The sequence below is a fragment of the Copadichromis virginalis genome, linkage group LG10 (genome assembly GCF_057382275.1).
Source record: "Copadichromis virginalis isolate Kocher_CV1m ecotype Utaka linkage group LG10, C_Virginalis_male_GT1.1, whole genome shotgun sequence".
NCBI lineage: Eukaryota > Metazoa > Chordata > Actinopteri > Cichliformes > Cichlidae > Copadichromis > Copadichromis virginalis.
Window position 1 is genome coordinate 25,499,795 of NC_140627.1, and position 143,589 is coordinate 25,643,383.

General features: G+C 39.9%; 6 protein-coding genes, 1 long non-coding RNA gene, 10 other non-coding genes and 4 pseudogenes across 18 annotated transcripts; 17 read left to right on the forward strand and 4 right to left on the reverse strand.

The window, feature by feature from the left end:
* The first annotated feature begins 5,539 nt into the window (after positions 1-5,539).
* Positions 5,540-5,730, forward strand: LOC146700553 (U2 spliceosomal RNA). Its single transcript, XR_014922698.1, has one exon. It is a non-coding gene; the product is annotated as a U2 spliceosomal RNA (small nuclear RNA).
* Positions 5,731-6,577: 847 nt separating this feature from the next.
* trnal-uaa (transfer RNA leucine (anticodon UAA)) lies at positions 6,578-6,660 on the forward strand. The gene has a single exon. It is a non-coding gene; the product is annotated as a tRNA-Leu (tRNA).
* A 5,904-nt stretch (positions 6,661-12,564) lies between these two features.
* LOC146700555 (U2 spliceosomal RNA) lies at positions 12,565-12,755 on the forward strand. The gene has a single exon (XR_014922699.1). It is a non-coding gene; the product is annotated as a U2 spliceosomal RNA (small nuclear RNA).
* Positions 12,756-13,598: 843 nt separating this feature from the next.
* Positions 13,599-13,681, forward strand: trnal-uaa (transfer RNA leucine (anticodon UAA)). The gene has a single exon. It is a non-coding gene; the product is annotated as a tRNA-Leu (tRNA).
* A 1,212-nt stretch (positions 13,682-14,893) lies between these two features.
* trnal-uaa (transfer RNA leucine (anticodon UAA)) lies at positions 14,894-14,976 on the forward strand. The gene has a single exon. It is a non-coding gene; the product is annotated as a tRNA-Leu (tRNA).
* A 4,611-nt stretch (positions 14,977-19,587) lies between these two features.
* On the forward strand, positions 19,588-19,778 carry LOC146700558 (U2 spliceosomal RNA). The gene has a single exon (XR_014922700.1). It is a non-coding gene; the product is annotated as a U2 spliceosomal RNA (small nuclear RNA).
* A 1,124-nt stretch (positions 19,779-20,902) lies between these two features.
* LOC146700559 (U2 spliceosomal RNA) lies at positions 20,903-21,093 on the forward strand. Its single transcript, XR_014922701.1, has one exon. It is a non-coding gene; the product is annotated as a U2 spliceosomal RNA (small nuclear RNA).
* An 847-nt stretch (positions 21,094-21,940) lies between these two features.
* On the forward strand, positions 21,941-22,023 carry trnal-uaa (transfer RNA leucine (anticodon UAA)). Its single transcript has one exon. It is a non-coding gene; the product is annotated as a tRNA-Leu (tRNA).
* A 1,212-nt stretch (positions 22,024-23,235) lies between these two features.
* trnal-uaa (transfer RNA leucine (anticodon UAA)) lies at positions 23,236-23,318 on the forward strand. Its single transcript has one exon. It is a non-coding gene; the product is annotated as a tRNA-Leu (tRNA).
* A 10,228-nt stretch (positions 23,319-33,546) lies between these two features.
* On the forward strand, positions 33,547-33,687 carry LOC146700562 (U2 spliceosomal RNA; annotated as a pseudogene).
* Positions 33,688-38,487: 4,800 nt separating this feature from the next.
* On the forward strand, positions 38,488-38,704 carry LOC146700563 (U2 spliceosomal RNA; annotated as a pseudogene).
* Positions 38,705-39,558: 854 nt separating this feature from the next.
* Positions 39,559-39,641, forward strand: trnal-uaa (transfer RNA leucine (anticodon UAA)). The gene has a single exon. It is a non-coding gene; the product is annotated as a tRNA-Leu (tRNA).
* Positions 39,642-39,653: 12 nt separating this feature from the next.
* LOC146700565 (tripartite motif-containing protein 16-like) lies at positions 39,654-41,003 on the reverse strand (annotated as a pseudogene).
* A 3,200-nt stretch (positions 41,004-44,203) lies between these two features.
* Positions 44,204-46,381, forward strand: LOC146700566 (E3 ubiquitin/ISG15 ligase TRIM25-like). The gene has a single exon (XM_085471419.1). It carries the CDS (start codon positions 44,219-44,221, stop codon positions 45,890-45,892), a length of 1,674 nt encoding a protein of 557 aa, XP_085327545.1. The 5' UTR covers positions 44,204-44,218; the 3' UTR covers positions 45,893-46,381.
* Positions 46,382-49,529: 3,148 nt separating this feature from the next.
* On the forward strand, positions 49,530-51,494 carry LOC146700567 (tripartite motif-containing protein 16-like). Its single transcript, XM_085471420.1, has one exon. The coding sequence runs from the start codon at positions 49,530-49,532 to the stop codon at positions 50,943-50,945; it is 1,416 nt and encodes a 471-aa protein (XP_085327546.1). The 3' UTR covers positions 50,946-51,494.
* Positions 51,495-57,795: 6,301 nt separating this feature from the next.
* LOC146700568 (E3 ubiquitin/ISG15 ligase TRIM25-like) lies at positions 57,796-59,883 on the forward strand. Its single transcript, XM_085470828.1, has one exon. It carries the CDS (start codon positions 57,796-57,798, stop codon positions 59,476-59,478), a length of 1,683 nt encoding a protein of 560 aa, XP_085326954.1. The 3' UTR covers positions 59,479-59,883.
* Positions 59,884-61,995: 2,112 nt separating this feature from the next.
* Positions 61,996-63,088, reverse strand: LOC146700569 (uncharacterized). Its single transcript, XR_014922593.1, has 2 exons — positions 62,706-63,088; positions 61,996-62,620 (listed from the first exon to the last, which is right to left on the reverse strand). It is a non-coding gene; the product is annotated as an uncharacterized LOC146700569 (long non-coding RNA).
* A 5,460-nt stretch (positions 63,089-68,548) lies between these two features.
* Positions 68,549-70,525, reverse strand: LOC146700570 (tripartite motif-containing protein 16-like; annotated as a pseudogene).
* A 1,017-nt stretch (positions 70,526-71,542) lies between these two features.
* txndc15 (thioredoxin domain containing 15) lies at positions 71,543-75,010 on the forward strand. Its single transcript, XM_085470833.1, has 6 exons — positions 71,543-71,759; positions 72,180-72,496; positions 73,015-73,161; positions 73,538-73,701; positions 74,396-74,526; positions 74,692-75,010. Exons 1-6 carry the CDS (start codon positions 71,669-71,671, stop codon positions 74,886-74,888), a joined length of 1,047 nt encoding a protein of 348 aa, XP_085326959.1. The 5' UTR covers positions 71,543-71,668; the 3' UTR covers positions 74,889-75,010.
* Positions 75,011-75,994: 984 nt separating this feature from the next.
* Positions 75,995-92,144, forward strand: LOC146700572 (pterin-4-alpha-carbinolamine dehydratase 2). Its single transcript, XM_085470843.1, has 4 exons — positions 75,995-76,170; positions 77,039-77,170; positions 89,964-90,044; positions 91,845-92,144. Exons 1-4 carry the CDS (start codon positions 76,072-76,074, stop codon positions 91,938-91,940), a joined length of 408 nt encoding a protein of 135 aa, XP_085326969.1. The 5' UTR covers positions 75,995-76,071; the 3' UTR covers positions 91,941-92,144.
* Positions 92,145-106,936: 14,792 nt separating this feature from the next.
* Positions 106,937-118,883, reverse strand: pitx1 (paired-like homeodomain 1). Of its 2 annotated transcripts, XM_085470839.1 has the most exons (5): positions 118,762-118,883; positions 117,633-117,687; positions 112,676-112,825; positions 111,264-111,466; positions 106,937-108,289 (listed from the first exon to the last, which is right to left on the reverse strand). In XM_085470839.1, exons 2-5 carry the CDS (start codon positions 117,676-117,678, stop codon positions 107,741-107,743), a joined length of 948 nt encoding a protein of 315 aa, XP_085326965.1. In that variant the 5' UTR covers positions 117,679-117,687; positions 118,762-118,883; the 3' UTR covers positions 106,937-107,740. The 2 variants fall into 2 exon arrangements, with proteins under 2 accessions (XP_085326965.1, XP_085326966.1); XM_085470840.1 differs by lacking the exon at positions 112,676-112,825.
* Positions 118,884-143,589: the final 24,706 nt, after the last annotated feature.

The following is a 143,589-nucleotide window of genomic DNA, read 5'->3' on the forward strand; positions in this document are numbered from 1 at the left end:
ATAAAACCACTTACAGCTGATTGTTGAATATATCTAGCATGAAAACTGACTTGTTGCAGAGGTACCGCAGCACTACGCTTGAATGTGAGCTCTTCAGAATGACTCATTCTTTCACAAAAGGCAGACTGTGTGGGTAGGTGCTTGATTTTACACACCTGTGGCAATGAGACTGAAAGACTGAAAGTTGTGGCTCAATACGTTTGTCCATATAGTGTGTATAGTGTATGCAACTAAGGAAAACCCCCAAAACATGTTTCAGCTCTTAAAAAAAAGACAGGAAGCTTTTTGTGTTACAGGCGTTAAAAGAACAGAAGGTAATTATAACAACCGTTATCTTAATTATCTCAAGCTTTGATATTTTTAAGTATAGATATATGCTGAGGCTGAGGTAGTTATGATTGACTCTCAAGTATTTGACCTTTCAAAGTCAGAATTTAGGTAAGACACTTTCTGCACCTTTACAGATTTTCTCTGAATGGTAAGAATTTAAGGGAATGAAATGATAAATGTCCAATGATCCCAGAGCGCCCTGACTTTGTTTGTGCGTCTGTTTTACTGTAGCTTTTATTTCTTTTGTAGAATTGATGTACAAAAGAAAAAAGGACAAGGTGTTATGTTAATAATTTCTGATGTGTAATTTTTTTTTACTTCTAAGGAGGACATCAAATAAGGGATAAGGAATTGATGGTGCATTTGTTGACATTCCTGGCATTTTAAACTTTAATATTCCAAATGAACTCAATGCTGACGCAGTGCACAGTTATGTATAGTTAATTGCTGACTTCATTACCCTATAATGAGTGTTTTTGTTTCTTTCACCCTCTTCGGCATTCAGTCAACACACGGTCTTTCGTCTGTAGATAATGATTTTTAAAAATTACCTCACATTTTGAGTGTTTTTGAGACAATGATCAGAAGTCCAGTTATTCCTGAAGTGTGATTGGAGAAGCGTGTAAAGCTTTGTATAATTCCCATTTTATTCCTGCATGATTGTTGTGGAATGTTTAAACAAGTTGTGTAATAAATCTGAAAGTAACACTGTCTGGTGAAATGTTTACTTTTATTTACTTTTGTAACCTTTTACTTATTTGTTATATTAAAATAAAAGTAAAGAAATTGAGAATCATAAAAGTGGAACAAATCCAAGATTTATTTTAAATGGCCATGGACAGGACAATAGGAAATCTATCAGAAATAAATGCAACCATCAGGTGTGGCTCTTCTGCTGTGCAGGTTACAAAAGACGGGACCGTTTTGCTCAGTGGAAGAAAAGATAACCTGAGCTTTTACACTAAATATACTCTATAACAATTAAAAATCCTGCATTTGTAAAGATTGAAAGCATTAGTGTTAACATTATAGCTACCAAAAGTAAATTTGGTCATTATTCAGAATGCTTCAATTAAACATGCTTAAATTTACATTTAATACTGCTGTGATTTTGTAATATCATTAAAACAGCTTTATAATATATACAAGAAGAATACACAGCATATGAAATACCCAGCAACAAATATAGACATTGAATTAATTAATATATAAATTATAATGACATTTTCTTACATTATAATACATTCCTTTCGGAGATGATTGTGTTCAGAGAAATTAATAGGTTTATTTAAATGAATAAATCAAAACACTTTCTAATGCAAGTTTTATTCTTATAAAATCTGCATATGTTATAAGTATACCTGCTTTTATAAATGCAGTATTTTTCAATTTTTTTAAATTCTCACCCACAGAGTTTGACCTCAGCAGTGCAGCCACATCTCAGCATATATTATTTTACTGTTCACCACAGATCAGTCATCACTCCGGTCTACTTTAACTTACACAACTCAACAGTGTCTCCAACAAATGCTGACAACCAAAAACCAGGATAGAGAGGCTGAGTGAACCTGGCCTGGACTCTGTGGAGGAGATTCATGGTCTCAGTGATGCTGTAGAACAGGGGTGTCAAACTCAAATACACAGTGGGCCAAAATTCAAAACTGGAACAAAGTCGCGGGCTAACGTTAATATTTATTGAAAAACAAAATCTTCAGATTCTCAGATATAAGAATGAATCTTTTCTTATGGACTCAAGCAAGTTTTGCTGAAAAACTGAATATGGAACAAGCAAAGCTTAATACTAAACAATATATATATTAGCTGTATAATACCAGTAGGCCAGCTCTAATAGTAATTTGGTATGGCTTCGCGGGCCAAATGTAATTAGGCTGCGGTCCAAATTTGGCCCGCGGGCCAGAGTTTGACACCTGTGATATATACAGTGGTAGCATACACAGTATGTGATTATGGATATGGTTGTAGAAACATGCAAGACATAAATTTAACTATTTTACCGCTACTATTAATTTGTAAGTAATAGATATCTATAAGTATAGACATGTACATGCACACTACACACACATGTGTACTGTAATTCATTATTATCAGGATGTCCAAAAAACTCACTGAAAAGCCTTCAGCTAATCCAAAATGCTGCAGCAAGAGTCCTGACAGGGACTAGAAAGAGAGAGCAGATTTCTCCTGTTTTGGCTTCCCTTCATTGGCTTCCTGTTAAATCCAGAATTGAATTCAAAATCTTGCTCCTCACATACAAGGTCTTAAATAATCAGGCCCCATCTTATCTTAATGACCTTGTAGTACCATATCACCCTATTAGAGCACTTCGCTCTCGCTCTGCAGGCCTACTTGTTGTTCCTAGAGTATTTAAAAGTAGAATGGGAGGGAGAGCCTTCAGTTTTCAGGCCCCTCTTCTGTGGAACCAGCTTCCAGTTTGGATTCGGGAGACAGACACTATCTCTACTTTTAAGATTAGGCTTAAAACTTTCCTTTTTGCTAAAGCATATAGTTAGGGCTGGACCAGGTGACCCTGAATCCTCCCTTAGTTATGCTGCAATAAATGTAGGCTGCCGAGGGATTCCCATGATGCACTGAGTTTTTCCTTTCCAGTCACCTTTCTCACTCACTATGTGTGAATTGACCTCTCTGCATTGAATCATATCTGTTATTAACCTCTGTCTCTCTTCCACAGCATGTCTTTTATCCTGTCTTCCTTCTCTCACCCCAACCGGTCGCAGCAGATGGCCGCCCCTCCCTGAGCCTGGTTCTGCCAGAGGTTTCTTCCTGTTAAAAGGGAGTTTTTCCTTCCCACTGTCGCCAAAGTGCTTGCTCATAGGGGGTCATATGATTGTTGGGTTTTTCTCTGTATCTATGAAGCGCCTTGAGGCGACTTTTGTTGTGATATGGCGCTATATAAATAAAATTGAATTGAAAATTGAATTGAATTGAATGTACACACTAAATATACATATGTATACATACACATATACCTGCACACGTCCATACATATAAAAAGATGCATTATGCATGAAGTGTGACAGTGTATGTCCACAATGTCCAGTGACTTATGATTTTGTGATTGAGGAGTTATAGAGTCTAACTGCTGTTGGGATGAATGATCTGCGAGAGCGCTCCTTCCTGCAGTGAGGCTGTTTCACTCTCTGACTAAAAGAGCTGCTCAGCACACAGACTCATGCAGAGGGTGATGTGGGTTGTTCATGATGGATGTCAGCGTTACTAATATCCTCCTCTTGCCCACTGCCTCCACAGACTCCAGAGGACATCCCAGCACAGAGCTAGAGCTCCGCACCAGTTTGTCAAACCTGCTCCTGTCCCTGTCCGTGCATCTGCTCCCCCAGCGGGCCATTGCATCGAAAAGGGCAGATGCTACCACGGTATCATAGAATGTCCTTAAGAGAGTCCTGCAGACTCCAAAGGACCTTAGTCTCCTGCAGAAGTCAAAAAACATTTTCCTCACAGTGCTCCCAGACTGTTCTAGGTGAGAGAGGGATCGGTGTAAAAGGTAGATGACAGCGTCATCCACCCCGATTCCAGATCGGTAGGTGAACTGCAGGGGGTCGATCGCTGAGCTCACCAGTGGGCAAAAGTGGTGCAGAACGAGCCTTTCCATGGTCTTCATCAGATGAGAAGTCGAGGCCACAGGCTTGAGGTTGTTTGGCTCCTTGGGGTGTGCGATTTTTGGCATCGGAACCATGCAGGAAGTCTTCCACGGTTCAGGACCCCTCTCCAGACTCAGGCTCAGGTTGAAGATGTACAGGACCACCTGACACAGCTGGTCTGCACAGTCCCTGAGCAATCTGGAGCAGATTCCATTCGAACCTGCTGCCTTCCTTGCCTTTGTCCTCTTGAGCTGACTTAAATATATATTTTAACCAAGATGGTGCCTTGTCTCTACATCACCCAGTTTTCTTCTAAATGGGACTGCAATCTTAAGAATTGTAAATGCTTCAAGAGCAGTTTAGATGTCTGATTCTTTTGGTGTAAGTGTAGCTTTTGTTAGTTTAAGGTGGTTAAACTGGCTTTGTTTTTGAAGTGTTTAAAAAATAGCTGGCAATAGTTCTATTTAATGTTTTTATTAAATGTCACACCATCACACCACAATCTTAAGACGTCTTGCGGTCTACGGCTTAGGGTGGCTTGTATTCTATTACTTCGTATAAAGTAAACACTGCCCCCTAAGAGAACCTTTTAAAGGTAGGTGTGGTCAAACCAACTCTTTATGAACAGTGCCTTTTATTTCATTCTGACATTTAACCCTAGTTTCAATTGTCGATGTCGTACTGTTTTGTTAATCCTAATTGTTTTTGTTTGTTTATTTTTTGTGTGTTTTCTAACCTAAGGGTGTTTTGCTAACTGCTAAACAAGCTAAAGTGTAAAAAAAATTATTCGCTTTTCTTTTGTTTGTTTGTTATGTTTTTTTGTTTGTTTTTTAAAAAAAGAAATAGCACTGGGGTTAGTTCGTTAAAGTAATACAAATGCAGAAAAGATAAACAGATACATTCAACCTCCCTCCAGCTGCAAGTTTTCTCAGACTTTCTCATTTCACACCAAAGTTACAAAAATGCATAAATAATTGTAACTTATTTAAGCTAGTTTTGTATGTCCACTTCCATGGTTAGAAACTGCTGCAAATCCAGTGTCAGTACTCTACAGTAGATTACTGTGGTCTAGAGTAGACTTTGTGCAGTTTTCTGTCTGTACACCTGAGGGCGGAAGTGTGTCTTTGTGAAACCTTAAACAATCATAGACGTGTTTATTTGATTTTCGTCGTTTCATTTCAACGCACGATACTGGTATTATAATTCTTTCATCTTGTAATTATCATATTATGAAAACAATTATAACGCCAAGAAAGTTATAAAAATGAATTTAAGACGCTCCGTCTTAACGACCGCTGATTGGACTGCAGACGACCACGTGATTTTGAATCTCATTAACCGGCACGCGCTGACCGGCGTTTCAGAAACTAAAGTGTCGTTATATATGTGGCGCCGTTTATAAACTGAAACATGCCGACCATAGTTATATTGTGATTTTCGGAGGTAAAACGTCAGTAAAACATCGACCTGTCCTCTACCATTTGTTAGAAGGCGACTGTGTTCTTCATTGTAACCATGAGTTAGAGTTGCAGTAAGCAGAATGAGTCGTTTCTGTCGTGCCATATGTGGGTATCGCTTCTCGGCCTTTTGGCTAAGATCAAGTGTAGTATCTGTTCTTATCAGTTTAATATCTGATACGTCCCCTATCCGGGGACCATATATTAAATTGATTTTTGGAACAGGGAGATGGAATAGGGGCTTGCTCCGTCCACTCCACGCATCGACCTGGTATTGCAGTATTTCCAGGAACGGTGCACTCCCTGAAGCTGTGAAAAAGAAGTGTAATTTGATTCAACATTTTCTGTAAAGAAATTTGTTATACGCTAGATATATGCGTGCGTGTGGATATGTGGACATTGCCTTCGTGTAATCTTCGAAGGTTAGTCAGGCTGAAATGTTGCGACTTAATATTTGTGAATGAGTTACATTTAACTATTACGAGAATTACTAAATCCTGCCACTTGGACTGACACGTGGACACACACTTTCTATGGGAAATCAAAAAAATATGTAGTTTTGAACTGCAGTTACATTATTCTGGCTCGAATCCTGCAGTTACCTCTGTTGTCCACTAGAGACCGATAGAAGTCTTTAAAAACCGGAGGCTGCCATCTACAAGGACTCATGTTGATTATAGGTTTAACTCTTCTCTTTCTCTACATACTGCAGCTTCCTGTCCTCTGTGGCTGTAAATTACATCGTTTGAAAAAAAAAAAAAACCCCCACAATTTTTTCTTGGCTTCTTTAGCTAAAATCACCTGTATTGTCTGTTGTTTCCATTTGTGGATGGTTAATAGTGCAGAAGATTGTTTTTCTGTTTTCAGGATTACATGAAAACATTTTGGAACAGATCATTTTTGTATATAATAAATCTTAGGATAGTATTGGTTTTGATGATTTATAAAACAGCTGTGTGCCGTAGCCCTGGTAGTGTGGATCCTTAGTGTGTAAAGAGTAGATAACTCATGTAATATGTGTGAATGAAAATCCATGGACTTTATAAGAGTCCTCCATTTATGGCTATGATCCTAACAAACAAGAATAATATGTTTCTTTCTCCTACCAATCTTCCTGTTTCCTAAAGGAACACGCATACACAATATATATGCGCCAGGATGGCCGAGTGGTTAAGGCGTTGGACTTAAGTTCCAATGAGCGGATGCTCTCGTGGGTTCAAACCCCACTCCTGGTATAATTTGGAGCCTCATGACTGGTAAACTGAAATGTATCTATGGGAGCAACAATGATCAATAGGAGTTTTTAGGAATTTGCTGTGAGCAATATCCCCCCACCCAGTCACCCCCAAAAAAGCTGGGATGTAAGACAAGAAAGACAAATGAGAGGTCTGTGCCAAGGTCCTACATATAACATGTACAGTAAGACTGAGAGGGGGTCTCAGTCTTACTGTACATGTTATATGTAGAACCGTTGGCTTGTGCAATTAGGGAAAGCCCAGACATAACAGGAATACAGTTACCGGGAGGAGAAACATTAAAAATTTAACAGTATGCGGACGACACAATGCTGTACCTGGCTGATGATAAAAGTGTAACAGAATCAATATACTTGTCAAATAAACAAGTATAAGTCAATGTATAAATACCTGGGAAGATGGGCGGGCAGGAGAGAGGCAATTTGTGAATATCAATTATGTGGAGGGCCAATGGAGGTCTTGGGTATTTCCTTTGGGAATACAGAGGGGGATGCTATCTTTAATTGGGGAAAGATTTTGAAGAAGATGCGTATAAAATTGGGGCTATGGAACAAGAGGAAGCTTACCATTTTGGGAAAGGTGCTAGTTATCAAAGCTGATATCCTACCAGGCCTTCTCCACCTTGCTTACATCTTCCCAATTCCATGTGTGTTGAGGTTTATATGAAAAATGTTTAAGTTTATGTGGGGAGGGATTATGAATATGTGAAAAGGGGGATGATGTACCAAGAGATAAGGTAGGGGGGAAGGAATGTGCCATGCATCCCTCTGAAGTTGGACATGATTTTTTGCAGTAATGTATGCAAATTGCTAAAGGAAGCATATATACACAAGTGCCAAGCTTTAATCTGTTTCTGGTTGTCTTTACCTCTGCGGTTTTTGATTGAATGGGATAATAAGGTCCCCAAAGCTGAGGATAGACCAACTTATTACCGTCAAATGGACAGATGGAGAAAGAAAAATAAGGAATGTAAAGATGTAATAATAATTATAAATCATAGACTTCTGTATAGAACCTTGGTGCAAAAGTATAAGACTGGGGTTTTGATCAGGGAGGCGGAAATGTGGGAAAGGGTGCAGGATAAAGAACTGAATAATAGATGTAAGGATTTTAATTAGCTCTTAATGCATAAGAGATTACCAGTAAGGGCTACTATGTATGCACATGATTTGGCAAAGCGTAAATATATGCACCAGGATGGCTGAGTGTTTAAGGCGTTGGACTTAAGTTACAATGAGCGGATGCTCTCGTGGGTTCAAACCCCACTCCTGGTACAATTTGGAGCCTCGTGTGTGGTAAACTGGATGGAATCTATGAGAGCAACAGATATGGTTTTTAGGTATTTGATGTGAGCAATATCTTTCCCACAAAAAAAAGCTGTGATGCTGAACCCAAAGGGAAAATTGTTAAATGGTTAATGGAAAAAGTGAATAAAATAACTACCTTGAAATTGGGAGGTGTCACCTCTCTGAAAGGCAGTTGAACACTTTTCAATGTAAAACTAATATTAACCAGGGATGTTTCTGTGAAATCATAATTTCTTTTTCTTTTCTTTTTTTCATTTTTTTTTAAAATGTCTTGTATTAAACCGCTGTTTTCTTTCTTGTGTTAATGCCATTCCTTTTCACTCTGGGAACAATGGGAAGTCACTTATCTGGGCAGAGCTGAGTGACATTTAAAGGTAATGCTGCATCTGCTGCACACGAGCTTCTTAAAGTAGATACAGTGTGGCTCGCTTGTCCTGACACAACGTGTAAACAGGAAGTCTGCTGACATTTGTTCAACTTCAAGAAGTTAAATACCGAGAACCTTAACCACTCACTATTTCTATTTTTGGCAAAGCAGCCATATGTAATTGCACTTTTCAAGAATTTTATTTATCTTGCCAAAAAGTGATGACACTGTATTTTGTGACACATTGCATGTATTTTCTCACAGCAGTATAACGGACTACAGACCTATTAGGTTAAATGTTTCTTTATCCCAGCATGTACAGTAGCTGTTGGATTGTTTTGAAGCAAACCCTTTCCCCCAGCAGCTTTGCCCATATTTCCTTACAATGTGGGACACTGTGCCATTTTTTTTAGTTGCCTAAAGCTGGAGGTCAAGTTGACCAATCGGCCAAAACAAATGTATTTCTCTTCTCTAAAATAAGATAAGATAAGACTATTGATCCCACAGCGGGGAAATTTTTGCGTTACCTCAGCTCAGGTACAGATAGCAGCAGGAAAATACAAAAATACAAATAAAATACAAACAAATACAAAATAAGTAAGATAATACAATATATACCAGGGGTGTCAAACTCAAATACACAGTGGGCCAAAATTCAAAACTGGAACAAAGTCGCGGGCTAATGTTAATATTTATTGAAAAACAAAATCTTCAGATTCTCAGATATAAGAATGAATCTTTTCTTATGGACTCAAGCAAGTTTTGCTGAAAAACTGAATATGGAACAAGCAAAGCTTAATACTAAACAATATATATATTAGCTGTATAATACCAGTAGGCCAGCTCTAATAGTAATTTGGTATGGCTTCGCGGGCCAAATGTAATTAGGCTGCGGTCCAAATTTGGCCCGCGGGCCAGAGTTTGACACCTGTGATATATACAGTGGTAGCATACACAGTATGTGATTATGGATATGGTTGTAGAAACATGCAAGACATAAATTTAACTATTTTACCGCTACTATTAATTTGTAAGTAATAGATATCTATAAGTATAGACATGTACATGCACACTACACACACATGTGTACTGTAATTCATTATTATCAGGATGTCCAAAAAACTCACTGAAAAGCCTTCAGCTAATCCAAAATGCTGCAGCAAGAGTCCTGACAGGGACTAGAAAGAGAGAGCAGATTTCTCCTGTTTTGGCTTCCCTTCATTGGCTTCCTGTTAAATCCAGAATTGAATTCAAAATCTTGCTCCTCACATACAAGGTCTTAAATAATCAGGCCCCATCTTATCTTAATGACCTTGTAGTACCATATCACCCTATTAGAGCACTTCGCTCTCGCTCTGCAGGCCTACTTGTTGTTCCTAGAGTATTTAAAAGTAGAATGGGAGGGAGAGCCTTCAGTTTTCAGACCCCTCTTCTGTGGAACCAGCTTCCAGTTTGGATTCGGGAGACAGACACTATCTCTAATTTTAAGATTAGGCTTAAAACTTTCCTTTTTGCTAAAGCATATAGTTAGGGCTGGACCAGGTGACCCTGAATCCTCTCTTAGTTATGCTGCAATAGATGTAGGCTGCCGAGGGATTCCCATGATGCACTGAGTTTTTCCTTTCCAGTCACCTTTCTCACTCACTATGTGTGAATTGACCTCTCTGCATTGAATCATATCTGTTATTAATCTCTGTCTCTCTTCCACAGCATGTCTTTTATCCTGTCTTCCTTCTCTCACCCCAACTGGTCGCAGCAGATGGCCGCCCCTCCCTGAGCCTGGTTCTGCCGGAGGTTTCTTCCTGTTAAAAGGGAGTTTTTCCTTCCCACTGTCGCCAAAGTGCTTGCTCATAGGGGGTCATATGATTGTTGGGTTTTTCTCTGTATCTATGAAGCGCCTTGAGGCGACTTTTGTTGTGATATGGCGCTTTATAAATAAAATTGAATTGAAAATTGAATTGAATTGAATGTACACACTAAATATACATATGTATACATACACATATACCTGCACACGTCCATACATATAAAAAGATGCATTATGCATGAAGTGTGACAGTGTATGTCCACAATGTCCAGTGACTTATGATTTTGTGATTGAGGAGTTATAGAGTCTAACTGCTGTTGGGATGAATGATCTGCGAGAGCGCTTCTTCCTGCAGTGAGGCTGTTTCACTCTCTGACTAAAAGAGCTGCTCAGCACACAGACTCATGCAGAGGGTGATGTGGGTTGTTCATGATGGATGTCAGCGTTACTAATATCCTCCTCTTGCCCACTGCCTCCACAGACTCCAGAGGACATCCCAGCACAGAGCTAGAGCTCCGCACCAGTTTGTCAAACCTGCTCCTGTCCCTGTCCGTGCATCTGCTCCCCCAGCAGGCCATTGCATAGAAAAGGGCAGATGCTACCACGGTATCATAGAATGTCCTTAAGAGAGTCCTGCAGACTCCAAAGGACCTTAGTCTCCTGGAGAAGTCAAAAAACATTTTCCTCACAGTGCTCCCAGACTGTTCTAGGTGAGAGAGGGATCGGTGTAAAAGGTAGATGACAGCGTCATCCACCCCGATTCCAGATCGGTAGGTGAACTGCAGGGGGTCGATCGCTGAGCTCACCAGTGGGCAAAAGTGGTGCAGAACGAGCCTTTCCATGGTCTTCATCAGATGAGAAGTCGAGGCCACAGGCTTGAGGTTGTTTGGCTCCTTGGGGTGTGCGATTTTTGGCATCGGAACCATGCAGGAAGTCTTCCACGGTTCAGGACCCCTCTCCAGACTCAGGCTCAGGTTGAAGATGTACAGGACCACCTGACACAGCTGGTCTGCACAGTCCCTGAGCAATCTGGAGCAGATTCCATTCGAACCTGCTGCCTTCCTTGCCTTTGTCCTCTTGAGCTGACTTAAATATATATTTTAACCAAGATGGTGCCTTGTCTCTACATCACCCAGTTTTCTTCTAAATGGGACTGCAATCTTAAGAATTGTAAATGCTTCAAGAGCAGTTTAGATGTCTGATTCTTTTGGTGTAAGTGTAGCTTTTGTTAGTTTAAGGTGGTTAAACTGGCTTTGTTTTTGAAGTGTTTAAAAAATAGCTGGCAATAGTTCTATTTAATGTTTTTATTAAATGTCACACCATCACACCACAATCTTAAGACGTCTTGCGGTCTACGGCTTAGGGTGGCTTGTATTCTATTACTTCGTATAAAGTAAACACTGCCCCCTAAGAGAACCTTTTAAAGGTAGGTGTGGTCAAACCAACTCTTTATGAACAGTGCCTTTTATTTCATTCTGACATTTAACCCTAGTTTCAATTGTCGATGTCGTACTGTTTTGTTAATCCTAATTGTTTTTGTTTGTTTATTTTTTGTGTGTTTTCTAACCTAAGGGTGTTTTGCTAACTGCTAAACAAGCTAAAGTGTAAAAAAAATTATTCGCTTTTCTTTTGTTTGTTTGTTATGTTTTTTTGTTTGTTTTTTAAAAAAAGAAATAGCACTGGGGTTAGTTCGTTAAAGTAATACAAATGCAGAAAAGATAAACAGATACATTCAACCTCCCTCCAGCTGCAAGTTTTCTCAGACTTTCTCATTTCACACCAAAGTTACAAAAATGCATAAATAATTGTAACTTATTTAAGCTAGTTTTGTATGTCCACTTCCATGGTTAGAAACTGCTGCAAATCCAGTGTCAGTACTCTACAGTAGATTACTGTGGTCTAGAGTAGACTTTGTGCAGTTTTCTGTCTGTACACCTGAGGGCGGAAGTGTGTCTTTGTGAAACCTTAAACAATCATAGACGTGTTTATTTGATTTTCGTCGTTTCATTTCAACGCACGATACTGGTATTATAATTCTTTCATCTTGTAATTATCATATTATGAAAACAATTATAACGCCAAGAAAGTTATAAAAATGAATTTAAGACGCTCCGTCTTAACGACCGCTGATTGGACTGCAGACGACCACGTGATTTTGAATCTCATTAACCGGCACGCGCTGACCGGCGTTTCAGAAACTAAAGTGTCGTTATATATGTGGCGCCGTTTATAAACTGAAACATGCCGACCATAGTTATATTGTGATTTTCGGAGGTAAAACGTCAGTAAAACATCGACCTGTCCTCTACCATTTGTTAGAAGGCGACTGTGTTCTTCATTGTAACCATGAGTTAGAGTTGCAGTAAGCAGAATGAGTCGTTTCTGTCGTGCCATATGTGGGTATCGCTTCTCGGCCTTTTGGCTAAGATCAAGTGTAGTATCTGTTCTTATCAGTTTAATATCTGATACGTCCCCTATCCGGGGACCATATATTAAATTGATTTTTGGAACAGGGAGATGGAATAGGGGCTTGCTCCGTCCACTCCACGCATCGACCTGGTATTGCAGTATTTCCAGGAACGGTGCACTCCCTGAAGCTGTGAAAAAGAAGTGTAATTTGATTCAACATTTTCTGTAAAGAAATTTGTTATACGTTAGATATATGCGTACGTGTGGATATGTGGACATTGCCTTCGTGTAATCTTCGAAGGTTAGTCAGGCTGAAATGTTGCGACTTAATATTTGTGAATGAGTTACATTTAACTATTACGAGAATTACTAAATCCTGCCACTTGGACTGACACGTGGACACACACTTTCTATGGGAAATCAAAAAAATATGTAGTTTTGAACTGCAGTTACATTATTCTGGCTCGAATCCTGCAGTTACCTCTGTTGTCCACTAGAGACCGATAGAAGTCTTTAAAAACCGGAGGCTGCCATCTACAAGGACTCATGTTGATTATAGGTTTAACTCTTCTCTTTCTCTACATACTGCAGCTTCCTGTCCTCTGTGGCTGTAAATTACATCGTTTGAAAAAAAAAAACCCCACAATTTTTTCTTGGCTTCTTTAGCTAAAATCACCTGTATTGTCTGTTGTTTCCATTTGTGGATGGTTAATAGTGCAGAAGATTGTTTTTCTGTTTTCAGGATTACATGAAAACATTTTGGAACAGATCATTTTTGTATATAATAAATCTTAGGATAGTATTGGTTTTGATGATTTATAAAACAGCTGTGTGCCGTAGCCCTGGTAGTGTGGATCCTTAGTGTGTAAAGAGTAGATAACTCATGTAATATGTGTGAATGAAAATCCATGGACTTTATAAGAGTCCTCCATTTATGGCTATGATCCTAACAAACAAGAATAATACGTTTCTTTCTCCTACCAATCTTCCTGTTTCCTAAAGGAATACACATACACAATATATATGCGCCAGGATGGCCGAGTGGTTAAGGCGTTGGACTTAAGTTCCAATGAGCGGATGCTCTCGTGGGTTCAAACCCCACTCCTGGTATAATTTGGAGCCTCATGACTGGTAAACTGAAATGTATCTATGGGAGCAACAATGATCAATAGGAGTTTTTAGGAATTTGCTGTGAGCAATATCCCCCCACCCAGTCACCCCCAAAAAAGCTGGGATGTAAGACAAGAAAGACAAATGAGAGGTCTGTGCCAAGGTTGCCCCCTCTCAGTCTTACTGTACATGTTATATGTAGAACCGTTGGCTTGTGCAATTAGGGAAAGCCCAGACATAACAGGAATACAGTTACCGGGAGGAGAAACATTAAAAATTTAACAGTATGCGGACGACACAATGCTGTACCTGGCTGATGATAAAAGTGTAACAGAATCAATAAGAGTTATACAGGAGTTTTTGAAGGCTGCGGGGCCTCAAATAAACAAGTATAAGTCAATGTATAAATACCTGGGAAGATGGGCGGGCAGGAGAGAGGCAATTTGTGAATATCAATTATGTGGAGGGCCAATGGAGGTCTTGGGTATTTCCTTTGGGAATACAGAGGGGGATGCTATCTTTAATTGGGGAAAGATTTTGAAGAAGATGCGTATAAAATTGGGGCTATGGAACAAGAGGAAGCTTACCATTTTGGGAAAGGTGCTAGTTATCAAAGCTGATATCCTACCAGGCCTTCTCCACCTTGCTTACATCTTCCCAATTCCATGTGTGTTGAGGTTTATATGAAAAATGTTTAAGTTTATGTGGGGAGGGATTATGAATATGTGAAAAGGGGGATGATGTACCAAGAGATAAGGTAGGGGGGAAGGAATGTGCCATGCATCCCTCTGAAGTTGGACATGATTTTTTGCAGTAATGTATGCAAATTGCTAAAGGAAGCAGATATACACAAGTGCCAAGCTTTAATCTGTTTCTGGTTGTCTTTACCTCTGCGGTTTTTGATTGAATGGGATAATAAGGTCCCCAAAGCTGAGGATAGACCAACTTATTACCGTCAAATGGACAGATGGAGAAAGAAAAATAAGGAATGTAAAGATGTAATAATAATTATAAATCATAGACTTCTGTATAGAACCTTGGTGCAAAAGTATAAGACTGGGGTTTTGATCAGGGAGGCGGAAATGTGGGAAAGGGTGCAGGATAAAGAACTGAATAATAGATGTAAGGATTTTAATTAGCTCTTAATGCATAAGAGATTACCAGTAAGGGCTACTATGTATGCACATGATTTGGCAAAACGTAAATATATACACCAGGATGGCTGAGTGGTTAAGGCGTTGGACTTAAGTTTCAATGAGCGGATGCTCTCGTGGGTTCAAACCCCACTCCTGGTACAATTTAGAGCCTCATGTGTGGTAAACTGGATGGAATCTATGAGAGCAACAGATATGGTTTTTAGGTATTTGATGTGAGCAATATCTTTCCCACAAAAAAAAGCTGTGATGCTGAACCCAAAGGGAAAATTGTTAAATGGTTAATGGAAAAAGTGAATAAAATAACTACCTTGAAATTGGGAGGTGTCACCTCTCTGAAAGGCAGTTGAACACTTTTCAATGTAAAACTAATATTAACCAGGGATGTTTCTGCGAAATCATAATTTCTTTTTCTTTTCTTTTTTTCATTTTTTTTAAAAAATGTCTTGTATTAAACCGCTGTTTTCTTTCTTGTGTTAATGCCATTCCTTTTCACTCTGGGAACAATGGGAAGTCACTTATCTGGGCAGAGCTGAGTGACATTTAAAGGTAATGCTGCATCTGCTGCACATGAGCTTCTTAAAGTAGATACAGTGTGGCTCGCTTGTCCTGACACAACGTGTAAACAGGAAGTCTACTGACATTTGTTCAACTTCAAGAAGTTAAATACCGAGAACCTTAACCACTCACTATTTCTATTTTTGGCAAAGCAGCCATATGTAATTGCACTTTTCAAGAATTTTATTTATCTTGCCAAAAAGTGATGACACTGTATTTTGTGACACATTGCATGTATTTTCTCACAGCAGTATAACAGACTACAGACCTATTATGTTAAATGTTTCTTTATCCCAGCATGTACAGTAGTTGTTGGATTGTTTTGAAGCAAACCCTTTCCCCCAGCAGCTTTGCCCATATTTCCTTACAATGTGGGACACTGTGCCATTTTTTTCAGTTGCCTAAAGCTGGAGGTCAAGTTGAGAAATCGGCCAAAACAAATGTATTTCTCTTCTCTAAAATAAGATAAGATAAGATAAGACTATTGATCCCACAGCGGGGAAATTTTTGCGTTACCTCAGCTCAGGTACAGATAGCAGCAGGAAAATACAAAAATACAAATAAAATACAAACAAATACAAAATAAGTAAGATAATACAATATATACCAGGGGTGTCAAACTCAAATACACAGTGGGCCAAAATTCAAAACTGGAACAAAGTCGCGGGCTAATGTTAATATTTATTGAAAAACAAAATCTTCAGATTCTCAGATATAAGAATGAATCTTTTCTTATGGACTCAAACAAGTTTTGCTGAAAAACTGAATATGGAACAAGCAAAGCTTAATACTAAACAATATATATATTAGCTGTATAATACCAGTAGGCCAGCTCTAATAGTAATTTGGTATGGCTTCGCGGGCCAAATGTAATTAGGCTGCGGGCCAAATTTGGCCCGCGGGCCAGAGTTTGACACCTGTGATATATACAGTGGTAGCATACACAGTATGTGATTATGGATATGGTTGTAGAAACATGCAAGACATAAATTTAACTATTTTACCGCTACTATTAATTTGTAAGTAATAGATATCTATAAGTATAGACATGTACATGCACACTACACACACATGTGTACTGTAATTCATTATTATCAGGATGTCCAAAAAACTCACTGAAAAGCCTTCAGCTAATCCAAAATGCTGCAGCAAGAGTCCTGACAGGGACTAGAAAGAGAGAGCAGATTTCTCCTGTTTTGGCTTCCCTTCATTGGCTTCCTGTTAAATCCAGAATTGAATTCAAAATCTTGCTCCTCACATACAAGGTCTTAAATAATCAGGCCCCATCTTATCTTAATGACCTTGTAGTACCATATCACCCTATTAGAGCACTTCGCTCTCGCTCTGCAGGCCTACTTGTTGTTCCTAGAGTATTTAAAAGTAGAATGGGAGGGAGAGCCTTCAGTTTTCAGGCCCCTCTTCTGTGGAACCAGCTTCCAGTTTGGATTCGGGAGACAGACACTATCTCTACTTTTAAGATTAGGCTTAAAACTTTCCTTTTTGCTAAAGCATATAGTTAGGGCTGGACCAGGTGACCCTGAATCCTCCCTTAGTTATGCTGCAATAGATGTAGGCTGCCGAGGGATTCCCATGATGCACTGAGTTTTTCCTTTCCAGTCACCTTTCTCACTCACTATGTGTGAATTGACCTCTCTGCATTGAATCATATCTGTTATCAATCTCTGTCTCTCTTCCACAGCATGTCTTTTATCCTGTCTTCCTTCTCTCACCCCAACCGGTCGCAGCAGATGGCCGCCCCTCCCTGAGCCTGGTTCTGCCGGAGGTTTCTTCCTGTTAAAAGGGAGTTTTTCCTTCCCACTGTCGCCAAAGTGCTTGCTCATAGGGGGTCATATGATTGTTGGGTTTTTCTCTGTATCTATGAAGCGCCTTGAGGCGACTTTTGTTGTGATATGGCGCTTTATAAATAAAATTGAATTGAAAATTGAATTGAATTGAATGTACACACTAAATATACATATGTATACATACACATATACCTGCACACGTCCATACATATAAAAAGATGCATTATGCATGAAGTGTGACAGTGTATGTCCACAATGTCCAGTGACTTATGATTTTGTGATTGAGGAGTTATAGAGTCTAACTGCTGTTGGGATGAATGATCTGCGAGAGCGCTTCTTCCTGCAGTGAGGCTGTTTCACTCTCTGACTAAAAGAGCTGCTCAGCACACAGACTCATGCAGAGGGTGATGTGGGTTGTTCATGATGGATGTCAGCGTTACTAATATCCTCCTCTTGCCCACTGCCTCCACAGACTCCAGAGGACATCCCAGCACAGAGCTAGAGCTCCGCACCAGTTTGTCAAACCTGCTCCTGTCCCTGTCCGTGCATCTGCTCCCCCAGCAGGCCATTGCATAGAAAAGGGCAGATGCTACCACGGTATCATAGAATGTCCTTAAGAGAGTCCTGCAGACTCCAAAGGACCTTAGTCTCCTGGAGAAGTCAAAAAACATTTTCCTCACAGTGCTCCCAGACTGTTCTAGGTGAGAGAGGGATCAGTGTAAAAGGTAGATGACAGCGTCATCCACCCCGATTCCAGATCGGTAGGTGAACTGCAGGGGGTCGATCGCTGAGCTCACCAGTGGGCAAAAGTGGTGCAGAACGAGCCTTTCCATGGTCTTCATCAGATGAGAAGTCGAGGCCACAGGCTTGAGGTTGTTTGGCTCCTTGGGGTGTGCGATTTTTGGCATCGGAACCATGCAGGAAGTCTTCCACGGTTCAGGACCCCTCTCCAGACTCAGGCTCAGGTTGAAGATGTACAGGACCACCTGACACAGCTGGTCTGCACAGTCCCTGAGCAATCTGGAGCAGATTCCATTCGAACCTGCTGCCTTCCTTGCCTTTGTCCTCTTGAGCTGACTTATATATTTTAACCAAGATGGTGCCTTGTCTCTACATCACCCAGTTTTCTTCTAAATGGGACTGCAATCTTAAGAATTGTAAATGCTTCAAGAGCAGTTTAGATGTCTGATTCTTTTGGTGTAAGTGTAGCTTTTGTTAGTTTAAGGTGGTTAAACTGGCTTTGTTTTTGAAGTGTTTAAAAAATAGCTGGCAATAGTTCTATTTAATGTTTTTATTAAATGTCACACCATCACACCACAATCTTAAGACGTCTTGCGGTCTACGGCTTAGGGTGGCTTGTATTCTATTACTTCGTATAAAGTAAACACTGCCCCCTAAGAGAACCTTTTAAAGGTAGGTGTGGTCAAACCAACTCTTTATGAACAGTGCCTTTTATTTCATTCTGACATTTAACCCTAGTTTCAATTGTCGATGTCGTACTGTTTTGTTAATCCTAATTGTTTTTGTTTGTTTATTTTTTGTGTGTTTTCTAACCTAAGGGTGTTTTGCTAACTGCTAAACAAGCTAAAGTGTAAAAAAAATTATTCGCTTTTCTTTTGTTTGTTTGTTATGTTTTTTTGTTTGTTTTTTAAAAAAAGAAATAGCACTGGGGTTAGTTCGTTAAAGTAATACAAATGCAGAAAAGATAAACAGATACATTCAACCTCCCTCCAGCTGCAAGTTTTCTCAGACTTTCTCATTTCACACCAAAGTTACAAAAATGCATAAATAATTGTAACTTATTTAAGCTAGTTTTGTATGTCCACTTCCATGGTTAGAAACTGCTGCAAATCCAGTGTCAGTACTCTACAGTAGATTACTGTGGTCTAGAGTAGACTTTGTGCAGTTTTCTGTCTGTACACCTGAGGGCGGAAGTGTGTCTTTGTGAAACCTTAAACAATCATAGACGTGTTTATTTGATTTTCGTCGTTTCATTTCAACGCACGATACTGGTATTATAATTCTTTCATCTTGTAATTATCATATTATGAAAACAATTATAACGCCAAGAAAGTTATAAAAATGAATTTAAGACGCTCCGTCTTAACGACCGCTGATTGGACTGCAGACGACCACGTGATTTTGAATCTCATTAACCGGCACGCGCTGACCGGCGTTTCAGAAACTAAAGTGTCGTTATATATGTGGCGCCGTTTATAAACTGAAACATGCCGACCATAGTTATATTGTGATTTTCGGAGGTAAAACGTCAGTAAAACATCGACCTGTCCTCTACCATTTGTTAGAAGGCGACTGTGTTCTTCATTGTAACCATGAGTTAGAGTTGCAGTAAGCAGAATGAGTCGTTTCTGTCGTGCCATATGTGGGTATCGCTTCTCGGCCTTTTGGCTAAGATCAAGTGTAGTATCTGTTCTTATCAGTTTAATATCTGATACGTCCCCTATCCGGGGACCATATATTAAATTGATTTTTGGAACAGGGAGATGGAATAGGGGCTTGCTCCGTCCACTCCACGCATCGACCTGGTATTGCAGTATTTCCAGGAACGGTGCACTCCCTGAAGCTGTGAAAAAGAAGTGTAATTTGATTCAACAGTTTCTGTAAAGAAATTTGTTATACGTTAGATATATGCGTGCGTGTGGATATGTGGACATTGCCTTCGTGTAATCTTCGAAGGTTAGTCAGGCTGAAATGTTGCGACTTAATATTTGTGAATGAGTTACATTTAACTATTACGAGAATTACTAAATCCTGCCACTTGGACTGACACGTGGACACACACTTTCTATGGGAAATCAAAAAAATATGTAGTTTTGAACTGCAGTTACATTATTCTGGCTCGAATCCTGCAGTTACCTCTGTTGTCCACTAGAGACCGATAGAAGTCTTTAAAAACCGGAGGCTGCCATCTACAAGGACTCATGTTGATTATAGGTTTAACTCTTCTCTTTCTCTACATACTGCAGCTTCCTGTCCTCTGTGGCTGTAAATTACATCGTTTGAAAAAAAAAAAACCCCCCCACAATTTTTTCTTGGCTTCTTTAGCTAAAATCACCTGTATTGTCTGTTGTTTCCATTTGTGGATGGTTAATAGTGCAGAAGATTGTTTTTCTGTTTTCAGGATTACATGAAAACATTTTGGAACAGATCATTTTTGTATATGCAGTAGATTACTGTGGTCTAGAGTAGACTTTGTGCAGTTTTCTGTCTGTACACCTGAGGGCGGAAGTGTGTCTTTGTGAAACCTTAAACAATCATAGACGTGTTTATTTGATTTTCGTCGTTTCATTTCAACGCACGATACTGGTATTATAATTCTTTCATCTTGTAATTATCATATTATGAAAACAATTATAACGCCAAGAAAGTTATAAAAATGAATTTAAGACGCTCCGTCTTAACGACCGCTGATTGGACTGCAGACGACCACGTGATTTTGAATCTCATTAACCGGCACGCGCTGACCGGCGTTTCAGAAACTAAAGTGTCGTTATATATGTGGCGCCGTTTATAAACTGAAACATGCCGACCATAGTTATATTGTGATTTTCGGAGGTAAAACGTCAGTAAAACATCGACCTGTCCTCTACCATTTGTTAGAAGGCGACTGTGTTCTTCATTGTAACCATGAGTTAGAGTTGCAGTAAGCAGAATGAGTCGTTTCTGTCGTGCCATATGTGGGTATCGCTTCTCGGCCTTTTGGCTAAGATCAAGTGTAGTATCTGTTCTTATCAGTTTAATATCTGATACGTCCCCTATCCGGGGACCATATATTAAATTGATTTTTGGAACAGGGAGATGGAATAGGGGCTTGCTCCGTCCACTCCACGCATCGACCTGGTATTGCAGTATTTCCAGGAACGGTGCACTCCCTGAAGCTGTGAAAAAGAAGTGTAATTTGATTCAACAGTTTCTGTAAAGAAATTTGTTATACGTTAGATATATGCGTGCGTGTGGATATGTGGACATTGCCTTCGTGTAATCTTCGAAGGTTAGTCAGGCTGAAATGTTGCGACTTAATATTTGTGAATGAGTTACATTTAACTATTACGAGAATTACTAAATCCTGCCACTTGGACTGACACGTGGACACACACTTTCTATGGGAAATCAAAAAAATATGTAGTTTTGAACTGCAGTTACATTATTCTGGCTCGAATCCTGCAGTTACCTCTGTTGTCCACTAGAGACCGATAGAAGTCTTTAAAAACCGGAGGCTGCCATCTACAAGGACTCATGTTGATTATAGGTTTAACTCTTCTCTTTCTCTACATACTGCAGCTTCCTGTCCTCTGTGGCTGTAAATTACATCGTTTGAAAAAAAAAAAACCCCCCCACAATTTTTTCTTGGCTTCTTTAGCTAAAATCACCTGTATTGTCTGTTGTTTCCATTTGTGGATGGTTAATAGTGCAGAAGATTGTTTTTCTGTTTTCAGGATTACATGAAAACATTTTGGAACAGATCATTTTTGTATATAATAAATCTTAGGATAGTATTGGTTTTGATGATTTATAAAACAGCTGTGTGCCGTAGCCCTGGTAGTGTGGATCCTTAGTGTGTAAAGAGTAGATAACTCATGTAATATGTGTGAATGAAAATCCATGGACTTTATAAGAGTCCTCCATTTATGGCTATGATCCTAACAAACAAGAATAATACGTTTCTTTCTCCTACCAATCTTCCTGTTTCCTAAAGGAATACACATACACAATATATATGCGCCAGGATGGCCGAGTGGTTAAGGCGTTGGACTTAAGTTCCAATGAGCGGATGCTCTCGTGGGTTCAAACCCCACTCCTGGTATAATTTGGAGCCTCATGACTGGTAAACTGAAATGTATCTATGGGAGCAACAATGATCAATAGGAGTTTTTAGGAATTTGCTGTGAGCAATATCCCCCCACCCAGTCACCCCCAAAAAAGCTGGGATGTAAGACAAGAAAGACAAATGAGAGGTCTGTGCCAAGGTTGCCCCCTCTCAGTCTTACTGTACATGTTATATGTAGAACCGTTGGCTTGTGCAATTAGGGAAAGCCCAGACATAACAGGAATACAGTTACCGGGAGGAGAAACATTAAAAATTTAACAGTATGCGGACGACACAATGCTGTACCTGGCTGATGATAAAAGTGTAACAGAATCAATAAGAGTTATACAGGAGTTTTTGAAGGCTGCGGGGCCTCAAATAAACAAGTATAAGTCAATGTATAAATACCTGGGAAGATGGGCGGGCAGGAGAGAGGCAATTTGTGAATATCAATTATGTGGAGGGCCAATGGAGGTCTTGGGTATTTCCTTTGGGAATACAGAGGGGGATGCTATCTTTAATTGGGGAAAGATTTTGAAGAAGATGCGTATAAAATTGGGGCTATGGAACAAGAGGAAGCTTACCATTTTGGGAAAGGTGCTAGTTATCAAAGCTGATATCCTACCAGGCCTTCTCCACCTTGCTTACATCTTCCCAATTCCATGTGTGTTGAGGTTTATATGAAAAATGTTTAAGTTTATGTGGGGAGGGATTATGAATATGTGAAAAGGGGGATGATGTACCAAGAGATAAGGTAGGGGGGAAGGAATGTGCCATGCATCCCTCTGAAGTTGGACATGATTTTTTGCAGTAATGTATGCAAATTGCTAAAGGAAGCAGATATACACAAGTGCCAAGCTTTAATCTGTTTCTGGTTGTCTTTACCTCTGCGGTTTTTGATTGAATGGGATAATAAGGTCCCCAAAGCTGAGGATAGACCAACTTATTACCGTCAAATGGACAGATGGAGAAAGAAAAATAAGGAATGTAAAGATGTAATAATAATTATAAATCATAGACTTCTGTATAGAACCTTGGTGCAAAAGTATAAGACTGGGGTTTTGATCAGGGAGGCGGAAATGTGGGAAAGGGTGCAGGATAAAGAACTGAATAATAGATGTAAGGATTTTAATTAGCTCTTAATGCATAAGAGATTACCAGTAAGGGCTACTATGTATGCACATGATTTGGCAAAACGTAAATATATACACCAGGATGGCTGAGTGGTTAAGGCGTTGGACTTAAGTTTCAATGAGCGGATGCTCTCGTGGGTTCAAACCCCACTCCTGGTACAATTTAGAGCCTCATGTGTGGTAAACTGGATGGAATCTATGAGAGCAACAGATATGGTTTTTAGGTATTTGATGTGAGCAATATCTTTCCCACAAAAAAAAGCTGTGATGCTGAACCCAAAGGGAAAATTGTTAAATGGTTAATGGAAAAAGTGAATAAAATAACTACCTTGAAATTGGGAGGTGTCACCTCTCTGAAAGGCAGTTGAACACTTTTCAATGTAAAACTAATATTAACCAGGGATGTTTCTGCGAAATCATAATTTCTTTTTCTTTTCTTTTTTTCATTTTTTTTAAAAAATGTCTTGTATTAAACCGCTGTTTTCTTTCTTGTGTTAATGCCATTCCTTTTCACTCTGGGAACAATGGGAAGTCACTTATCTGGGCAGAGCTGAGTGACATTTAAAGGTAATGCTGCATCTGCTGCACATGAGCTTCTTAAAGTAGATACAGTGTGGCTCGCTTGTCCTGACACAACGTGTAAACAGGAAGTCTACTGACATTTGTTCAACTTCAAGAAGTTAAATACCGAGAACCTTAACCACTCACTATTTCTATTTTTGGCAAAGCAGCCATATGTAATTGCACTTTTCAAGAATTTTATTTATCTTGCCAAAAAGTGATGACACTGTATTTTGTGACACATTGCATGTATTTTCTCACAGCAGTATAACAGACTACAGACCTATTATGTTAAATGTTTCTTTATCCCAGCATGTACAGTAGTTGTTGGATTGTTTTGAAGCAAACCCTTTCCCCCAGCAGCTTTGCCCATATTTCCTTACAATGTGGGACACTGTGCCATTTTTTTCAGTTGCCTAAAGCTGGAGGTCAAGTTGAGAAATCGGCCAAAACAAATGTATTTCTCTTCTCTAAAATAAGATAAGATAAGATAAGACTATTGATCCCACAGCGGGGAAATTTTTGCGTTACCTCAGCTCAGGTACAGATAGCAGCAGGAAAATACAAAAATACAAATAAAATACAAACAAATACAAAATAAGTAAGATAATACAATATATACCAGGGGTGTCAAACTCAAATACACAGTGGGCCAAAATTCAAAACTGGAACAAAGTCGCGGGCTAATGTTAATATTTATTGAAAAACAAAATCTTCAGATTCTCAGATATAAGAATGAATCTTTTCTTATGGACTCAAACAAGTTTTGCTGAAAAACTGAATATGGAACAAGCAAAGCTTAATACTAAACAATATATATATTAGCTGTATAATACCAGTAGGCCAGCTCTAATAGTAATTTGGTATGGCTTCGCGGGCCAAATGTAATTAGGCTGCGGGCCAAATTTGGCCCGCGGGCCAGAGTTTGACACCTGTGATATATACAGTGGTAGCATACACAGTATGTGATTATGGATATGGTTGTAGAAACATGCAAGACATAAATTTAACTATTTTACCGCTACTATTAATTTGTAAGTAATAGATATCTATAAGTATAGACATGTACATGCACACTACACACACATGTGTACTGTAATTCATTATTATCAGGATGTCCAAAAAACTCACTGAAAAGCCTTCAGCTAATCCAAAATGCTGCAGCAAGAGTCCTGACAGGGACTAGAAAGAGAGAGCAGATTTCTCCTGTTTTGGCTTCCCTTCATTGGCTTCCTGTTAAATCCAGAATTGAATTCAAAATCTTGCTCCTCACATACAAGGTCTTAAATAATCAGGCCCCATCTTATCTTAATGACCTTGTAGTACCATATCACCCTATTAGAGCACTTCGCTCTCGCTCTGCAGGCCTACTTGTTGTTCCTAGAGTATTTAAAAGTAGAATGGGAGGGAGAGCCTTCAGTTTTCAGGCCCCTCTTCTGTGGAACCAGCTTCCAGTTTGGATTCGGGAGACAGACACTATCTCTACTTTTAAGATTAGGCTTAAAACTTTCCTTTTTGCTAAAGCATATAGTTAGGGCTGGACCAGGTGACCCTGAATCCTCCCTTAGTTATGCTGCAATAGATGTAGGCTGCCGAGGGATTCCCATGATGCACTGAGTTTTTCCTTTCCAGTCACCTTTCTCACTCACTATGTGTGAATTGACCTCTCTGCATTGAATCATATCTGTTATCAATCTCTGTCTCTCTTCCACAGCATGTCTTTTATCCTGTCTTCCTTCTCTCACCCCAACCGGTCGCAGCAGATGGCCGCCCCTCCCTGAGCCTGGTTCTGCCGGAGGTTTCTTCCTGTTAAAAGGGAGTTTTTCCTTCCCACTGTCGCCAAAGTGCTTGCTCATAGGGGGTCATATGATTGTTGGGTTTTTCTCTGTATCTATGAAGCGCCTTGAGGCGACTTTTGTTGTGATATGGCGCTTTATAAATAAAATTGAATTGAAAATTGAATTGAATTGAATGTACACACTAAATATACATATGTATACATACACATATACCTGCACACGTCCATACATATAAAAAGATGCATTATGCATGAAGTGTGACAGTGTATGTCCACAATGTCCAGTGACTTATGATTTTGTGATTGAGGAGTTATAGAGTCTAACTGCTGTTGGGATGAATGATCTGCGAGAGCGCTTCTTCCTGCAGTGAGGCTGTTTCACTCTCTGACTAAAAGAGCTGCTCAGCACACAGACTCATGCAGAGGGTGATGTGGGTTGTTCATGATGGATGTCAGCGTTACTAATATCCTCCTCTTGCCCACTGCCTCCACAGACTCCAGAGGACATCCCAGCACAGAGCTAGAGCTCCGCACCAGTTTGTCAAACCTGCTCCTGTCCCTGTCCGTGCATCTGCTCCCCCAGCAGGCCATTGCATAGAAAAGGGCAGATGCTACCACGGTATCATAGAATGTCCTTAAGAGAGTCCTGCAGACTCCAAAGGACCTTAGTCTCCTGGAGAAGTCAAAAAACATTTTCCTCACAGTGCTCCCAGGCTGTTCTAGGTGAGAGAGGGATCAGTGTAAAAGGTAGATGACAGCGTCATCCACCCCGATTCCAGATCGGTAGGTGAACTGCAGGGGGTCGATCGCTGAGCTCACCAGTGGGCAAAAGTGGTGCAGAACGAGCCTTTCCATGGTCTTCATCAGATGAGAAGTCGAGGCCACAGGCTTGAGGTTGTTTGGCTCCTTGGGGTGTGCGATTTTTGGCATCGGAACCATGCAGGAAGTCTTCCACGGTTCAGGACCCCTCTCCAGACTCAGGCTCAGGTTGAAGATGTACAGGACCACCTGACACAGCTGGTCTGCACAGTCCCTGAGCAATCTGGAGCAGATTCCATTCGAACCTGCTGCCTTCCTTGCCTTTGTCCTCTTGAGCTGACTTATATATTTTAACCAAGATGGTGCCTTGTCTCTACATCACCCAGTTTTCTTCTAAATGGGACTGCAATCTTAAGAATTGTAAATGCTTCAAGAGCAGTTTACATGTCTGATTCTTTTGGTGTAAGTGTAGCTTTTGTTAGTTTAAGGTGGTTAAACTGGCTTTGTTTTTGAAGTGTTTAAAAAATAGCTGGCAATAGTTCTATTTAATGTTTTTATTAAATGTCACACCATCACACCACAATCTTAAGACGTCTTGCGGTCTACGGCTTAGGGTGGCTTGTATTCTATTACTTCGTATAAAGTAAACACTGCCCCCTAAGAGAACCTTTTAAAGGTAGGTGTGGTCAAACCAACTCTTTATGAACAGTGCCTTTTATTTCATTCTGACATTTAACCCTAGTTTCAATTGTCGATGTCGTACTGTTTTGTTAATACTAATTGTGTGGATGCCTTAATAGGCATCCACACTATTGAGATCCTGTTTCTCTTTCTTCTTTATTATTATTCCGGGTGTTTCCGTACACTTTTTGCCGTGGATCTACTTCCACAATTTTTGTGCTATTTTCACCGTTCAAACTCTAAACTGTTCTGCTCTTTCTGCTAATGCCGGCTATGACTTTTGGTGTTTATTACTATTATACTTTTTAAAATATTACACTTTTTTCCTTTAATTTGTCCCATTGAAATGAATGGGAAACTTCCACAATTCTGCTAAAACTTTCTTGTCTTTGAAACTTAACTACTGCCTCATACTTTCACCTAGAAACTTCATTCAAACTTTAAAATGTTCTCAAATGATTTGGCTATTCCTGTATGATTCAGCTTTTTCAGATCTTCTACCGTTTTCATCTTATCCCTCTTTGAGTTTTCAGTTGCAAAATTGTGATTTTTCAGAAAATACATGCGTTGCTATGGTTGCTATGCAATTAACTCAGAGGGGACAGTGAAACTGTTTGAATTTTCTCTTCATGTCCAAACAACTTCTTGCTACTCGCTCAATTTCCACTCAAGCCCCACAAATTATACACCAAAACGTAGGTATTTTTGCTGGCTTTCAGAAAATGTCACTATCATTGTTGTGGGACTCATAGATATTTTGCAAATCTCCTCAGAGTAACACAAAGTCAGAAAACTCTCCATATAAACTCAATGGAGAGTTTGTTCAAAATCACCGCTGGATTTCTCTAATGAGAGGCATTTTCAAATTGTCATATCTCCTTAACGAAGCGAAGTTAAGACATGAGGCTTGTCCCCGTATATGTTCAGACACTCCTGACGCTCACAATTCAAGAATTTCTTTCTCACCTATTACCGTTCTGAAATGAGTTGGACTTGTTTGAGGGTAGGAAATTTGTCCCTCGCTCAGATTTCATCAGATTTCAATCTCTGGAAATGAACCACTTTTTTCTCTCGTCATATCTTTTTGATGGATTTCCACAGAGCCCTGAAAATTTCCATGACTGTTCACCAAAGCCTGCTGTTTCTTACGGTGAAAGAATGATTTTGATGCTCCATATAGATTTAGAGTTACCAAAGGTTGTTTGAGCGCAAGTCAAGGCAGTTTTTGCTTCGCCTCTACTCAGTTACAGTGTATTACAAGTCATATATCTTTAAGAATTTATGTTTTATCTCTGAATTATGAAGACCTGAAGATTCCCCCATCTCTTCTGAATAAAACGATGCCTGAATGACCGTTCTAGCCTCTACGGTTAGGAAATTATGGCCATTTGTTCGAGGGGAATCCTGAATGTCAGAAATACACTGAAGAAAACTCACACCTCTCTCTGTGTCTGTGTGTGTAAGGGCTGACTACAGCAGGTGCAGCTAATTTAACTGACCTACATATACCAAGCCCAGACTCTCCACAGCTCCTGTTCCCTTTACTGTCTGTGTATGTGTGTCTGTGTATCAATATTTCTCCTATGTTTAGGTATTACTCCTCAATCATAGTATTTCTGCTAAAGCAAAGTACTTCTACTACATCTAAGTACTTTTGCCAAATCATAGTATTTCTGCTAAATCATAGTATTTCTGCCAATTCATAGTATTTTTGCAAAATCATGGTATTTGTGCAAAATCATGGTTTTGGGGCCAAATATTTCTGTTATTTTATAATATATGTGCTGAATATATTATATGTGCCAAATCATAGTATTTATCCCAAATTATAGTATTTATGCCAAATTACAGTATTTCTGCTAAAACGCAGAAATAGTACCTTTTAGCAGGAATTTCTACCAAAAGATAGTACTTCTGCTAAATCAGAGTATTTCTGCTAAACCAGAGTATTCCTGCCAAATCATAGTATTTGTACTGAAACATGGTACTTCTGCCCAATCATAGTATTTATACCCAATCATAGTATTTCTGCTAAATCATAGCATTTGTGCCAAATCATGGTATTTGTGCAAAAACATAGTATGTCTGCAAAACCATAGTATATCTCTTATGTTATAGTATTACTACTAAGGCATAGTATTTCTGCCAAATCATAGTATGTGTGCCAAATCGCAGTATTTATACCAAATCACAGTATTTGTGGTAAAACATAGTATTTCTGCCATATTGTGGTATTTGTGCAAGAACATTGAACTGTTATGTTATAGTATTACTACTAAGTCATAGTATTTCTGCATTGTTATAGTATTTGTACTAAAACGTAGTATCTCTGCCAAGTCATAGAATTACTGCAATTTCATAGTTTTTTTTAGGAAATCTGTTATGTTATAGTATTACTACTAAGTCATAGTATTTCTGCCAAATCACAGTATTTGTGCCAAAGCATCGTATTTGTATGGAGTCATAGTATTTCTTCTAAATCATAGTATTTCAATCAAATCTCAGTAGTTGTGTTAAAATGCAGTATTATTGCCAAATCATAGTATTTGTACCCAATCATAGTATTTTTGCCAAATCGTGGTATTTGTGCCCAATTAATAATTCTGTTATGTTATAGTATTACTACTAAGTCGTAGAATATCTGTTATGTTATAGTGTATCTGCGAAATATAGTATGTGTGCCAAATCATAGTATTTATACCAAATCACAGTATCTGTGCTAAAACATAGTATTTCTGCCATATTGTGGTATTTGTGCAAGAACATTGAACTGTTATGTTATAGTATTACTACTAAGTCATAGTATTTCTGCGTTGTTATAGTATTTGTGCTAAAACGTAGTATCTCTGCCAAGTCATAGAATTACTGCAATTTCATAGTTTTTTTTAGGAAATCTGTTATGTTATAGTATTACTACTAAGTCATAGTATTTCTGCGTTGTTATAGTATTTATGCTAAAACGTAGTATCTCTGTCAAGTCATAGAATTACTGCAATTTCATAGTTTTTTTAGGAAATCTGTTATGTTATAGTATTACTACTAAGTCATAGTATTTCTGCCAAAACATAGTATTTGTGCCAAAGCATCGTATTTGTACTAAATCATAGTACTTGTGCCAAATCATAGTATTTGTTGCACATCATAGTATTGGAACCAAAACATAGTATTTCTCCCAAAGCATCGTATTTGTATGGAGTCATAGTATTTCTTCTAAATCATAGTATTTCAATCAAATCTCAGTAGTTGTTGTTAAAACGCAGTATTATTGCCAAATCATAGTATTTGAACCCAATCATAGTATTTCTGCTAAATCACAGCATTTGTGCCAAATCATGGTATTTGTGCAAAAACATAGTATATCTCTTATGTTATAGTATTATTACTAAGGCATAGTATTTATGCCAAATCATAGTATTTATGCCAAATTACAGTATTTCCACTAAAACGCAGAAATACTACCTTTTAGCAGGAATTTCTACCAAAAGATAGTACTTCTGCTAAATCAGAGTATTTCTGCCAAATCATAGTATTTGTACTAAATCATAGTACTTGTGCCAAATCATAGTATTTGTTGCACATCATAGTATTGGAACCAAAACATAGTATTTGTCCCAAAGCATCGTATTTGTATGGAGTCATAGTATTTCTTCTAAATCATAGTATTTCAATCAAATCTCAGTAGTTGTGTTAAAATGCAGTATTATTGCCAAATCATAGTATTTGTACCCAATCATAGTATTTTTGCCATGTCATCATATTTGTGCTGAATCATGGTATTTTTGCCAAATCGTGGTATTTGTGCCCAAATAATAATTCTGTTATGTTATAGTATTACTACTAAGTCGTAGAATATCTGTTATGTTATAGTGTATCTGCGGAATATAGTATGTGTGCCAAATCATAGTATTTATACCAAATCACAGTATTTGTGCTAAAACATAGTATTTCTGCCATATTGTGGTATTTGTGCAAGAACATTGAACTGTTATGTTATAGTATTACTACTAAGTCATAGTATTTCTGCGTTGTTATAGTATTTGTGCTAAAACGTAGTATCTCTGCCAAGTCATAGAATTACTGCAATTTCATAGTTTTTTTTAGGAAATCTGTTATGTTATAGTATTACTACTCAGTCATAGTATTTCTGCCAAATCATAGTATTTGTGTGAATTTGTATACTGTAAATCACTGTATTATGTAGTGGCTAAGTAGGGGGCTGACTGTTTACTAAGTGCATCAGTGTAAATAGGTCATCTCTTGTGTTGGAGTGCCCTCTTGTGGCGCCTTTTGGGTAGTGCCTTAGTAAACGTGAACCCTGTAAGAAGTGGTATCAGACTGATTTGTAGTGGAGGAATTTGTTGCCAGTTTTCTTAATCTTTAATCTGTATGCATGTTGTAATGCATACCCTGTTCTTAATCATAGAAACCACACCATATCACCTCTCCACATCCTCCTACTGTATGCCATACCTCCCTGTACCATCCATCTGACCGCAATAAACTCCACCTGTGGTAATCTAATCCCTGGATGTCAGCCTCTCCTTCTGACCGAGGATAGTTATAGTATTTGAGCCAAATCATAGTATTTGTGCTAAAACATAGTATTTCTTCCAAATCATAGTATTTGTGCCAAAGTATAGTATTTCTTCCAAATCATAGTATAAATGCACAATAAAGGTTCTTGAGCCACATCAGTGTTTGTGCCAAATCTTAGTATTTCTTCTAAATCCTAGTAATTCTGCTCAATGATAGAATTTCTGCTATGCTGTAGTACTTTTTTCCTAGATTGTAGTACTTCTGCTAAGTCAAAGTATTTCATGTAAATCATAGTATTTCTACCAAGTCCCAGTGTTTCTGCTAAATCATAAATAAGGTTTTAGTACAAATTGTATGATTTGGCAGAACTTTCTGTGTTCCAGCACAAATGCTATGATTTGGCAGGAAAAAAATATTATTTAGTATAAATACTAAGTTTTAGCAGAAATACTATGTTTAAACTTTAAAATATTCTGCTATTTCTGATGATGTGTGTTATGACTTTTGACCATTGAAATGAATGGAACACATTATCAATGTGGTCACTGATTTTGCATGATGGGCTGAGCTGTGTTTTAGCTCAGTGAGATAAGCATCCGTTCTCAGACTGGGAGGCCTGGGTTCAAATCCAGCTTATGGCAACATTTCATTCACTTAACAGTTAAACTTTTTTTTAACTCTTTTCAACACAAATTTCATCTTTTTCACCCCTTTTCAGCAAAATTTTCAGTTTTCTCACCCCTTTTCAGCACAAATCCAAACTTTTTCAGCTCTTTTTCAGCAAAAACCTCTTTTCAGCAGAATTCTGCTCATTCACCTCTTTTCAGCAGAAATTCTGCTGATTGAACTCTTTTCAGCAGAATTTTCACCTCTTTTTTTGCCCAAATTCTGCTTATTCACCTCTTCTGAAAAATTTTCAGCCTTTCCACCTCTTATCAGCACAATTCTCAGCAGCTTCTGCTCATTTCAGCACAATTGTCAATCTCTCCACCTCTTCTTTGTGAGAAAGTGTTTGGCTCAGTGAGCTAAATAGCTGCCCTTTGACCAGGAGGGCCAGGTTCAAATCCTGCTCAGGGCAGCTTTTTTTTTTTTTTTTTTTTTTTTCCAACTTTTTCAGCTTTTTTCAGCAAACATCTTCAGCGTTAAGGCATCCACACTGCATTTTCGCAGGAAATGCAAATTTTTTCTAGTTGTTTTTGTTTGTTTATTTTTTGTGTGTTTTCTAACCTAAGGGTGTTTTGCTAACTGCTAAACAAGCTAAAGTGTAAAAAAAATTATTCGCTTTTCTTTTGTTTGTTTGTTATGTTTTTTTGTTTGTTTTTAAAAAAAAGAAATAGCACTGGGGTTAGTTCGTTAAAGTAATACAAATGCAGAAAAGATAAACAGATACATTCAACCTCCCTCCAGCTGCAAGTTTTCTCAGACTTTCTCATTTCACACCAAAGTTACAAAAATGCATAAATAATTGTAACTTATTTAAGCTGTCCACTTCCATGGTTAGAAACTGCTGCAAATCCAGTGTCAGTACTCTACAGTAGATTACTGTGGTCTAGAGTAGACTTTGTGCAGTTTTCTGTCTGTACACCTGAGGGCGGAAGTGTGTCTTTGTGAAACCTTAAACAATCATAGACGTGTTTATTTGATTTTCGTCGTTTCATTTCAACGCACGATACTGGTATTATAATTCTTTCATCTTGTAATTATCATATTATGAAAACAATTATAACGCCAAGAAAGTTATAAAAATGAATTTAAGACGCTCCGTCTTAACGACCGCTGATTGGACTGCAGACGACCACGTGATTTCGAATCTCATTAACCGGCACGCGCTGACCGGCGTTTCAGAAACTAAAGTGTCGTTATATATGTGGCGCCGTTTATAAACTGAAACATGCCGACCATAGTTATATTGTGATGTTCGGAGGTAAAACGTCAGTAAAACATCGACCTGTCCTCTACCATTTGTTAGAAGGCGACTGTGTTCTTCATTGTAACCATGAGTTAGAGTTGCAGTAAGCAGAATGAGTCGTTTCTGTCGTGCCATATGCGGGTATCGCTTCTCGGCCTTTTGGCTAAGATCAAGTGTAGTATCTGTTCTTATCAGTTACAAGGCGAGAAGCAATGCAGGATGGCGGCGGCGTCGGCCAATTTTCATGAGAGAAATACATGGATGCAAGGTACAAGAAATACTTTGAGATTTGAGTTGATGGAGAAAGAGGACGAGATTCATGACAGAATTAACTTCGGACGAAGGATCCTTTACGAGGCTTTAAAGATAAAGCCTGAGGAAATCTACTGCCTTCAGCAGAGTACGGCAAGTAAACATTATGATGTAACCTTTTGCACGGGAGAATGTGCGGAGGAGGTGAGAAGGAGATTTCACGGAGAAGAAAACGAAGAACTAAAGAAATATACGGTAACTCCTTTGTACAGAAATGATTATAGGATTTTAACGATCCATATGTATAACCCTTGGGTTTCGGAAGAGACAATTAAGTACTTTTTAGGAAGGTACGTCACAGTACTACCAGGAGTGCGCAAAATAAAGGATGGCTTAGGACTATGGACCGGAAAAAGACAATTCCGAGTCAAATTAAATGTGGATACGTCTACCGAGGACGGATATTGCCATCCACCCGCGGTATTCTCCATAGGAGCAGATAGGGGTTTCCTAGTGTATGCTGGGCAGCCCCAAGCGTGCAGAAAATGTGGCAGTACCGGACATAATGCGGACAGGTGTGAACAAATGAGGTGCAGGAGTTGCGGGAAGATAGGCCACATAACTAAAGACTGTAAGGAACCTAGAAAATGTCATTTGTGCGATTCAGAGACCCATATGGCAAGAGACTGTACTAGGCCAAGGTCATATTCTGAAGCGGCAGGAAATGAACATTACAGAAAATCGGATGCAGAAGCTGATATCGGAAAAAGAACACAGGAGGCGTCAACGGCTGCCGAAGATCACCTTAACGAGGAGAGAGCTGGGAGCAAGGAAGGCGGAGTAGAGCAGAGGAATAAGGAGGAAGGAACATTACGTGAATCGGACGCCGAGAGAGAGAAACAAGCAGAGGACGGACAGGTGTGGGCAGTAGTAGCGAAGCCGCGGAGAAAATCAGCAAAGAGGCGGAGAAAGGTGAGCTCAGGTGCTTCTCCAGAAGAGACAAAAACGGAAAATAAAGAGGATAGGGAGGAACGGATCGAGCAGGTGGAAAATACGGAGGGACATGTTTTGAGGGGTACACAGACTGAATGCATGCATACCCCCTTAAGTGATTTCACTAGTGATGGGGATACGGGGGAAGAGGCTGAAAGCGAAGAAAAATCGGAAGATTCCTTTATTAAGAACTTATTGGCGCAGGTTAATATGAAGAGTTAAAAATGGGGATACTGAAATAAAACTCCTATGGTTTTGATTTGTTTTGGTTTTGTTTTTGAGACCCCCTTTTTCTTTTTTTTTTTGATTTATGTTTTAAGACATGGGAAACTTTCGAATAATAACATTAAATGTAAGGGGACTTAGGAATGCTCGGAAAAGAAAAATGGTTTATGAATTTTTGTTGTATTATAATTTTGATGTCTGCTTGTTGCAGGAAGTACATTTAAAAGATGAGGGGGATGTTGACCTCTTTACGAAGGAATGGAGAGGAGGTGAATCGGTCTGGAGTATAGGGGGAGTACATGGGACTGGGGTAGGAGTGTTATGTGGGAATAAAAGTATACGAATAAAGGACAGTTATACTTTAATACAGGGAAGGGTTATGGTTGTAGATGTGGAAAAAAGTGGGACACAAAACCGTATAATAAATGTGTATGCATATGTGGATCCCAAATTAAGAAGAGAACTTCTTTCAAAAATGGACACTTGTTTTATGACAAGGAAAAATATTTTTGTGGGAGGGGATTTCAACTGTTCACTGGAGAAAATAAAAACTTCGCTCCCTTTTAAGACCTTTATAAAAAAATACGGTTTAATAGATGTAATGGCCACACTACAAGGGAAAAGAGTGGGGTACACATGGAAGAACACAAGAGGGATGGAAAGTAGATTAGATTACATCTTGATAGAGAAAAAGTGTAAAATAAAACAAGGGAAAATAATACCGGCTTTGTTCACAGATCATCAAATGATAGTGGTGGATTTGGAGATAGAAGGAATAGATTATGGAAAAGGATACTGGAAACTGAATAACGAAGTACTTATGGAAAAAGAATATAAGGAAAGGTTTGCAGAGCTCTTCCCTTTATGGGAGGAGATGGAAAGCTTATATATAAATAAACTGGATTGGTGGGAGGATGTAAAAAACAAAATAAAAAAGTTCACGGTGGATTATTGTACGGAAAGGTCCAGCGTAAGGAAAGAGGAATTTCGTATATTGCAAAAAGAAATAGAATATACTTATACACTACAAAATGAAAAAGGAAACAACAAAAACATGGACGAGAAAATGGAAAGTTTAAGATTGAAGCAGGAAGAACTACTTGAAAGGAAGGCAAGGGCTGAAACATATAAGATAAAGCAGGAGGAGTATGAGGAGAACGAGAAATGTTCGGCCTTTTTCTTTAAAAAGATGAAAAGTAAGGAAAAAAAGGGAGTTATAATAAAATTAGAGAAGGATGGGAAAATGATAGAAGGGAAGGAAAATATGCTTAAAACGGCGAAGGAGTATTATGAGGTCTTGTTTAGAAAAGAAAAATTAGAGGGAGAAAAAGGGGATTTTTTCTTAAAGAAAATAAAAAAGAGATTAACGGGAGAAGAAAGCGACAGTTTAGAAGGGGAAGTTACAATAGGGGAGGCATATAAAGTATTAAAAGGAATGAAGGCAAACAAAGTGCCAGGGATAGATGGATTAACAAAGGAATTTTACGAAACTTTTTGGGGAATGGTGGGGATACATTTGTTGGGAGTTTTTAAGGAAATCATGGAGGGAAAGGAGATGACAGAGAGTATGAAGATGGGTGTGGTTTCTATTCTATTCAAGAAAGGTAACCCACAACAACTTGATAATTATAGACCGTTAACTATGCTATGTGTGGATTATAAGATCCTGAGTAGGATATTGGCAAATAGACTCGCGGGAGTAATGATGCAAATAGTGGAGAAGGATCAGACGTGTGGGGTTAGGGGGAGGCAAATGTCTTGGAACGTGCAACTACACAGAGACATACTCACATACGTTAGAGATAGAAATTTGCCAGCACTATGTGTGAGCCTAGATCAACAAAAGGCCTTTGATAGGGTAGACTATGATTTTTTGTGGAGGGTAATGCAGTATATGGGTTTGGGAGAGAAATTTAAAAAATGGGTAAAAAATTTATACAACGGCATAAGTCTGAAAATAAAAGTAAATGGATTCCTTACAGAAAAAGTGTATCAAACAAAGGGTTTGAGGCAAGGATGTCCATTATCTGTTGTTCTCTATGTACTGTATGTTGAACCTTTGGCTTGCGCAATAAGGGAAAGCCAGAGAGTAAAAGGGATTCCGATGCCGCGGGGGGAAGTTTTAAAGATATCGCAGTATGCGGACGATACAGTATTATATCTGGCAGATGATGATAGTTTAAAGGGTGCGATAGAAATTTTAGATATTTATGAAAAAGCGACTGGATCAAAGATAAATAAAGAGAAGTCGATGTATAAATATTTGGGGACATGGGAGGGTAGAAGAGATAATATCTGTGATTTTACTTTGTGCCAAGGCCCAATGAATATTTTAGGAATCACCTTTGGAAATAAGGAAGGAGATGAGCTTAGCAATTGGAAAAAAAGGTTAAGTGCGGTAGAAAAGAAGCTGGGCCTTTGGAAAGCAAGGAAATTAACAATTACGGGGAAGGTTCTGATTATAAAGAGTGAGGTGGTGCCGAAGTTATTACATCTGGCCTATGTGTTTCCGATGCCTCAGATCTACAGAGCGCAAATAACCAGAGCGATATTTAAATTTATTTGGGGGGGTTATGAGTATGTCAAAAGAACGCAAATGTATCAAGAAATTGAAGATGGTGGGAAAGGGGTACCAAATGTCCCTTTGAAGTTAGATGCAATGTTTTATGCAAATGTATGCAAGCTATTGAAACAGAACTATGTCCATAAATGTCAAATATTGTTATGGTTTTGGTTAGCGATTCCATACCGTTTTTTGATAGGGTGGGAAAATAAGGGACCAAAGGCGGAAACTAGACCAAAATATTTTCAGAGGATGCTGGGATGGGGAAAGAAACATGCTGAATGTAAAGAGGTGGATACCGTACTAAATCATAAACTTTTATATAAGAAAATGGTATGGAAAGCTAATTATAACCAGGTACCGGTGAGTCCAGAAGTGTGGAAATGTGCACAGGATAAGACCTTTAAAAATGTTTTGAAGGATTTTAATTGGATGCATTTACACAAAAGGTTACCCGTGAGGATCATTATGTATGCACATAACTTGGGAAAACAGAAAAAGTGTCCGAGGGACAACTGCGTAGAAGAGGAAACAATAGAACACGTACTTTGGGGATGCGAATACGCAAAAAAGGTATGGGAAAGGGTAAAGGGGAAGTATAAAGGTTTGGGCACGGTGACTTATGAAGAGATTACCCTTTTTAGGGCTAACAGCATAGAAAAAGAGAGATACAAAATACGTTGTATGTTGTTAACAATTGTAAAAATGAAATTGTGGAAGGCAAGACAGAGTTGTATAATGGGAGGATATAAAGAGGGGGAAATAGGTACGACTAAAGCTGTAGAGAGGGAATTTGAAAAGACATACTGGCATGAACTACAAAAATGGGGAATAGACACGATCAAGGATAGATGGAAAGATTTCCCTTCCTTCTTTACTGCGAAGGCACCTAAAAAGTGGTGGTAGGTAAAGAGAAAGGAAGGGAGAAAGGGAAAAGGAGCAATGAAAAGCAATAAGTTATATGAATATGTTACATGAAAATGATTGGTTTGCGATGAATGAATGTGGGAAAGAAATGAAACGTAAATATGTCTTTGTAATGGAAATGGAAAAAGTTTTTTGAATTGTTGTGGAAAGAAAATAAAAGAAGTAAAAAAAAAAAAAAAAAAAAAAAATCTGTTCTTATCAGTTTAATATCTGATACGTCCCCTACCCGGGGACCATATATTAAATTGATTTTTGGAACAGGGAGATGGAATAGGGGCTTGCTCCGTCCACTCCACGCATCGACCTGGTATTGCAGTATTTCCAGGAACGGTGCACTCCCTGAAGCTGTGAAAAAGAAGTGTAATTTGATTCAACAGTTTCTGTAAAGAAATTTGTTATACGTTAGATATATGCGTGCGTGTGGATATGTGGACATTGCCTTCGTGTAATCTTCGAAGGTTAGTCAGGCTGAAATGTTGCGACTTAATATTTGTGAATGAGTTACATTTAACTATTACGAGAATTACTAAATCCTGCCACTTGGACTGACACGTGGACACACACTTTCTATGGGAAATCAAAAAAATATGTAGTTTTGAACTGCAGTTACATTATTCTGGCTCGAATCCTGCAGTTACCTCTGTTGTCCACTAGAGACCGATAGAAGTCTTTAAAAACCGGAGGCTGCCATCTACAAGGACTCATGTTGATTATAGGTTTAACTCTTCTCTTTCTCTACATACTGCAGCTTCCTGTCCTCTGTGGCTGTAAATTACATCGTTTGAAAAAAAAAACCCCCACAATTTTTTCTTGGCTTCTTTAGCTAAAATCACCTGTATTGTCTGTTGTTTCCATTTGTGGATGGTTAATAGTGCAGAAGATTGTTTTTCTGTTTTCAGGATTACATGAAAACATTTTGGAACAGATCATTTTTGTATATAATAAATCTTAGGATAGTATTGGTTTTGATGATTTATAAAACAGCTGTGTGCCGTAGCCCTGGTAGTGTGGATCCTTAGTGTGTAAAGAGTGTGTAAAGAGTAGATAACTCATGTAATATGTGTGAATGAAAATCCATGGACTTTATAAGAGTCCTCCATTTATGGCTATGATCCTAACAAACAAGAATAATACGTTTCTTTCTCCTACCAATCTTCCTGTTTCCTAAAGGAACACGCATACACAATATATATGCGCCAGGATGGCCGAGTGGTTAAGGCGTTGGACTTAAGTTCCAATGAGCGGATGCTCTCGTGGGTTCAAACCCCTCTCCTGGTATAATTTGGAGCCTCATGACTGGTAAACTGAAATGTATCTATGGGAGCAACAATGATCAATAGGAGTTTTTAGGAATTTGCTGTGAGCAATATCCCCCATTGGGTATCCTTGTTGGTCTTCAGACAACATTTCTGATGGCTAAAGAACCAAATGGGACAGGCAAAAAAAGAAAAAAAAAAAGAACCTTTTCGGATGAATGGAAACCAAGTGTTCGACTTGCGTCAGCGTTGCCTTCCTGTTGCTCATACTCAGAGATAAATATGGATTTGCAGTCTTTGGATCCAGTGTGATTTTACGGGCGTATTTCAAAAACTCGTGTTTAGTCACGGGCTCTTTTAGATCCACTTGAGTCATTTTCTGACAGGTGTTTGCCGGCTCTTCACTCAAAGCAGCCTGTAGTTCATTTCTGAGGTGTGACACTTCCATCATCATATCCTTAAAGTACTGTTGAGGTTGAACACTGATAGTGGGTACGTTTGTAGATGCACTCTGATGTGACAGTGAGGAGTAGTTTTTCAGAAAATGGAGGTGATCCTCAGTCAGTGAGAGCTGCTGCAGTTCAGTGTCTCTCCTCCTCAGATCTCTGATCTCCTGCTCTAGCTTCTCCTGAAGCTCTTTGACTCTGTTCTGTTCAGTTTCCTGCTTGGATCTGATCTTCTGCTTCACCTCAGAGCTTTTTTTCTCAATTAGATTGATCAGGTCTTTGAACAACTCCTCACTCTCCTTCCCTGTTTTATCAGCAGAAAGATTAATGGCCTCCACCTCCTCCTGAAGCACCTTCATATCTTTCTCTCTGTCCTGGATTCTCTGCTGGATGTTCTGTCGATTCCCTGATCGATCTTTCTGCCTCTCAGCTCTTTCTGCTGCAGCTGACACTGTGACATGGTCTTTGCGTTCATCCATTAAGCAGAGATAACAGATACACTGCTAATCAGTGCGGCTTTGACCAGCTTGTGTTTCTTTAGTGGAGCTATGTTGTAGTGAGGCTGGAGGTGCTGCTCACAGTAAGAGGCCATACACACCAGGCAGGACTTGGAGGCTTTCAGCTTCTTCCCAGAACAGAAATCACAGGCCACGTCTTCAGGTCCAGCATAGGCATGATCAGGTGAAGCAGCTGGAAGTCCTGCTTTCTTTAGGTCGTCCACTAACTCAGCTAACATGGTTTTTCACCAGGACAGGCCTCGGTGTAAAAGTCTTCTTGCACTGGGGGCAGCTGTATGTTTCCTTCTCATCCCAATATTTTTTGATACAGCTCATGCAGCAGCTGTGCCCACAGGGATTAGTGACGGGATCCTTAAGGAGATCCAGACAGATTGGACAGCTCAATTTTTCTTGATCCAGCTGATTCACTTGCTGCGTCATGTCTCCTCACGATGACTGTAAATGTCTGAAAGCTTTCCTTTCTGTTATAAGAATGCAAATATGAACTGAAATTCGAACCCAAAGTCCTTTTGAGGGAGGTCTGTGAAAGGGGAGGGTACAAAGATATTTACACTGAATGGACTTTGATTCTGATAGCAGGGCAAGAAGGGAAGGGTTGTGCGGTGAATGATTGTAGACGATCTTAGGTATATATTTTTTGAGTTAAGGTGAAGTAGTTGTTTCATGTGATCTCGCCTGTCTCAAAACATGAAAATATTCAACATGTTACTTGCTTTGTTCTGCCTGGAGAGTAAAGATGCTCACTCCTTTTCCAATAGTTATGTTTTTAAGTATTTTATATTATAATACAGCTAACTGGAGGCAAATATATAAGTATTTTTGTAACTCATTTTTGATTTGATCTTGCATTTTCTAAAATGGTGACTTGTAAGTATGTAATTTAAACAAATACAGTTACCGTACTACTTTATTTATAAAGCACTTAAAAACAACAACAGGGCAAACCAAAGTGCAGTAAAATGATATCAAATACAAAAGACAAACAACACACACCAGAAGGTAAAAGATACGGAAACAGAAAAGAGGAGTTGAAGTTAAACAATAAACAAGTACATAAAAGTAACATAAGATCACAGACATCTGACACTGGGTTGAAGGACAGGGAGTAAAAGTGTGTTTTAAAACGGTGAGTGAAGGAGCTCTTGCTTGCACAAGATAAAAATCCACCGGTGGCGTTTTGCATCAGCTGAAGGTGAGCAATGGAGGCCTGGGTGAGTTTGATGAAAAGTGCACTGCAGTAGTTGAGATGAGAGCATATAAAAGCATGTATGTCTCTTTCAAGGTTGCGTTTGACCAAAAGAAGCTTGATCTTTGACAGCTGCCTCAGTTGGAAGCAGGATTTTACCACAGTGTTCACGTGAGAATCGAGCTTTAGAGAAGGATCTCCTCTAAAGCTCATTTTCAGTCTTTTGTAGCTCAAAATACACTAAACACTGTATCAGTAGTGTTTACTACTCAGAGCTTTGGTCCTGACACTAATAGTTGTGTTGTAAACGTACAGCATATAAGAACACTGCTAACTGGACAGAGTACAGTGTAATAATAAAAAGAAGATTTTGTTTCTTTCTTTTCCTCTTTCTTCCTTTTTTATGTTTTGTGTGTCAAAAAAACAAAACAAAAAGAAAATAAACGTAATAAATGTGACATAATGTGCCATTCCCTCTGACATCAGTGCTACTGCCCTGCAGCACCACTGTTCTTTCTGACCAGCCTGAACTTGTCATGGCCCCTGGGTTTTTGTCCCAGTGTTCCTTATTCTTTGTTATTTAGATTCTGGGGTGAATTGGTAGTCTTCATTCTTTCAGTTGTAGCTATATTTTGATTCCTGTGTTTTGAGTTATATGGCGTCTGGTTTATTTTTTAATTATTTTGTTTGTGTTTTAGAGTAGTATTTATAGAGCTAGCCACACAGCTATGGTTAAAATAATAGAAACACAGTGAAGCTGGAGGATGAACGCTAAGCATTAATAATAATAATGGATTGCATTTATATAGCGCTTTTCAAGATCATCAAAGCGCTTTACAATTCCACTCTTCATTCAGTCTCACATTCACACACTGGTGGAGGCAAGCTACAGTTGTAGTCAGAGCTGCCCTGGGGCAGACGGACAGAAGCGAGGCTGCCATATCGCGCCATCGGCCCCTCTGGCCATCACCAGTAGGCGGTACGTGAAGTGTCTTGCCCAAGAACACAACGATCGAGATTGTCCGAGCCGGGGCTCGGACCAGCAACCTTCCGATTACAAGACGAACTGCCAACTCTTGAGTGACGATCGCCCTATAAATAAGTTAAGTACAATGTAATAAGCCCAGGAGAGTGAGGGTACTTATATGGCCAGCGTCTGCAGCAGTGAGGAGGTAGTTTGTGTTTTTGATGAGAGCAGTTTCAGTTTTGTGGTGTGATCTGAACACAGATTGAAAATTTTAAAAAAATGTGACATGTTTTGCCAGGATTTAACTAATAAATGAAAAGTTTGAAGTTGAAAAGTTACTGAAGTCTTTAAGGTCCAAATTCATGCCCATGATGACTTCAGGTCAGTTCAGTTAAATTCAGTTTTATTTGTATTTGCTTCACTCAGTATGAACAAGCACTTGGCAACAGCGGGTAGATAAACAGTGAGTAACAGTTTCCAGTGTAAACATTCAATTATAATTCGGTTTTCATCCGAAACACTTTCAGTTTCACACCAATCTGAGTACCTGGATGGAAGCTCCTCTCTGCACTGTTTACGCGTACCCTCTTCTTTGACAGAGTCACGTGATAAGATACAAAACAGAAAATTTCCATATGCTTTAGTTCAGTGTCTCAGCATTAAGAGACGAAAACAGCTTTTATCTAAAAACGAAAAGAGAGACCATTTGAATGAGGAGAAAAGGCGCAGCAAGTAATTCAGCTGCATCAAGAAAAACTGAGCTGTTTCATCTGTCTGCAACTTGTAAAGGAGCCAGTCACTATTCCCTGTGGGCACATCTACTGCATGAGCTGTATTAAAAACTACTGTAAAAACTAAGTGACTGCCATTATTCATATGTGGTGTGTGTGGCAAAATGAGCTCAAGACAAAGTAGAAATATATTTAAAGGTCATTTATTATTCTTTATTATTATTCTGAACAGATTGCATTCTTAAAAAAAACAATTAAAACCTTAGAGTGAAAATTATCCTCTAAATAGAGGCTTGTTTTCTTGTTTAAATCAGAATACAAAACTCACATTAACAGTTAGAAAATACAGACAATACTAATTGAATTCATCATTTTCAGTAATAGAACAATAAAACATGAAATAACCCCATAATATACATTGCAAATAAGTAAGGAAAACCAATGGGCTTCAACCTACCAACCAGCCTGCAAGTATTGCACAAAGACTTGAAGCACCTACAAATACATCTTAATCAAAAACATGAAAAGTTTCAGTTTCACACCAATCTGATGACTGCCTCTCCTGGAATGAAGCACACCTTTCTAAGCCCCTCTCTGTTTACAGACTGTTTACCTCAGACGTTAGGCACACCCTCTGTTATCACAGTCATGTGATAAGTGGAAAAACAGGAAATTTCCACACTCAGTGTCTCTATATAAAAGAGACAAGAGCAGCTTTTATCTGGGGAGACGTTACTTACATTGAGGAGACATGGCACAGCGAACGATTCAGCTGGATCAAGAAAAATTGAGCTGTTCCATCTGTCTGCAACTTTTAAAGCATCCAGTCACTATTCCCTGTGGGCACAGCTACTGCATGGACTGTATCAAAAACTACTGGGATGAGAAGGAAACACACAGCTGCCCTCAGTGCAGAGAGATTTTCACACCGCGGCCTGTTCTGGTGAAGAACACCATGTTAGCTGAGTTAGTGGAGGACCTAAAGAAAGTAGAACATCTGACAGCTTCACCTGATCATGCCTATCCTGGACCTGGAGATGTGGCCTGTTCTGGGAGGAAGCGGAAAGCCTCCAAGTCCTGCCTGATGTGTATGGCCTCTTATTGTGAGCAGCACCTGCAGCCTCACTACAACGTAGCTCCAATAAAGAGACACAAGATCATTAAAGCCACGTCAAAGCTTCAGGAGAACATCTGCCCTCGCCACGATGAGGTGATGAAGATCTTCTGCCGCACTGATCAGCAGTGTATCTGTTATCTCTGTTTAATGGATGAACACAAAGACCATGTCACAGTGTCAGCTGCAGCAGAAAGAGCTGAGAGGCAGAAAGGGCTTGGAAGAAATCGACAAAAATTTCTTCAAAGAATTCAGGAAAGAGAGAAAGATGTGAAGATGCTTCATCGAAGAGTGGAGGCTATCAATCTTTCTGCTGATAAAGCTTTCAGAGAATGTGATAAGGCTTTCAAAGATTTGATCAGTCTCATTGAGAAAAAAAGCTCTGTAGGGAAGCAGAAGATCAGATCCAAACAAAAAGCCGAACAGGACAGAGTCAAAGAGCTTCAGGAGAAAATAGAGCAGGAGATCAGAGATCTGAGGAGGAGAGACGCTGAACTGCAGCAGCTCTCACTGACAGAGGATCACCTCCATTTTCTGAAAAACTACTCCTCACTGTCACATCTGAGTGCATCTACAAACGTACCCACCTACAACAATCTTACTCTGCAGTACTTTGATGATGTGACTGCATCTGTGTCACGGACCAGAGATAAAGTGAAGGCTCTTCTCAGTGATGAATGGCCAAAAATCTCAGTTGGAACGACCAAAGCAGATATTTTACTGCCTCAAGGAGAACCCAAAACCAGAGACGACTTTTTGAAACATTCTTGTCAGATCACTCTCGATCTAAATACAGCACACACACTGTTGTCACTAAGTGACAGCAACAGAAAAGTAACACTGATGAGTAGAAACCAGTCATATCCAAGTCATCCAGACAAATTCCTTGAATGGTGGCAGGTCCTGAGCAGAGAGGGTCTGACTGGACGCTGTTACTGGGAGGTGAAGTGCAACGGGACTGTTGGAGTAGCTGTTGCATACAAGCATATCGGCCGTAGAGGGACCAGAGAGGAATGTGGATTTGGATTGAATGACAAATCCTGGTCATTAACAGTTTCAGGCAGCGGTTATGAATTCAAACACAACAACATTTCCACTCCCATCCCAGGCTCCCTGTCCTCCAGAATAGGAGTATATTTGGATCACAGGGCAGGAACTCTTTCTTTCTACAGCATCACTGAGACCATGAATCTCCTCCACAGAGTCCAGACCAGGTTCACTCAGCCTCTCTATGTTGGACTGTGGCTTCCACAAAGTGCTGGAGACACTGCTGATGTGTGTGAGCTCAAGAAGAGAATAAACATAAAATAGTGAAATTTGATGCCGTGTGCTACTTGTTGAGATGTGTTTATCTATCCTGCACCTGTTAGAGATGAATCCTTATGGATATAAGTGTGTTCTTTAATTTCTTTGATTGTGTTGTTTTCAATAGCTATTTGGGTAAAACTGTTTATTTGGCAAAACAATATTCATTTCCTATATAGTTTATATTTAACCAGTTTTGTTGTAACATTTGCAGAAAAAACTCCCATAAATATAAATTCCTATGAAAATAACTTCAGTGTATTTAAAATTATAGAAAAAAATTATTATGTATCAGATAAGTTGGAATCAGGGTTATTATGGTTTTTGCAGTTTTAATGTACTTTTTATTTCTATACTTAAGTTGGTGGATTGTAAAATGTTTAATTTCAGTTATGTTTTCATGAACTTTTTTTTTATTTACTGCTGTTTGTGAAATAAAGTGAGCAATGTACACTAAAGTTTCCTGTTCCAAGAAATAAAATATCACTAACATGATGAATGTAAACTTTGTAAAGAGACATTTAAAATAGAGCATTTAAAAATGTCAAATAATGATGAAATTAAAAAAGTGTAATATTAAAAACATACATAGCTCTACAACACTAATTTAAGTAGGAGGATGTGGATGTTAAAGTTGAATTGGAAAGAAATTTAAATATAACAGACGAGTTGTCCGTTATTAATTAGTAATTCATGTAAATTTTGATGTAGGGGCTTTGGAATTGATTAAGGATTTTACACGTATATTTTGGGATTTTTCAAGGTTACTTCATTTCATAAAAGATTTTCCAAAAGGGATTTAACAGATTTCTGGAACTGATGATCATTTAGATCCATTACTCTATATTAGCCATATGTCTGTATGATATATCAGATGGAAAACTGATATATTTGTTAAGAATTCTGCTCCCTATTGACAATATGGAGAGTTGCCTGCTTAGGTAGGCTGATTTTTTCCATAATGCTCAGTTGGTATTACAGGGCCCAAAGCATGCCAAGAATATATTCACCACACCATTACATCATCGGCACTCTGAACCGTTGATGAAAGGCAGGACTGAGTCATACTTTCATGTTGTTGTATCTGTTATCAGTAACTCCCTGCAGGCAGGTAAAGAGCTACCCAAGAGTGTGAAACTGCAGCACCTGCAAAGCAGATCTTGTCGTGGAGTGATGGCCAGATGAATTAAACCTTAAAGCTCTCCATCCACGTGGAAAAAAAAAAGATGGATTTCTTCAGGCTTTGTGTGTACACAAGTGTGTCCTATTAAAAAAAGATGTTTTTCCTTCCCACTGTTGCCAAACCACTTGCTCATAGGGGGTCTTCTGATTGTTGAGGGTTTCTCTGTTTTCTCCATCTTACAGCAGGGTCTTGCCTTAAAATATAAAGTGCCATGAGGCAACCGTTGTTATTTGGCGTTATATAAATAAAAGTGTAAAGATCTTGGAGGACTGCACAGCAGCATGTCTCGCGTGGCAAACCCCAATGTTATGTTTTTTTATTTGTTATATTTGTAAATGAAAAAAAGATATCTTATAAAAGTTACTTTCAGTTTCACACCAGTCCGACTGCTCCCTTTCCTGGAATTAAGCACACCCGTCTATTTACCTCTCTGTTTACAGACTGTTCACCTCAGGCGTTAGGCACACCCTCTCTTATCACAGTCATGTGACAAGTTGAGAAAAAGGAAATATCCATACGCTCTAGCTCAAATAATTAACAAAAATATTTGTTTTTTTTCTCTTTTCCTCTTTCTTCCTTTTTTGTGTTTTAAATAAAGAAAATTAAAAACAAAAAGTTGATAAACTTAAGTGTGGAATAATGTGCCCTTCACTCTGACACCAGCAGATATTTTCCAATGCTACTGCCCTCTAGCACCACTGTTCATTGACAGGCCTGAACTTGTCATTGCCCCTGGGTTTGTGTCTCACAGTTTTGTTTAGTTTATTATTATTCTTTGTTATTTAGTTTCTGGGATGAGTCAGTAGTTTTGATTCAGCTGTAGCCATATATATTGATTCCTGTGTTTTGAGTTTTCAGGAGTCTGGATTATTTTTTTTTTAATTATTTTGTTTGTGTTTTAGAGTAATATTTACAGAGTTTGCAGTATTTTTTCCCAGTTCTGCCGATGTTCTGTCCTTCCCCATTCTGCGTTAATCTTTATTCTCAGTATGATTTTATCTTTTCTTTTTTTTTTAATAAACATTTTCTAAGTTGAGTTCTTTTTAGGTTGTATTTTGAGCTTGGATTCCTGTTTTGATTTTCATCCCATTATGAGCTATTTATTTAATTCTATCATTGTTTAGTTCCAATACTGTTAATATTGGTGATATTTTGTTACTGTCCTCTATATTTACCTTCTCTGGCTGATGTCTAGCTGTTTGGCTGGTTCACAGGATATTTATACCCATGATGACTTCATGTCAGGTCAGTTCAGTTCAGTTCAGTTCAGTTTTATTCACATTTAGTTCAGTCACTATGAGGAAGCACTTGGCAACAGCAGGGAGATAAAACTCCTTTTAGCAGGAGGAAGTTTCCAAGAGAACCAAGTTCTGGGAGGAGCAGCTCTCCACCATGACCAGCTGGGGGTGAGGAGAAAGAAAAGAGAGGAGAGAGACAAGACAAAAGGCAAACTACCGAAGAGAGTTTAATAACTGCTAAGTGTTAAATACAGTAGTGGTGCAGAAACAGAAAAGGAGTCAAAAGAGAGAAGAAGAAATGCTCAGTGCATCATAGGAAACCTCTCTCATTTTAAGGTGTGGAGAAATATGACATGAAGGGTCCCTACACTAGTATAATTCATTTGTAGTTGTTTGCGTTTTATAATGAGGAATGTGTGGCTTTCTACACCTGTGATGGATGCGTCCCTACTGAAACCCAGTTATGATTTCTAGAAAGAACAGCACTTTAAAAAACAGTTTTAATTGTTATTGGGATAACAAAGCATCTTTTAACCATAATACATTTACCTAAACAGAGATGTGAAAGTTGCTTTCTAATAAGTAATTAGGCCTATATTTGTTATTAACATGTTAAATGCTTGACCTGTAATCTGTATATTCCGTATGTTTCAAGCCAGACTTGAAAGAACTCTTCAGCATTAGTGATGTCTCACATCAACTGTTAAGCTTATTCTAAACTTGTATTGGCTCCAGTCTATTCTGCTCCATTCCCAGTATTTAAAATTATATAATGGACACTAAATGTACTAAAATGTTTATTTTTTGACAACTACAAGTCCATTTTTCCTATAAATTTGAGTCAATTTAATATTTCTCTATAAAGGCATAAAGGGATCAATGTTGAATGTTACTAATATTTAGTATTGCTAATTGTATTCCTAGTGAATTCTTGAGTAACAGTTTCCAATGTAAACGTACAATTACAATTCTGTTTTCATCTGAAACACTTTCAGTTTCACACCAATCTGAATACTTCCTTTCCTGGAATGAAGCACACCGTTTTAAGCTCCTCCCTGTTTATAGACTATTTACTTCAGACATTACTGATCTGCCGGTCATGTGATAAGATGCAAAACAAAAAAATTTGCAAAGAATTTCCATCTGCTCAGGTCAGTGTCTCTGCATGAAAATGGCTTTTTTCTGGAAACAGAAAGTAAGACGTCGTTTGAGCGGAGGAGACATGGCGCAGCAAGTAATTGAGCTGTATCGAGAAAAACTGAGGTGTTCCATCTGTCTACAACTTCTAAAGGATCCAGTCACTATTCCCTGTGGGCACAGCTACTGCATGACCTGTATCGAAACTTGCTGGAATGAGAAGGAAACCCACAGCTGTCCTCAGTGCAGGCAGACTTTCAAATCGCAGCCTGTCCTGGTGAAAAACATAATTTTAGGTGAGCTAGTGGAAGATCTAAAAGCAGGACTCACATCTGCTTCATCTGGTCATGCCTATGCTGGACCTGGGGACATGGCCTGTGATTTCTGTTCTGGAAGGAAGCGGAAAGCCTCCAAGTCCTGCCTGGTGTGTATGGCCTCTTATTGTGAGCAGCACCTTCGGCCTCACTACAACATAGCTCCATTAAAGAAACACAAGCTCATCAATGATGCTTCAAAGCTTCAGGAGAACTTCTGCCCTCGCCATGATGAGGTGATGAAGATCTTCTGCCGCACTGATCAGCAGTGTATCTGTTTTCTTTGTTTAATGGATGAACACAAAGACCATGTCACAGTGTCAGCTGCAGCAGAAAGAGCTGAGAAACAGAAAGATCTTGAAACAAATCGACAAAATGTCCAACAGAGAATCCAGAACAGAGAGAAAGATGTGAAGGTGCTTCAAGAGGAAGTTGAGGCTATAAGTCTTTCTACTGATAAAGCTTTGAGGCAAAGTGCGAAGATGTTCAAAGATTTGATCAGTCTCATTGAGAAAAAAAGCTCTGTAGGGAAGCAGAAGATCAGATCCAAACAAAAAGCCGAACAGAACAGAGTCAAAGAGCTTCAGGAGAAAATAGAGCAGGAGATCAGAGATCTGAGGAGGAGAGACGCTGAACTGCAGCAGCTCTCACTGACAGAGGATCACCTCCATTTTCTGAAAAACTACTCCTCACTGTCACATCTGAGTGCATCTACAAACGTACCCACCTACAACAATCTTACTCTGCAGTACTTTGAGGATGTGACTGCATCTGTGTCACGGACCAGAGATAAAGCGAAGGCTCTTCTCAGTGATGAATGGCCAAAAATCTCAGTTGGAACGACCAAAGCAGATATTTTACTGCCTCAAGGAGAACCCAAAACCAGAGACGACTTTTTGAAACATTCTTGTCAGATCACTCTCGATCCAAATACAGCACACACACTGTTGTCACTAAGTGACAGCAACAGAAAAGTGACACTGATGAGTAGAAACCAGTCATATCCAAGTCATCCAGACAAATTCCTTGAATGGTGGCAGGTCCTGAGCAGAGAGGGTCTGACTGGACACTGTTACTGGGAGGTGAAGTGCAACGAGACTGTTGGAGTAGCTGTTACATACAAGGATTTCGGCCGTAGAGGGACCAGAGAGGAATGTGGATTTGGATTGAATGACAAATCCTGGTAATTAACAGTTTCAGGCAGCGGTTATGAATTCAAACACAACAACATTTCCACTCCCATCCCAGGCCCTCTATCCTCAAGAATAGGAGTATATTTGGATCACAGGGCAGGAACTCTTTCTTTCTACAGCATCACTGAGACCATGAATCGTCTCCACAGAGTCCAGACCAGGTTCACTCAGCCTCTCTATGTTGGACTGTGGCTTCCACAAAGTGCTGGACACACTGCTGAGGTGTGTGAGCTCAAGAAGAGAATAAACATAAAATAGTAAAATTTGATGCCGTGTGCTACTTGTTGAGATGTGTTTATCTATCCTGCACCTGTTAGAGATGAATCCTTATGGATATAAGTATATTCTTTAATTCCTTTGATTTTCTTGTTTTCACCAGCTATTCAGGTAAAACTGTTTATTTGGCAAACAATATTCATTTCTTATATATTTTATATTTAACCAGTGTTTTGTTGTAACATTAGCAGAAAAAACTCCCATAAATATAAATTCATATGAAAATAACTTCAGTGTATTTAAAATTACAGAAAAAAATAATTATCTATCAGATAATTGTAATCAGGGTTATTGTGATGTTTGCATTTTCAACTTAGTTTTTATTTCTATACTTAAGTTGGTGGATTGTAAAATGTTTAATTTCAGTTATGTTTTCATGATGATTTTTTATTTACTGCTGTTTGTGAAATAAAGTGAGCAATGTACACTAAAGTTTCCTGTTCCAAGAAATAAAATATCACTAACATGATGAATGGAGGTTTTTGTAAAGAGACATTTAAAGTGGAGCATTCAACAATTTCAAATAATGATGAAATTTAAAAAAAGTATAACCTTAAAAATGTACATTAGACAATACCAAGCCCAGAGGGTGTCGAGACCAAGACTAGACCAAGACCGAGACCAACACAAAAAAGTCTATAAACTGCAGCCAGATGCTGCTTCGTTTACAGGTGTCAGGCATATTTATGTGTTTTTGCGATGCACTCGCACAGCCCTCCTCACTGCTGTCTACTGTCTCACTCACTTACTGAGAGGACAGACGCACGCTCCACTTGACTGTCGCGTCTCTCACCCTCTCTGTTTTTCACATAATGATATTATCCTATATCCTCGCATGTGATTGGCCACAATATGGAAGGATTGGAGCATAGCTGAGCCACTGTGTGAGAGCTGAGCAACGAAAGGAAATTAAGTGAGGAGCCGGCTCTCGCTCAATGAGAGTCGACTCTTCTGATTCACTACAAAGCACTCTCTAAGCACGGCTCTTAGAGCTGATGCTTTTGCGTATGACACATCATCGAACGTTACGTTGTGTGTCATGGATACTGTTGACTCCAAATCTCCTTACCACTATTTAGATCTGAGACAGCAAGACCGAGACAGTGAGACCAAGACAAGACAGAGACCAAAGTCCGTCTAGACCAAGACAAGACCAAGACCACATCAAAGTCTCGAGACCAAGACCTGTCTTGAGACATCCAAATCTAACTGTAGGTCTACACTAATTTAAGTGGAAGAATATGGATGTGTCATAATCCTGGGTTTTTTGACCCAGCATTTTGAGTTTTAGCTTATTTTGATGTTTGTGGTTTATGTTTAAGTACTTTGGGTTCTCTAAGTTCATTTCCACTAAACCTAAGTTTCCATTATAGTTTATTGTTTTTCAGATTCTCCTTGTGTCTTCTGCCCCTGTGTTTAAGTTTCCCTCACCCTTTGTGTTTTATGTTTGTGTGTCTTATGTTGTCAAGGTTGTGTTGTCATGTCTGCATTCCATTCTGCTTCCTGTTTTACTGTGAAAGTCTCTGTCCAGTATGCAGTGTGTCCAGATTTCTTCCCCTTGTCTAGTTAGGTCTGATTTGTCCCAGCTGTGTTTCCACCTGTTCCCCATCCTCTCATTATATTTTTGTGTACTTAAGTCCTCTGTCCTCCTTTGTTCAGTGTCAGGTCATCTGTGGTTTTTTGTGCCATGTCTCCATGGTCCAGGTCTCTTTGTATCTATACCAAGTTTCATATTTATTTATTTTCCCCCAGTTTCGGTTGTTGTTTATTCTCGTCTTTTTTTGCCTTGTGCATTACTTTGTGTTTCTCCATCAGCCGCTTTAAACAGCTCACTTTTTGTTAACTCAAGTTATGTTCCATGTTCCATTTTGTTTGCTCTTGGGTCTACTATTCATACTTCACACAGTCAGCTACTCAGCTAGACTGTAACAAGTGGTGCAGGAACAAAAAGAGAGTGAACAGAGTGAAGAAGAAATGCTCAGTGCATCATAGGAAACCTCCCTAATTTTAAGGTGTGGAGAAATATGACATGAAGGGTCCCTACACAAGTATAATTCATTTGTAGTTGTTTGCGTTTTATAATTAGAAATTCACATGCAATACTAGGTCCGTGGCGCTGCTGGAGACCATGCGATCGGACAAGGTGTTTGCTGTCAGTCCCACTTCGACAATCTGATGTGAAACCTGCGCTGCCAGTATTTAGTTGGACTCTGCTCTTGAACATCCGCTCCATCGCAAACAAATCCTTCTCTCTGAATAAGCTCTTCACAGAAACCCCCCCCCCCCCTTCCCCCCTCCCTGTTTTTTTTCTGTTTCTCACTGAAACATGGCAGAGGGATGGCAAGTTTATTCACCTAAACAAACTGCGCCCTGCTGGCTGCTCTTACTTGGGCGCCTCCCATTTACGTCGCCGTGGTGGAGGACTTGCTGTTGTCTTTAAGGACAGTTACACATGCAGAGATATGCAAACTAAAAACTGTTCTTCTTTTGAGTCAAAAAAATTAAGGTTGGCTCTACGAACATATTTTATCTTTGACAGTTTGACATGACAGTTTCAGTCTATCGCCCTCCTGTCTCTGCTGCTGTGTTCTTAAAGGATTTTACGAACTTCTAATCTTCTATTATCCAGCTGGAGAAAGTTTTGATTCTTGGGGATTTTAACATTCATATTGATGATGCCTCATCAAACTCTGCAGCAGAACTTTTATCTGTATCCAATTCTTTTGACTTTGTCCAACATGTCTCTGGTCCAACCCATTTAAAAGGCCATACCTTGGAACTTGTCTTTTCCTTGGGCCTCAACATTGGCAACGTGTTTGTCGAGCATGCACTTTTGAGTGATCATAATTGTCTTTTTTGAACTCAACTTTAGTTCTAAACAAACACCTTGGAAGTTAAAAACTCAGACGCATAATAACTGAGACTACTGCTGGGAGGTTCTCCATCATATTTGACAGTTCTCTACTTTTTACTGGAAATGATGTAAATATTCTTATTCAGTCATATAGATGTTGTAAAGACTCACCTTTCAGTGCACTCACTTCACCAGATGCACCTAGTTTCTTTTCCTCACCTTTGATTGGGTGTGGTGCTTGCCCTTAATTGCACTCACCTGTAACCAGTTATATAAGGACTGCATTCACCTACAGCTAACTCCTTCTTCACTCCCTCATGGGGCGGCAGCTGAGGTGAGTTTCTGTTAGAGTTTCCTGAGTTCATGTATTATGAGTTACTGAATGACTTAAATCACACTTTATTTCCTTTCAGAGTTAGCAGTCCATGTGCGTCTTTCCTTTTAGAATAGAAGAATAGAATAATCCTTTAATTGTCCCACAAGGGGAAATTTGGTTGTAACAGCAGCCAAAAAGACACATATACAACAAACAGGACACAGAACAGAAACATACACAATTTTTATTACATATTTACATTAAGGACAATGATTACTATAAACAGAGTACTGTACAGTTATCAAATTAAATAAAAATAACTACAGATAAGAGGCAAACCAGGTTATAGTGCGAATCAGTTGATTAAATTGTTGCAGTTACAGTGCAGATGTAAACATCTATGTTTGTTGGGAGCAGTTCTGATTGTACAGTCTGACAGCTGCAGGGAGGAAGGACCTGCGGAAACGCTCCTTCATGCATCGAGGACGCAGCAGTCTGTCACTGAAGGAGCTCTGCAGTTCAGCAACATTTACATGCATGGGGTGGGAGACTCTGTCCATCAGAGATGTTATTTTGGCCAGAGTCCTTCTGTCTCCCACCACCTGCACTGGGTCCAGGGTGCCTCGCAGAACAGAGCTGGCCTTCCTGATGAGTTTATCCAACCTCTTCCTCTCAGCTGCCGATAAACTGCTGCTCCAACATACCACACTGTGAAAAATGACAGATGCCACCACAGAGTCATAGAAGGTCTTTAAAAGCGCTCCCTGTACTCCAAATGACCTCAGCCGCCTCAGCAGGTAGAGTCTGCTCTGACCCTTCCTGTAGAGAGCATCAGTGTTGTGACTCCAGTCCAGTTTATTATTCAGGTACCTATAAGAGTCCACTATCTCAATGTCCACTCCCTGGCTGTTCACTGGTGTCAGTGTGGTGTGTCTGCGTCTTCTCGCTCGTAGACCGCGAAGGCCGGGTACTCTGAAGTGTGCGGCCCCTGAATTGGGACACAGCTCGAGTCTTGTTAGACTTTACCTCAGCCCTTGACACAGTTGATCATACCATCCTGATAAACTGACTGATAGACCTGGTTGGGATGTCTGGCTCTGTTCTAGACTGGTTTTCATCCTACATGTCATGTCGGAATCTACAGAGCTGCTGTGTGGAGTTCCTCAGGGCTCCGTGCTGGGACTTATTCTGTTTTTAATATACATTCTTCCTTTAAGCCAGATAATACGGCAGTTTCCTGATGTATCTTATCATCTTTTTGCTGATGATATTCAGCTATACTACTCATTTAAGCCTTCTGAAGTTCATAAGCTCTCCGCTCTGACTGTTTAACCAACATTAAATAATGGTTGAACAATAATTCCTTACAGCTAAACCCAGAGAAAACAGAAACTTTGATTATTGCACCAGACAGTGCAATAACTGATATTAAACAGCGATTAGGTGATTTAGGTTCCTTATAGAAGCATAACCTTAGAAATCTAGGTGTTATTTTTGATTAAGCTTTTTCTTTGGAGGGACATTTAAATCAGTAAGAACCTGCTTTTTCCACTTGAGGAACATTTCCAAACTTAGATCCATCGTGTCAACAAGTGAACTCGAGATCATAATTCCGTACTTTTGTCTCTACAAGACTTGACTACTGTAACAGCCTGTTTACTTGTCTAAACGAGAAAGGGCTAGCTCGTCTACAGGTTGTTCAAAACTCTGCAGGGAGGCTACTGACCTGCTCGAACAAGGGAGCTCATATGACCCCTGTTTTAAAGTCGCTGGTCGAACCAGTCAGATTTAGGTTCCATTTTAAAATTATAGTTTGAACTTTTAGAGCATTACAGGGACAGACCCCTTCCAATATTGCTGATTTGATTCGTACACATACCTCTTCTCGTAACCTGAGGTCATCTAATCAAAACCTTTTAGTGGTCCCCCACATTCATTTTAGAACTTGAGGGGACCGATCTTTCCAAGCTGTTGCATCCAGACTGTGGAATGCACTTCCTCTATTTTTATGATGTCTGGACTCTGTGGAGACCTTCAAAAAGCTTTATATAGACCATGGTTTTTATGATGTATTTATGAGTGTATTGTGTTTTCTTACCTTTCTTGTAAAGCACTTTGTGACCATGTCTGTGAAAGGTGCTATATAAATTAACTTTACTTACTTACTTACATCATGTCAATCTTACAAAGAAATGTGTGGCTGTCTACGCCTGTGATCGATACGTCCCTTGTGAAACCCAGTTATGATTCCTAGAAAGGACAGCACTTTAAAAAAAACAAAAAAAAAACCAAACAGTTTTAATTGTTACTGGGATAACAAAGAATTAAGGTTGAATGTTACTAATATTTAGTATTACTAATCCAGTCCTTCTGAATTGTCCAGTAACAGTTTCCACTGTAAACATTCGATTACATTTCTGTTTTTATCTGAAACACTTTCAGTTTCACATCAATCTGAATACTCCCTTTCCTGGAATGAAGCACACCTTTCTAAGCTCCTCCCAGACTACTGATCTGCCAGTCGTGTAATAAGACCCAAAACAGAACATTTCCATATGCTTTAGATCAGTGTCTTTGCATCAAGGAGACAAAAACAAGTTTTATCTTGAAACAGAAAGTAAGACGTCGTTTGAGGGCAGGAGAAATGGTGCAGCAAGTAATTGAGCTGCATCGAGAAAAACTGAGCTGTTCCATCTGTCAGGAACTACTAAATCCAGTCACTATTCCCTGTGCGCACAGCTATTGCATGAGCTCTATTAAAACCTACTATAAAAACTAAAGTAAAATAGCAAAAACTACTATAAAAACTAATTGACTGCCATTATTCATATGTGGTGTCTGGTAAAATGAGCTCAGGACAAAGCACAAAATATATTTAAAGGTCCTTTATTATTCTTTGTTATTCTGAACAAATTGAATTCTTAAAAAAAAACAATTAAAACCTTACAGTGAAAATTATCCTCTATATGAGTCCATCAACAGTTAGAGTGGGGTGGTTTCCTGTTTAAATAAAAATACATAACTCACATTAACTAGCAGAAAACTCACAACCCTTATACTTATTAGATAGAAAATATACACAATACCCACTAACAAATGCACAGCTGAAATGGTGAGAACAGTACTGTATCAAATTACAAGACCAGTCTGTCTAGGCCCTTTCCTGGAATAAAGCACACGTGTCTAAGCCCCACTCAGTTTATATACTGCTCACTCAGACATTAGTCACACCCTACGCTCAGGTCAGTGTCTACATCAAAGAAACGAAAGCAGCTTTTATCTGGTAACTGAAAGTGAGATGTCACAGACTTCCCTCAAAAGGACCTTGAGTTCAAATTTCAGTGCATATTTGCATCCGGTAAAAGAAAGGAAATCTTTTACAGTCGTGGTGAGGAGACATGGCGCAGCAACTGATTCAGCTGGATCAAGACAAACTGAGCTGTTCCATCTGTCTGCAGCTTCTAAAGGATCCAGTCACTATTCCCTGTGGGCACAACTACTGCATGGACTGCATCAGAAAGTGCTGGGATGAGAAGGAAGTACACAGCTGCCCTCAGTGCAGGCAGATTTTCACACTGAAACCTGACCTGGTGAAAAACCGCATGCTTGCTGAGTTAGTGGAAGACGTAAAGAAAGCAGGACTTCCAGCTGCTTCACCTGATCATGCCTTTGCTGGACCTGGAGATGTGGCCTGTGATTTCTGTTCTGTGAGGAAGCGGAAAGCCTCAAAGTCCTGCCTGGTGTGTATGGCCTCTTATTGTGAGCAGCACCTGCAGCCTCACTACAACGTAGCTCCAATAAAGAAACACAAACTCATCAAAGCCACTTCAAAGCTTCAGGAGAACATCTGCCCTCGCCACGATGAGGTGATGAAGATCTTCTGCCGCACTGATCAGCAGTGTATCTGTTATCTCTGTTTAATGGATGAACACAAAGACCATGTCACAGTGTCAGCTGCAGCAGAAAGAGCTGAGAGGCAGAAAGGGCTTGGAAGAAATCGACAAAAATTTCTTCAAAGAGTTCAGGACGGAGAGAAAGATGTGAAGGCGCTTCATGAAAGAGTGGAGGCTATCAATCTTTCTGCTGATAAAGCGTTAATGCAAACTGAGAAGATGTTCAAAGACTTGATCAGTCTTATTCAGAAAAAAAGCTCTGAGGTGAAGCAGAAGATCAGGTCCAAGCAAACATTTGAACAGAACAGAGTCAAAGAGCTTCAGGAGAAAATAGAGCAGGAGATCAGAGATCTGAGGAGGAGAGACGCTGAACTGCAGCAGCTCTCGCTGACAGAGGATCACCTCCATTTTCTGAAAAACTACTCCTCACTGTCACATCTGAGTGCATCTACAAACGTACCCACCTACAACAATGTTACTCTGCAGTACTTTGATGATGTGACTGCATCTGTGTCACGGACCAGAGATAAAGTGAAGGCTCTTCTCAGTGATGAATGGCCAAAAATCTCAGTTGGAACGACCAAAGCAGATATTTTACTGCCTCAAGGAGAACCCAAAACCAGACACGACTTTTTGAAACATTCTTGTCAGATCACTCTCGATCCAAATACAGCACACACACTGTTGTCACTGAGTGACAGCAACAGAAAAGTGACACTGATGAGTAGAAACCAGTCATATCCAAGTCATCCAGACAAATTCCTTGATTGCCGGCAGGTCCTGAGCAGAGAGGGTCTGACTGGACACTGTTACTGGGAGGTGAAGTGCAACGGGACTGTTGGAGTAGCTGTTGCATACAAGGATATTGGCCGTAGAGGGACCAGAGAGGAATGTGGATTTGGATTGAATGACAAATCCTGGTCATTAACAGTTTCAGGCAGCGGTTATGAATTCAAACACAACAATATTCCCACTCCCATCCCAGGCCCCCTGTCCTCCAGAATAGGAGTATATTTGGATCACAGGGCAGGAACTCTTTCTTTCTACAGCATCACTGAGACCATGAATCTCCTCCACAGAGTCCAGACCAGGTTCACTCAGCCTCTCTATGTTGGACTGTGGCTTCCACAAAGTGCTGGACACACTGCTGAGGTGTGGGGGCTCAAGAAGAGAATAAACATAAAATAGTGAAATTTGATGCCATGTGCTACTTGTTGAGATGTGTTTATCTATCCTGCACCTGTTAGAGATGAATCCTTATGGATATAAGTGTGTTCTTTAATTTCTTTGATTGTGTTGTTTTCAATAGCTATTTGGGTAAAACTGTTTATTTGGCAAAACAATATTCATTTAACCACTGTTTTGTTGTAACATTAGCAAAAAAACAAAGTCATATAAAAATAACTTCAGTATATTTAAAATTAGAGAAAAAAGTAATTATGTATCAGATAAGTTGGAATCAGGGTTATTATATCTTGATGCATGCTCAATCATCCAGGTAAGGAAATCCTAAAAAGCTGATTCTGTTTATCTGGACATAACGTTATCAGTAGGAGAAATGCTCATGACAATTTGCATATTATTGATAAAGAAACTGACCTCACATACTATTATTCATTCAGTGGGCTAGTTTCAGTTATTGTGAATATGTACTGTTTATAAGGTCGGGGGAAACTGCAGTCAGCTGAGACTGAAGAAGTCACTTGGATAACTGATGTAATGTTTCTCCCACTGGAAACGTTTAGATGAACAGAATATATTTTTTGGCACTTTTATTATAATTGTTGCTTCTATTTTTGTTTTTTAAATTTCTATACTTAAGTTGGTGGATTGTAAAATGTTTAATTTCAGTTATGTTTTCATGAACCTTTTTTTTTATTTACTGCTGTTTGTGAAATAAAGTGAGCAATGTACACTAAACTTTCTTGTTTCAAGAAATAAAATATCACTAACATGATGAATGGAACCTTTTGTTAAGAGACATTTACAGTAGAGCATTAATGATGAAATTAAAAAAGTAAAATCTTAAAAAATGTCACGGCTGCCGGGGCGAGCCGTGTGGTGTTGGTGGAAAAGGACCCAAAATGCAGGCAAAAGACTGATATGAGTGAATGTTCATTTACAAAGTGGCAAGGGGAGAAAAAGAGGCAATGAGCTACTGAAGAAACCTAAACTGGGAAAACTAAAGAGCAAACCTTAAATCATAATGAAACTGGGTGAAGGGCAGAGAGACACAGACCAAAAAACAAAACACCATGAAACAGGGCCCTCGGCCCTGTTTCAGGAAGCCGGTTTAGAAAACTCAGAGTGAAAAACGATACGCAGGGTTGAGTAACCCCGAACTGTCCAACTCGGAATATTCGGTTTCAGAAAGGCTGATAACAATTAGTTCAGTCAACGCGGAGTTGCTTTAACCCCAAGTGAAGCGCGCGGACGAGGATACATAAAGCCCTGATCAGTGGAGCACAGATTAAGCGAGTCACCATGGAGACGGAGGGAAAGAAGGCGCGGTCAATGTATTTCACAGCGCTTGAGGCCGAAATTCTGATGGCAGCATATGCCGATAACATGCAAATTCCGCGGAAAAAAGTAACACAGCGACAGCTGCAAAAGAAAGTGAGCATGCATGGCAAAACATAGCCGACAGAGTCAATGCGTGAGTGTTAATTTAAACATTGATCTAGGGATTTCCACCCATTTAACACGTTATTTTATCATATGTTATTTTATTTGTTATTTTATACATTTTATTTTGTGACGTGATGTGAGCGCAGGTGCAACCCAACAGGCCCCAAACGTTCCTGGCAGCAAGTAAAAATGAAATATAAAAATATAGTCCAAACAGGTAAGGTGTAATTGTATTATGAGCCATAGTGCTTGGTCTGTTTGTCCCATGTAAATCAATTGCAGTTAGAGGCTACATTAATTTTCTGTCTGTAAGCACTTATTGAAATTATCTGAGCACATTACAAGTACATATTTGCTTACTCTGTATGCTCAAATGTGACCCGTTATAGCCAACAGAAAAAAAGCGGAGGCCCGAAAAACAGGTGGGGGTCCTCCACCACCACCACCACTCACAGAGGCTGAGCAGTTGGCCCTCAGCCAAAACAGTGGGCGCCCTGTGGCCGAAGGCATCTCTGCGGGGACATCCTCTGAGTCAATAACCCCGCAAGACACAAGTGCCTACATAAGGGGTAAATTCAAAATAATACATGATGTGCATACATCCTTTCTTCACAGTCACCTTTGCAGTGCTACTCATTCATTTGATAAACTCTTTACCATAATGGATTATTTTGTAGTGAAGTTATTTTCCTACTGATCTTGCCTTCCCTCAGTCTTGGTTGTCTTTGAGAGCATAATGACAATGAAGTGTAAGGTGATTGGTATGTTTGTTAATTGCCATTTGGTCCCTTGTAAGTTATAAGTGACCTGTATAAACCTCATATTCTATCAGTTGATGGTGATGGTGTACTGCATCTGGTGCAGCCTCCTGTTGAGCCAGACCAACATGCAGTTGTGAGTAATACTCCACAGATTATATGAGTTTACAGTAGAACAGCAATGTTGTTTATTTCTTTACTACAGGAAAATAATGAAGAAACATTGACAGCTGTTACAGAGGAGGAAGCAACAGAGACACTTTATGAGGTTTACATCTTTTAATACTTTGTGTACAGGAAACACAGGTGACCAATAAAGCCAGTTGAACAAAAAATCTGTTTATTCTTCTTTCAACATGTTGAGGTGATGGGTCAAAAGAAATGATTGTGACATATGGTATCTCTGACTGCTCTTCCATCTTGTATGTCCGTGGGAGGGTCAGGATGTTCATGGTTTGGATCACTGCTGTTTGGTTCAGAAGGACAGTGTTCTCCTCTAATTGTGGCAATGTTGTGAAGAATCACACATGCCACAATAATGTCACATGCCCTTTCTGGGGTGACCCTGAGTCTTTGCAGGCACTGGAACCGGGCCTTAAGCATTCCGATAGTCATTTCAACTCTGGCTCTTGTCCTGCAATTAGCCAGATTATATCGCTGCTGTGGGCCCGGTTCAGGGTCAGAGTAAGGGGTAAGCAAATAGGGTAAACATGGATACCCCCTATCACCAAGCAAGTAGCCAGTGAACTCTCCTAAGACAGAAGGATACACTTCAGTTCAAATGTCCCTGAAGCAATTGGTCTTTATATATTTTAAAGTATTTTCAACTCACCATGTCCAAATTTTGTGCTCAGTGTACATTCACGGAATATTTGTGAGTCATGGACAGAGCCTGGCCACTTGGCTTCCACATTTGTGATAATGTTGGCAGCATCATATATGATCTTCACAGTGCAGAGAACACAAATTAGCATCCATTACTATGATGAAATAATTTGTTAGTTTGAAATGCTACAGGGAACTATGTACCTGTACATTAATGCTGTGGAAAGACTTCCTGTTCACATAGTCTCCTTCATTTACTGAAGGAGCAATGATTGGAATGTGAGTGCCATCTATACACGCCTGGGAACCCTGAAAATAAATGTAAAATTTAAGTAGTAGTTCAAGTATCACCACATCATAAATTAAGTTTTGGTCATCCTGATACCTGCAATTTTGTGGCATCCCTCTTTGATAAATCTTGTGGGTCTGTGACCGGGGAACACCACAGACGAGTACAGGAGACGTTTCAGTGCAACTGTAACATTCCTGACTGCCCGACAGACGGTAGCCTTGGAAACGTGCTCAGCGTCACCAATATTATACAGAAAGCTCCCGTTTGCAAAAAACCGAAGTGCAATACAAATAATATGTACGGAACTGAGAGCATGTCCGCGATGTGTCACATGCGTAATATATGGCCTGAGGATGTTATCCAAATAAATTATAGATTGTGCTGAGAAACAGTAACGTTCGCACAGACAATCATCAGGAAATGATAAAATGTCCAAACGCGCTCTGATCACTCTCTCCCGGCGGAGAGCTCTGCGGAGAATTTGGGCTTCACGATCTACTGGCTCTTCAAGGAAGGGACACGCCATGTCTGACACTTCCTACTGTCAGGTTTCCGACAAAGGGGCGGAGACAGTCAGGGTTAGTTGTAGTAAACCTGCTAGGGGGCAGGTTAGCTTCACGGCGTGTGTCGTCATAGTGACTCACTCAGGCTTCAGCTGAACTCGCTTTGTGAAACCGAAAACCCAGAGTTTTCGTTAACTCAGGGTATACTTACTCAGTTTTTCCACTAAACCGGCTTCCTGAAACAGGGCCGAGCCGACAAAGAGCGCACACACACACACACGGTTATCAGGCAATGACACACAGATGATCCTAATTCACAAGATGACGGGAGGATACAAGCTGAACACAGTGATAACAGACACAGACCTTCAAAGTAAAACAGGAAATTCATAAAACAAACTCATGGACACGAAGGGGGACGACACGGGAAATAAACCTTAGGACTGGAAACCCTGAGAATGAAACCTACATACTAATAACCATGAAGAAATTAACATCAAATCTGATAAAACATAATGACAAAGGCAAAACGCTGGGTCAACCCAGCACCATGACAAAAACGTACATACTGTAGGTCTATACTAATTTAAGTAGGAGTATAACAGATGAAAAATGTTTTCATAATAAGGCAAAATTTAAAGCAGGAAGTAAACTAGCAAAGTGAAAATAAAAATGAGATATTTCAATATACCCATTATTATTATTTCAAGATATGATGAAGATGGCGCCGGTGAGGTCGGCTGCCGTCACGACTGCTCCGACCACTTTTTCTTTGTCTTTGTTTTTTAAGTTAGTTTTCAGCGTTTCTAAATCGGCAAAATCATCACCATTGGGTACATTAGGTATGACAGTGACACTCTTGTTTCTATTGGTTTACAATGTACTCACAATTCGAAGTTTTTAACTCCGGATCCGAGCTGGCCGAGTGAGATCTCGAGGGAGAACAAAGGGAAGCGGCGGCGGCCTAGAGGGAAGCGAGCCGGCGTCAGGAACAGGCTGAGAGCTCGTGCACACCGCATACCTCTGCCTAGCATCCTGCTCGCCAACGTCCAGTCACTGGAGAACAAGCTTGATGACCTCAGGGCCAGGATAAAGTTCCAGAGAGACATTCGGGACTGCAATCTCCTCTGCTTCACCGAGACATGGCTGAACCCAGCGGTGCCGGACCACGCCATCCAGCCGGCCGAGTTCTTCTCGGTTCACCGCATGGACAGGACACGGGACTCGGGGAAGTCAAGGGGAGGCGGCGTGTGTTTAATGGTGAACAACAACTGGTGCAACAGTGCGAACGTTGTTCCTCTCACACGCTCCTGCACACCAAATCTGGAACTACTGTCCATCATGTGTCGTCCTTTTTATCTACCTCGGGAATTTACATCGGTCATTGTAAGTGCCGTTTATATTCCACCACAAGCGGACACGGTCACCGCCTTATGCGAGCTGCATGAGGCACTCACACAGCACCAGACACAACACCGGGACGCTGCACTTATTGTGACGGGGGACTTTAATAGCGCCAACCTCAAACGCGCAGCGCCGAACTTTTATCAACACATCACCTGCCCCACCAGGGGTGAAAGGACACTGGACCACTGCTACACTACGGTCAAGGACGGCTACAAGGCACAATCCCGCCCTCCGTTTGGCAAATCTGATCACGCCGCCATCTTCCTCATGCCAAAATATAAACAAAGGCTGAAACAGGAAGTTCCGGTTCAGAGGAAGGTCGCGCGCTGGACGGATCAATCGGTGGCCGCGTTACAGGACGCACTCGATGACGCAGACTGGGGCATGTTCAGAAACAGCTCCGACGATGACGTCAACGTGTTTACGGAAGCGGTTGTGGGATTCATCGGGAAACTAGCGGATGATACCGTGGAGACAAAGACTATCACAACGTTTCCCAACCAGAAGCCGTGGGTGGATAAAACCATCCGCAACGCTCTGAGATCCCGCACCGCTGCCTACAACACGGGACTCACAACGGGGGACATGGACCCGTACAAAGCCGCGTCATATAACGTGCGGAGGGCGGTGAAAGAGGCGAAGCAGCGCTACGGGAGGAAACTAGAGTCACAACTCCAACAGAGTGACTCTAGGAGCCTGTGGCGGGGACTAAGGACAATAACGGACTATAAAGCACCAACAACCGGTATGACGAACGCGGCCGTGACTTTGGCAGACGAGCTGAACACTTTCTATGCTCGCTTCGAGGCTGCAACTAAGGTCTCCAACAATGCTAGTGTTAGCGGCGCTAACGGCTGCAGACAGGAAGATACTGCCAGCACCGGAAACGTGCTCGTCATCTCCGAGCATGAAGTAAGGAGAGCCTTCAAGAGAGTGAACACCAGGAAAGCAGCAGGACCAGACGGCATCCCAGGTCGTATCCTAAGAGACTGCGCATACCAGCTAGCTCCTGTGTTCACTGAGATATTCAACATCTCTTTATCTCAGTCGGTGATCCCCACATGCTTCAAAGAGTCCATCATTGTTCCTGTCCCGAAGAAACCCCACCCTGCTTCTCTCAATGACTATCGCCCTGTAGCCCTCACCTCAGTAGTGATGAAGTGCTTTGAACGCCTGGTCAGAGACTTCATCATTTCTTCACTACCAGACACACTGGACCCACTACAGTTCGCTTACCGTCCAAATCGTTCCACAGACGATGCCATCTCTCATCTCCTCCACACATCACTCACTCACTTGGACACTAGAAGGGGGAATTATGTTAAAATGCTCTTCATAGACTATAGCTCTGCATTTAATACCATAATTCCCGCCACACTCACCACCAAGCTGGAGCATCTGGGACTCAGCTCATCTATGTGTCAGTGGATCTCCAACTTCCTAACTGGCAGACCACAGGCAGTAAGGATGGGCGGACATGTCTCAGCCTCCACCACTCTCAGCACTGGAGCCCCCCAGGGGTGTGTTCTGAGCCCCCTGCTGTACTCTTTGTACACATATGACTGTGTGGCCACTACCAGCTCCACCACCATCATCAAGTTTGCTGACGACACCGTCGTGGTGGGCCTGATCTCTGATAACAACGAGACGGCCTACCTGAAGGAGATTAGGAATCTGGAGAACTGGTGCCAGAGGAACAACCTCCTTCTAAACGTCAGTAAGACAAAGGAGCTGATAGTGGACTTCAGCACTAAGCAGGAGAGGAACTACCAGACCCCCGTCATCAACGAGTGCCCAGTGGAGAGAGTGGACAGCTTCAAATACCTCGGAGTTCACATCACGCAGGACCTGTCATGGTCCTGTCACATCAACACCGTGGTGAAAAAGGCCCGACAGCGTCTCTACCACCTCAGACGCTTGAGAGACTTCCAACTGCCCTCCAAGGTGCTCAGGAACTTTTACTCGTGCACCATAGAGAGCATCCTGGCGGGAAACATCTTAACCTGGTTCGGGAACAGCACCATGCAGGACAGACGAGCTCTACAGAGGGTTGTGCGGTCAGCTGAGCGCACCATCCGCTCCGAGCTCCCTGACCTGCACTCAATCTACAGCAGGCGGTGCCGGACCAAGGCCAGGAAGATGGTGAAGGACCTCAGCCATCCCAACAACAGACTGTTCTCTCTGCTGAGGTCAGGAAAGCGATTCCGCTCCCTGAAGACCAACACAGAGAGACTGAGGAGGAGCTTCTTCCCGCAGGCGATACGGTCTCTCAATCACACCACCACACAGTACTGACCCACACATATGGTTCTTACACACACACACTGGACTTTCTGGACATTGTTTTTGCACACATTGTTTTTTTGCACAACACTGGTCACTATATTCTTCATTTCCGGTTAATACTTGTACAGCTGCTGTTATTGTGTATATATTTATTTATATTTATATTTCTTCATACATTCTTATATAGTTCTATATTGTGTATTTTGTTGTACAGTTATTTTATTTTCAACTTTAATTTATATATTTTATCTTATTCCTTCCCAGTTAAATTTACCCTTCATTCTAATTTGTGTTGTACAGTTATTTCATTTTTAACCTTAATTTATATTTTATTCCTTCTTAGTTAAATTTACCCTTTTTAATTTTTCATATTTATTTCCTATCTTATTCATAGCCTTTTCCTTTTTTGTTTTCTTTAGGTCACGAGCAGTTGTCCAAGCATTTCACTACATATCGTACTGTGTATGACTGTGTACGTGACAAATAAAATTTGAATTTGAAAATTTGAATTTGGTAATTTTGCTGTAGGGGCTTTGGATTGAGGATTTTACACTTATATTTTGGGATTTTCCAAGGTTACTTCATTTCTGGAATGATTTTCAAAAAACAAATTTAACAGCTTTTGGGAACTGATGATCATTTAGATCCATTACTCTATACTAGCCATATGTCTGTATGATATACCAGATGGAAACTGATACATTTGTCCAGAATTCTGCTCCATTTTGCTCCATATTGACAATATGGAGAGTTTCCTGCTTAGGTATGTTAAGGGGTTTAAATAATGCTCAGTTGGTACTACAGGGCCCAAAGTGTGCCGAGAACATAATCACCACAGCATTACATCATCAGCAATCTGAACCATTGATAAAAGGCAGGCTTGAGTCAAACTTTCATGTTGTTGTATCTATTATCAGTAACTCCCTGCAGGCAGGCAAAGAGTGTGAAACTGCAGCACCTGCTAAGCAGATCTTCTCGAGGAGTGATGGCCAGATGAAGCCGAATGAAACCATAGAGCTCTCCAAGTGGTTCGAAAAGAAAGATGAATTTCTTCAGGCTTTGTGTGTACACAAGCCCTTCTGCTGGAGGGTTCTTCTTGTTAAAAGGAAGTTTTTCTTTCCTACTGTCGCCAAAGTGCTCGCTCAAAGGGGATCTTCTGATTGTTGGGGTTTTTTCAGTTTTCTTGATCTTAAAGTAGGGTCTTGGCTTAAAATAAAAAGAATCTTGAGGCAACTGTTGTAGTTTGGCGTTATATAAATAAAAGTGAACTAAGTTTCAGGACCCAGGATCTTGGAGGATCCAAGGCAGCGCATCTCATGTGGGCGAAAACTCCAATGCTTTGCTTTTTTGTAAATTAAAAAAAGGTATCCTATATAAGATCTTTTTTTTTGTAAAAATAAAAGTACATCAAACGAAATTATTCAAACCTACATGTCATCATAGACACATATTGTGTCATTCTTTTGCATTTTTCTTTTTGTTTCCCGCGGTTAAACTAGTGACAACAGTTTTTATCATTATTTCTCAACACACTGTATAAATTGAGAATTTCTGAAAAATCTAATTTTGATAAATGTTTTAGTTATGAGTTTGAAAGTAAAGTACAATATTTACATACATACATTAGTTATTAAATTATTGAAAAATTATTTTGTAAACAGAAAAAAATAAGGTACAAATCATAACATACATAAAGATCTTTGATAGTGTACATACATACATCTTAACAAATACTGTATTGCACAGTTCAATATCTCTTATCTACTTGAAGTCAAACAGCTCAGCAGTGTCTCCAGCACTTTGTGGAAGCCACAGTCCAGCATGGAGAGGCTGAGTGAACCTGGTCTGGACTCTGTGGAGGAGATTCATGGTCTCAGTGATGCTGTAGAAAGAAAGAGTTCCTGCCCTGTGATCCAAATATACTCCTATTCTGGAGGACAGAGGGCCTGAGATGAGAGTGGAAATGTTGTTGTGTTTGAAGTTGTAACCACTGCCTGAAACTGTTAATGACCAGGATTTGTCATTAAATCCAAATCCACATTCCTTCACCGTCCCTCTACGGCCGATATCCTTGTATGCAACAGCTACTCCAACCATCCCGTTGCACTTCACCTCCAAGTAACAGTGTCCAGTCAGACCCTCTCTGCTCAGGACCTGCCGGCAAACAAGGAATCTGTCTGGATGACTTGGATATGACTGGTTTCTACTCATCAGTGTTACTTTTCTGTTGCTGTCACTCAATGATAAAAGTGTGTTCACTGTATCTATATCCAGTGTTATCTGACAAGAATATTTCAAAAAGTCGTCTCTGGTTTTGGGTTCTCCTTGAGGCAGTAAAATATCTGCTTTGGTCGTTCCAACTGAGATTTTTGGCCACTCATCACTGAGAAGAGCCTTCACTTTATCTCTGGTCCGTGACACAGATGCAGTCACATCCTCAAAGTACTGCAGAGTAACATTGTTGTAGGTGGGTACGTTTGTAGATGCACTCTGATGTGACAGTGAGGAGTAGTTTTTCAGAAAATGGAGGTGATCCTCTGTCAGTGAGAGCTGCTGCAGTTCAGTGTCTCTCCTCCTCAGATCTCTGATCTCCTGCTCTATTTTCTCCTGAAGCTCTTTGACTCTGTTCTGTTCACATTTTTGCTTGGATCTGATCTGCTGCTTCACCTCAGAGCTTTTTTTCTCAATGAGACTGATCAAATTTTTGAAAGCCTTATCACATTCTCTGAAAGCTTTATCAGCAGAAAGATTCATAGCCTCAACTTCCTCTTGAAGCACCTTCACATCTTTTTCTCTGTTCTGGATTCTCTGTTGGACATTTTGCTGATTTGTTTCAAGATCTTTCTGTTTCTCGGCTCTTTCTGCTGCAGCTGACACTGTGACATGGTCTTTGTGTTCATCCATTAAACAGAGATAACAGATACACTGCTGATCAGTGCGGCAGAAGATCTTCATCACCTCATCATGGCGAGGGCAGATGTTCTCCTGAAGCTTTGAAGTGGCTTTGACCAGCTTGTGTTTCTTTAATGGAGCTACGTTGTAGTGAGGCTGAAGGTGCTGCTCACAGTAAGAGGCCATACACACCAGGCAGGACTTGGAGGCTTTCAGCTTCCTCTCTGAACAGAAATCACAGGCCACATCTCCAGGTCCAGCAAAGGTATGATCAGATGAAGCTGTTGAATGTTCTGCTTTCTTTAAGTCTTCCACTAACTCACCTAAAATCATGTTCTTCACCAGGACAGGCCTCGGTGTGAAAGTCTGCCTGCACTGAGGGCAGCTGTGTGTTTCCTTCTCATCCCAGCAGTTTTTGATGCAGTCCATGCAGTAGCTGTGGCCACAGGGAATAGTGACTGGATCTTTTAAGGAGATCCAGACAAATGGAACAGCTCAGTTTTTCTTGATCCAGCTGAATCAGCTGCAGCGCCATTTTGTCCAGTCAAATTAAGTTTCACTTTCAGCTACCAGAGAAAATCTGCATTCATTGCCTCCTTACACACTAATCTGTGGTGTATGGTCTTTTCAGCGCTTTCATTTGATCACATGGTGTTTAGATTCATATTTTAACTGGCTGAGGAGTAGAAGGGGAGGGAATAAACGGACTTTGTACCACTTTAAGACATTCAGTCAAGCCAGCCCCCACCTTAGTTTGCATTACGTGTATGTGCTACACATTACGGTACGGGAAACTTAGACCTAAATCCAAAATAAAAGCAATCTAGCAATCTAGTTGTGAATGTAATTTTAACATTAATCAACGTGAGTCGGTGATCAATGATGTAATATACCATGAGATAAATATCAATACAGAAATAAACATTAAATACAAATTAAAAACTGCCAAAGGCAGAAATATTCAAGTATGAAATACTTATGCATAACCACATTTAGAAATTACAATTTCAAAAGAAGTGTACAGCCATTGCAAGTAAATTCAGTTTCCACAGAGTAATTTTGACACCATTACTCAGGCAGTATAGGGTAAGTAAGTGACTCTGATTTTGGATATCAGCGTTTTGACATCACTTTATACAAACCATTTCCCCCCTCTCAAATCACCTTTACATATCTTGAAGTCTTAATTTTCTAATTTGGTTAAGCAAGTTTACGTATGTGGGTTTGCCATATTTGACTATTTTTGTCATTTAAAAGTTATTTTTCATTTCTATATTGGCATGTTTTTTTATTCCATTATTTATTATATCGTCAATGGCAGACTAAAATTGTAGGGTAATGTTGAAATCACGTTCCATTGAAGATCGCGTTTATTTTGAAATCGGTTCTCGGTTTCCCTTACCGTAATACGTAGTATGGACACATACGCAAAACAAAAGGTGGAGCTGTGCAGTAAACTTCAGGAAGTGAGGTGACGCTGTCTTAAACCCTGTTTGATATACCCGAGTATTCAAACTGGAAATCAGTGTTCCCCGTAAAAGGCACCAATAACAGCACAAAAACGGCCAAGGAATGGTCTAGAAATATATGGGATGGATTTCCTAGAGAAAAATAAATGTATGGGTTAAAAAAAAGCATCCCGGAAGCCACCTTTTCATGTGCATCGTCTATTTTCTTCCGCCACAGATCCGACCACTCGTTCCTATGAGTCCACCAGCATCTCTTCACGGCTCAAAATGTCGTGACAGCGTTTCATAATCGTGTTTGGCTCGTTACATTTCAAAAACATGAGGGGGATTTTAAATAAGCTTCAATTACGGTTTGTCTTATTGTTTTTGCTGCATCATGAGGATGTTTTCAAGTTTTCGTCTGGTCAAGGTAAGAGACTGATAGCTGCAGCTAGCCTCAATGCTAACAGTACAAACCTTTATCTAATATAATGTTTGTATTTAGGTTGATCATTAACAGTAACACAGGATATTCTCTCTGTGTAATATTCTATTAGTTAGCTAGTTCTTCAAAGGGATTTAGATGACTGAAATAATGTGAGAGACGCTGTTTATTCTAATCAGATGCCTATGAATCCGAAACAATTACGTGTCATAAATGTGCAAAAAACTATGAAATCGGGAAATGAACAAATGCTTTTCACAGGAGTGTAACTGTCAGCTTATGGCAAGAAATCTGATTGTCCTCAGATAAACTTCTGCAGTGATTCACTATTAAAAGTCAGATGGAATGGAAAACAATTACAAATATGTTATATGTACTGAGTTTAATTATTTTTTTGTCCCTTAGAGTATGACGACTCACTGGAGCTCATTTTGTCAGAGGACACTTTGTCCGATTTGGAGAACAGCCCCAAGTTTGTAGAGTCCGGAGACCTGGACTCTCTGCCGAAGAGGCAGTTCAAGACGGCTGAGATCGCAGATGCTGTGATGGGCACTGAAACTCCCATCGATCCATCTGACATCGAGTCTCTCTTCCCCAAAAATGTGAAAGACTTTCAGTCAGGCTTCTCCCCGCCCTGTGATGACAGCAGTGCCCAGTGTAGTTCACCGGCTCCAGCTGAGAATGGTGGATCACAGGAGGAAGATGCTGAATCATCACAGCAGGTTAGTAAGATGAAACTGTGAGACATAAAAAGGGACTGCTGTTAGACTGCAGCCTTAAAGGGTTACCACCTCAGTTACCACAGTGACTGACATCTAAATTGAAGTATAAATTCCAAAAGAAACCCAAAATATAAAGATAATCACAAATTAGTAAATGATTTATTATTAAGGTAAAATTTGCACTTGTGAAGATTTGCAGATTTGTCTTCTAAGATGATTAAGTGAGACAATGAGATCCTTTGATTCTCAAATGTCTTCCTGGACAAATTTACTTTAAGATATTAACACTGGTTGTTATAAACCAACTGACTTAAACCGCTGTTGGATCAATAAAGTCTTCTATCTTAAAAATGAATTGATAAAAAAATCAATAACAAGGTTAATTTAATTTCAGCCTCAGCTTAGCTTTTATGTTTTGACGTGTGCTTGATAATGTCTCACTGAAGATTAGCCCAAATATGCATAGTTATAAATGCAGTTTTGCTGAAACTAACTTTTCCTTGAATGTTTCCCTGCAGCTCACGCTTGACATTGTGCGTGCGGAGGTCATAACGGTTGAGGAGCACAACACCACGGAGACCGCCAAGACGTACAAAGTCAACTGTGATAGACGGAACATCACAGGAATGGAGAACTTCACTGTGCAGGTCCTCAATGCCTCACAGGTACTCACTCCATCCTCTGAGGCACATGTTTACACGCTGTGTAAAGTGTGTAAAAAGTGTGCCACCAATTTCCCAAACATTTACACCAGTTACCATATACAAGATTAATTTATCAACTTTTCTAATGCATCTATTTGTATATTTTTTGTGTGTATAAACCTTTTTGTAAATCAGTTTTGTTTTATTTCATCATAGCATGACTCACTGTTTGTATCGTGAGCATTGTTGTTTGTTGCCTTTACACCTTTCATTTTTGAGTGAATTTACCAGAATTCAGGTTCTGTTTGTATCCCTCTTATAAAATTCCATGCAGGAGAATTTCCTGTTTCTCTCCTGGATAAAAAACACTAAACCCATCCCTTCTTTTTTTTTCCAGGATCTAATGGAGTTCCTCAATGCTAACAGCACAGAGTGCTCTGTGGTGCTGTTCTTCACCGCCTGGTGCCAGTTCTCAGCCAACCTGGCACCTCACTTCAACGCCCTTCCCCGGGTTTTTCCCAGCATGCATTTCTTGGCACTGGATGCCTCACAGCACAGCAGGTAAATGATCACCTTTGTTCTAGTTTTAACTGTGTAATCTCACTGTGAAAACCCCTCTTAGAATACTTTTTAAAGCTGTTGTCGTCTGTGGCTCACCACCCCTTAGCATCTATATAGAAGCAGAATATAGCTCATGTTTATTAGCAAACAGTTAATTGGATAATTAGAGTAGTTGATAAAAGTTCTTTTGTGTTGAAAATGATAAAAATACAAATGTAGAATAAAGTCTTTTTTGTGACTTTGGTTTTATAATCACATTTGAGGCAAAGTAAGTAAATTAAAGACCAGAATTTTGAAAAGCTGAAAATCATTTTGTTGCAACAAATGTTTGGACTCTATTTTGTGTAAACATCCAAGAATTGATTGATTATGTTCTCATAAAGGGTGCTTATAATAATCTGTATCCCTGTACATTATACATGACATTGTGTAAGTATAATGTACACAGAGGGTTGGTGTGACAGAGGAGAATACTTGGTACAGGATTAGATGGAGGCAGATGATCCACTGTTGTTACCTTTAAAGGAAACAGCTGAAATAAGAAAAATCGACTAACTGCAGACTCAAAAATTGTTTTGAATGCATCTATCATGTATATTCAAAAGATTTTTCTGTAGGTTATTTTGTTGACCAGTGAATATTTAAATCTATTGCGTGTTATTTTCTTGTAATGCATGTCTCCATCTTCCACCAGCCTCTCCACGAGGTTTGGGACTGTGGCAGTGCCCAACATCCTGCTGTTCCAAGGGGCAAAACCGATGGCTCGTTTCAACCACACTGACAGAACGCTGGATACGCTCACATCTTTTCTTGTTAACCAGACAGGTACAAATGCAGGTTATGTGTTACATTATATAGAGCTTACTGGTTTGGGCTAAAAAGGGTCAGAATTGGGTGGTTGGAAGAACATTTTGAGTCATGTAAAATGAATCTGAACGACCACTCAAATGAAACTTGCACCCATGTGTGATCCAACTCTGTGTGTTCCAGGTTTTGAAGCCGGCCCTGATAGAAATGTGACAGACGTAGACCGCCTCGGTCCCCTCCCTAGCGTTCCCGTGAGGAGCATCGACTGGCTGCTGGTCTTCTCCATCCTCTTCATCACAAGCTTCACTCTGTACGCCATCCTGCGGACTGACAGCATACGCTGGCTCATACCCGGACAAGAGCACGAGCATCAAGACTGAAACCTCACAGACTGTTCGTCAAGAATGATGTAAAGAATTGTTTGCTAAACAGTTTAGTTTATTAAAATGGCTAATGTGCTCATGTTTTAAGTGTTTGAGTGAAATAAAAACATTTGAGCTCTTGCGGTTTAGAATAAAGATTTGCATTAAAAGTAACATTTTGAGGCTGTGTGCGAGAAGACAAACTGTGCTGTCATTTTTTTTGTGCCTTTTAGTTGATGTTCAGCTGAACCCAAGTAAGTCCAAAGTACAAAAAAACAAAATAGTTGACATGTCTGTACAAACACTGCTCCTCTCATGCAGGCACACTTTGCTCCTCTTCCTCCTCCTGGCTCTACTGTGTTTTGTTGTCTTGCAGTCCCCTGATTCAGCTGCACTGAACAAACATGTAGGCTGCAGTGAGTGAAAGAGAGGAACATCCTGTGGAGATATTTTACAGCTGTAAATGAAAACATTGCAAACAGTGATGTGTGTAGGAAGGAAATTCTCTGTTGTGGCAGCAAAAGAAAAGAGGACAGAGCCGCAGACCCCCTGGCACAGGTCAGAGGTCACTGGCAGAGTCCTTCCAAAGGATCAAAGAATATTCCGTTAGCTTATACAGTGGTGAAAATGACGTTTCAATCATGGCATATGTCAGATGTTCAGTAGTAGTGTTAATTAATTGAAGAGAAATTTGTCATCATAGTTGTTACTTTAGCAGACTGATACCTATAGGGTGTATTAAGACATTCTATATTTATATATTTAACCTAATGAAACGTGTTCAGTAAGTAATTTTATTTAAGTGAAAAAACACCTCAAACATAAAATATCTGGCTATAGCAACTCTTTTGGGTTATTTTTTATTTATATAAGCACACAACAGAAATTGCATCGAAATCCAGTTTGAAAAACACATGAAGACGAGCGAAAAGTGACTTTTGTCATGTTAGATAATTAGCAGTGGAAAGCAAAAAATCACATCATTTACTTGTCCTTAAAAAGCATTCACAAATCCATGGCTCTCGGCTATATTTGCAGTATCATACCACTGCTTCTCAATAGAAAACCAGACTCCATTGGAAAAATGCGTGATTTTAATCAGGCACTACGTTAAACAGCTATGGCAAAGTATGAGAGGGCAGTAGAGGAAGAGCAGAGGGGGCATTGGTAGGGAGAGAGGACAGCTGACAGTTTACTGATAATGTTTAGGTTAATGTTTAGCCTGAGGACAGGCAGCCTTCTACACCTGCCGAGCAGCTTGAGGGCGCCTCCGTTCTGCAGCAACAACTCATCTAAAATGGTGAGTAATGTAGTGACAGGCTTTAGCATTAGCATTAAATAACAGAAGAAACAAACTCCACGTGAGGAAAGTCTGTTTTTGAACACAGCTAAGTGTGTGGGTGCACTCCCACGTGACAAGCCAAGCACCGTTCCGACGTGTAGCCTCCAAAGTATCCAGCTCGCGTCGTTCTATCACGTGAGAAACCGTACGCTGAACTCTACCAGGAAAAATGTAAATACAAACTTTAAGGCGTCCATTTACGTTAAGGCGCAAACGATTAAAGTGTGTAACAGTTTTATGAATTGCTCTTATGCTGTTCTTTAATTCGGCGTTAGTAGTTTTTTAGATTTCTCAGTTAATTTGATCCCTTTGCTTTTTACGTTGGCATTTGGCTCATGTGCAATAGAAATGTGAGCGGGGCGAGGTTGGTATTCATATTATTGCGAAGTTGAGATTAACTGTATATTAAAAGTTAACCATCACATTTATTTATTATTTTAGCCTGTGAAATGCCTGCATTTTGTACGCTTTGTTAGGGCTTGGTTGAGACTTTTAGAGTAGGGCGGGGCTTGAGTGGAGTCCCGTCCAAATCCGTTATTTAAACCAATCAAGTTAGGTCCCTTATGCAGGTTACACCCAGGTAAGCCTGACCTGTTGTCCTGGAAAGGACGGCGTTAACGTAACGTTCATTTTTGGGTCTAGACCGCCACCTTTTGGACGCAGCGTGAATAGCAGTCAGAGAACTCCTAATACTAGACTAAGCATGTGTGTAAAGGTTGAATCAGCACTTTTCATTATAGTGCAAGAAATTTTTTTTACAAAAAACGTGATTTGTCCTTTATAATTCCAGGGCTAAAGAGTTTAACCGTAATATGATTTTGTCCAGTCATCAGACTCACACTGGCTCTCCCCTGAAGACCGGGAGCAGCTATTGGTCGAGCTCAGGGCCACAGGCTGGATGGAGGTGGAGGACCGTGATGCCATCTTCAAAGAGCTTCACTTTAAAACCTTTAATCAGGTGTGTGTATTTATGTTAATATAGTAATTAGCTTTGTTGAAGTCTTAGATCTAATTAGGGATCTATGACTTAGAATTTTATTTTTTTTATATTGCTGTTATTTTTTCATCACTTCCTTTGATTTGAGTTTAGACCTAATTTAGATTATGTTTATGTAAGGCTAGCCATTCATGATCAGGTGCAGTTAGGTGTATCTAACGTCTTCTCCCCTTTCCCTGTCATGCATGTGTGCACTTTTTTCAAAATATGCATAGGTCCTATTCTTGATTTACCACGTATAGTTGAGTTGTGGCGGACTAGTCCACAAATTGCAGGGATGGCGATTCTATCACTGTCTTCTTCTGTCCACATTCCCTTGAGCAAAACCCTGAAACTGTAATTGCTTCCAAAGGACAGGCAGGCGCCTCTCTCTGCCACGATTAGTATGCAGTTATGCGTGCAAAAGATTGAACGACAGGCAAAAATCAGCAGCTAATTCGACATCTAGGCACCATTGCATATGGTGATTGAAACTGAAGTGTCTGTTGTCATTAAATCAAGCGCAGGATGTAAGATGCTAAAGGTGTAATAAAAGAAAAGTGCCTCAAAATAACAGTTTTATATAAGTGCTGGGATCACAATATCAGACCACAACAGCCATGCCTGCACAGCTGGATGGTGTGTAAATGGTGTTTCTTTGAATTTGACATAAAGGGGGGGAAAAAAGAAACATGCACATCTATTTCTGTCTTAGTGGTCTTTTTTTATTCCAGGTGGCCAGTAGAGTCTGGGATGAAGCAGTCATTTTTCCAGTTTCTGTAGCCTTGAAAATCTGTTCACCTATAGGAGGGTTGTTGCACGCTGCCAGATGCATGCCCAAAGTGTTGATCGGAAACTCATAATTTCAGCTGTAATTCTGGTAGCATACTGAGCATAAAATTGTGATATTGAAATCAGTAGTCAGACATGTCTCCACAGGTTATAACTGTGTCAAGTTTCAGCATTTTTTCTGAAGTACTTATGAATGACCTAAGACACCAAATGTGCAGGATAATAACATCTAGGGCTTGGTATTGTTTAAAAACAATACTGTGATTAGCGTTCTTCGTGTCAGTGTCATCGTGTCATCAATGAACTATTATTTGGTTGTTATGCAATATCTCTGACTTGGTTTACGTGAGACTGAATTATAGAAATTTTGTGGTTCAAGAAAAGACATGAAGTTGCAGGAAAAAGTTAGTGATTTAAATAATATTACGTCCCCGGCCTGGGGTAACCTGGATGTAACATGAGGTGCAGCTACCCACACCAACCACACCGAAGAAAAGGCCAGAAACAAACAAAAGACAAATCTCCAACTTAAACTCATAACCAATAAACAAGACAAAAATGGTTCAACAAAAAAGTTTTCTTACTCCTGCTACTGCTGCAGTGCTCAATATATATACAGTGTAATAGTCAAAATTATTTACAAATCTATTTATGAACAAACTGGTTTGTAGCTTGCAGTAATACAAAGCACACTGCTCAGTCCATTCTACTCACTAACAGACATTCAGATCAGATTCCTCATACTTAGCAAGTATATTTAAAAAAAAAAGTATCTAAATTAAAACACTTTTCCCTCCAATTATATTGTGGTTTCGCGCCTTATACTCTGCTTTTTCGTTTTCTCAACAAAAACTACAATTTTAAATAGAAGCAGTGCCCGTGTTCTTATAATTCCACCAAACTTGCCAAACATTTACTGAAAAAGGGAAGCTGAAGAAAACCTTGCCTTAAAAACTGTTATGATTCCCATTGGGGAATATTATTCAAAGAATAACTAAAACAGACCATGAATCCAAACAAGCCCTGAATGCCAGATTGTTACTTTAGTCTAGAGACACTTTGAGGCAGTGCTCAGGACGTTCAGTGACACCAGGATAGTTTAATTGCACATGTTGCAGAGGTCTGTTCTTTATATAATTTGTGCCACTATCCATAAAAACCAGCATCCATCCTTTGAATATTTATCACGAAGTGTTTAAATTTTAAGTGCTTCTAAAGACAAACAAGGACACAGTGCAAGGATACTTTGGGATGCTAATCAGAGTCAACAGTAAAGTATGGTAATATTTGAGTAGGGCGAATATGCCGGGCGGCGGTGTAATCCTTTATTTATCCAGATAAAAGTATCATTAAGATACCCAACCATGAGGGCATCTGAAGTTACACCAAATACAATGCATAACAATATAATGCATAAAGAAACAAATACACCTAGTATTCCATACAGACAAGTGAACCTGATCATGTGAACCATGTGCAATAACAGGATGGCGGTTAGCACTGTTGCCTCACAGTAAGAAGGTCTGGGTTCAAATCCAGCTCGGTCTCTTACTGTTTGCATTTCGCATTCTCTCCTCATGTCTGTCTGCATGGGTTGTCTCTGGGAAATTCCTGCTTCCTCCCACAGTCCAAAGACATGCATGGGGTTAGGTCAACTGGTGTTTCTAACTAAAATGACTCTAGGTGTATAAGTGGGCATGACAGCCTGAGACGCTGAATTGGATAAGTGGAAGAAAATGGATGGATGGAAAAATATGCAGGTACTATATGAGGTACTTAGATGAAATGGACAGGTGCATATTGGTGGTACAGTTTAGCTCTGAATTTTCAGGATTGCACTGAAAGTAAGTGTTTCATTTAAAATGAATTATGGCAATTTATCAGAAGGTTATTTATAATATTTATATAGTTATTTATAATATTGGTGACTGTGTCTACTGTAACACAGTTCCTGAGAGCTGCCTGGCAGCTGAAACTAGTTCTCTTGCTTCCTGGGGTAAAACAAACATTAAATATTCTTTTCAAAAGTTTTTTGGCACGTCTTGTAAGCAGCTGCTCCGTTCGCTCACTCTGTGCGGGGCGAAGTAAACTGCAGCATCTCAAGGCCACTTAGCGGACTTCCTCTAATCCCATCGTTAGTTGTTTTAGTCCCTAAAATAGTCTGTTTTTACACTTCCCCATGTTTGAAGTCGGAGGGTGAGCGCTGACCTCCCCCATCTACTCCTCCTGGCTCTAAAGCCTCTCCTCTTACCCCGACACGTCAGGCTGCATTACTCTGAGACTCGCCAGGAGGCCAGTTGGCAGCAATTAGGGTTTTGATCAGAATGATTTCTTTCACAAACAATCAAATTGGTTAAAATGTTTCATCTGGTTCACAAACCACTAACAACCCCATCATTCCTTCTGCTGTGCATCGCTTTCTCTCTTCTTTTTCTCTTCTTCTTTTTCTCTTCTTTTTTTTTTTTTTAAATTCTTACTTGTTGCCACCCTCCTTTCCCCTGTCTCTGCCTTTCAGTCTTTGTCTGTCTCTCATTCCCATTCTGTGCCCCATGTTATTGGGGGAATGAGCTCATGTTGTTCCAATTTTACATGCTGGCAGCTCGCTCTGTCTGTCTGTCTCTCTATCCTTCTTTTTCACCCTCTTTTATTCTCTCCAGACACCACTCAAACTCTCTGATGCATTTTCACAAACTCTCCAGCTCGTTTTTCATGGCTGCTCTTAAAGGGCTTTTACCGAAGGGGAATGGAGATGAGGAGCGACATGCTGGCTGATTTCCATTCGCCACTTATCTCCAAGTGATGGGCTTGAGGAAATCAGATCCCCAAGAGTTTATAATGAGAATAACAAATCCCCTTCCTGTGTATCAAAACACTTCCTCTCCTGATCTCTAGGGGGCGGTAGAGCCATACTCATGCATTGAAGTGAGTACAGCAAGTTGAGCGAATTCATGAGATGCTCAAGAGCTAGAAATGAATTTAAAGGAAACATGGCAGCTGGGATTGCTTCTTTGAGTTTATTTTTCTTTGATTACAGCAAGTGGAAAGTGTTATGATGCCTTTATAAATGGCTCAGGAGTTTAGCTGCGGCGTGTGGGTATACAGTGTGATGTTTGTGGCATTAGTCGGAGGAGTAACTGTGAGTTATTTTTCCTGTCAAGTCCAGTCTGTTTAATGTGCTTTGAGAGGTGAAATCCTCTTTCTGGAGTCGCTTTGGTCAGTGGGAGTTATTGCAATCACATATAGACGTACGTGTGTGTGTGTGTGTGTGTGTGTGTGTGTGTGTGTGTGTGTGTGTGTGTTTAATACTGTAAATCTGGGCTGGAATTGAACATGTTCTAAGTTGTGGTCGCTGATATTGTTTACACATTAAGCTTTATGTTATGTATGTTTACAGATTACCATCTGCTATACATTTCGGTGGATGAAGTGGAAACTTTCATGCGACACAAGTGAAACGGGTAGCTTTCGGGTGCAGCTTGTATAAGAGAGGGTGAGCTGTGCATGCTCAACTGTTGTGTTGTGTTAGCTGAGGTTGACATCGATGGCATTCCTCCTTCTCCCACAAATATTCAGTCAAGCAGCCCTGGGAAAAAAAAATCACTCAAAAGCTACATTTAGGATAGAGGGGAAAAATGGCCGGTTATTATCTTCAGTCTTTCTTGTAAAGTAAACAAGGGCAGTCTTAACCTAAGGAGGGAAATTTTTAATGGTTAAATATCTGCATCCATAGCATGCTCCACTGTTTTTATTAGAGGGATTAAAAAGCAAATGGGTATGAGCACCAGTGAAGAGGTTATTAAATTTATCAGTGATAGTATTGTTGGCAATTAATGTTATTTTTGGACAATTTTCAATTGTTTTGAAGTTTTCATTCATAAATTATTTTAAAAATAAAAGTATTTATTTTTCATTTATTTAAACAGGTAATCCCATCAGAGATTGAATGTCTCATTTACAAGAGAGACCTGTTTCAGACGAGCATAATAAAATTACAACAGTTAAATAGAAACAGTAAAATAGTAAAATATTGCTCAATGTTTACGCATCTGGTTCATTTCTGTTTTCCACACAAAACATTGCCTTGAATGTTCATTTTAATTGTGCAACATGTTTGTTTGTAATTGTGCAATCATTGATGATTCGGGTCAATTTATTTTATTTATATGGCTCCAAATCATCATCATCATCATCTTTATTTATAAAGCACTTTAAAACAACCACAGCCGACACAAAGTGCTGTACATTTGAACTAAATAATAAAAATACATAATAAATAAAAAAATAAAAACCAAATGAAAGAAAAAGTAAAACCATTAATTAGTTTTTCTTGTAATTGAATAAATAATTAAGTCACAACAATAGTATTATTAAAACATTTCAATTCAAAGACCTACGATGATATTATTAGATGAAACGAAAACATATAGCAAATATACACATTAAGATAAAGCATTTAAAAGTATTTCCTATCATGTGCTGTATTAAAATATATATGGATTCTGACAGTTTTAGTTAATAGTAAAAGTTAGTAGTAAAATTTATTTAATTGCTGTATGTTTAACTATTTTAAAGGGATTACATATTTACATTATTCACTCACTGCTATCTTGTTCTTATAGACCCCCCCCCCTCCCCCCCATATTGGGATATAATACAAACATATTTCACTGGCTAGCTTAAAGTATAAACACTGCATCCACTCCTGCGTCCATCGGTTGCTGAGAGTACGCTTATTTTTTCACATTTCACTTCAGCCTAGAAATGAAAAAGTAATCGTATCTTGAACACATAACATTAGTGGAACTGTAAATGTAAAAGTATAATTTTACTCAAATGCATCAGTAATTACCTGGATTTCATCCCATACATTATTTTTAAAATAATTTTGAAAGGCTGAAAAGACTCCCCTCCTACTCTTGTAACTCTTTTCCTCGGAAACGACTTCAAGCTGCTGTGGAAAATATTTTAAAATTAATTTATTGTAGCTTGCCATCACCAGTGTGTGAATGTGTGCGTGAATGGGTGGATGACTGGATATGTAAAGCGCTTTGGGGTCCTTAGGGACTAGAAAAGCGCTATATAAATACAGGCCATTTACCATTTTACCATTTTATTGTTATTTTGAAAAATAGTCACTTCAAATAAAAAAATAAATAAAATAAATTCCGAACATTTTAGTTTTATTTGTGTGAAATTTTTTTTAAGTGTCTGCCATACACAAACAACCTCCCAAGGTTGCCGCAAACAATAACTACATCACAAGCTCTGGGAAAAAACTTCTGGACTTAACTTCCAATTTCGAGTCTGAGGTAGCGACTCTGATTTTTACTGAAGAGTGCAATGCTGTGTTCAGACAGCTGCCTCTGCTCCTGCTCTGCTCTTGGAGGCTGATCCCCCCCTCCCCCATCCCTTTTTTATATTCAGTCAGAGGCTCCCTCTCCTCCAAATCTCCTTCAAGCCTCTGCCTCTCGTTATGGGACTTGGTCTACTTGTGTTGAATAAGTTGTCCTACAACTAAAACTGAGCCCCTGGGTAAACCAAACTCCCAAAGCCATCCTCCTCCAGCTTCACACACACACGCACATGTTTTCGCATACAGGTTAGACTGATGAATTCATTTGCTCATGCTCCATACCAAACAAGCAGGGCCTCTTCTCCCAGGCAAATAGTTGAGCAATCAGATTGGACAGTCTGTTGGGTTGATTTGTCAATTTCCCAGTCAGTCAATATCAATCAGTGAATTTATTTCTTTTTGAAATGAACGTTAATTCCTTTCGTCATGTGTGCTGTATTTATGTAGCACTTTGAGTCTTACTGACCACTTTACACTGCAAGCCACACCCATTCATACAGCCCTTAATGTTTTTATAACCTCAGCGTCTTCCTGTTACAGATAATATATTGTGGGCAGTTATGACGCTTTGGTGTCTTGCCCAAGGACATTTAAACTGGCGGATTGGTTGGACAGCGAATCAAATCACTGACCTGCCAGTCGACCTTCTAGACCTTCCAGATACCAAAAGATAATCAGTTTCCACTTCAGTCGTTACATCCAAGAAGCTGGAACTAGTGAATGGTTGGTTTCCTTGATACATGACTTTGGTGATCTATTATTTCAGCCACCTTTAAGTGGACTCGGGAGTATCCCACATTTCTTGACTATTGTTTGGACGCGATGATTCAGGGATTTGCCACCCTTCAAAGAGTTTAGGCAGTGTTTTACATTCCACCGGATGGGGAGAAAAAAGGAAAGCTAACAAGAAAATGTTATAATTTGTTCAAATGTTTAGAGGTATGCACACAGATTTGCATATACAACTCCTACACTTGTCCTCAGACGAGCAAGAAGCCAATTAATCGGCTCAGCGGTGTTCAGTTCCCACCTTCAATCTCCAAAGTGAAACTTTCCCTGGGAACCAGAGGCATCCTGCGTTCATCCCATCCTGTGAGAATAGCTGGAGGGAAGCCACAAGGTGTGGCACCCAAGCGGAGGTGGTTAGATAATCTGGCTATCAGACCTTGGGTAAAGTAAGATGGCCCTGACGTCTGCCGTCTGTTGACAAGCCCAATGCCTTTTTGAGCCCTCGCTACTAACCCCCGCAGTTAATGAGGGGTTTGCATAAGTTGGCCTTAACACCATACCTGAGCGTTACGTGACACTCGTTACAAAAAGGAGCTGAGTTGTGTGTGAAGAGTTGTAACACATGATATTAGTCACTAAATGAGCGTCAACACTGGCAGAGAGTCAAACTGAAACCCTGCTCTGCTTTTCTCAACTTTAAGAATCTTAATTTGAGAAGATTAATACCGCTGATGTTACACTTGCCCAGCAGAGCTCTCTCTCTCTCTCTCTGACTACATGAAAGAACTTCACAGCTGGCAGCTTTGCTTCATAATTACTTGATATTTTGCTTTAAGTTACATGTCAACTCAGCGGGCAGCCCACGTCTGGCCAGCTGGAAGCTCGTGAAGAGCTGTTTGGGGAAAGAAGAGAAATGAGGTGTGGTCATCATCATTATCATCACCACCACAACCACCGCCATCGAAATCACAGCTTTCTTCGCTTGCAGAGGAGCGAAGGTTTTCCAGGGGGCTAACGCTGACGCGGGTGATGATGGGGCTAGCGAACTAATCATCGGGTAGTCACGGCGGTGTGTAATGGAGGAGAGCGGCTCGTCTTCCTGTGCGTGCGTGTCGGCGAATACTCGCGCATATGCCGAGGAGGCTTGTGTGTGTACATTTGTGCATGCACCAGTGTGAAAGTGTGTGTCTGTCAGAGGCTAGTAAGGGTGGGCACAATCTGCATGCACTTAGTCCTGGCAAAGCAGTGCAGGCGTTTCTAAGCCCTTGGACCGCGGGGTGGTGGAAAGCCGATCTGTAAATAACAGACACATGTGTTTGAAACTGAGTCCTGTATTCCAGCCCAGAGCCGCAATGAGAGGGAGAACACCACTCCGCTCCGACGTCAAATTGTCTCATCCAGTGTTGTATGACAATCATGCTGTAATAGCACCAAAATGGCTCCTCAAAAGAGTGTGTGTGTGTGTGTGTGTGTGTGTGTGGAGGGGAGAGGGGCACGGTGGCGGTCTGCTGTCTGGTGTTTCTGATTATTTGAGATGGGGGCCTGCATAATGTCACGTCAAATTATGTGACTCTGACAGCTACAGCTTGTTGGGCCAGTTGGAGAGAACTGCTGGCTGGCTGGCTGAGAGGATGGATAGCCGACTAGCTGGCTGACCTGTTGGCTCGAGAAGTGTGGCCCGTACAATACAAATGGGATAAACAAAGCACTTTGAGAGGCCAAGCCCTTGACCTCTGCTGAAACGAGACCTCATCTGGGAGTTGAGGATTGGTTTTAATTTCTGTTTGGCCCAAGTGGAGGGTGTTGAGATGACCTACAGATGACGGACAGGCACAGCACTGTCACTTTGCCTGTATTGTTTCCTCATGCTCTGTTTACTGCCCCCAAGGGAGCACTGTCTGTTGAGAAAAGGCTGATGTAGGGCAGGATTTATTTTCTGGATTCACTATTTCAGGTTATTTTGACATTCAACTCCAATTCATTTGTAGCGAGAGATTACTGCTTTTATTTAATTTTTTTTCTTGTTTCTCTCCATTTTTGTTTCTTTTATCAGGCTTCATGATACTTAACAGTCATCTTATGTTTCCCATTCCCTCCAAATGCTCTTTGGTTCATTTGCACATCACTGACAGCTGAATGGGGACAGGAAATGTCTTGGAAAGTGTGACAATACTTATGATAAAAGCAGTGCAGCTTCCATGTTATACAGCACTTTTCAAGCTTGGGTTATCAATATAAACTAGTCCGGTTTAGTGCAGTTTCAGTTGAATGAATTAGGGGTAAACAAAATGGATAGATGGTTAGATAATTCAAAATACATTGTTCTTGATCATTGGCAAACGTCATGATACTGTTTAGCTGTTGCAGGATTAAAGTTATGAAATCTGCATTTACATTTGATGATTAAAATCCTTGAATTTACTAAACAAGAAAAAATAAATACTTGCAGAGGGATTCATTCCTATTGTTTATAATCATTTTAGGCTGTTGGAAACAATGCTAACATGACAAACCTTTCTTTTTAAGAAGTTGCTTAATTGCATGTTCACCAGTGAAACCATTTGTCATGCTTTTAATTTTTGTTAGCTTGTCACATTTTTACACATTTGCAAATAAATTGATCGTTTCTATGTATTTTATGTAAGTCTTCAGTGAAAATAAGACTGCTAATATTTGTGGTTAGCAATAACTTTAGCATAGGATTGATGAAGCGCAGGCGGCGAGCATGATCAGTAAACGCACACCTACATGTCGTAGCTGTCTGCCGCCAAATGGGGACGGTGTCAAAGATATGTGGAACAGCTGGAAATGTAAGCTACTCGTGTTTGTGTTTGTCCTGCTGTTGATCCTTTAGCTTAGCCCCTGCTATAGAGAAGACGGAAGTCACACAAAGAACTCGTTGTTTTATTTTTTCTCTTCTCGGTGAACTCTGTTCTGAGTAGTGTCCTGTTGGACACTGCGGTGTTGTGTAGTTTTAGTGAAAAGCTGCCTGAAGGCACTAGAGGACATTGTAGTTTTATGTACAAGTTGTGGCAGTGCACAGGGAGAAGAGGAAGAAAGATGAGCTGAAGCTTCTCCAGCTTGTATTTTTTTGCTTTTATTTAAAAGCGTAGGATGCTATACATGCATGCTTGTCTCTTTACGGTACCAGCATGGTACTGGGCTGGTAGCCTATAGGTGCTCCAAAAAGCTTTACAGATCCATGTGTATATGTTTGTAGCTGTGTACTGTCATTTGGCCTGTCGTTGTTCATGTTTGTGCTGTTGTTGGGCTTTTAGCTTAGCACCTACTGCAGAGAAGACAGAAGTCATTTTAGACAACAAAACTTCTTTTTATTGGAGTGAAATTGAGTGTTAAAAAAGTTCATTGCCCATGCCAGTCATTGATTCTGCTTCTCAGGTGTGTGTGTGTGTGTGTGTGTGTGTGTGTGTGTGTGTGTGTGTGTATTGAATTATTTTGGTGTTTCTGTTGAAGCTAGCTTTTTCGCCAACTAAGACAGCATTGTTGAGTTTTTAGAGTGTACATCAGTGTGTTCTTTCAGCCTTGCTATTGAATGTATGCATAGCAAAGTGCTATGCTAATGGACACAAACATTCATGAGCACAGTTTTAAAAGCTGTGTAGACTGAATTTCTGTCATCTTTCTCTCTTTGAAACAAAAAGGTACTCAAGCTGAAAAACCCACTTGTGTACAGTATAAGCTAGTTCCTACCATAAAGGATTTACGTAGCCACTGTAATGTACATATTGTTACTATACACTGTGTTTCCATCAGTTTTCTAATGCCACACATTTCCACTCTTGAATGAGAGTGTCAGCTAACACTAGCAAATTTGGTTACCATTCTTAAGTTGTATTTTTGTAAGTAACAAATTGAAATCTGCCAGTTATTGTGAAGTAGCTAAATAGCAAAATACCAGAACTTCATTTAGCAAAACTCAAGTAGAAACCATTTTTTGTCAAATAAATGCATTAAAACTGCTTTATGAGGTCCCTACAACACAAATGCAGTGGAGCAGACCAAAGGTGAGGTGTGACAGCAGTTGTCTGTGTTAAAGTGGCCACACCCCCAAATCTAGTTTCCAGATAGATGAGTTAGAGAAACTGTCTATAGAGCCCTAAACACTTTCTATACTAGGCTGTGAATGTCTACTCTTAAATTCTGCTGCAAAATTGGGCACTTTAACATTGGATTGTATGGGGATCAATTCACTTTTGGAGCAAGCCTCTAGTGGACACCAGAGGAACTGCAGTATTTGGCACTTTGCATGGTCTCAGCCAACATCTTGTGTAGTGGAAACCCTAATACCAATGATGGTGTCAAAAAAGAAGGAAAAAAATGTTAGCCTGAAGAATGAGTTATAAACATTCATAGACCATGTTTAATCAGTCGGAAGTATCTTAAAATACCACGAGATGACTTTTTTGTTCTATAACAAGGGACAGATTAGGAAGGGAGTTTCTGAAAAAGCACAGTGTTTTGAACTGGGACATTGTGCAGGAACCAAAAGTGTTAACACAGAATCCTTTTACCTGTCACTTAATGTTCCTCAGTGGTATATTAACCTGAAGTCAGCCCTTAGAGGGAGAAGACATGTTTGGACAACACCTGACATGACAGGCTGCTTAGCAATCTCCATTAAAGCCAATGAAAACTGAGAAAAAGCAGACCGCCCGGCTCTCTAAATTGGTGCCAGTGAGGTCAAGTTGCAGGAATATGTCAATTACTTAAATTGATCGGGAGACGGTTTCCTTGATAACCAATTTGATCAAGCTCCTGATCGTGTTACATGCATAGCACTACACGTGAATTGAGCAGGCTGTCTCAGAAATTGGTTACAACACACTAAAAAGGCTAAACGCAATTTCCTCTTTGAGGCTAATTCTGTTTCGTCATGTCAGGTGGTGGATGGGGCCACAGCCATAGCATGTAAACAATGGCATTTCAGTTGATTTAATTAGGCAGAGAGGAAGCATTTAGGGGCTTAATTGAGATTGCAGTGGGAAATTGCTCTGAAATAGGTCTACCTGATTCTTTTTTTCTTCTTTTTTTTCCCTCTCCTCACAGAGAGCATGACGAGGGATTTCACTCTCCTCTTTGTAGATAATTAGAATAACCGTAATCACTCCCTGGATGGCCTGTGATTGGAGCGAGTCACATGCCAAACTTATGAAGAGTGTGTATGTTTCTCGGTGTGTGCATGCATGCTCTAAAGTCCTTTTGTGGTTGTGGAAATTGAACACATGCATCCAAGAGGACCTTCTATATTCAGAAATCCGTCTTGTACTTCTCCCCGCCTCAGATGGCAGTATTGCACTTTATTAAGCTTTGGATTGACATTATTTTATTTATATAGTATTAAACTTTTTTATTCTGTCCTAACATGGTTCTCTATTAACATTGTGTTTTAATTGTTGTACCACATTTTGTGACCTTTATGTCAGTGAATGTGCTATATAAATAAACGTTACTTACTTTATTTATTATTTATGAAACTTCACATTTAACTTATTTCAAATTTGATGACAGAGCCCTTTAAACAGGCCCGCTATATTTTCTAATCAATAGTTCTGTTGAAGTGTTACAATTTTGCAAGATTACTTACAGAATGATTTGTTTTCACTAATTATGTGTATACTGTTAACATTTATTTATTTTAATTTAGATTTTGACCATTAAAAATGCAGGAGTCCTTTTCTGTTTGTTATTCTGATGACTTTGCTTTTAGCAGAATTTGTACATCTGAACATTTGATCATCTTTTTGTATTTTTTCCATTTATTTATTTATAAAAAAGTGGATCAAATTTAATGCAGTGTATTAATCACTTTGTGCTTAAAAACATGCATTTTGAAGCATGCTCGCAATAAATTCAGCCATCATTTTATTTTCCCCCTAACAGGCGTTTGGCTTCATGTCACGGGTGGCTCTGCAGGCAGAGAAGATGAACCATCACCCAGAATGGTTCAATGTTTATAATAAGGTAACAGGGACTGGAGATTCATTTACAGTGCTGTGTTTATTTACTGTCAATTAGAGTAAGTGCATCTTGCAAAATCAATAGTGGTTTGTTTGATTTGTTGCCATATTTACAGTTTTGTGGTTTGTTAATAACAAATTAGACACACTGCAACTGATCTTGTATAAAGCCTGATTTACTTATTTATTTATTTATTTATTTATGTCACACGGTTATCACTGGCCCATAGCCAGGCTTTCACACACTCCTTATGCAAAAAGAAAAAGGAAGAGAAAATCAGGTTCACACTTTACTCCCATAGTTTTTTTTTTTTTTTTTTTTTTTTTTTTTGTGAAAAGCTCTGCAAATATGTCTGCCTTCCTTCACAGCCCCAGCACTAACACAGGCTCTCTCACTTTCCCTGCCTCACAAATAAAGTAGTGGTTGATATGACAAACCCAGTCCCTGAAAATCTCTCAGCATTAGGCTGTAGCCACTGAGTTACTGTGTGGCGGACCGGGCCGCTCTGGGAGGAATGCTGCTCCTAATCCACTCTTTATTAAAGTCTCTGTACAATGGTGCAACAGGTCTCTGGGCCCCCACAGCACTTTCCACCAGACACTTACACATAAATCCCACACCGACTGAGGTACAGCCTCGACAAAACAGAAGCTGTATGCTGAGCTGCTGCTAATATTCTCTAAAATTCACTCTAAACCTTCTGTTCTGTTTTGGTGGTTGTCAGTTTTAAGGGTATTTACAAAAAATGTTTTTGGAAGCCGGGGGGGTCAAACTGCTGCAGGAAAGGAGTAGTTATCACAGTTTATGTCAAATAAAACTATAATGTGTATCACAATATGTACAAAGTTTCACATTTTGTAAAGTATGATTAGAGAGTGGTTTTTAGGAGAGTATTGTTTGACAGCAGCAGGAAGTCTCAGCACCTGTGGGCAGTTTGCTTGAGTTTGTCATCACAGAAATGTCACACAGAGACCAAAAACCAAAACCTGTATTCACTGGCTGCAAGTGGCAAACCACAGCACAGCTGGGAGCACTGCACGCTGTAGTTACACCTACCAATACACAGGAAGGTCACATTATATTTCCACCAGAATGTGCAAGAGCTGTCACAGAACTAGGTGATAGTTTTAATATTTTTTTCCAAGGTTGCACAACACTGGATGCGACACATAATGCACTGAAAGCTGTGTCTAGATGGCCACACATATGCTATCTGATTTGTACCTTGTACTCTTGAATACAGACTGGAAATCAAAGGTGGACATAATTACTCTAACATTCCCCCCTTTAGACTGTGACCAGCATTTTGACTTGAGCCTAATAGCGTATACAACTGGAGCCAGACGCGCCCATATTTGGAAAACGGGGTGATTCTAATTAGATTAGTATATTTTTACAGGTAAAACCATGGTATTTAATTTGACAAAACTGTATATTGGTTCAGTTAACCACAGAGCAAGCCATATTATTTGTCCCATAACTGATGACTCCAAAAGGCGCCACCAAAACAAACAGTTGCGAGAGCTCCTGTTTAGTCACTCGAATGAATAAAGGCAAAGCCTGGTGATGCAGATAGGCGCCGGCACCTACCTGTCAAAGTGACCACAGTCCTAATAACGCAAAACCTTGAGCTATACCACAATTTAAAAGAATGGAAGGTTTTCTGAAATGACAAAGAATGTAATTTTATTGGATTTTTTTTTTTTTGCAACTATTAAACTCTTAAAAGTTGTTTTTAGGAAAATATTTTGATCATGTTGTCATTGCCTTGTGATTGACACTAACATGTATATGTCTTCACAGGTCCAAATTACACTGTCTACACATGATTGTGGAGGGCTGTCAAAACGGGACATCAAAATGGCCAAATTTATTGACAAAATTTCACTTTCCATGTAGTTTTTTTTTTTTTTTTTTTTGTCTTTAGTCTGCAATCTGTCACAGCCTTTGTAGATACACTGATTTTAGTTTCAACTCTTTAAAAAGACGACTGCACTACAGAGTTAAATGTATTTAGTCTTTCACATGTGCATATCCTGCTTCTGATTTTTGTCCCAAATAAAATCTGTCAAAATAAAATAAACATTTTACACTGTTTACAAATGTTCTTGTTTCATCTCTAATTGTTTTAAAATGATGCAGTGTATCTTGAATTAACACTGTATGAAAGCTCTTTGGTTTAGATTTCCCCAAAAGTCAGAGACTGGAAAGGTATCACTGAGTGATTTTCTCATATGGAATTAAAATGGATCGTGATTGGTCAGCAGTACTCTGTCAAGTTCTCACCAGTGAGCTTTTACATGTGAGTCCATCAGATCACATGCTCTCCTTTTGTCACTTGATCGTGGAAGGGGTCAAAGTCAGTAGGAAGGGAATTAATTTGATTTGCGATTTTGTAAAGGCTGAACTAAATTCAGTGCCTTCTACCTCTCATGTGTTTGGTTGTAGTTTTTTGGGGAAAATCCAAGTTTATAAACATAAATATGCATAAATAAAGCATAAATATGCTTCCTTGGTCTTTCCTGATCATAGTGAGTTTAAAAAATGCTGTAAATTCTCATTTTATCGCCAAACTAAATTCAGAGTCGGCTCAAACAGATTTGCTACCTTTTTAAATGAGGAACCTGACAACACTTCAAGTACAAGTCAGTGTCTGCTAGTTAAGCATAGAAAGTAAAATTGGGCAGCATGAACTGTCTGAATGTTACAAAATTCATCCAACAGTGACTCGTTTAACATGTTCCATCCCATTTCTTTAATTTCTACAAAATGGGTGAGATGTTGGAGTTTGACACATCCTCAGGACAGTGAAAACATTGGAGGTCTCCTGCCCTGCTCACATTTTCATTTTCTATTACTTAAATCTGATCACAATCAGTCATATGTGCAATACCTAAAAAAACTAAATCTTGATCACAGTTCTGGATTGAGGGATTCATGCTATGGGAAACAAAGGAAACACTGAATGAATGGAATAATCAGAGACAGGGCAGGTTCTGTAATATCAATTTTCTCATTTAATCGTATTTCTAAATGTCAAATAGTTTATTTATTGCATCAACTTGAATGCAGCTGGATTTTCAATCATCGCTGACCATGTGGTATGTGATTGTAATAAGCCAAACAGAAGCTAATTGCAGTTGTACTGATGCTTGGACTGGATTTTAAGTAACTATCAGTAATTGTTCTAGTTAAAGAGTAAGGTTAAAATGTGGGGTGATGGACTGGGTGTGCTTCTTCTCACAATTAGTGGTAATTAATTACATGCTGACAAGCCTGGGTGACTATATTAGCCATTAGAAAGGCTTTTAGCGCAAAGCATCAGGTAATGACTTTGATGAGGTTTTTCTGGTCACAAACGAGTGACATAAAAAAACCCAAAGCAAAATATGAATTGTCTGTCAGAACAGCTTCAGTGTACTTTGACACTGACTCTACATGTCTCGAAACCTAAGCTGGAGGGACTCTCCTATGTTATTCTTTCATTTGGTATTTAAATGACGGAGGAGAGCGCTAACTTGTCAGCCTGAAATCTCCCAGAAGTCAATTGGATTGGAATTTAGTGACTGGGAAGCCCATACCATATAATTCATATAATTTTAATACTCATCAAGCTATCCATAATCCCTTTGTCCTGTTTGAATGGAACCTTCTCATGTTGGAAGAGTCCATTCCCATCAGGATCAGAAAATTCACCCCCTAAACCCCGCCAGCAAAATGACCCCCATAACATATAACATAGCTCTGTACTGTGTAATGCTTTTTTCAGATGGCATTGCTGGATCGCGGGATGCTGCTGCTAAATTCAGTTTTCTCATTGCTGCTAGGCCTCCACTTACAGGGTAACTTGAATATACATATTGTATAATTTGTCAAATTTTCACATTGTATTGCCAAGGCCATCTAAGCCCACACACGCTGGTGAGGTTAAAGCACATGCTGAAAGTCAGATATATATATATATATCATATTACAAAGATGATTTGTGAGCACTAAAGTAGCCCCAGTTTATTCATCTGAACGGGGAAGTTCTCACCAAAATAAGACGACGGTTGCATCTGTTGTGTGTTACATTGTACAACACTGACCCAGGCAGCCACCCTTCAAACTGCTTTTTGTGCAGGAGGACAACTTTGAGGCTGGAAACAATAGCAGTGAATTCAAGTGTTTTCAGTGTTGCTAATAGAGACCACATTGCCTCTGTTTGCACTCTAACGTGTGTGTCATCTGTATTGTCTCAAGGTGAATGCACTAGCTCCTTTTTAACAAATTTCTGTGGAGGTGTGCATTGTTCTGTGGTTAGAAAACTGAGGTTGAAAACAATAATAGAAGACAGAGGATTAAAAAGCAAAGCTCTTTTTCTCCCTCAGAATTATATTTTTCTATTTTTAAATAACCCAACAGAGGAGGGATCTTCCTCCCCTGTTGGATTTATGCCTCCTTGCAACTCCTGCCTCTGCTCCACTAACTCGCTGGCTCTTTCTGCACTGACTGCAGAGACCAACCTGCAATCAATACTCCAGAAAAGTGCTGAGAAGACAGCAAACAAGCTGACCACATACTGTGAAATCAGTAACTGTGGTTTAATTAAGAGTTTCCAACTGTAACCCAATCACAAAAACAGTTAATTAAAAACTTAATAACCCTTTATGGACCATGTCTTGGAGCCTCGTGTCTCAGAACTTGATCTAGCAAATGCTTCTTGCTTTTCCATGATAAATCTCTTAACTGGTTAAAAATCCACTCATTCATTCATTTCTCTTTATCCCCCTTTGGATTAATCAGTATATTTTATCACTTCAACACTCTATTTTGTCTGAGGAGAAGGAGGAGGGCCACTTTCTAAGTGACCGGACGGACCTTGCTACAAGGCCAAGCTGGACCAGGCCAGGCCAGATCTGGCTCCTTCAGATAATTGACCTCAGCTGATGGCCAGAAGCAGCAGCAGCAGCAGACAACCGAGGCAGACCTCCCATTAGTGAAGTCCCTGGATTCTGGCTCCTTAATCCATTTCACCTACTAATTCTGTGCTGCCAGCAGTCCTGCCAGAGGAAGACAGACAGACAAACAGGAGAGGGAACGAGGAAGAAAAGAGAAGCAGAGAAAGCGGGGAGGGCAGTTAATGGGAGATTGCAGAGGTGGAGGGGAGTAAATGACAAACAGAGAGAGCGGGTAGAAAGGGACAGAGTCGAGAATGGATGAGTAGGACGGGCAGGTGGGGCAGGCCTATGTTTTGTGAAGACCTTGAGATGGAAAAATAATAATTCTCCCTTGCATAAATGTCTCCTGCCCCTGAGAGGAGAAGAGAGACATGGAGTTGGGGGGGAGGGGTGGGGCAGCAAGTGAGAAAAGAAACCACAAGCAGGAGGGAGGCTTTCTGGGATTTTTCCAAGTAGCTGCAGTGCGTGATAGCGGCCCATATTTTTCCTCTCGTGTGTGAACTGCATTTTCACTCCCTGGCCGTGGAGGGGTGGTTTGAGGCGAGGGGGACTGGTAGTGGCAATCGGATCCCGACAAAAAAAGATAAAGAGGTCATTGAAAGTCAGTCTTGACTTAAGTCTGCTTTTGGAGCCTCCAGGGTGAGTGAACAGGCCAGCGTTCAGCATGTGGGCTTGTCTGTAGTGGGACTCATTGCAGACACAGTGTGATAGTAATCACAGTGTGCGCTCAATGCCAAAAACAACCAGCAGCCTAACATTTGCACACACATTTGTATGGCAGTTGTTTTTTGATCAAATGCACCCCCGGTTGTACATTTCCCATGTGGTGCAGCAGTAACTACTGAACAACCACTGGCTGTTCTTATCTGTGTAAACAGAAACATATTGCTGTCTATTTTACTGATAAATGGCAGTTTCACGCTGTCTTCTTCGATTTAAAAGACAAACCGTCTGTAAAAAGGATTTTCCTTTTTACAGACTGCAGAAATGGATATCATGCCGATTCCAGAGAGACGAAAAGGATCAGCAACAGAAGGTCCTAAATAAACTCACATCTGTTACCAGTGTCACTGTACTGTTAAAGCTTCTACAAAAATGTAACTTTGTATGAACCAATACAAACACATTTTTTGAAGCCTTGTCACAATGCCACATTGTATGGAAAATAGGAGAGATCTATCATTTTTAGCATATAAATATTTCAGTAACTCCTCATCATTCCCTCTATAGTACATACCTTTTATAATTGGTGTTAGCATAGCTGGAAATCCAGGTACATAATGGACTCTGTTGATGAAAGAGTGCTCTGTACTGACGTGAAACAAACTTTTCTCTCTAGAAAGCCAAACAAGTTTAACTTTCCTCATAACTGATGCTGTGCTTGGAGAACGGATCTTCCTGTGACTCTGTAAGGAAATCACCTCTCAGTGACATCAACAAGACCCCAGAGTAGAAAAAAATGTTAGAAACTGAGAGTTTGGAGTGAGCTAAACCTGAGCGGGCTGGCTCATTTGTCATTATGTGTAACTTTGGCTCATAAAAAACAAATAAAAAGTGCATTTTAAGTAGTGACTTGCTACTTCTCCATGAAATTATCATCAAAACCCAACAAAGAGAAAGCAGCAGTTTTGCTCATTTTCTTCCATTTTGATCCATCTCTCTCAGTGTAACTTTGCACACACTGCTTTGATGGAGGTATATAGGTCAAGAAGTCAGATAACTGGTGGTCTTTTAAAATAAATAATGTTGATATCTTTCATATAATGTGCTTCATTCTTTGCTCAGCCACCCACAGCTTTCTTTGACTAGGCTGTGAAGTCCTAGCAGCTCGACTCAGCATAGTCACTAATCCCAAAATGACAGTCATGTGTCAGTTTTGTTAGAATTATTGCGGTACAGAGACAGAGTCCTGGAGGTAATAACATAATTTTCTCAGGACACATATAATTATAGTAATTCATGCTGTTGTACTTGGGCTTGCAACCATATTCTCGTATTGGCCAAATGCTCTTTTTGATTGTGTGAGCCAATATTTTGTAATAAATCTTCAGCTCCATAAATCAAAGTGTAATTTGCAGCGCAGCTTGAATTTGGGCTTGTTATATCACTTAATATTACAAGCAGCATGTTGACTTTGGCTTGATTAAAATAAACTCATTAATTAAGATAACGTATTGGGCTTTGAGTGTATCCTGAATATACATCGAGCTCTTCAGGTGCTGGTTATGTCGTTAACGTGGGAAACACAAGGAAATACTCGTGTGCTGGTGTCTGAGTCAAGAAGTTTTGTTGCCACCTCAGTGAGCCTCTACATATACCATCAACTTTTCCATACTTTTTCAGCCAGCATGTCCACATAGCAGCTTTTTAAAAAAAGTGTTTTCTTTAACCATGACTTTAGTCTCGAAATATTCAACATAAGAAAGTTCTCTCCAAAATATATACCTTGGGTCACATTAAAAAAAAGCAACATTTCTCTGCTGCTTTCAAGCTTTCCTACTCTGGTTGTGAATTTCAGCCACAGTCGGTTTAGTGAAGTAGATACACTTCATTAAGTACAACTAGTTCAGGTTCAGCTGCTTGCTAATGCAAATATCTAATCAGCCAATCACATGGCAGCAAATCCATTCATTTAAGAATGTAGACATGGCCAACATGACCTGCAGAAGTTCAAACTGAGCATCAGATTGGGGAATAAAAGGTTGATTCTAGTTGTTTAGCTGTTGATATATTGAGTTTTTCCTGCACAACCATCTCTAAGGTTTAGAGAGAATGATCTGCAATCTGCAGACTTGGTTAGAAACTATTTGTTTTTAGAACTAAAGAAGCCTCTTGCATGAGAGGGAAACAGCTTCACAAACCTAAAGAAGTCCAGTTGCTTTCTTTTTTCAAGCTGCAAAAGACTGTACAAAAGAGTGACACTTCCCGAGCCAAATGTGTTATAGATGTCAGAGGTCAGGGGAGAATGACCAGTTAGCTTCAAGTTAAAAGGAAATAAACAGTAACAAAATAACTGCTTGCTACAGCCAAGTTATCCTGAACAGCATCTCTGAATATGAAGCACGTTAAACCTTGAAGCAGATGAGCAACAGCAGCAGAGGACCACCCCAATTGGCCCTCATGTTAGCTTAGAATGCAAAACTAAGGCTACAGTTTGTACTGGCTCACCAAAATGAGATAATACAAGATAAGAGAATCTGGATCAGCATATGACGTAAACAACACGAAAGCATAACTCCATCTTGCCATGCATCAACAGTTCAGGCTGCTGGTGGTGTAATGGTGTGGAGGATATTTTCTTGGCAAACTCTGACACCTTAGTACCAACTGAGCAGTGTTTAAACCCCACATGATACCTGAGTATTGTTGTCTCTGAATCTGCAGCATCTGTATGATATCATGTCAATATAAACCAAAATCTCTGAGGAGTGTTTCCAGCACCTTGTTGGCATTAAAATTAAAGAAAAACCAAATGGGGTCCAACCTAATACTAGTATGCCTTACATAATGAATAGGCTGGCGAGTGTAAGTTCCAACTAAAGATTTAAATCACTTGATACAGTTGAAAAAGTCTAACAACTGTCTGAAGGTGATATGCACTGAATGTCTTTCAGCACCTGAATGTATATCACTGTAATAAACCCACAGCAGACCCGGGTGCACCTTCATGCTTTGCAGCATCTCACACACTTTATTCTTACAATATTCACACGGCAGCTGGCTACACTCAACTCAGTCAGCTGCAGCTCCGCAGCGCACAGCCCGACTCACATCAACAACAAAACTCCAGGACCCAGTACCATATTTAAGTAGGCAGGGCATGATTGCGGATGCCGTGCAGGTGCGTCCGTCTTCCATGCACGGCATCCGCAAGCCACACCCCACCACAATAACCTAGCTCTCTTCTTGGTGAAATGTATTCCTTCGCTTTTTGTGACCCTTTGTAACAGCACATTTTATTCAGGATAGTGTTGTGCAAACTACTTCTCACCTAGTTTGCTACAAACTTTTATATCAGCACCAATATTTCCTTTTTTGCCCTTTTCCCTTAATTAATTCATCCTGATTGGGTTGAAGAAAAATAAACCCAGATACTTATTGGATATACCCATTTTAAAGCTTGTCACAGGACTCAGACTCCGCTACTACTATACAACAAACCCTAGTATATTACTCTAAGCATCTCTTAATTGGAGTCAAGTATCAAACTCCTAGTGTCGTGATGTTGAGTGTTTGTTTATCCACTTTCTGTTATATTTTGTTAATCATAGTCATTTTAGACAGTTGTCAATTTCCCTCCTTTGTGATCGCTTGTCCTAGCCTCATTAATGTTACCTGTGTACAGTCTGCCTCACCTGTTCATTGAGCTAATTACTCCTGTGTGTGTGTGTGTGTGTGTGTGTGTACATATACTTCTTTGACTTGTACCCCTTGCAATCAAGTGTTCTGACATCCCTTGGTTTTGTCCCCCATTTTGTTGTTATTTCTCACCCTGTGTGTGACTTTTTGGACTATTCTTGGATTTGCCTGTTGACTATGCCTTGCTGGATATGTTTGGTCCACTGAGTGATCACCTGTTAATGACCTCAGCCTGTTTTCTGATTAAAGATTTGGACTGTGGAGCATTAATCTACCTCTTAGTGACCTGCAGGGTAAGCACACAAACATAAATATCCCAAAACATAAATAACAACAAAAACAATTTTGTTCTCAACTTCCCAAAGTAATGATAGCACCAAATAGCATCGAAATCATCAATGTTAAAGAAGCATATTTGATTAAAAAACAAACAAACAAAAACCCCAAACTATAGAGACAGGTCCCTACAGTTATCAGCGTTTAGGTTTTTTTATTTTCATCCTTTGTGCAGTTCTCGTTTTCTTCCATAACTGTCACAAACTGTAGACTCATGAATCTGACGATCTTATTCAAACACTAATGGATACATGGCATGAAATTTCCCCTCTGTAGATAAAAACCACCATCATTCATTGTCTGCAATAAAGCAATCATAGGCTTCCTCGTCCAGCAAGCAAAGGTTTTTATAAATGCATTTGACATGTTGAGAACATTTCAAGTTGTGGTTTATTTTTTGGCCAATTGTTTTATTATAGCAGTACGCTCACATTCATAAACCTGATACCTGAAAAACGCGTGTTCACCCTCTGATATCAAGTGACAATGAAATCTGTGAATGAACAGTTTATGAAAACTTCCTTTTTGCAACGGCATGCAGGTTTCTGTTCAAGGGAAGTTGTACTAAGGGCGAAGCAGTTTTGCCCTCATATGTCATGCAGGCTGTACACAACTCATCGCATGATGTGCTTTGTTTGTTACCTCTGAAACATCAGTCTTTTTGACATTGGAGCCGTTTTGCTGAATTTAAAAATACCTCCTTACGTTGATCGTGTGCACATGAACCACACATGAATCAGATACATGCCACTCAACATCAGGCTGCACCTCTGATGATGATGATAAGATCTGAAAATGGAAAGTCCTGTTCCCGATGCTGACAAGGCAGGGAGCTTGTGCTTTATGTTCTCTCGTGGTAAATGTCACTGGCAGCATTGGAGGCTTTGTCCGTTTGTCAGTATCATGACATCACTTGATTTTAAGGCAGATATAAAATTTGTGGATCTTCTGTCATAAGATCATTTTACATTAAAATACAAATAACACTTGAACATTACTGAATGTTAAAATCATCATTCTTTTGTTTTGGATATTTGCTTCTTTTTCTCCACTTAAGCCATTAGTAATAGTGTTGCGGGTCACAGTCAGCATTCTAGTCTTTAAAATGTCTTTATGGAGACAGGAAAGAGAGCTTTGTTTCACTATTCCATACTGGAAGCTTGCGAATGTCTTTCATGTAATGGCGAGCAAGCAAAAAGTTATAAAGTGCTCAATAGAATGCAAAGCAAAAGTAAAATAAAAAATAAAACAAAATGAATACAAATAATAATAATAATAATAATAATAATAATACAAAATGAAGACATGGAAAACAAGACAAATATCATAGTAAATAAATATAGAGCTAGAAATAGTGAAAGATCAGCGCTGATCTAATGTTATATGATGAATTTAGCTTTGGATATACTTTCAGTTTCACAATGTAAATTTGTTGATTGTTATTGTTATTATTATTAGTATTATTAGTTGATTTCCAAATATTCAGAATTTTGTGTTACTTCGATTTAGTGACAGCCTATTTATAGCAAACCATTGCTCGACTGTATCGAATTATTTGTTGACAGTATCAAGCAGTTGATCCAGATTTTCTTCACAACCAAACAAAGTTGAATCATCAGCAAACAATATGCATTATAAATTCACAAATACCTTACATAAATCATTTATATATAAAAATAAAGGACCAAGTACCAAGCCTTGTGGAACACCACATGTAACTCTTTATAATTATGGGCTTGTGTTATTTACACTGACATACTGGTACCGATCTTCTAAATAACTGGTTAACCAGTTCTGTGGCATCCATTTTTTCCCCTGTAACTGTACTGTTCATGCAAAAGTTGTTGTTTATTTAGGAATTCAGTCAACCTTTCATGCAACCTATGAAGCATGAATTAGATGTTATGTTCGTGAAATAAAAATGATATGCTTTAATAAGGTCTTGTAGGTGCATAAAGCTGAAAACAGGTCATTTCAGCCTTTTGTTAGGTGGTTGCTAGGCAATTTGATCTTGTCATAATATTTTATATAGAAAGGAACCTTCAGGAGCATTAAATATGCCTATGTGTCAAGTTTGGTTGCTCAAGTTAATGGGATAGGAGGTTACTGATCCATCCATCCGCAGTTATCCAGTTCGAGGCCTGGCTGTTATGGGGAGAGAGGCAAGGTACATTCAGGACAGATTGTGAGTCTACAACAACAGTGGTCTTCCCTTTTAACTATATATTATGCAAAAAGATGTCAAATCTGAACATTTGGCAAATATAAACTAGATTTTATGTTTTAAAATAAGTGTGAACCAAAAAAGTAACTGATGGTTCGGATTTCTTAAAAGGTGTTTTAGAACGCACTTCAAGGCCGCTTCCATAAGGAAAGAAACAAAAATGCGAAACCTGAAAATGTGACTTACAAACTGCTTGCATTTGAATATTTGAAACCGGGACAATGGCAGCAACAGGGGCAGCTGCTGCAAGTTTATCATTCATGACAGTTTGGCTGAGCTGCGGTTAGCTCGCTCAATAATGACACATAACACAGAACAGAAAACTAAACAGTGGCTTAAATTGTGTGTGCGCTGTGGAGGTTCCTCTTCACTGAAATCTCAAACCCAAAGTGTTTGAAATGAGCCAAAGCACAAAACATGCAGCATCTTGAGCTACTATTTGTGATACATGTTTCATGGCAACAGTAATCCAGAAGCAATCTGATGTGAGCAGCAATTCAGGATTCAGCCTGTTGGTTTACTTTGCTATGAATGTCGGTTATTGTTCTCATAGTTATTTGAAATGTAAAAAAAACTACATGTCTTAGAGAAGAATGAGAATAAATACTTCATTGTAAACCTTTTCCTACTTTCCAGACAGTCCTTGCTTTAGATTAATTTGAGTGTGGTTTCAAAATCAGTGTGCAGGGATTTAAACACAGTTGGAATGGGGCTATAAAAATGTTATCTGTCACTGTCAATATCTGCTTTTATTGATTGATTTGAAGCCCGTTATTGTCAACAATTTGCTGATATGCTGATAATAGATGCAGATGAGACATTGATTAGGATGGATGGCACCCTACTCAGGTCTTTGAGGTGTTTGAAATTGGATTTTAATGGCTTCCTAATACACTGAAATATGTCTACTATTGCTCAAAATCAACATAATGCCATGGAAAGCCATCATTAGTTATGTTTCATTTGGGGTTTTATAGTAGTATCCTTACACCCAGAAATAAATGTTGATCTCCTTGTGAGAAAAAGTCTATGGGGTCATATTAGACCAAAGCGGCTTTTTTATTTAAATTAAAGTTTTGGATCTAAACGGAGACTTGGCATGTTTACAGGATGCAGCAGCTGTAGTACAGATTTCAGGATCATGTGAACTGCTGCAGGGACCTGGTGGCAGCAGAAGGAGAAAACAAACAGAAGCTGAGCAGCATTAGTGTAAGTTGAGGGGGAGGCCTTGGTTTAGCAGAGATTGTTTTGTTTCTAGATGGGCTGGATTGCAAATGTCAGTCACACAATGGGTAGAATATCCCTGTAACAGCTTTAAATGCAAGTTTTGGACTCCTTCACCATAGTGCTGTATATTCGACTTGTCAAATACTAATAACTGCGCCACACTCATGAAGCCTTTGTTTACATTTGTTAATGTTGCTTCCTCCTTTATGCAGTTGTGTCAGCAAATACCGTTTCAGTCTGGTCTTCTTGTTGCTTGAAAAGATTTCCTCCATAGCCCACTATGGTGAAACTTCAGCCACGGCCACATTAACCTCTTACAGGGCCCAAGGGTAGAAATTATGTTGTCGGGCCCCCAACGCAGAATGCTGTTTGGGTAGCTTTATCATGTGATCAGAGACACTGGGATGGACCTGTGCTACTGTGGAACATCACCTGCAACATTTTCAGTAGAATTTGACTAATTAAATACAGCTTTATAAAAGAATGAGCACCATCTCATAAAGGATAATGCACTGCAGTGGAAAAAATTCACAACTATGACTGATAATCTGCTTCTTTGTAATGATGTCGACTAGTGTGTGTATGTGAGGTGGGGATTGGGTGTATTTTAAAGCTTTTTCATAAACAACTAGTATTTTTTATTTAATATCACTGTAGATTTTATAATAAAACTACTAATAAAGCTTTGCTTACAAATTAAACTTAGATTTTCTTGTGTTTATTTGTTTCCATGTTAGCATCGGCTTTAAGGCTTTAGCCATTTTAAAAGCTTAGCTACGAGTTATCATGCCACTGTTCAGAAACAGTCCTTGAAATCGTTTTGAAATCCAGCAGAATTTCTTTGTGATACTGGAGTCCTTTTGCTATATTCTGCGGTGGTCTCAAGTTGCTGGGCTTCCACTAAGGTTTTATTTAGGTATTTTCCACCCCACCCCCTCCATCTGATTTGCAGAAAACCATTAAAAACTGCTAGCATTTCTTTTTCTTTTTTGTGGGGTTCAAAGGATGCCTTTAAATGTCTTGTTTTCTTCAGCAACCAGAGAGATGCACTTAATCTTCACAAATGAGGAACAGCAGTCAGTTGGATTGTTTTTTGTAATTCTTCACAATTATTATCAATATAGTTGATCAATTAATGTCTTGTCTAACATTTTCTGTGTCTTTTCTTTTCTTTTATTACATCTGGTCTGTGTTTTAACTCTGTAATGTGAGTAAAAGAAGGGGCTCAAAATGGGATAAAACACCATTATCATTATTTATTGCTGGCTCGGTTGCAGTAGTCACACTTGCTTTCTTGTGTGTCACATTTCCCTGTTTGTGTAGTCTGCAGAATGCAATGTGGGAATTTAGCAGAACTCACTCAAGTATATTTCGAGCACTGGGGGAGAAATAGTATGCAATTAACAGGATATTCAAAAAAATATGTGGTCATTGTATATAAGGAAAGACGATTTTAAATGCTTTATCTCATAAATGATGACCTATTATTTTATTAATCCCGCACCAGGTGTAGTTTGTTTGTATCTGGATGGATGTCTGGTCATGAAATGTTGGCTAGATTTAGTTGCAGAATTTGGAGAAGTGAAAATAAGTGTTGGTTATGTGCTGTGAATGTGTTGGAGTTTTTCCCAAGTGGGGCACACCTCCGTGGAACCTGTAGACCCAAACAAGCAGAAAGTGATACAGTGAACATACACCTGGTTTACTTTTTATTCTATTATATTCTATTTTATTATATTCTTGTATCTCCAACAATTCAGGAGCAGTGGGGATTTCCTCAACAGAGATACTTTAGTTCAAATATTTACCGGCTATAATGCAGCGTGTTGAACTTTGCCCTCCAGGTTCGGGCGCATTCACGTCTTTATTTTCGACTGGAAACGGGTATTATGGGAAAGGTTTACGACCGCCTGCGCGCTTTGTTTTTGTTACGAATCACCGTGAGTCTTTGGCTGCGCGTTGTCCTCTCGTCAAACATTTCTAAATCAAAGCGGATGGCTGCAATTGCCCGTCTTAAGTAAATGTTCCGTGCGTCCGTGCGCTCAGGCGCGCCCTAGGAAAGAATTTGCAGCCGGGCACGCGGTTGATATGACTGTTGTGACTTGTTGTGAATAGTGAAATCTCAATGACAAAAGAGCGTCAGCAAGGCCACAGCAGAAGGTTAGAGAAATAAAAACTGTAATAAAAATGTGCAATAGTCCTTTAAAGGAGCATAACCTCATATCTAATCGGATCTGGAGAGCCATCCAAGAGCCACAAACTCACCCCATGTTGATATTTCATTTTAAATGAATAAAACGACTTTAAAAAGAGGGAAGATCTCCACAAACGGTCATGTGCTGAGAGTGGAGGTAAGATTATGTCAAGATACAATTATGACGAAGTTGTGGAAGAATAATATGAAGCCCCCTTAGAAGACATAATTCATTCACACTTACTTTACACGAGCTTGAGTCACACTGCATTTTATGCTTATTAAATTACATAGACACCTTCATTTTACATGAAGTATCGAGAATAATAACCACAGAATCAAGGTAAACTTACAGTTGAGCATGGGAAACAGAGAATTTGATACAAAATGTCAGAAGGTGAGTATTACCTTAAGGAAATTGCTGTGTGGACCGTGTAACTAAAAAGTATAAAAAGTATTAGTATTAGTTAAAAATTATTTTCAGTTTACATTGGAGTTTGCTGTCTTATTGAGATATGTATATATAAATCATTTCTTTTCACTATCCAGTTGTTTATTAAAGTGTTGCCTCTAATCCAATATCCTCTAAGACCCAGCGCTATCAGTTAAAGCACACACTGGTGGCTGCTCCAGCAGCGCACTAATATCAGTCTAATGGTGAGTAATATAGATATGGGGATTTCTGCAGGTGTCAGAAAACAAGATAGGGTATTGACTGAAATCATTTTGTTTGCACGGGCTTGTCGCCAGTTGCATTTTTTCCTCCCCCCGGAGGTGCAAATAAAAGATTCTATCCCACAAAATATCCATGTAGATGTAATTAGATAAAATGTTCCCTCCAGGTGTGTTTGAAGATGTTTTTACTTATTTATTTTGTGAAATCTGCTCAGTGTATTCAGCATTTTTCGCCCCCTTCCAGAAAGTTTAACTGCCGTGTTTGTCAGTCCTTAATGTTCCTGAATGCGCACTCCAGGTTTCCACACACGCTGGTGGAACTCTTAATAAGCAGCTCAGGTTTCAGGTGATCTGAAATCATCCTTTTAGTGGGACATAATCTCCGTCCTTTAGTACGCAGACAGAAATAGCTCTGTGTTGCAGCAGAATAGCCAGGTTTGAATGAGCCCCCAATCGAATCTTCTGTATAGGGAGTGAAGGGAACAAAAGTCGAGTAAAATTAACCATAAATCTATTACTGGAAAATCCAGTGAGCGCTGAGATGTGTTCATTAACACGATGACCAAATAATAATGAGAGCAGTTCATAGAAATGTAGCTGCTGAGGTCCCAAAGTTGGGTCAGGTGGATTTATCTACCCACCCTCCTCTGAAATAAAAATGATATTAAAGGAGCTTCAAAAAACAAAAAAACAAACAAAAAACAAACAAACAAACACATAAAATCAAATATTATAGTTAAAGCTCGGACTGATTCCACTTTGTCGAAATAACCGCAAAGGATTCTTCATCTTTCTAAGGTAATTCCCCTTCCCTTAAACTAAGTGGACCACTACGCTGGGGATATTTAGCCAACCTATTTATTTTTCTCATGTTTTGAGGGGGGAAACCCGGAGCCCGAGTGCTTGTCTCCTTAAACAAAGACCTCTCTAAGACATGTACTTGAAATAAACCTCTCTTTTCCTGGAGTTTATTCAAACAAACATGTTACCATAAACACATGAGGACTTTGAATCACCTTTTGTATACAGTTTAGGCTAATGAACGTACTTCTGCAAAGTCTTACATTATTGTACAAAACACGTTGCACTCAAGTTAAACATGCAAGGTCTCTCTCTCACTCTCTCTCTCTTTTTTTCTATTGGAGCAAACAAAATGAAAAGCATTTCAAACGGGAGGCGTCGTGGAGTCACCCTGCATATGCGGTAAATAGAAAGCACACAGAAGCAGTATAAAGTATGTACAGTAAAGGCCGGATTTTCTTCTGTTTTCTCATTGATTCGTTACATGCTCGATTTTTTTTTGTTATTATTATTATTTTGATGCAAATCCTCGCTTTGGTCGAGTCAGTCTTCAAGAGTAAGCAAGCACAAAAAAGAAAAAAAAAATCCCACCGTCTGTTTCACATGTTAGACTTGTATATATTTACATTTAGATATGTACAGTGCAGCCATGTAACACGTCTTCATCATTAAAAAAAAAAAAATCCAAAAAACCTGGACATTTAAACTGCTGTGCAAGTTCACTGGTAAACACATGTAACCCGCATTATCCACGTTTTCTTTTTCATTTTTTTTCGAAAAAAAAAATAAAAAATGATTGCAACTAATCCAGTTTAGTCGTCTTTGATACCCCCCCTCCCCTGATCCGCAGGTAGCCCATAAGCTATGACACCGTGTCCGCTTATCACATATTTATATATATATATATATATATTTGTATTTTTAAGGCCCCCCTTTTGGCCCGTCAGCTGTTGTATTGACAGGCGTTCAGGCTGGAGCCCGGGCTCTGCAGGCCGCTGTATCCAAATGTTGGATGCTGTTTGGATTTAAGTCTGAGAGAGGCCAGGCTGGAGTTGCAAGTGTCCCGGTAAACGCTGTACGGTGAGCCGGGAGGCCCGTAAGGACAAGCCGATGATGACATAGCTGAGTTGATGCCGGATGTCCCGATCCCATTCAGGTTGCTGATGTTGTTAAGACCTGGAGTGGGCATGCCGGGCACCGCGGAGTGGCCCATCCCGGAGGCCATGGTCATGGAGGAGATGGAGTTGGGGGCCGAGAACATGGACTGCGAGGTGAGGGGACTCATGGAGTTGAAGAAGGTGAAGTTCTTGGTGGACAGCGGTGCCGGAGTGAGGCCCTTGTTGGTCCAGTTGTTGTAGGTATAAGCCGGGTACATGTCGTCGTAAGGCTGCATGAGACCGCTGAACTGGGGCAGGTAGCTGTTCTTGCAAAGGTCCATCTGCTGGTTCCGCTCCCGCTTCCTCCACTTAGCCCGGCGGTTTTTGAACCACACCTGGAAGGGACACACAGAACCGTGAGCATTAACCACAGCAGAACGCTGTAAAATGTAAAATTAATTTTCTTGTCATAAAATAAACCTGCAACGTTGCTACAGATGATACAGGAATGACTCGAGTCCACATCCGAAGCAGCATTTCAAGCTCGTGTGATATTCAGTTCATGAAGCATAAGTGTAATTTTTTTTTCTTAAAACGACACTAATGATCATTTATTGATGTCTGAATCATTTATTTCCACATATATTGTGGCAACAAGCTTCAGACCCCGCTTTGGTGCCCTTGAATTGTTGCCTTTAAGGTGAGTTAGTGTCTAGGGTGCCTTAAAACGTTTCATTAAAAGGAAACAAACAAGAACAAATTAAAACAAACAAACAAACAAAAAAACCCATTACAGCATAAAGGCATTTTTAACTAAATTATCTTTGAATTTTATAGCGGTTAATTGTTGATGAGTTAAAATCTTTTATAGGCCCACTGCATATTCAGCAGTTTCAGCTGCGGTCCCATTTTCAATGTTCTCAGATGTCAAATATCAACAACTGCTTTTTAATTTATGATTAGTTACGAAACACGCACTTCTTTTGTTTTTGTTTTTTAAAAATACCAAAACAGTTACTTACTTTTGCTTATTAAGATGAATCCGGACATTAAAAAGAAAGGATCCTTTTTTGAGTGAAATGCATATTCAGAGTTTCCATACCCGAGTCGACAAACTAGCCTTGGAGTCAGGGGGAGCAGTTTCTGCTGACGAGCTACAACCCGGTAAAATAAATACAAAATCAGCGAGACTGAATGAGTGGACATCCTTTAAGTTCATGTGGACGACGACTGCGGGATGTATTAATCCTAATCAGTGGACTGATGTTAGAAATTCGTTTTGGTTATATTCATATAGACTATACAATATATTCGACACTCTCTTTACAAATGTAATTTTTCCTTCCTGTAGACTATTTTGCCCTTTACAAATAAACTAGCAAATACATTAAATCGTTTATGAAAACTGTTTCCAGGTGTTTTGATATTATACATATTAGTATAAGACTACCACACACTTGTACATCACAACGAGAATGTGTGTTTACACCAGATCTAAGATGGAGGTGCATTAATGTAGATTTTTTTGGCCTCATTTCTTACAATGAAATAAGAAGTATTTCTACCAGTGTAAATAAAAGGCGTGTGTGTCTGTGTAAGTCAGACGTAAAACCAGGTTCACAGAGCAACTCGAACGGCTCCGCGGATGACTCGAAATGAAACAGAAAAGCGCTTCTGGATATCCTCACACCTTATCAAAACCTAACAAAATACTAGTCGCTACTCTCCAATTCATTGTTAATTCATAGTAGAAACAATTTACAACTGGTATCACCAGACGGCCTCGCGGAAGCTATTTATAGTGGTGCGGGAACACTGTGCGGCCGACAAATTGTCCACAAAGACTTGAGCGATGTGACAGAGAGCTGTGGAGGAAACACTCAAGACTGCAGAGCCCAGCCTCGAGTTTCCTGCACCCAGCTATAAAATGCATGCTTTGGATTTTAATGACATTTGCACGACGAAAACCACGTTAAGAATATGAGTATAATGACTGACGTGTCAAAGTGTGCTTGTAAATATTATGAAATTATATTTAAAATCATAATTGCATCTTATTTAATGTAAATTGATCTTTAAAATATTTCCAATTATTTCAAATTTCACTGAATCTCAAACATTCAGCGTACCATCACCCCCTTTTTTTAATCCTAATATTATTATTTTTTTATTCCTAATGAAAAAGGGGAACGAAAGAAAAAAAAAATAGTCGCTGTTTAAATCTGAACCTGCTCGTGACAGCAGTGAGTTTCTTGGCTCAAAATGCATAAAAAGCAACTTATTTTCATTTTACACCTCAAACTGAAGATATTATAAGAACTGTGCTGATTCAAATATTATATTATTATTGTTATGATTCATTTTTACTCAAAACAGTTTAAAAATGTAGCTAGAATAAATATAATACATGTAAGTCATATTCTTTAAAAAGCCATATCTATATATATATATATATATATATATATATATATATATATATATGAGGAGAGACGTGAACGCTCTCCGTGGAGAAAAAAAAAACAAGGGTCCAGATTTTCGATGATGTCATCAAAATGCGAATCATCCATTGGCTACATTAGCAGATACACCCTTTGAAAGGACCTGCAATTTCCAACAGATTCAACTACTTTTTTTTCTCCTTACTTTCTTTTTTAAAGCTTATCTTTCTTCTGAGTTTTCAGCACGAGACGTGTTAACATGACTGCGTACCATTAAGGCCTGTAACGTCCTCTGTGCCAGTATTGGGAATTGTGCACGTGCTGTAATAACGGTAGATTTACTTTTGGATGCACCGTAGCTGACAGTCAGGGATGACTGCAACTTAATATGTTAACAATATTCTGCTGAAAACCTCCGAGGTCTTTGGAGACGGATTTTCGTAAGCGTGTATTTGAAATGTATCACAGATTTAAACGGATCAGAAGTAATAAACTAAAGTCACCAAAGTCTGTATGTGACATGGACTCTGTTAAAAATAGGAATAGTGACTAACGTATGAATTCAGAACCTTCAGGGAAATGTACTGACTTTAATATACATCTGATTTCTCGCTGTACTGACAAACAGCATAAATGAGTCTGTGACATCCTTATTTGAAAATTTCTACAAAGTTCTGTTTTTCTTTTTCTTTTTGTTTTTTTAATACTTGAAATTGGGTAAAAAGTCTTGTGGAACCAAGTTCAAAAGTTACATATTTTGACAATTTAAAAAATATATAATTTTAAGTTATTAAAAAATATCTTCTTCATTTTCTTATAATTTTTTGTTGGTTTTGGAAGTTTAATAATTGCTGTTTTTGATGAGCGTCTACTTGGCCAGCTTGTCTTTATTCAAACTTTTCGTATGGTTTACGCACGGCCGCTATCTTACCCGGACTCTCGCCTCGGTCAGGTTGGTCCATACCGCGATCTCCTCCCTGGTGCTCATGTCAGGGTAGCGATTCCTCTGGAACGTGGCTTCCAGCTCTTGCAGCTGCTGGCTGGTGAAGTGAGTCCGCTGCCGCCGCTGTTTTTTCTTCTTGGGGTCGTCCGCGTTTCCGTCATCGCTCCTGTGTTCAGCGTTTCTTTCCTTTTCTGTAGGTGACAAACCGGTGTGAAACAGCAGTACTCCTATAACATATTTTGAATGGCATGCAAATAAGGGACGTTTAAACAATGAAGAAGTTAGTGTGTGTACGTCGACAGTTCAATATTTCCCACGAGGATTGAGTACAACGACGTGGATTTGTTTTTTTAAGTAAAGCAATTGAAAAAGACCCACCGCGATGAAACCAACCATTTTGGCTAATTTATTTACGAAGTCATTCATAAAAAATAAACCTCAAAAGAACAGAAACAAATTAGTCACACATTCACAAACGTGTGTCAGAGTTAGCCATCGGATCGCTCCGGTTTTCGCTTAGAGATCAATATCTTTACGATGAGGTCTGCCCACTCCAGAGCCCCACTCTTATCTCCCAACTGTCTTGTATTTTGTGTCCTAACAATTGCCTCGTTAAACTTAAGAGGCCACACGCGCAAAGGTCAGTCACACACACACACACACACACACTCGCACACACAGAAAGGGAGCTAGGATTTTGAGAGTTTCCTAAAAACAAAAAAAAGCTTAAAATCACGACTCAAGATTGTTATTTAAAACGATTTACTGTCGTGACTGATAGCTAAAAAAATAGAACTAACTGACCTTGGTGTATTTTCTATTTGCTTCTCGTGCGCCCTGAAATACGCGAAGAAAGGCCAGAAAGGCCTCTGTTTTTTTCCCCTAAAATTTTGGAAAAGCTGAATAATAAAAAGTGTCTCCGGGAACTGTCAACACAGACCGCTTGGTTTTTAGTTTAGATTTGTGGATAGCTCCAATATTTATAGTTTGCTCTAATGCATTCACTGACAGCAGGCCAGGCTGCTCTGCACATTTTTCCCTGACACATCTCGGGTTCCTGCCAAATGTTTGGTTCTGGGAGCACAGTAAACAAAAAATGGGGAGTAACTGCACAAAAAGCGCTCACAAACACAAACACACTCAAATACTAAGATTTGATGGAAACACATTTTAGAGTTTGTCGTTTTCGTGCACGCTGCCCGGTGACACACGGAAATAAATCAAGCAAACACAAGGGATATAAAAGTTAAATATTCTTTCTCTATGTTCTGTAGCTTTTAAGTGCTGGAGATGCCTCTCTGACAGTTCGCCGTAAAAATGCTTACGGACACGTAAAATAAACTGTTACAGCACTCAGTGGGAAAAAGAATGGAGAGGCTAAAAGCACTCTGACTGTGTACCTGCCAACTCTGTGTCTGAAGACTCGCTGCTTGAGTTCTCTACAGTTTCTCGACTGCTGTTTGAAGTTCTCTGTAAATGAAACGCGGGGGCCACGTCGCGGGGCGGCGGTGCTCTCACTGCCTCTGCAATTCTGTCCAAATTCATCCCACCTTGAAGAGAAGGGTGCGTAAAAAGAGGAAACGGGGTGAATCCTGTGGATCGCGAGGCTTTCTTTCAGAGCTACGCTACAAAACATCCACCCGCTCTCAGACACACACCACGACATGGGATATTTAACCATGCAGGTTCGTTTGTTCTTCCACGCAAAACGTGCTTCGAGAGAATAGAAGAAAGAAAGGACAAAAAAATCACACGGCCCCGTTCCCCTCCTCTGAAGCAGTGACAGCCCTGTGCGCTCTCCTTCTATCCGCAGCAAGGAAAAGCTTCCACCCGCTGTGACTGAGAACAAGCTCCGGCTCTCCAACCCTCACATCAGACCCACCCATTAGCTGCGTTAAACCTCCCCAAAACAAGTCCCACCCACTAAACGTGACCGCTGCAAGAAAATACCCACCCAGACAAGACAAAGTCTGACGTCGCGCTTAACAAAGTGAAAAGGTGCATTTAATTAATTTTAGATTTATTAGACGTATATGTCGCATTTAGATCAGGAAATTTCTTCCAGTGTGAGTGGAGCGAAACTATAAGAGGTGACTCATCTGCTAAACACTCCTAACAAAAAACCTGCCACGGTGGCTGTCTGCTCATTTGTTAGTCTTAAGGCTAGTTATTGTTATTACTTTGTATTTTATTTCATTTTATTATTTTTTGCAGTGTACGCTTTGTCAATTATCGAGAGCGCACAAAGCGAAGCTTTGCTTTCAGGAGTAAAAAAGGGGCCTTTTATTCGCGCAGGCATGTTTGAAATGTGTCCAAAGCAATGCAGCTGGGCGCGCTTATACACACACGCTCGGCCACACAATGTATATCTCGGATATGTACCGAGCTGAATAAACATTTGCCATCCAACACGGTCCTGCCCAGTTACTGTGTCTCCAGTATGAAAAGTGCTCGATGATATCAGGCTCGTTGTGTGCGTGAATACGAGCGCTGTAACCTGACAAGAGTCGCTCTGTCAGCTCGCTCATTCACAAAGAGACAATCGGGAGTAATACACGGAACATTACATCTCTCATTATTTAACAGGATGTGTTTGTCTGTGCTGTTTTTTGTGCACCACATCGTTTGAACCACATCAGTCAAAGAATAAGTAATCTATCAGCAGCAGCAGATCGGTCTGCCCTGCACTTTGCCTAAACAGCCACCACCTCACCACTTCAGACATTACTGATATAATATATTTAAACTCCAACAACATGCACTCAGAATCCAACCGCTATAGATCCCAGCCTTTCAGTGACAACCGCAATATGACAAATGGACCGCTGCGAATGATGACACATTTGACTTTTGTGCGTTTTGTTGGCTATGACGCGCAAACAGCAGCAAGCAGTGGCTTGATAAAGGAGCCCCAACATCACCAGAACATAACGTCTTTGTATCCATTAGCAGTGCTAATTCAAACCAACCTCATCCCGCTAAAGATGGAAAACAAGTAAGATTAAATTAGATGCTACAGGGATTATAATCTGACATTCAGGTATGCGCAGTACTCGTGGTGCTTTAGAGCTAAGTGAACTGTAATGTGTCCGTGTGCAAAACTGAAGAGCTGAGTTGCTGATCGTAGTCTGTGTCGCACTGGCTATTTTCTTGTCTTTCTTGAATGCACAGATGCAGGTTAGATAATATTTAAAGTTTTACCCAAGCGCGGGGCTCTTTTATAGGATGGCAGAAATAGATTCCATGTAACTTTTGCATGAGAAAAGCTCTGCAGGCATTCTGCCACAGACTCGCCAAGAAGTCTCTGTTTTAACCCAAACCATGAGCTTTTCATCCACCAAACCAAGTATTTCGTTGCCTAACCAAATTGCGCATGAAAGCTGAAAATAATGTAAACGAAAAGAAGGCCAGCGTAAAAAGCGTTTGTTTCAGACCACTATGAGTAACCCTTTACATTAAAGCAAAATGTAAAGGCCTTTACTCGTGTAACTGGAATCTGTGGGCAAAAGTCTCCATTTAGCATTAGGGTTTGAGTCATTAGACGCACAGAGTGTATAAATCACATTTCTTATTTGAAAGTTTGAGTTTGTATTTGAGATAAATATATTTTCTATTTAAATGTGATGTGCCTGTAGGTGTTTTGTTATAATATGACAAACACTTACGGGCAATAATAATTTATTGAGTTAAATCACCTCTGAGTGACCAGAAATCACAGGTTTACTGAATGTAAAGAGTTCCAGATTTCTCTTTCTAAACTGATTAAAGATCAGTATAATTTGGCCACATCTTCGATATGAGACCAGCTGACCTGCTGGCTTGCTCGGCCAGTCTGCTACCTCCTTCAGGTAGAGTCGCACATCAGGCCTCAGAGTCTCAGGCTGACAGACAGTCAGACTGTCACAGGCGCCAGGGTCGAAGACTTTCGGCCATTGTATGAGCGTATGACTTTTGACACGAGATCCTCGTTTTGTTCAAAACGCCCCCGAAGGGTTTTTTTTTTTTTTTGGCAAAGAATTGTGTTAGCTCTCAGAAATCACCTGCCGTGTTCATCAATATTTGCTCAGCCTTTCTGCACAGAGAGAGTGGCACGTGTTTTCATAGACATCTACACTGAATGCACTCAAGAAATTTGAATACAGCGAAACTCATCAACGAACTTTTTAAATTTTTAGTGCACAGTGTGTAACTGTTGTATTACTATGGCATAAGTATTTGACTAGCTAATATGAATGCGTCACCTTAACCTACTGAGGATCGCAGTCAACAAGTTTACCGCCGCAGCTTACCGAAGTGCTTTTGGGCACGACACCAGCATCGCCTACCTGCTTACTCATATTCCAAGATGGTTAAATGGTTTGGACACAATATTTGAAAACAACAAAAGTTCATCTGCATCTAAACTCTGGAGTAAGAAAGCAGAAAAGGCGCTGATGAGGTGAACTCGAGGACCTCGTGACCAGCAGGTGGTCTTTACTATTCAGGTTGCGAAGGTTGAGTGAAAGAGACTACCTGTTGGTAGCTGGTAGGGTTTAGTGGGAGATAGTCTATCAATGAAGTGCTTAAAGCTCTAGCTTGTTTCAAGATTGCAGCGGACTCCTGAAAAACTAAAATCAGCCTAGAAAAAAGTCTTATGTGCCATAAAGTATTAGCAAAAGCAAAAGCAGCGGTAAAAAATAACAATAAACCCAGTGACTCTTGAGGTCAATATTATGGGATTTACAGCACAAAGAGATTCGCCATGGAGGAGCTCTTATGAATTCTACTTTGTTCTGTCCACATGTTCCTGGCTGATAGATGGGGGTAATCTAAATACCCAGCCTCCTCAGCCTCCATCTATGCCCGCGTCCCGCTCCTCCAGCACTCTGGAGGGCACTTGCGTGTGATGGATGAGTTAAAAAGCCTTTCCATCCGGCAGGACAGGTTAAAGGCCAGTGGCTAAGCAAACACTCATATTTTTCCCCCCAAGAAGTGAAAATAAACTCGGCGAACGCCGTGAATCACACACAAAAATACAGTCTTGGTTTATTTTTCTCTCCAGGGAAAGCGAGCACAGTAAAGCTAACCACAGGACCGAAAAAACAAAGCATATAGAAAATTAAAGCTGGCGAGCTGATTCAAGAGCAGTACAGCAGCGGAGATGTAACTGGACACGGTGCGTAACTGGAGAAGGACAGAGCTGATTATTGCCTTGGTGATGGTTTCCCTGCTTGGTCCAAGGCCTGTTTGACCTGAGGTCTGACAACCAATAAACAGCCTGTGCAGGGAATGCAGGTGTAAATAAAACAACGTCTAATAGCCAGCACAGGGAAACACCCATAGGACAAATCCACTAAACTGCAAGAATATGTAAAATTTCCTTTTAAACCCCTTCATTCGTTGTTAAACCAGAGCCAGTCCGCCACACGTTCGGTCGTTTCTTTTAGTTTTACATACACGCGGTGTTGATATTTGAAAAGAGAGTGGTTCTTAATATGTGAAAACATAAAAATATACATATACTGCCTTTTAGGGTGAAACTTGATTGCTACTGCATATTATTATTTCCTCGGGGAACGTTTTGTGAAAGGTTGCACACGATGTTTCATTTAAATTTCCCCCAAACCTCGAAATTATTCCAACTTTTTTACGTATCTTTTTAACGAATGGGGGATTCTTGTTTTTTTGTTGTGATTAAATCCAGAAAAGACTGATTGGTTTATTTTTATGTGAGCTACGACTGCTGGATCTGAAGAAAAAAATTAAATGAAATATTTTCCACTGAACAGATTGGCATGTTTATGTGTCGTTTGTAGCATCTGGCTTGATGTTGCTTCGTTTTTCCTTTTGTTTTTAGTGTTTAAAAGATAAATGGTTGGGATTTATCACCAGAAAGATGAAAAAAGTTCATTGTTTGTATATGTACTTATTTATCTATTGCCGATGCCAATTTCACAGAGCTCCATAATCATTTTGCAGCTAATGAATCACAATATCCATTCTCTTCCGGTTATGCAATTGGGGGTCGCGGTCGGGCTGGAGCCTATACCAGCTGTCATAGAGCGAGAGGCGGGGTACACCCTGGACACGTCTCCAGTTTATCGCAAGGGTAACACAGAGATACAGACAACCACTCACTCTAGACTTGTACTTCACAATCAGCAGTCATCCTAACATCCTTGCGTTTGGACTGTGGGAGGAATCCGAGACCCACAGAGACACGGAGCGAACATGCAAACTCGACACAAAATCGCCTCAGCCGGATTCTAACCCAGTCCTAACCACCACCACACCACCGTGGATCTGAATATATATATGGATATTTTGAAAAGTCAAACATAATCAACATGTTAAACTGAGCACAGAAAAATGTCATACCAGATTCCCCACAAGAAATCACATTCTTCGACAGATTCAGTTCCATTCCAGTTGCCTGAAAAACACAAAAAACCCAATTAAATCAAACTTTCTCCTCCAAAAAAAAAATCAAAAAAAAAAAAAATCAAAGAGGCTAAACACACCTATTCTCATTAAACCACATCATATTATAGTTACCATTACAATGTTGTTGTTTTTTAAATATTGAATAAATGAAAGTTTGTTTAAAAAACAAGTCAGAGCAGGCTGTGTCACAATCCTACAACAGCAAGTTTAATTCTTTCTGGACCCTTGGCTAATACATTTGTATTAAAATTGATTGTGAGAAGAAACATGCAAGACAATTAAGGACAATAGCAAAATTAATAAACTGATTAATACAACTTAAAAAAAATAACGCGAATTTTGTGGTAATATTTATTCGTTTTTAAAGAAAGGATTTTCATGTTTTCGGCTCGCAGAATGAGAAACACCCTCTCCCTTGCCCATCACAGACCCTCAATCCCCCCCCCCCCCCTCTCTCTCTCTCTCACACACACACACACACACACACACACACACACACACACACACACACACACACACACACACACACACAGAGCGAAAGACTGACCCTCTTATCTAGAGGAATCCCTTTGCTGCTTTTATGTCCTCAGTAAATCTTTACTCAGTACCCTTCGTACTTTCGTCCTTCGCGCTTCAGTGCGCGCACACGCTTGTACTCTATATTAGTTACTCTAAGTATCTAATGTAGTGTTTTTCTGGGCTACAGTGGGAATAATGTTGTAAGGTGCAGCTGGCTGACTCTAATGCTCAGACAAACTATTGTCACACTCGCTGCTGCAGTTCTATGCCAGAAATCGTTGCTGTGCGCAAAGCTCTATTCGCTCAGTCTCTACTCCAGGTTTTTGAAAACCAAATGGCCAACAGCATGCTCTTCCTAAAGGAGTCGGCGCTTTTAAATATTTTATTTTCTTCTTCACGCTGGACACATCTTCCCCTCTGATTCACATTCCCAATATCTTGAAGTGTTAAAAGGCACAGAGCGACCTGCCCGCCGACACCTTCTGACCAATTCCCACAGCTAAAATCCACTGACCTGACACGACACCGTGCGTGCCTTACTCACCAGTTGGTTCCCAGCAGAAGACAGAAAAACGGAATAAACCCTCACGGTTTCCCCATGCAGGTGTTCAGTAAATCCACTTTAGCGTCAGCTGCGCGTAAATGCTGCGTCCGCGGTAATCAGCACTTTGGTAGTCTCTGTGAAGATACCTTGGTTTTCTTCACTGCTCTGCTGCACGCCTAGCGTTGACGTCATCACACCGCAACCCCCCGCTGCCGCCGCCACCACCACCACCACCTCCCCCGCTGTCACCCCCCAATCACTGGTCTCCTTTTCATCCCATCGCATCTTCATTTGAACTTTTCTTAAAAAAAAGAAAAAAAAAAGACATCACTGAATTCCTCACCTGTGCTGCCATCATCACCTGACGTCACCTTCTTCTTCCTCCCCATCTTAATTCACAATTTTCTTCTCCGCAAAATATGTTCTCAAACGCTTTTTTCTGACTTTTACTTTAACATAGGAAAGCAACAAGTGATGTAATAATAATAAACCTATTTGGTGTGTGTGTGTGTGTGTGTGTGTGTGTGTGTGTGTGTGTGTGTGTGTGTGTGTGGCGTTGACGAAGGACAGTTTCGGCGTTAAAAAAAAGGTGAGAAGAGTTTTCTTGATTTTCATCAGAGGGTGTTTGTCCTCACACCGATGACCATCAGCTTGAGGAAAGAAAAAAATCTATTTTGAAGAATTCACATAAAAGAAGACGCACATCCTGTTATATGTAGACATATATATATGTGTGTGTATACATATAAAGATAAAGATAAATGTTTATTTGTTTATTTATTTATCACAGTTTAAATAAATTTAAAAAACCAAAAACTGTAAATCACACACAACCACACATCTTAAAGTTTTGTGTAACACATAGGTTAATTTTAATTAATTAATTTATTTTAATGTAATGACTTAAGTTGTTTTTCAAGCACGAAAAGATCCCAATATTTTGCTGACACAGGCGACAGCATTTTATTTCTATAAGTTGGCATCAGGCTTTTGCGTGGTTGCGCACTGGCCGTATTTTCCTCTTCGATAATGAACCGGGTCGGCAAACAATAAGCCGTCTGACCATTGTGAACCTCTCTGTTAGCAGATGATTATTTAACGACTAATTGTTCATTTTTGCACGCAGGGTCCAGATTTGTTTTGTCCTTCAAAGTAAAACATTCGATCTGCATCCCATTAAAAATGGTCTGAGGTTTTAAATGGAGGAAATATGACCGAGTTGTGAACAAGCGTTTGCGCCCTAAAAAGGGGAAATAATTAGGCTAATGTTTTCTGTAAAAGGAAGACGAAGCCATTCAGGCCTTTGTGTGTCCGTGAGCGGTTGCAGAGAGAGCGAGAAATAGAGTAAAAACGCCATGCCAACAAAACAACTCTTGCAAAAGCAAATAAACGGAAGATTTAGGTCGGGTAAACTCTGCAGCGTTGCTGTATCAACGGACAAAAAGCATGAAGAGAGACGCAAAGTAACAGCGAAGGCCACAAGAAACACAGACAGAGATTAGAGTTGTTCCACCGTAGCCGTGGAAGGACTGCATCACCGATTAGGCCACGAATGAAAATAAAACAAAGAAAATATAATAAAAAAAACCTAAAAGAAATTTATTTTAAAAGAAAAATGAGTGACTGAAAAGTTATTACAAGTCCTAATTGTCTTTGCTAGATAGATGATCCTTGGGACAAAACACACTTTCAGGCCGGATTTCAAGCGTCCGCAGCCAAGATTGTGCAGCCCACGCACACAGCCGGCCCCACCACTGAACCACCGCAGAGTTCGTGTGGCAGGGAGTATTTCCAGCTTCACATACTCAATTTACAAGCTCCTTCTTTTGGCCTGAGACATGGGAGAAAGTGCGAAATTTGTCCCACCCTTACACTTTCCTTTTTAACTCGGCCAAGAGCTGCGCACAAAGCAAAGCCCAGCTCTGAGAGAGGGATCCCGGAGGGATTAAAGGCGAGCTGCAGGCCTCCCTTTAGGACTCGGAGAGACCTGCTTCCCAAGGTGCCTCTTGGAGACAGGGAAGGCTGTATCTGGTCATGTTAATATTTATCCTGTGCATGCAGGAGATACTAAGGAATCCACAGACCCGAAACTGCAGAAAAGCCAGACAATTTGTACCATAATCATTTACTGCCAGGAGGTGCTTGTGCTTAGAATCAGGAGCCACTTTTTGCTGGATATTACTGTCACAACCAAGTTTATTATGGTAAAAGACAATAATAACTTACAATTAATTTACTTTTAATGTAAATTAAAAGTTTGCAGTTAAACCAACTTTATGCCTCAGACATGTGCCTCTGCTTGGCTGGAGCAACAAAGTAAATGTGTTATGGCTCCTTTAGACTCCAATACTGACTCCAGCTACTTCGTATGAAATTGTATCCAAAAAATAGTAATAATACTCTATAAGCATGTGTAATTGTCAACCTGTGAGACCTGGGATGCTAAATAATGAGTCTTTTACTCTCTGTCTCGCGCACACACACACACACACACACACACACACACACACACACACACACACACACACACACACACACACACACACACACACATGCTCACACTCTAATTAGGCAGTAGGCTGGCAGGAGAATGCTGTGATTACTCCACGAGTTACTCGAAGAGTTAAGTAGTACCCTGAAGGTGAGGCAGTGGCCTCTTCTCTCCTGTGCAAATAGGTGGAGGGATTGTTAGGGCTGTTAAGAGTGTATGTGCGAAGGTGGAGGAGGTGTGTATCTGTGGCCAGGAGCTGTCTGATGGTCACCTCTGCAGCATAAATAGTTATTCCTAAATAACACAAGGGCTAATCCAAGTTTGAGAGGTGGAAAAAAACAAGCCCAGAGTGCACAAAATGCCAGACTGCTTTTTGGAGAAGTCGGAAGGGTGAATTTGTGTGTTTGGGATACATTTAACACTCACACACACACACACACACACACACACACACACACACACACACACACACACACACACACACACACACACACACACCAAGCATTGCACATTTTATATTTATTGTCTTTTTTTGCTCTCGCCAAGCCCACAAAAAAACAGAAAGAAAAGAAAAGGCTCTCATTTTTGTGTTTTTCTCTTCACTGTGGCCTTTTCAGCAGTGACGCTCAACAATGGCCACATCCCTGATGATCATAGTAAAGCAGTGCTGGTTGCATTAAGGCCCATTTCCGCTGAGCGAGGCTTATAGAAGTGCTTTTGCACCACGTGCAATCCAGACTCTGTAGAATCAATCAGGAAGGTCTTGCAAGCTTGACGCCAGGCTGCTCGACGGGATGGAAAACCTTTTGTAACATCACAGCCGACCTTCTAACTCAGAGCAGAGCTGGAGAATCTGCCGGCACGTCAACAAGCTAAACACCCAACCAGCCAGCCTGCCCAGATGCTCAGACGGACACACGACAGCCTGTTATACACACTCTCAGCAAGCAATGCCGAGGTATTTACTGCATAAAGTTTCCACTACTGTGGATATATCCTCTTCAAAACATTTAAGTGGACAAGGATGAAGTCATCCTCTCATCACTAGGGTTATTATAAGGAATGGATGCTTCCCAGTTGCCTCCCCCCCCCCCCCCTTTGAAGAAGTCCCCCTTGAAGTGTGTTGAAAACACAGATGTCACAGTTTCCAATCGGCAGTGAAATTAGTGATGTTTTGATTACACTGGGCTTGGAGATTACTAACATAAACAGGTCTGGTGCATAGATCATCTTTTCAAGAGGAGGCATCATTCCCTTTTTCCACTCTGTCCAAACTCGGCAGCTCTCTCGGGCTTAGTGCTGATGAGAATCGGACGTCCAGCTTCCAGTTTTTCATCTGAGCATAAACTTAATGCTGACTAAGTGATATTTCCTTTTGTTGTAATGTTTCACTGGCTAAACTAAAACCGGCTGACCTGGAGAGCCTTACTCAGCACCAGAGTGACAGAGTTTCACTTCTTTATTAGATAAAGCAATAAGATTTACTCATCTTATTTCATTCATGCTTTTTATATCTGACAGACTGACTTTAATAACAAATTAGTACTGTAAAACAAAAATCTGAAAACGATCAGCTGAATACGTATGATTGTTTTTTAGCTACAATAATAAAAGGACATTTAATTTCTATTGCACCAAATCACAACAGCAGTTGCCTTAAGGTACTTTATATTGTAAGGTAGAAATCCTATAATGATACAGAGAAAGCCCCAACAATCAGACGACCTTCTTGAGCAAGCACTTGATGACAGTGACAAGGAAAAACTCCCTTTTAACAGGAAGAAACCTTCGATAGAATTCAATTCAATAAAACTTTATTGATCTTGAAGGTTAACCCCGAAGGAACCGGGCTCAGGGAGGAGCAGCCATCTGCCGAGGGGAGGAAGACAGGACAAAATCAAAGCTGAATTGAGTTATTGTGCATGTTGATTGGATGACATAGCTGCAACAGGTTAGCTGCGTGAACCCCATTTTCCAGTATTTGGAGTAATATCTGTAGCAGCCGACCACACTGACCTAATTTCCTTCAACTGACCTGACACCATAATTTCAGCTATGAAACTGAGTAATTCTGTGTGTTCTATGCATAAATTGTTAAATTATAAAATATATAAAAGACAGAAAGAGCTTCCAGGTCTGAAAAGCAAAGTCAAGCGGAGCCACGGAGAATTCAGGGTATACTGATTATGTACATTATTACTGACAAGTCACCACAATATAAGCGTGTATTATCCCTCTGTAAACATTCGATGTAAGGCTTCACTAACCAATGGAAGCCATTATAGTCCATCCTTCATTTCCAGTTTATAGGTCTAAGTTGGCATTCGATTCCAGCTGCTCAAATACAAAACAAAACAAAAAACTTCACGCAGTAGCTGCACATCTCTCGGTGCTCTCTTATTACATTTTATTCATCAAGCCAGCTGAAAGTTGAGAAACGTGCAGTAGCAGCATTGACACAAGAGATCACCAGCATCCAGCAGGAGTTCATGTCCAGAGGCAAAGAGTCTTAAACAATAAGCCATCGCCATGTTCTGGACGATAAGATGTTAAGCCTCAGATATTTGTTCCACAATGAGGCTTCCATATCTGTTTATCCCTCCAATCCACGTGCACCATAAATGATAAAAACTAATCCAGAGGAGCAGGCCTGTTTTTTATTCAGGAACACCTTGAGCTACAATGGACCAGTGGTGCTATAATATCTGTTATCCCAAATGGGATTAACATACTGATTTCAATCACTGAGGGAGTTTCTCTATGTCTGCCTGTTGCTGTGTATGCTATTTAATTTGATAATGATTTAAAACAGGTAGAGAATTTGTGCTTTTTAATATCAGCTACATGAAAAAAATCCTATTTTTCCCCCGTTTTCAGTTTTGATAGATTGTTTTATTTACTATCTCTTTCTCCAACATCTGGATTCTGGCCTCTGGAGCAGCACACAGCACTGAAAAAGCTTAGCTGTGGACGAGATCTGAGATTTATGGTGGTGGCTTATAGCACTCTGCTGTGTATGGGATAGCGTTGTCCTGCTTCGTCCCACTAAGTTCGCTGTACTCTCACCCGCTTTCACTCCAGGCTCTGGCTCGTCGAGGAAAACTGTCCGCCCACTTTTCCCCCTCTCAGTCTGCTTCTGTCACCAGCGAGGGACAATAAAAACCTCGAGGTCATGTGGCTGCTCTGGTTACAGGGTTTTGACTGTCGGATTTGCAGGAAAGTGGCTGAACTTTGGTGCTTCACATTCAGATGATTTAACTGATTTTTGATGGGTTTTCTCACCATGGCAGTTTATTTGCTTGACAGAATAAACCTCAAGTATTTAATTTACTTATCCACTTGTGTGTAGCAGAAATAAGTTGAACACAGTGCCAACTTATCATCGCCTCTAAAACTGATATGATGAACTACTTTACAAAATAAACTATTAGAGAAAACCATGATTGCTCATTTAGAGCCCTGCATTTGGGCAGTCTGATATTCATTCTCTCACTACCAACTTATGTAGGAAGCATAGCCATCACCATCTTGGTTTTTAAAACTGGCTGTGACGAGTGACAGGCTGATCTGACTGAAAGCACTGCACACTTGGATGGTAGTGACTTGTAAAGCATACTCTACTTTATCCTCCTTTTTGACTCAAATGGAAACCACAATTTAGAAATGAATACCATCATGTGTTCAACTAAATCGAGGGAGGGTGCAATCTTTTTATTTTTATAAATATCTGTATAATCTGGCTTCTTTTTGCAACCACAGGAGTTGCTGCCTGCTGACAAATTGGAAAGAATGCAGATTTAAGCCAATTGTGTATTGGTTTCACTTTTCAAACCCAGAATCCTCATCCATGTTTTCATTTCAGTCAGCGTTGAAATATATATCTTTAGCTGCTAAAAACTCCACATTCATCTGTTATGTGCCTCATTTGAGTATACAGCGGGGCTTTTAGAGCTCTTATTCTGAAAAATGCTGCTTCTGTGAGGCTTTGCTTGGGTGAAGTTGCCAAGAAGTTGTTGAACAGTGAGTACAATGAGAAGTGCCAAAATCACAGTTTGTGGAATGGCCACTTGAGGCTGGCTCCCGTGCTAAAACATTTGCAGCACGACACATTAAACATTTTTTTAACCTGGTAGAAAAACAGATTTTTGTTTTAATAGCTACTTCATCCCTTTGAAACCACAGTAGTATGGAAGCAACAGTGTTTTTATGACCTCTCCATTTGAAATGTGTTAATCCAATTCAAGTTTGCATTATTAGGGCTGTGGCCGCTTTGATTGACAGTTGGATACCAGGGGCCTGTTCTTCGTACCTCGCTAAGTAGGTTAGCCGGATTAGATTGTTGACGATTTCGCGTGATCCTGGATCAGTCGGTTCCCCGAAGCTCATCCGGGACTTGCTGTCATAGCAACAGAGCCGTAAGCGTAAACCTGCTCGGGAGCAGGTTTACTTTATGTAAACAGGATTAGATCGCGGCCACGCAGGTATGTCCGCTTCATTTATACGAAAGCAACAGCGATATTCCACCACTGTTTCACCATAAATAAATAACATCAATGTAACTAAAGATAATGCAGCACTTGATCCTTTTATTGATGTCACACAGATACATATAGGTCATTTCCTAAAAAAGGGAAATGTACTATTAACATTCTATTACATGTATGTGATTATTACAGATGTAATTCATATTTCAGAGTAGTAATTGTAAATTACTTCGTGTAATCAAGATGAGAGACCACGGCTATAAAAGCGAAGGTGGATTTGGGAAGTCTGTCGCAGCCATGTCCTGTCCGTATACGCGACCAACCCATTGCGGAAGGTGCAAGATTGATAAGGAGAGTCCTCAGAATTCAGCGTATATTGCGGGACAGACAGGATCCTTTAGCTCAGCGCGACAGTGTGCTCATAGAGAGATATCGATATTCCCGTGAGGGTATTATTTACTTAACCAACTTGTTGACGAGGGGGTGCAGGACCACCACCTGTCTTTTTTTCCTCTGCCCTTTTCTTGGTTGCTGTTATGAACAAACTAACAGAGTATTACAGGCCAGTATTACCTTGCCAAGAGACGCAAAGCAATCTAAGAGATAAATATTACCATTCTGTAGAATACTCCTGTATTCCACTTTTACTTGTTCCCATGTTCTTGTGGGTCCTGTTGTGGCTCTAATGTGAAAGGGGATATAATATAACATATTATAATATAATATAATGCCATATGATATTGGACAATATAGTGTCATATGATAGATCTACCCTACCGCCAACTGGTGTTGGCCAGAGGGGCCGATGGCGCGATATGGCAGCCTGGCTACAACCGTAGCTGCCTCCACCAGTGTGTGAATGTGGGAGTGAATGAATAGTGGTATCGTAAAGCGCTTTGGGTGCCTTGGAAAGCGCTATATAAACCCAATCCATTATTATTATTATCATTAAATTACCTACGAGTTTGATTTGTCAGCAACTTTCTGCCAGCCCTCTCTCCTTGCTTTTGCAGCCTTTGCAGTGTTCTCTTGCGTTTTAATTAAACTCTGAAACTCCTGAAATCCCTCACTCATGAGTTCTTGCTCTGCTGCCGGAAAATACCGAGCACGCCCCTTGGACATTTTCGCCGACCAATCAGCGGGTTGCCGATCAATGTTTCTACTATCGATGCGTAGCCCCTTTTACGACACCCAGTGATGTCACATTCCTGCGTCCAGCTGTAGTAATCGTCAACAGCAGGTGTGTTCGGGGAACCGGATTAGCGAGCTCACGGTTAGCGCGATGATTTGATCTTGGATGTGTCATTTGATCTTGGATGTAGTAAGCGACGTACGAAGAACGGGCCCCAGGACAGGTGAGTATAGCTGGTAGATGTCTGCTGAGCTTCAAGCCCTTTTACATCACTTTTTATGTAATTATTTCAGGAACAATGTGGCTGACCATGCGGTACTCTAAGGAGCCTGTATATTAAGACTTTTTAGCAGACATCCTTCTGTTTGCCATGAATTCACACAGTCAATGCCAACTTTCTATGGCACTTAGCATTAGCTGATAACTCCATAACAGCAGTCCACTCTGTTGTCCATATATGGTCACCTCAGGTGCAACCCCCCCCCCCCTCCCCCAAACAAATCAAAAACATAAATAACTAATAAATAAAGAAAATAAAATTAGGAAAACCCCTTAAAAGGAGTTTGCAAACCAGTGCGTGACTTTGGCCATCTTTTATATACAGTTTATGTGATAGCGCCTTTAACCGCTCAGTTTTTGCACAGAAAATGACAACAAATACAAGATTACAAACAGTATAGTATTTCATACCTTTGTGTACTGTCAGCTGCTCGATGTTCCAGTTATCAGTAATGCCAGGATCAGATAACAGAAGTTTTAAAACACTAAATTATTTGGAAATCGGGCCAGGTCACACATGTAAGGAGAAACTTGACAGATATTCTACTCTCACTCAAAGTGACTTTGGCAATAATAGCATAACATCCACACTGCAGGAAATTATAATCGTCATCTTGTCAGAGGACAACACGCACGACCTCACGTGATGTCATGGGGGCGTAGATGTAAACAAAGATGGAGGCTGTGGTTGTAGCAGCATTACTTTGCAGTGAGGTGGAAAAACACAAGGTTAAACTGACAACAAAGTGGTTGGATAGACACTGTCAGCACAAGTTGTCTATTCAAGGTAAGACTTTGACTGCCAACAGTATGGTCGCTTATATTCCCTTTGATATTATGGGTCTCAGATTTGTCTTTGTCGCAGCTGATACTATCAGCATGCAAGCAAGCAGTTTGGGAGGTTACCAGATAATCTGGGATGACCACTGGCACTCTCAAAATAGAAATTAGCCTACTTTAATGTAGCCTTATTGTGGTATAAAGGCTTCCCAGTGGGGTGGTGCACACTGTGGTCATACCCATATCAGAGGTTAGTTATTTGTGCAACTGTGTTTTTCAAAAAAGTTTTAGTTTACTGGTTGAAATGGACTGGCATACATGTCATTTTTCTACTTTTAGTGACCACGAGTCCAGGAGGGCAAGGTTCTAACCTCAGTGTGTGGTGAAAGTGTCAACTTCTGCACCACTGTACCACATATATGCCAGAATGTTAAAACATAAACAAGGAAACATTCAAACTTCGTTAAATTAAATTTTACATAATTTTGTACTTATTCCTCATATTGAACATTAAAGGAAAAATTGTGTTAGTACCTTTTACTGCTTAAAAATATACACAGCCTCCTTGGAGTCCAGTGACTCATGAGAGTGCAAAGGCCAGTGTCGGAAATCTAATTAGGGGTGGATTGTTGCTAAATGTTAAATCCAAAACTCTCATAATCTGAGCCTGGCATTGTGCAACAAGGCCAATGCATTAAAAAAAAATCATAGCTTTTATATAGAAGCATATTTCTTAAACTTGAGTTCTATTTTAATGAAGTATTTTTATATAGAAACCTCACAAACAGTTTTTAAACCACTAACACACTGAAAGAATTTGTTTTAAAGAGAATGAACTCTGGTACTCTGCTACTTAAAAAAAAATACAGCTTTAGCCAGGTGTTGGGCTGATCTCTATCTCTACAGTGCATGTCAGTCAGTGCTTCTCCACTTCCTCATTTTTTCTTTGGTTTCCCACCATTTAAGGCACATTACCGTGACTTCACTCTTTGCTGGTCCACTCAACTTCACCGCATCATGCACAATATTAGGAAAAATTCTTTTGGCCATCTCAAAAAAATTCAGTTTAAACATAATGGAAGTGTAATTGACGGGTAATTTCTAAATAAGTTGTTTTTGGCTTTAGTCAAAGAGCCCGAAGCTTACTCAGGTTGATGATGGATTTTTCTGGAACACTGAAACAGCTAATGTTCAGTCTTGCTTTGTATTTGAGTCATACGGCAGAAAAATGTTCATAGCATGATTCGCTGTTTCATGTTGTGCATCTCTGCAAATACTCCTCCAGCTTACTGTACCTGGCCACGTGTAATAACGATACATGGAGAATGAGAACTGTTAAAAGAGACAGTTCCAGCCTCTGCACCATGCCTATATAAACCTACTGACAGCAGGCTGGAAAAACAACTTGGCTAAGAAAGAGAATAGAAAGTAGAGGAGAGTTAATGAGGAAAAAGAGAGAGAGTGTGACCCACCCAGGTTTTGACCTATAGCTCTCTTTGTATTCCACTGACACAAAGATTTATTATGCAAACATCACCGGTCCCAAAAATACATATTGAAACAATTTTTGGGCAAACATGAAACAAAGTGAGCCTCCTGTGCTGTCACGGGAGTTTGCAGCTCAGTGTGGGCCGATGAGGCGGCAAAGAGAGCAGCAAGTGCATTAGTAGTCTCGCTTCACGAGCGCTGAAAAGGTATGCAGGCCGGGGCGACGTTGTGGGCCGTCACACAAGAGCGAAGGAGAGAAACAAAAAGAGAAACAAAAAGGAGGGAGACATGATTGAGAGGCTGCCATGGACTCCCTGCCTGTTGGTGTACCTGCTTGCTCGGAGGAACCAGGCTGAGCAAAGCCGGAGAGTGTAAACAGTTATAAACACACTTCTGTGTGCATGTGCACAGACTGACACACACACATGCAAACTGAGATACTCGCACAGCTGCACGTTAACTCTTTCCCCCATAAAGATGGCATCTGATGACCTCGCCTGTGTGATGAGTTTTGCCTCTTCAATATATATCAATAAAGATGGTAGTTTCTGGGTTTTTTCCACAGGTAGCTGCACAGGCAGGGACCATGTTCACTATGCAAACCTAGTAATTTTGTTGTATAAGCAGGCCTGAAACAGCTCAGTTCGGAAAAGTGCTTCAAGGCTTACTCCTAGTTGAGCTCCAAGGGGTAAAGGTTTAAGTGCATGGACCCACAGATATATGGATAACTGCAGCTTTGAGCTCATTTACTGACTAGGCTGTATGCTAATTTATACATCTGAATCCAAATGTTCCTGTACTCGCTCTGCCAGTAGGGCGAGGAACATTTTTCAAAGACAAGTTTGTCCAGCTACGGCAGAATAGAAAAGACAAACTGGCCAAAGCATCATATAAGTAAACACAGTTCTCACGGGATGTTCGGCATCATGTCATGACTCACTGCAAATCTTTGCATAGTTCTTTGGACAGAGAACTATGTAAACTATCATATGCTACTAGAATAGCTTTGGCCATTGTGGACCACATATGGACCTCACCCTATGAGAGAGATGTCTCTTTACAACTACATGTCAAAACATTGCAGGGGGTTAATTAAGGTAGCCCAGGTGTCCTTATGTCCCATGATGCTCCCAGATCAGATTGGGTGTCTTATAATCTTGTGTTATTTCAGTTTCATGGTGAAGATAGGTATTTGATTCAGTTTTATTCATGATGTGCCAGATCACAACAAGTCACCTCAAAGCACTTTATATTATCAAGTAAAGACCGTCAAATAATATAGAAAAAACTCCAGCAATCAGATGACTAAACACTTGGCGACAGTGGGAAGGAAGAAACCTCTGGCAGAACTAGGCTCAGAGTTCTGCCAGACCGCGTGATGCTAATTCTGAAATTTTTTTCACTGAGATGGTGTGAGGAGAGATCTCAGTGATTAATAGTTGGGATCAAATGAAGTGAATGTGTAAAAAAACCTGATCACAAACCGCTTTAGAGCTTTTCTGCTAATTCAGTTTCTTTGCACCTTTGTCACGCTGAGTAATGCACAGGACATTATCATTCTCAGGTGGCTGCAGTGACTTCCTGTGTTCTTGTTATGTCAAGTAACCAAGATTTTTCATCTTTAAAGAATTTCTTTAATGTGAAAATATTGATGATATGTTTAGGAATATTTCCCTTCTGATTAATGGACAAAATCTTTGAAGTTTAACTTTAAAGAATAGCCTTCCATTTGTTAGATATCCCGCTTTTTATGGGTTTGGTCTGTTTTGTACTTGAAATATGATAATAGCATTACCTGCTACGGCACTGTCACATTAAAGGTGCCGACATTTACTTGGTTAAGCGGTAAATAGTCCAAATGACTCCTCCTGCACCAGTAAAAATGAGTCTGCCAGTCATCCATATGGTGCACTGACTTACACCTCAGCCTTTAGAGAGCTGATAACAAACCCTGAATTGACCACAGCATCGCCTTGCGGATTTAATTTCTTTCTGAGATGCCAATACATAAATATCACATCCTGCACATTAGCCAGAGGTGCTGACATGTTCTTGGCGAGGTTTGAACTTCTCTGCAGCGAGTAAACGTTGCAAACTGAACAAGAGGTTGAATCCGCCTCCTTCATATTTGCTCTGGAGCCTCAGTAATGTTTGTCCATCAACAAAAGGTCAACCACATATTTAATTTCTCTGAAAGTACCGCACTCCCCATTCATCTCTATATAGTAGGTGGTGGACCTGAGAAAGTCATGGACTGAATGCATTCAAGCAGATATTTACATGAACACACGCAGACGCTACTCCACCTCAGGCCTCCCATGGAAAAAAAAAGAAGAAAAAAACCGAAAAGTGATGTATGTGTTTTTCAGAAAGGACACATGGGTGAAACTCAACATGCCTCCATTCTTGTCTCGTTTTCTCAGGGTGAAAGGTATTCAGGAGGGAGAGGACAACGTCTCCCCGCTGGACAATTTACTGCCCTTCTCTGGGAATTCTACATGATCCAGGTATGGGAATGGAGAGTGGGAATAGCTGGAGCAGTGAACTCACTCTGGCAGTTTTATCTTGATTGCCAGATAAAACAGTATCTGGTGTTTTAAAGTCCTACACGAGAGTCTTTAGCAAGAAGCACTTTAGCTCCTTCTCACGTTCTGGTTTCTGATAAAAATCACGAAAACACTGTCATTAAAAAGGCCAAGAAAGGTGCAGGGAGGCTGGAGATTCCTTAGAAGACTTCTATTTAAAGCAGCAACATATTTGCGGAGAAATAAAAACCTTTCTTAGTTCATCAATCAAAGACTCAAATGCTGAGCCTTTACTCTGTGAAAGCACTGTACGTCTGGTTGTTCTCTTTGTAAAGTGTTTTGATTATGAGGGATAAAACCAATCCTTTATAAATATTAAGGCGTATGAAACAGCACCACAATCACTTCTTTGGTGATTAAAATTTGCTGTACTTCTTGATTTTTAGGTGCAAATGTTGTGTAAAGCATTCATCCTTTAATGGGTTTCTCTGTATTTTGCCCTCGTTCTTTCCCATGCTCACCGCCGAGCCAGATGCACAAACACAGGTATAGATCAACACAGGTATATACATGCGCTAATACCAGCACATACACACAGTAGCCTGACCCAGCAGCCCAGGTTAAATAGGGAGGAGGAGTAGGAGGATGAACTGCTGGGACTCTGGTTATCTTCAGTCGGTAAAATGCATTTTCCCAGAGCAGCACACGCAACAGCAGATTCACATGGCTGCCTGTGTGACGCAGAGTTCATCTCTTCTTTCGCTCTGTTAGTTTTATCTGATCATGAAGATTCCAATAAAAAATAACCTATGACCCCTGTGCTGCACCGTGCATACTATATATTTAAATAAACCAAGCATGTGCAGACACCAAGCTGAGCAGATGAGCAGATTTTAATATGTTGAAATGCAAAAATGTCTCTAACAAAATAACAAAATGGGCCATTTTTCACTTTCTCAGAGAGACACACTTTTATGTTGACTTCTTCCAATTTAATGTCTCCATTATATATATATAAACATATTTTTGTTTCTTTTAAAAGAGTTACCACTAAACTAGACTTATCATGTCTCTGTTGTATGCTTGTGTCCACTTACAGCTTATATCTATGCCATTCTGTGACAATATAATTTGAAATATGACCCTTGACCTTTGACTTTTTGCATCATCATCATTTTATCCTTGCGCTAGACTTTTTTCTATGAAAGCTTGTCAGTTAGATTATGAATCCTTATGCAACAGGCAAAAATGTGTTTTGTGAGATCGTTGTGTTCTTTGACATTAAACCCATCGTCATCTTTAAATCAAAGTGAACATTCTTGTTAAATTTGAAGAAATTTCCCCAACATAGTCTTTTCTAAATGCTTATGGTAGCACTTTCGATAAAGGATGGTCCGTCCGTCCATTAATCTATCCGTCAATCGATCAATCAATGCATAATCTGTGATTTATTGAAACGTGGAAAGGCAAAAGGCCAGTTTCTTGAAGGAAATCCAAAGCTCTGCTTTGGATGTTGGCTGCAATCCGATGGTGCTTGTCTGTGTTTATAATTTTACCCTTTTTCAACAAGATCCACCACTGGTTGAAATGTAGCCACAAACCATGACAGAGCCTTACGGATGATTTACAGATGGCTGTAGGCACTCACTGATGTAACTCTCCAGACTCCTCTGTACAGTTTGGTGACAATTTGAACATAAAATTAAGTAGCTTAAGTAAATGAAGTCCCACTTAAAAAAAAGTTAAAATATTTTTATGACATATCCTTGGCGATTTTAATTTGGTTTTGGTACTAACTGAGCAGGAAATAAGAGTGTTTAGATGTTTAGATGTCATAACATAACAGAGGGAGAAATGGATAAGAGTATAAAACTTAGCAAACCAATTCAGTTATGGGATATGAAAATGGCTAACATTAGCCACCATAAATGCCAGCTGATATCAGACTGGCTACATTTGTGGCAGTAAAAGATTGTGTTGTGTGTGTGTGTGTGTGTGTTTTAATCCTTTTTAAAATTTAAAAGGATTTACTTTTTAAAATGAAATCTATTCTAATCATTTTAAAGCAACTTGTCCATTCTTATCTAGCTAAAAAAGTGTTAAATAATTAGGTGAGAAAACCTTTTCTCGCTGATCATTTATCTTTTAGCAGGGTCTTTGTACAAAATTTCTAAATACATTATTCATTCAGTTCATTATTCAATAGTTCAGTTCAGAACTATTAGCCTCTTCCTCCCTCTCTGTCCTTGTGGTCGTGGTTTTCCCCTTGTCTAACATCTGCTGTGCAAAAAGAGCAAACCCGTTTCCAATGTTTAGTTGGAGGGAAACACACTCCAGTGATAAAACAGGTGTGGGTGGCTTTTGTTAGACTCTTGTCTTACGCTGCTCGACTTTATTCCCAAATGTTTTGAATTGTTTGGAAAGGCTGAAGTTGACGGGGATTTGCTGCCTGAGTGTGTGTGTGTCTGCATGTGTGTATGTGTGTTCATCTCTGTGCACTTAAAATAGCAGTGTATAATACACTTATCAAACAAAATGTCACTGTCCTAATGGCCTGGTTACTTGGTTTGATCAATATTTGTCAATTAGTGTGACGCATGTTCAGTTTCCATGTCGAAACTGACAAACATACAGGGTTTCGTGGCATTTTTAAACATGTTGCAATGCAAACGATGAAGATTGGTGATATGTTATTTTTGGTTTGAATTTATCGGAAAAGATTTTTACACAATTCAGCATTGCAATTAAAACCTTATTGTTGGGTAGGAAAGACATTGAATCGACAATGTGCCATGCCAAATTCATATTATAGCATCTAAAAGTGCTTTATATATCTATATATTATATCTGTTACAAATTCTCTAATTTCAATATGGATTTTAAGCTATTTTTTGACATTTGACTTTTATTACCAGCTTTGACTAAACAAGACCATTCAGAGCGACTCATGCTGCCCAGAAAAATGGTTAATGCCTCAGCTGTTGTTCTGTCTTGTTAAAAATGTCTTCATTTTTTTGTTTTGTTGTAGCTTGTAAGATTAAACATCTTTGCCCCAATCTGCACAGTGAACATGATACTGGAACTGTTGATTCTCTTAGGAGTCATGTTAAGTATGTAAATCCAAGCCCTGAGGTATTTTGTATTTTAGAAAAACATTTACACATAAGTTAACTTGTTAACACAAGTCTGCAAAATGAAACGTGAAGCAGTCATGGCAGTTCTTTACATAGATTCTGAGTGATTTTAGGTAGAGAGTCAGCTGACACCGCTACTTTCAGAGGAATCTGTGATATAATAATACGATTTCATTTTCTAGTTTTACAATAAAAGTGAATATTTTGAATTATGATGTACTGTGCACAGACACAGCAGTGCTAAGCATCGTCTCTTTTCCGAACCATGTTGTACCAAATTAATGCATTATGAAAATGCAGGCCTACATTTAGAGCCATAGCCTAGTGGTGTTATGCTGATAGATGTGGGCATCATAGTGTATTATACTATATTGCATCCATCAGAATATGTGCAGCCACTACAATTTCAGTGTCCTTCTTTTCAAATCATAGCTGTATGCCTGCAGTTTTTTGAGCAATGGGGATATATAGTCAAATATTTTTTCTGGTAGGTTCTTATTAGTAAAAATGTTGTAATGTTCTTTACACACTGAAGCTGTTAAATGATGAAAAACATAAAAACCTTTGCACTGCATTTATACCCACTAACACAATTTTCTGCATGTCTGCAGATTAACACGTAGGATGGCTGGAACATATTTTGTTCAAAAGTTTTGCAATTGTAAATGCAATCAGTTGGAGAGCTGCGGAGCTCAATATGGCTGCTTTTGTTACGTCACTTGCGAGGCATCTCACGTGTAGCACCTTAACAGTTTCAGTTGAGAGCTCTGTTTTCCTTCAGAGCTATGGATTGCATCAAGGTACGAAGTTAAAGGCTAGGCAGATGAGGTTTCAGACATGAATCGTAGACCCAGGCAGGGGCATTGGGAAGATAAAACCACTGGATGGAGCTCCTGACAGTGGGAGGAGGGTGTGATGGGAGAGGCTGAGAAGGGTGAGAGCTTTACTCAGGTAGGTCTGCCCAAACATGACTGCTTGTTTACCTGTCAGTTTGTTGCTTTTGTCTGGGCCTCCCACGAGAGACAAAAAAAAGGAGCTTTAGCTCTTTGCAAGCAGGACCACCAGTGTTGCCAGTGTGTGCGCATTTTCCCCAATTGTGTAGTACAATTTCCTATAAGATAGTGCTCATGCTGAAATTATTGTCTATAAGTGTGTCCATCCATCTATACTTTCTCACGTGTTTCTGACCGTGTAATTGTACACATAAGGTTTTTTTGAATGGCCTGTTACATGAATGCATGTGAATTGCACATGCAAGGACAGCCCACAGCTCCTGTTGTGTTTGTTGCTGGGCGGATTTGTGTACAAATGTAAATACGTGTGACTAATGAGTTTTTCAGGAGGAGCAGACAAAATACGCAGTAGAGGACTGAGGAATTGGGTTTAGGGTTAGCATTGTGTGTTTGTGTGTCTGTGCTTCTTTGTTTCCATCTATATGCAATGTAAGTGTTGCAATTTGTCATTTAAGACATGCATTTATTATGAGGTCCTGCCTGTGAGTTATTGTCACTGATGGTATATAGCAACATGAACACATAGTGGAAATAATGATCTAAATTGCATTTTTCTGGGAACTATTTGACATGAAAAAGGATAAATCAATCAATCAAAATTAACATCAGGTCCATTTTTTTTTCTTTTTTAAAGCTTTTAAGAGACTTAGCTCATGCAACACATAGCATGTCCTTGGGTGGAAAAACACTGAAGAAGACATCCAGCCTTCACATCAAAAACCCATCTTTTAAAGTAGTTCATCAATAAGTGAAAAATTGTTTTGGCAATAAAACAACAAACAAATCCTTGTTCTGTTCATCTGCTATGATCAAATGTTAAGTTCTCCTTGCACACAGTATAGTATCGACAGAAAAAAATCGATACTATATTAAATGCAGCAATATGTTTAACAAAAAAGTGATTAAAATGAATCTAATTATTTTAAATTATTAAAAAAATATTAGTTTATTTTATTATTTTATCTATCATGTACAAGTAATTGACACACATTACAAGAACAAACTATTTCATTTCAGCTTTTAATGTAAAAATGTTGATCTTTTCTTTTTTGGAATAAAATTAATTGTAACTAAATGAAATACCTTTTTAAATTGAACTGGATATAAATCTGTGCTTTTCAAATTTGGTTTGTGAGTTGTGACAGCTTTGTACATATGGAAAAGAAAATTTCAGAACATAATAAATCAGAAATGCTTAAATTTTACTCATATTGTTACTCAAAGGACTTATATGTAATAGTATGATTTACTCATTAAAGCAGGCATTTTTGCCTATAACATAATAGGAAAATTACAAGTAAGCAGGTATCATAATCCAACAGAGCCAGATGCAAGTCTAAAAAAACTATAAAACCACATAAACATTTATTACTGGAGATGAGATTATATGTATCTATACATATAATAATAATTATTATTGTGTTCTTGCCATATGACTTTTTTCACAGCACAAAAAGCACAAAAAGGGTGAAACCACATGTTTTTTTAATGGTGACAATATCTGTGAGCTTATATGCATAACCTTTAAAATGTTTTCATATGACTGGTATCCAGTCATATCCAGAAATCAAAATTGGACACTATGACACATGCAAGCCTTATAAAACCTTAAACATTTATTAATGGTGTGAATATTAAATTATTATAAAAAAATATATATTTCTACTTCAACAAGCTCAATGTAATGTTTGTTTAAACAAAAAAACCCTGTTCTTGACATTTAATGTTTTCCACGGCATAAAAACATTTTTTTAATGTCGGCAATACCAGTGAGCTTAGCCCTTAAAACGGCTTCATTTAAAAGGAAGTCAGTTATTTACACTTGTTCTTTTCCTGCTATGACGAATCAAAATTTCTGCAGTAAAAAAAAGTGGTATTATTCCACAGAGACTTTTTGTTTTGTCGTTACGTATGCTGTAGGCTCAGCAGCATTCAAACGACATCATCGCTAAAAGTTCCCTGAGCAGGGTTCAATGGGATGCTGAGTACTGCTTTTAAATGGGGAAATAATGTTGAAGACATTACTCATCGGAAACCCCCTAATCGGTTACATTTTGTTCTCAACAGTTTTGTCAAAGGTTATTATTTGAGCTATACATTAAAAAAAACCCAAAGCTTTAAAGAACTTTTGCAGCTCCTTATGTGACTTAGATTGTGGATCCAGCGTCATTTTCTTAAAAGAACAAAATTTGGTTGAAACTTTTTAAGATTTTTTAAGTAGAATTATGAATATGAAAATCAGCTATTCCAATATAAAAATGACTAATGTACTAAAAGTATTTGCTGGAAAAATAAATTTAAGCATACGTATATGGCTCATTAAAAAGCTATGGGGCTAAAAATAATAGAGACTTTCTGGTGATTAATAAATAATCTGTGGTCTTAAAAACAATTTATATAACAAAAATCATGATATCCGTGTTTGCTTATGGTCGAACTCTTCTGGGTTTACCGTGTATAGAGTCTTTCCTGGTTCATTTCAGCAGAATCCAGTGGTTTCAACGAACCTCTTTCCCAAGATCCATGGAAACCACAAAGTTGCTAAATGTTTTTTATATGAATAAGAGGCAACGACAAAATTTTCACAATGCATCTTCTGAAGTGACGTAAAGGCTCTTTTCAAAAGGGGGAAATAACCCTTAAACTGAAACGGCGCTTTCAATTCTAAGAGGTAGAACATTAAACAAGTTTTCTTGCAAAATTGAGCAGCAGTTCAAAGGGATTGCAACAGTGTTGGATCCATTTTCATGTGTTCGGTGCTTGTGCTTAACTGTGTGTATCTTAAGGCTTTAGCTGCTGTCTGTGTGTGTGTGTGTGTCTGTGTGTTGTGAATATGCGTTTGACAGAGTGTCTACCTGTGTGGTAGTAGGTAAGCCCAGTAATCTCTGTTTGTCTCAGTCTGAGAAGTATAATGCTGTGACTCATTCCTAGAGCGGGTGTGCTAAAACCCAAAGCACTCGATCTATCATAGAAATCAACAGTCGCCACTGTAATTTACTAAACTAATCCTCAAATGCCAAATTAATATGTTAAGTATAGGTGTGATTAAATGATGTGAAAGATGAATGTAGACTGCTAATGTTCAGCCAGTGTTCCCATCTGTGGTGAGTGAGGATGAGTTAAAATCCCAGAGATCTTTGCTTTTTCTTTCATTCAGGCCCGTGTCTGTGATGCTGTGTGTCCTCTTTTTTGAAATGGAATGTATATTGTTGAATGGTTGGAATTCTTTCCTCTTCGGCATTGATAGTTGTTGTTGGCAGCAGCTCTAAAAGCTGTTGTCTACACTGAGCTTAAATCTGAATTTTGGAGGCACTTATCTGACATTGCTTTCTGTCTTTTGGTTCAGTGTTTTTGATATCTGCACTTTACAAGCTCTTATTCAGTCTCTTATGTGCATGTGAGAAATGCCACGTACACAAGCAAGCAGGCATATATCGCAAGAAACAGTGCCATGGATTTTCACTATATGTAACAAATACATGTCCAGAGGTTATTAGTTTATTTCAATTGCGAACATATAGACTCAGATCTTCTTGTTTAGGTGTGTTAAACATGAACATGTGGCAACATCTGCAAATAGCAGTTGTTAAATATCATACTGATTTAATCCACAGCTGTGGCTCAAGAACAGCCGTTCAGATACAGATAGTCAACTAATCTATCACTCTGATCCAGACTAGATTATATCTGAAATCATCAAATAGACTGACAATATTTAATTCTATTTATTTATTTTTCATTTTCATTTCCTTGAAAATAACTTTATTGACTTTGGGGGTCCTGATGCATTAACTCTTGGGCCAGAATGAAAAGGTTCTGCAATGGCCCTCTTTTGATGTTAATTTAAAAAACCCAAAAAACTACAGTTTGTTTTTAGCAAAGCAGCACAGTCATAGTTTTGCGACTGAAAGATATGGGCACAGATATTTTTCTGACTGACCTTATTACATATACTCGCTGGTCACTTCATAAGGTGTACATGTCAAACAGCTCATTAACTCTAATATCTAATCAGCCAATCACATAGCAGCAACTCATTGTATTTAGGCTTGTAGACATGTTGGAGATGACCGGCTGAAGTTCAAATCAAGTTTCCGAACGGGGAAGGACAGTGATTAAAGTGACTTTGTTGTTGTTGTTGGTGTCAGATAGGCTGGTCTGAGTATTTGAGAAAGTGCTGAAAAAAACTGAGAAAAATAGAAAATATGCAGTGAGCAGCAGTTCTGTGGGAGAAAATGCCAGAGATCTTTATCCTCTGGAGTATGTGCATCAGACTGTTTTGATGTTAACTCAAATAACCACTTGTAGCAAATAAGGTGTGCAGAAGAGCATCTCTTAACACACAGCACATTAAACCTTGAAACGATCTACAGCTGCAGAAGACCACAGTGGTTGCCACTCCTGTCAGGTCAGAATAGGAAACTGAGGCTACAGTTCAAACAGGCTTACCACTGGATAGTAGAAGGTTTAAAAATGTTTCCCGCTTTGATGAGTTTTGATTTTACAGTCAGACAGAAAGGAACACACCGTTGAGGTGTTTTGGCTCTACAAAAAGCATTTGATACTTTTAATCACAACTAGAGATGGCACGATACCACTTTTTTATGTCCGATACCGATACCGATATCATAAATTTGGATATCTGTCGATACCGATATGAATCCGATATAGTGTTTTTTAATCAACAAAACTGTTTTTTTTTTATATCTTGCTGCATTTTGTATAAGTTCATACTCAAGTTTAAAACAACAACTACACTAAAGCTATTCTGTTATACCTATATGCAAAAAAATATATATTTCATAGTTCAGCAATACTGATCAATCTAATAAACTTAAACCTACACCATCCTCCCTATTCTGGTATTTTAAAGAGCACTTAGCGTAAATATTAAGCAACCTAACTAATAGGGTTCCAACTCCCAGCAACAACAAAAATAAATAAATAAAAAATAGGGAACCACCCCTCACACTCCACCTCATGATGCTTAATCAACGTAATCAACCTTAATTTGATGCAGTGTGGAAAAAAAATGCACAGAAATCAATTATTTTTCAAGAAATATTAAATAGATTCAACATCTTTCTTCAACAAAATTGCAGACTGCACAGATGGTACCTTCCCAAAGGAAAAAGTACTATAGCTTACTAGGGTATATATTGTAACGTTCACAAGAACCAGACGGTTGGGGTCTCAGTTTGTCCGTTTATTCGGCACATAAGCCAGCGGGTTGTTAACTCAGGGGGAAGCGCTCTCGAACTACACCTCTCTTCAGCCTGGCACACACACAGAACAACCAGGTCCCCCTACCCCTTCCTGTACACCACCCTCACTACTTCCTGCAGCCCAACCAAACATGAATCTTAAAGGAACAACAACAGTGTGCAGAGAAAACCAACATGTCACTGTCCAGTAACACTTAACCATCGTTACACTGCCCCCCCAGCAATAAGTTCCTCGTCCCCGAGGGAACGACACAGTCTCTGAGGCGGGGCGGTAGCCTACGTTCCCTCCTTGACCTCCTGAGCCCCTGAGGAGGACGCGGAGCTTCGGGGCTTTGGGGTGAAGAGTCCGAGGGGGGGGAACGCAGCCCCGGTCGGGGGCCCCTCTGAGCAGGGTCATGGACGCTCTGTACACGTCCCTCTGGAAAGGAGGGGAGGGACTGTCCTCTGTAGGGGGCCATCCGGTCTCTGTGCAGCGCTACTATCCTCCCCCTAGGAGGCAACTGCACCCTGTAAACAACCTCCCCCACTCGCTCTAGGACGCTGCAAGGCCCCACCCAGCTGCTATCCAGTTTAGGACACCGTCCCTTCTTCCTCTTTGGGCTGTAGACCCACACCAGCTCCCCAGCACGGAAGTGCCTCCCTTTAGTGGTGATGTCGTAATTCCTCTTTTGGCGCAGGCCTGCCTTCGCCAGCTGCTCTCGGGCGTAGGAATGTGCAGAATCCAGCCGGTCCTGCAGCTTCCTTGCGTAGTCCCGGCCCGGTGGTGCCTCTGGCGCGTCCGGGGGTTTCCCAAAAGCCAACTCTGCAGGAGTTCTCAGCTCTCTCCCTAACATGAGCAGGGCAGGCGTACATTGGGTGGAGTCCTGCACTGCCGACCTGTAGGCCATGAGGGTAAGGGGAAGATGGTAATCCCAGTCCCGTTGGTGTTCTGAGGTAAGGATGGCTAGCTGCTGGGCCAGCGTCCTGTTAAACCTTTCCACCAGCCCATCGCTTTGGGGGTGAAGTGGGGTGGTGCGGGTTTTCTTAGTCCCAAGGCGTTCACACATGGCAGCAAATACCTTGGACTCAAAGTTACGCCCCTGGTCACTGTGGAGGGTCTCTGCTGTTCCAAAGCGGCTGAACATCCCCTCCACTAATACATCACCGACCGTCTCAGCCTCCTGATCTGGGATGGCGTATGCTTCCGGCCACTTGGTAAAATAGTCCATGGCCACAAGAACATAGCGGTTTCCTCTGTCTGAGGAAATGGGGCCCATGACGTCCACAGCTACTCGCTCCATTGGGGCTCCTGCTGGTTGCTGCTGAAGCTGAGCCCGGGACTGGTCTTGTGGCCCTTTGTGTGAGGAACATGCATCACAGCTGCGGCAAAAGTCCTCCACATCCCTCCGCTGTTGACCCCAGTAATAGCCCTGGCGGAGGCGGCGAAGAGTCTTGGAGACCCCAAAGTGGCCAGAGCCAGTGCTCCCATGGCAGGCTCCCAGCACAGCTGACCTCAGCGACCTGCCACCTCTCCTCCCCCGTGGCAGGATCCTTCCAGGCACGCTCCAACACCCCCTCCTTCAGCCTGAGAGCTGCAAACTTGGCCCACAGCCCCCTGGTACAGATGGAAAACCCAGTGACCTCATCCCAAAGGGGTTGCTCCCCCTTCTCCAGCCACTGCAGGACCGGCAGCAGGTCTGTGTCTTGTTCCTGCCGTGCCCTCCACTCAGCTGCATCCACCACCAGAAGAACCCTGCAGGCGAGCTGTGCTGCTCCGTCTATTGTCGTGAGTTCCCGCTCTATTTCCTCTCGCTTCTCACAGTAACGGCAGCCAGCTGCAGCACATGGGCGGCGAGAGAGGGCGTCTGCGTTAGAATGGTGCGTCCCTGCTCTGTGCTCCACGGTGAAATTGAAGGCTTGGAGCTCCTCCAGCCAGCGAGCCACCTGTCCCTCTGGCTCCCTGAAAGACATCAGCCACTGAAGGGCAGCATGATCAGTTCTGACAACAAATGCTGTGCCGCACAGGTAGTATTTAAAGTGTCTCACCCCCGCCACCACAGCCAACAGCTCTCGTTGTGTGACACAGTAGCGCCGCTCGCTCCTGTTCAGGACCCGGCTGAAGTACGCCACCACCTTCTCCCCTTCCGGTCCAACCTGCGACAACACCGCTCCCAGCCCCACATTACTTGCGTCAGTGTCCAGGACAAAAGGCAGGGCGGGGTCAGGGGGGGCAACGACTGGGGACTCTGTCAGCGATCTGCGGAGGGTGTCGAACGCCTGCTGACAGTCCTGGGTCCA

What these genes read in the sequence shown, in the direction of transcription:
- LOC146700568 (XM_085470828.1), top strand. Translation starts at nt 57,796, where the DNA reads ATGGCGCAGCAACTGATTCAGCTGGATCAAGACAAACTGAGCTGTTCC.
- txndc15 (XM_085470833.1), top strand. Translation starts at nt 71,669, where the DNA reads ATGAGGGGGATTTTAAATAAGCTTCAATTACGGTTTGTCTTATTGTTT. An exon ending in CAAGTTTTCGTCTGGTCAAG is followed by an intron (nt 71,760 to 72,179) that starts GTAAGAGACTGA and finishes TTTGTCCCTTAG; the next exon opens with AGTATGACGACTCACTGGAG. An exon ending in ATGCTGAATCATCACAGCAG is followed by an intron (nt 72,497 to 73,014) that starts GTTAGTAAGATG and finishes GTTTCCCTGCAG; the next exon opens with CTCACGCTTGACATTGTGCG.
- LOC146700567 (XM_085471420.1), top strand. Translation starts at nt 49,530, where the DNA reads ATGGCGCAGCAAGTAATTGAGCTGTATCGAGAAAAACTGAGGTGTTCC.
- LOC146700572 (XM_085470843.1), top strand. Translation starts at nt 76,072, where the DNA reads ATGTTTAGGTTAATGTTTAGCCTGAGGACAGGCAGCCTTCTACACCTG. An exon ending in GCAACAACTCATCTAAAATG is followed by an intron (nt 76,171 to 77,038) that starts GTGAGTAATGTA and finishes GATTTTGTCCAG; the next exon opens with TCATCAGACTCACACTGGCT. An exon ending in ACTTTAAAACCTTTAATCAG is followed by an intron (nt 77,171 to 89,963) that starts GTGTGTGTATTT and finishes TCCCCCTAACAG; the next exon opens with GCGTTTGGCTTCATGTCACG.
- pitx1 (XM_085470839.1), bottom strand. Translation starts at nt 117,678, where the DNA reads ATGGAACTGAATCTGTCGAAGAATGTGATTTCTTGTGGGGAATCTG. An exon ending in TTCAGACACAGAGTTGGCAG is followed by an intron (nt 111,467 to 112,675) that starts GTACACAGTCAG and finishes TGTCACCTACAG; the next exon opens with AAAAGGAAAGAAACGCTGAA. An exon ending in TGACCGAGGCGAGAGTCCGG is followed by an intron (nt 108,290 to 111,263) that starts GTAAGATAGCGG and finishes TGTCCCTTCCAG; the next exon opens with GTGTGGTTCAAAAACCGCCG.
- LOC146700566 (XM_085471419.1), top strand. Translation starts at nt 44,219, where the DNA reads ATGGCACAGCGAACGATTCAGCTGGATCAAGAAAAATTGAGCTGTTCC.